Source organism: Leiobunum rupestre, chromosome 7, assembly GCF_980474605.1.
Source record: "Leiobunum rupestre chromosome 7, qqLeiRupe1.1.hap1, whole genome shotgun sequence".
In the NCBI taxonomy this organism is placed as follows: Eukaryota; Metazoa; Arthropoda; class Arachnida; order Opiliones; family Sclerosomatidae; genus Leiobunum; species Leiobunum rupestre.
The window spans coordinates 54,863,195-54,998,143 of NC_143390.1; the positions used below are offsets into that span (position 1 = coordinate 54,863,195).

General features: G+C 36.8%; 1 protein-coding gene across 2 annotated transcripts; it reads left to right on the plus strand.

The window, feature by feature from the left end:
• The first annotated feature begins 5,710 nt into the window (after window positions 1-5,710).
• tho2 (THO complex subunit 2-like protein) lies at window positions 5,711-64,867 on the plus strand. Of its 2 annotated transcripts, XM_090154371.1 has the most exons (40): window positions 5,711-5,861; window positions 7,853-7,911; window positions 8,964-9,058; window positions 9,296-9,347; window positions 19,070-19,137; window positions 20,964-21,085; window positions 21,156-21,295; window positions 22,012-22,172; window positions 32,600-32,695; window positions 33,201-33,395; window positions 33,681-33,853; window positions 34,013-34,208; window positions 34,277-34,443; window positions 34,715-34,816; window positions 34,966-35,050; window positions 35,178-35,271; window positions 36,978-37,058; window positions 37,350-37,446; window positions 40,529-40,646; window positions 43,216-43,395; window positions 43,739-43,903; window positions 46,156-46,218; window positions 46,277-46,371; window positions 47,048-47,174; window positions 47,457-47,598; window positions 49,229-49,386; window positions 49,643-49,771; window positions 50,768-50,899; window positions 51,277-51,345; window positions 51,428-51,543; window positions 51,778-51,847; window positions 51,928-51,997; window positions 52,055-52,139; window positions 54,503-54,750; window positions 54,837-54,874; window positions 58,717-58,980; window positions 60,447-60,501; window positions 63,529-63,596; window positions 64,186-64,244; window positions 64,550-64,867. In XM_090154371.1, exons 1-40 carry the CDS (start codon window positions 5,797-5,799, stop codon window positions 64,602-64,604), a joined length of 4,554 nt encoding a protein of 1,517 aa, XP_090010497.1. In that variant the 5' UTR covers window positions 5,711-5,796; the 3' UTR covers window positions 64,605-64,867. The 2 variants fall into 2 exon arrangements, 1 of the variants encoding a protein (XP_090010497.1); XR_016472334.1 differs by lacking the exons at window positions 60,447-60,501; window positions 63,529-63,596; window positions 64,186-64,244; window positions 64,550-64,867 and having other exon boundaries at window positions 54,837-56,135; window positions 58,717-58,849.
• Window positions 64,868-134,949: the final 70,082 nt, after the last annotated feature.

Consider the following 134,949-nt stretch of genomic DNA (forward strand, 5'->3'; position numbering starts at 1 on the left):
TTTTGTTCATTCTACATACCCGAAATTTCATGAGGACGCACAAATTATTTTGGAAAGAATTCGTAGTTCCGCTACTGAAATTAGATGAATTTGGAGAAAACGTTCCAATCGTGAACGAGAGCAAGGGATAGTGATAGCTATCATTGAATCTTGCGAAGTCGGGAATAACAACCTTTTGCCACAATCAAATTTTAAGTGACGTAAAGGACTGGTTAAAAAGCACAACGCGAAGTCCGAAGATATCAGTGACTACACTAACCACATCACGGACCTATTAAAGAGTGAGTCGGATCAAGAATTTGACTCACAGTACGACGAATTTCATAAATCCCGGTCGGAGCCCTTTCTCTCTTATGACGATAAACGTCTGAGAAACGACTTAAAGGAAAGGGCTATAATGGCAAAGTTCAAAAGGTTTGCCATTTTCCGGGACGGTAATTAAATACCTACTAATAACGTACTGGAAAGTATAAATAAGCAACTCAAAGACGCCAGAGCGAAATATGAATTTAATGAAGATCAATTAGTCATGGTTTTGTAATACATCAAATGTATCTTTTAAATGAATTTAACAGAGCATACCGAAATAACGGAAATCATTACGTTAAACCGACAAATACAAATGCTCCCGAGCTACAATTACCCGATATCAAACTGCGCGGAGACCGATATTGTGGATTCTGTTCTAAAGGGAGAGTTCCATTATTTGTTCGAGGAAGAAGAGAGTAATAAGCCAAATGAAAGGTTATCCGATTGCGCTATAGCTTCTCTGTGTATCAGTAACGGAGATGTATTTTATTCGACAGAATTGCAATGTTATATTGTTATAAATCCTTTTAAGAAATTGGAAACCTACTCAGTTACGATGAATCAATCTACCGCGTGCTGTAGATGTAAAACGAAAAACTGCTACCACATTCAAGCGGTAGAAATACTCTTTAGGCAACAAGCCGCCGAAACCAAAGACGCCAGAGTATCATCTTTCAGAACTAAGACAAAAAACATCACATTCGACGCAAAAGACCCAAAAGTGGCGACTTTGACTACACATATACTGATGTACCAGACTCAATATACGCTCTTCAATCAACACCAAAGAGAGCGAAATGTGTAAAGTTCGAAAATGTTGATTTGTTAGCTATTGACCCAAGTTCATCGAGACATTCGGTATTTCGTCGAAATAATTTAAGTTAATTAAAAGAAAAAGATACCAAACCAAACTCCGAAGTAACACTCGAGACTTTTGAAAAGAAAGAAGTCGCGAATGTAGATACCATAGCCTCGACCATAGCGCCCGAGAACCTGCAAGAAGACCCGCAATCCAAAACACCGGAAATTAGAAACGAAAGTTTAAAATGCCCACGTTTTGGTGGTAGGCTAAGCACAAAAAGGAAATCTATTACTAAAGCCAAAAGTATCTTAACTAATAATGTGGGTTGCGATTTTAAAGATGTCCCTTATGATGGAATAAATCTCCATCACTTCGAACTGAAAACCTGGACAGCGAACTTCATTATTGAAGACTGTATTAGAAATTTGATTTCGGAAAAGAAAATGGCGAAACACGTCCTTTTCTTAGACAGCAATATCTTTACAGAGTTGTACTTAAGCTTAGAGGCCGAGGTTGTAGAAAAATCTATTTCTATAGTAGGAAGATCTCTTTATCATAATGAAGCTTTAAATAAAGATATCGTAGCGATTTTGATACCCAACACAAGGAATTCACTGGTTACTTGGTCTAATACATTTTCAGTCCAAAACCGTGTACGTATTAGATGGATTCCACAAAAGGTTTACTAATCTAAAAATACACTTTAAATTACTTTCAACTTTCGTAATGATATCCTACGAAGTCGCTAATATCACATATGACCACTAGATTGGCGCTGTGTAACAAGTAACGACTGGCCAAAGCAACCGAACCCCTATGTCTGTGGCATTTATGGATCTTACTACATGAATTCTATATTAAATGGTAAGAAAACCGAAATATTGTCAAGTGAAAATGGTAAGAAATGAGTACTATTGGCAAGCCTTACACAAAACGAACAACCAGATGCTACAAAAAACGTTAAATCTAATGTGCTCGATCCTTCGGTTATCGTCGACAAATACAAAAATTTAAATGTGGATGAAATTTCCAATACAGAAGACCCACCGAAGAAGTCTGCAGCAAATTAATGGTTTGAAAATTTGGAATTAAATTTCACAACATGCACACTAAAAGACGATTGCAAAGGAAAGAGAAAGGATAAGCAAATACTTTGTATAGCAACACATCATTGGTATCAATAAAAAAATACTTTATTTGCGAAAACTGTAGAGAATATAAACCCATCAAGGGTCAAATTCCAAGGTGTTTTGAATTGCGCTGACAGGGCATTTTTTCGGAAACTGCCAGAGATAGAGTTGCGAAATTTTCAGTGTATTATTTCTAGTGCGGGATCGCTTTAAATCAGAAAAATCGGAAATAATTTCGGGTTTTTGTAAAAAAAATATTTTTCACCAGTAGGTGGTAAAAAAACGTTTCAAGGAGAAAGTTGTAGATTGCTGTCGAAAATGTTCGAAGAAATTGATTTAATTGGAAAGAACGCTTTTGCACGAAGATATGAGCTGATGAAAAAAACCGAGCTGTCCATGTAGGGCCAATAGCCTTCACATTTTTGTACGTAAATGAAAGAAATCACGTTAAAATATTAAATTCCTTAATAAAAAACATGTCATTTACAAAAACGCCAATTTAGGCCTACAGTAGGCCTAAGAACGTATCAGTAGGCCAACTACGCACAACGGTCAAGTTTTCAATTAGTATTTAATTTGAAATCTTTTAGTTTTCAACCATTATCTAACAATTATTGAGTCTAATCATATGTAACATAATCACTCATAAGTATGCCATAAAAGTATTTTCGTTAATTAAACCTTGTTCACGGGATATGACGTAAATTACGTCACTTACAATTCCGTGACAAAATACGCGTCATCAACTTTACTGATTGGAAACGGAAGTTAGTGAGAATTCCTCGCGCGTTTCTGGCTTTGCTCATGTCAAGTTTAGCTCGTGTCTCGCGATCACGAGATTTTGTTTCCTTGGTAACCTTTTCAATAGCACAAGGATTATAAGCCTTTTTACATTTTTGGGTCCGCTTAATGTATGTTCCGCGTGAAACAAGGTCTCATTGAATTTTTTCAATGGAAATGTTATACAGAGGACTACTTTTGAGTAATTATGTTACATATGGTCTAATCAATATGCCACTAAATTATTCTCGTGACCAGCGTGCTTTTATGGTCGAATTATTTTATGGTGAAGAAAATAGTAACGCGTATAAGGTTAGTGAACTGTTCACCGTTCGATATCCAGATAGAAGACCAAGCCACATCACCGTTCTTGGAGCTGTTCGTGACTTTCAGACATATGGTAACGTCAATCCCAGATTTCGTGGACCAGGTTGTCTTAACATCAACATGTCAGACACCGTTCTAGCCTATTTTGTTGCGTATCCTCGAGCAAGCGTCAGAGGTGCAAATGACGATCTCGGATTATCGACGAACTACGTGTGTACCACTCTTCACAATCACAACTGCCATCCGTATCGAGTGACCCTCCACCAAGCTCTGCACGAAGGAGATATGGAACGTAGATTTGATTTCTGCAACTGGCTAATAACCATGTCTGATGAGAACCCAAATTACATCAATCAAATGTTGGTGAGCGACGAGTGTACCTTTGGGTGAGATGGGCCTTTCAACCATCAAAACACCCACATGTGGTGTGACGAAAATCCTCACTGGGGTTTTCCTCACCGTTTGGGTGGGTTTGCTCGGGGATCGAGTTATTGGCCCATTTTTCCTCCTAGCTCGTCTTAATGGACAACGCTACTTGGCGCTTTTGCAGAACGGAATAGCAGACGCTTTAGAAGATATTACGCTGGAAGCCTACAGATAGATGTGGTACCAACATGACGGCGGACCACCCCACGTACCTAGATGTGTAGTGGAGCATCTTAAAAACGAGTTCCCTTAGCGTTGGGTTGGCAGGAACGGTCACGTTCAATCGCCTGCCAGGTCTCCGGACATAACTACGATGGACTTTTTCTTGTGGGGGTTCATCAAAGCACAAGTTTACGTGACGCTCGTTGAGAACATCGAAGATTTGCGTCACCGAATCCTTGCAGCCTTCGAACTTGTCACTCCTGATATGATAAGACGCTTGTTTCAAAACATGCTTCATCGTGCCAAACATGTATCGCGGCAAACTGAGGTATCATTGAACCTCACTTGAACATTTTATTCGAATAATCATAAGAATTTTACAACTAAATCTTTCAGACATTTCTTTCGTTTACGTACAAAAATGCGAAGGCTATCAAAATAAATGAATGAATGAAATCGTTCTGTATTTGGTTTCGGCTCACTTGTAGTCCCTTTGGCGCAGGTATGCCCCCTCTAAGCGCAGGTACGCCCCCACTAAGCGCAGGTACGCCCATTTAAAGTACTCGGAAATGAAGGACAAACATTTAAATACGACGTTTGTATGAAGTTCCATCCCTTTGGCGCAGTTATGCCCCCTCTAAGCGTAGGTACGCCCATTGAAAAGTACTCGGAAATGAAGTAAAAACAATTTAATATCAAGTTTTATTTTTTAAATTAAATTTAATCATTTTAAAGTAATTTAAACTGAATAAAAAGGTCGGAAAAATGAAGCTAAAACGATTTGTATAAGCTGGCCAAGTTAGCTCTTATCTTAGCTAATGGTATGCCCGGGCTTTTACAGCACGGGCATACCATTAGCTAAGATAAGAGCGAACTTGGCTGATTTGTATAAGCTGGCAAAAATTCTGGAAAAGTTCGCTCCTATCTTGGCTAATGGTATGCCCGGTATGCCGGTATGCTTTTTAGTAGGGGCTCCTATCGCTACCTCGGAGAAGCTAACGCCGTTACGTCACCTAGACTCGTTTCAGTAGCGAATACTCGCTTTTGGAAATATTTACTTTGAAAATTGTGGCAAAATAAATTTATCACAATCAACGTCACCTGGCAGACATTCTGCCAACCTAGATATATAAAACTATATAAAACTGTCAGTAGCTGAAGCGTTTCCTCTAATAATTCTTTTTTATTGCCTTTGCATACGAGATTTATTATATGGTTTTAAATTTTTAATGATTCTTATCAACGGTTTAATTTCATTTTACAGAACCATATTGGACTTTTTCGTGCCTGTTTCGAAACCCTTATCAAAGTTGACTCTGATTTTGGCTGCGTTCAACAACTATCAACGGAGAAAAACCGTTTAGTTATCGTTGAGTTCTTTTAATCAACGCTACGTCACAAAAATCTAAAATTGTTGTACGATTTATATAGTTCGCTGACTTAACGAACAAAATATCGTCTGCTACCCCTCCTTTAACTTTGTCGAATGACGTCACGACACCGATGAGCAACGGAAAAACCATCTCGCCCAGCCGATGTTTCCGCTGAGTCTCCGATGATCAACGTGACGTCAAAACCGGAAGTCAAAAAACCCGTTCAACAAAAAACCGCTGACCGTTGAGATCAGCGCTGAGCTATTTTAGAGTTGTTGAACGCAGCCAAGATCTGACTCTTGTCATGTGTTGCCACCATAGCACTTCTCTTAATTTCTATGCTTCAAAGAAAAAAATGGGTGGAAAGCTAAAAGCATTTCGAAGTCGGTAATATTTTTTAAATTTCTGGCAGTACCGTCGCTGTGTTGTGCTCTGCTCTCCGGTTTCGAAAAAAATCATTCCGGACAAAGAAGAATTTTGGATTTAAATGGCATTCAAATTAATTACCAATGATATTTGTAAAAATCTCGAGAAGCCTGGAAAAAATGAAGTGTAAGCATTAATTTGAGTTTTTTCGTTTAGATAGTTTGATTGCTAAAGTCAGCTCAAAATTGGTTCTTTTACAAAGGCTTAGTGAAGATCAGTACTGACTCTCTTTAGCTGTAGTCTTCGTCTAGGATAGTGGAACTTTCTAAAGCTGGTTTATTACAAAAATATACTCCACAATTTTGCGGTAGTGGGTTTTGAACCTTGCAGTGTTTTGTGCAATTTCTGGAGACTAGAGTCAAATAGAAATTTCATGGGATATAAAAATCTTGATTTCAAATGCCCCCATAGAAAAGATCTAAACTGTGGACCAAACTTCCTCAAAATGTAAATAATCCATGGGAAATATCATTGGTTTGGGCTCTATTTGTTTCCTTCAAGGGACCTGTGTTCAGTGGTTTACGGTTACTTATACACTGGTGTGGATTTGAGATGCACTTTTCACTGAAACATTTGCGTAGTGGGAAACCATACCATAGCAATACACAACTTTTACATATGCTATATTGTCTGTTCTGAGCCATTAGTTAATATAATAATCCTGCATTGACCAAAAGGGTTAATTCCCGGGTCTGGTGTTTTCATTCTGTTATTAATTTCTAGTGTAACAACCCACTATGTAGCAAATGTTTCATCTACTTATCTAAATACAATCATTTAGATAAAAACTATTGGGCAAAATTGCACTACAGCGGCCTCATGTAATTTCGTTTTTTTTTTGGTGGAGAATGTAGCACTTGACGCGTAGATTACGAAACTATTTTTTTTGGGCCGCAAATGATAATTAAATTAATTAACTTAATTTTAAAAATTTAGTAATTTTAGGGAATTACCATGTTTTTGTATTTTTTTTTATTGGAGAATGTAGCACTTGACGCGTAGATTACGAAACTATTTTTTTTTGGGCCGCAAATGATAATTTAATTAATTAACTTAATTTTAGGGAATTACCGTGTTTTTGTATTTTTTGTGGCAGAGAATGTAGCACTTGACGCGTAGATTACTAAACTTTTTTTTTTGCGGACGCAAATGATAATTTTTTAATCAACTTAACTTTTAAAAAAGGCGTCATTTTAGGAGTTTAGTAACGTTTTTCTAATACTAAACTTCCCGTATTGGCGCCTGATGCACTTTGAGATTCCCTGTATTGGCGCCTGACGGCGCTGCGCACTCACTTTGCTCAAGCGCTGGGGGCGCGCAGCACCTCCCCAACCCCATACTAAAAAAAGCAATGGGCCATCTTTAACGCGACCTACAGGACAGTACCAAGCCTTACGCATCAAGTATATACTTTTAATCTCAACCAGAAAAAAAGTGGCCCAAAAATAGCAAACACCTAGAAAATGAACAAAAACTGTAATAGGTTTGATAAAGTACGGGAATATCACTTTGTGGCCCAAAAATACAAAACACAGAGGAAATGAACAAAAACTGTAATTGATTTTATAAAAAAGGGAATATCACGTGGAATTCATTAGGACACCGAAACTGTGGTGTCGGCGAACACACGATGGAAATAATTACAACGAAACACGTGAAAATGCCCAAAAATTTGAAATTTTAAATTACATTAAAAAATTATATAATCATTTGCGGCCAAAATAAAAATTACCCTCGGCATCTACGTGACAAGGTCTATCAGGCGCAACCAAAATTAATATAAAATTCAATGAAAATTAGAAATTTTTATAATTAAAAAAATCAAGTTAAACAATGAAATAATCATTTGCGGCAAATTATGTGTTTTATTGATGTGAAAATTTACGCGTTTACTTAAAATCAATTAAATGGACCTAGGCATTTTAAATTGGAGACTAGTAGAATAAATGTTTACCAGCTCATTCTAAGTTTATATATAGAGTAGTGTCAGTGCTACATCACGCAACGTCACCCATGCTTTTTCCTATAGAACAAAAAACCCGCCTAAAATGGCGGCCATGGCCAAAGCTACGAGTTGATACTACTCTATTAACAATTATATTCTTTTACTTTTTTAGAACAAGACTTTTGAAATTTGTTACACAAGCTCATAAATCAAATTCACACCATAAAAAAGGTAAGAGTAGAAATAGAAACTATACTGCTTGTAGGATGCTTTACAATTGTGGGTAAAGCATTAATTACGAAACCTTTACAGGGTTGGCAAAAAACCGGATTTTTTAAAAATTGAAAAATCCAGTATGGTTAAATCAGGCTGTAACCAGTGGTTTAACCCCGTTAAAGCCATTAATAAAAAATGATCAAATTGCTTATATCAAGCCCTCATTGCTCAAATTGCCCGATTTCAAAATAGGAGACTTATTTAATCGCTTTTATACCCTAACATGGCAGCGTATTTTCACGCGTAAAATTAATTTTAAGATACCCTAATTGCTTATATGTTAGCTCTCATTACTTGCGACCAAAAGTGAAGGTTAAGTTTTGTCAATGTTTCTAATTAATTTCTCAATTTTTTTTATAAAAAAAGTGGTTTTAACTATGGATTTTATTTGGTGGTTAAATCTGGCTTAAACCAGGGTGGTTTAATCCAGTCTGGCTGGCTCTTGCCAACCCTGAACCTTTAGAAGGCTAGAAAAAGTTAACCATATGTATAATCACAAGGTTAATGTTTGACAGATAATAGGTACTGTTCTTAAATAAAATTCTTTAATAATATTACGCGAATAAACGCTGCCCTGTTGTGTGAATTGTTTGTGCATTTATTACCAAGCTTAAACAGTCAATAGTAAAAAGCAAGTTATTTTATTATCTGGAGTAAGTATCCAAATCAGACCCCAGAATTTCCCATCCTATGAATTTACTCTGAAAAAATCACTTGGTGTTTAAAAGAAAGTTTTTCTATGAATCTACCGATGCTCTAGCACCGAACACAGGACAAGTGGATAATTTTAAATCTTTTTAAAGATATGCCAATAATCATCCTTACTTAAGTAAACCCTATCTTTTTATCTTTGCAAAATTTATTTCAAGATTTTCAAATGTCAGATGCCTATTTATGAATTTTGGTTATTTATTCAAAGAGTTTTTGAATTTTGAATTTTTACAAAAGCTGTAATATATACCCTGCACTCTCGCTCATTTTTAAATCTAAAATATTAATTTTCTTAGGAGATGTTAAAAGACTGTTCTATGAACTTTGTTGGCAATGTATTAACGGGAATCTTAAGCAAGAGACAGTTATCAGTATTTTTTCGGAAATTATTGTAAGTATACTCATATATGATCTGTTGAAAATCATATGAGATTCTTTAAATTAGTTATAAGATAGTTACGTTTAGAAAAAAAATATTAGCTCAAAAATGACGTAGCTTTTTGAACCAATAGCAATTTGTTAGAAATGTTTCTTTAAATCTATTAATTTGATTTTTTTTTGTATATGTGCAATTGTGCATATTGGGACCTACAAGTTTCACTTATTTGAGTATAAATATTTTTTTCAGCAACTTAATGCTGATTTACCAAATCAGTTGATTGATGTGTTCGTTTTACTCGGTAAGTACTAGTATTTACGTGTCTCTATCATATCAGTATCAAAGCTTCCACGTACAGGTCCCTAGAATACCTAGTTGTCCTTATTTATCTTAAAGGCAGGGCTCCCACCAGTTCCCTAAAATACCCAGAAGTCCTTCATTTTCTTCAAGGTCCCTAAAGAACCCTATTTTCATGAAATTCAAGAAAAATCACTGTAGGCTTTAAATATTTTTATACACATTTTAATACATCTGCTCAAAATAGTATATTTTTGCAAACTATGATATCTGTGGTAATTAGGATTGAAAATATCAATATCGATGAAAAGTTTGCAAAAACCTTGCGCAAAATAGTATATTTTTGAAAACTATGATATCTGAGGTAAAAAGAATTGTGCAGGGGAAATTCAGCTTATTGATTACAATAAAGCATTCAACTTTCATTTGAACAACATAATTACTTTATTAGTAGTATAAACATTAACTGTATGCTATCGCACTAAGCAGGAGAGTGAGTGAACAAGAACATAAGACAAACAAGTCGGCCCAGGCCGTAATATTAGTTCCACATCAGTGTATTAGAGTGGACAAACCTATACACCCTTAGTAGACATAGTTAGGCAAACTAATACAAACGCTTATTATCGTTTGATAAATAAATTGCCACCCTAAGTTAAAGAGTGGATGCCGCCCACCATCAGCTGACCCGGGTGGGCAAACTAATAAAAAAGCTGTTGAGCCCATTTGATTTCCTATTGTTTGATATAAAATTCACCATCCATTGTTAAAGAGTGGCCACCGCCCACCCTCATGAAATCAACTTTTTTTTTCGGTAACTCTCCCTTTACGGGGGTTGGTCAGAGGGGGCGGAAATTAACGGCACTGCGTGCGCGTCAAAGAGTTCTATCGAATGAGACCCACTGTTTTTTTTCGGTCATTCTCCCTTTAATAAGAAAGTGCCACACTTATTAATTACTTCTGACCATATACGGTTTCGATAAGAAAGTGCCCCACTTATTTATTATTTCTGGCCATACACGGTTTCGATAAGAAAGTGCCACACTTATTTATTACTTCTGGCCATACACGGTTTCGATAAGAAAGTGCACACTTATTTTTTACTTCTGACCTTTGCGACAGCTACGAGGTAGACCTCTCTGCAATCAGAGATCATATAATATTATATGCTCTCTGCTGCAATGTCTAACGGATCTATCTCTCCCGCCTTTACGGGCACTACTAGTTAACAATCTACTTGTACCGCTATTGAGTAAACGCAAAATTTCGTTCCGCTCCCCCCCCCCATGGAAGTAATGCGCCCCCCTATTGGGCGGGAACGAAACAAAAAGTGTTCTATAGTAAAAGTTTAAGCTATTCTCACGCATAGGACGGCGTAGCATAGTGGGTAAAATCTTCGGCTCTTGGAGATTACGCGGGCAGCAGCCATCTGCGTTCGAGTCCCGGCGCCGGCGGTAATTTAAATTATATTAATAAATTCTTTTTCGCAGCTCCATCTGCCGTGTTGTTGGTTTCCACACCAAACAAACAACAAACAACACACAACAAACAACAAACAACAAACTACAACAAACAACACTTAACGACATTCCGTCCATAGCAATAGTCCCACTTCGATATATATATCTCGATGTGGAACTAAAAACCATGTGCGCCAAAAACAAGTTGGCCAAGCCCCAAATAGTCCATGACGTCATGTTTATGACAAAGCGTAGTAAAAAATATAACTAGTTTTTCTCCTCCTTCTTCAAATTGAAATTATCAATATCTGATAAAATTTTGCAAAAATCTTGCGCAAATTAGTATTTGATTTGCAAACTATTGGCTATTTCTGAAAATATCATAACTTGCGTAAAGTTTGCAAAAAGAGTTGGCATGCGAAAATTAGTATCGGCTGTAACATCCTATATTTTTAGCCAAACCCCCAAAAAGTCCTATAAAATCCTATAATTTGGATGTTTTTCCCATTTCAAATCCCTCCACTCACAAGGAGACGACCCGAGGTGTTACACACCGATTTCGTTCAAACTCGGGGGATTGGTAGACCTTCATGTAACTTGAAAAATTCTTAAGGGTGTAACCGTTCCCAGTTCGAATTAACGTATCTTATTTAAGATGAATCACGTTAAGTCGGTTACGGTTACAATATGGGATCATTAGAGGCAAGGCTTAATAATAAGAAATCAAGACACGGTAAAAATAAATAAGAACAAGATTTATTGTTCCCTCTTAGGAAATTAATTAACAACTTACAATAAAATTTAGACCTTCATTAGACATTGTCTCTTTCTATACTCCCTCTTTCTTTTTTGGGGATAAACAAAATGGAAACGAACAGTCTGTCGAGTTGGACAAAACTAACCAGCCAGGGCACGGCACTTGGTGAAGTCGCCTTTATATTGGCCACCAAGCGCCGTGAGTCGCCCTGGCGGCGAAACTAAAAATAATAATAGGGCGCAAGATTTGATAACGGCTCAGTCGCCATCTGGTGACTGAATCCGTTACATCCTCCCACCAAAAGAAAAAGAGACATCAACGTGAAGGAATGAGGAATTTTACATCAATTATATAGAACAGGAACATAATTAGAACTATGAAAACATCAGGGTTTATGTGCGACTATTTCGCAGTTGAGGATCGTCGCTGCCTTTTGGGACATTGCTTTACGAGGTGCCCCAGCTTCCAACACCGACGGCACCTGCATTTCGATAGATCTCTCGGAGTCTCGTCCTCAGGTTGAGCCTTGGTTGAGGAGCCGGTGGGACCGTCTATCTGCGTCGTGGAAGCACTGGTTGTCGATGTGGAAGAGGTTGAGGTATGGGGGTGAAACACATCTGGGGGCGGCTCGGCGAATGCATGAGGGTTGCCCTCCGATTCTGGAATGTTTCGTTGGGCGCTATTGAAGGAGGGGACTTGCAGCAAGTAGCTCGTGAGGGTGCCGTCCGATTCGGAGCTGTCCGAGCTGAATTGTTCATTCATGGCTCCTGAGGATAGTAATGTCTCACACATCCGAAGTAGCTCGTCGTCGTCATCGGTGAGGGTGATAACGTCGTCCAGGAGTACATGATCGGTGAGACCTTTTGCGTGGTCACCCGGAGAGTCTGGCGCCCTCTCGTCAGAGTCGGATGAAGGGCGAAGTCGTTTCAGGGATTGCCTCAAGGAGTCGATGACGGTGGGTCGTGTATTCATTCGCACTCGCTGTGTGCTGTTGGCTGGAATTAGTTGGTTGTCGCTGGTAATTGCGAGAGATCTGGGTGGAGTTGATACACCGATATGGGGGACATAGGTTGTCCATTCTTCGTTGGTCAATGGTACGTTGTCCCGGGGTATTGGCACTACCCCCAAATGACTGGGTAGCCAGTGCAAGAAGGGTTGGCGATGACATTCGGAAGCCATAGTGTTATAACGGCGTAAGCCACCATTTGCTTCAATGCACAAGGTGCAGGGACAATATTGTAAACGTAGCAGTCGTAAGGTCAGAGGACCTAGCATGAGAAGAGGTCGATGGTCGTGCAGTACGAGAACTGAGGAGAGGGTTTGGCGTATTTCATGGTGTTCTATGATCAGTTGGTTGATTCTGCCGAGCACCATGTTTTCCGGTACGTTGGGGCTTCTGGCGTGTAGCGCTGACAGTTGGTCTTTGGGTGATTCGGCAAACGGGTAAGTGTACCCTAAGGAGATCGCCAGTGTCGACGTTATGAGGTCCACTGGGAGGGACAAGTCAATATAAACCGGTATGATCTCGGAGATGGCATCGTCCTCGACGACGGGACGATACGCCAGAAATTCGTGCGTCTGGCAGAATCCCTGAAAGAAGGTTATAACAATTAATTCAGTTTCTCACCAGCCCTCCGCACTCTCTCCCAAGGTGGTTGGGAGATAGCCGTTCTCTCAAATGAAAAATTGGCCGGAGACAGATTGGTAATTTTGTTTTGTTGCAGATAGCGACGAACGTCAGGGTTCGAACGAAGGGTACAGCGTGGGTGCAGGGGCGAATAATAATACACGTCGAGGTTTGGTCCCTTCGGACGAACCTTCGTGCGATGACACAACTCGCGGATCCAACCGAGGCGAAACGGTAGTTGAAGCGGATCATTTTTGTCAATGGATCCAACCACCGCCTCGGTTCGTGAGTTATCGCCTTGGGGATCATTTTCAGTTTCCTCATCTTCCGGAGCGGCGGTCGATCCGTCATGCTCCGGTCTTGGTGGATCAGGAACGTCCGTCGGTTCCTCGTCGTTGTCTGCGTCGGAGTGGTGTTCATCAGACGACTCTGGCTCCCTTTGAGAAGGCTTGTCCTGGTGGGTGGTCTGGATGCGTGAGGTTGAAGGGTCACTGGTGGACATCGGGGCTTCCACATCGTTGCTGAGTCGAGGATTACTGTGACACCAGTACAATTTCAACTGACTAATATGTTTTAGTCCTCGTTTTTCGTGAGTGATGGCATCCTCCAACTCGTAGACGAGTGGACTCCTCACTCGGATTATCCTGAACGGTCCTTCCCATTTTGGGCTAAGCTTCGCGGCATGGAAGGCCGCGCCCTGAGAGAGGTCGTGTGTCTCAATCCAGACCAGAGTGCCTACGGACAGTTCAACATCTTCTCTGCGCCTGTCGTAATATTTCTTTTGATGCTCTTGGGCGCGTTGCATCATGAGTTTAGATCGTTCCAGTTCGTCGTGAAGTGTCTGGATGGCTTGGGTGCGATCAGCGACATCAGTGAGAGATGGAGGGACATCGTCATCCACGGTCCAGGGCAATCGTGGCTCGCGTCCCATGTTCAGGTAAAATGGTGATCGACGGGTAGAGTCCTGGGGAGCCGAGTTAATTGCAAATTGCAAAAACTCGAGCGACTCGTCCCAATGGCGGTGCTCGTTACCCACGTACATCGACACCATTTCCCCAATGACACGATTAAGACGTTCCACGATATTGCTCTGTGGATGGTAACCACTAGTCATTTTACAATGAACCTTTAGTAGTTTACATGTGTCCTTCCACAATGTCGAAGTAAATTGTCGGCCTTGATCACTGAAGATGTGACAAGGAGAACCCCAGCGCAATATAAACCGTCTAAACGCGTCGCAACAGATGTCGGCCGTGATTCTTTTGACCGGAACCATTTCAACGTATTTTGTGAAATAATCCACAATTACGATGAGAAATCGGTTGCGTTTGACACTGAGCGGAAGGGGCCCCATTATGTCGACCCCGACCGTATCAAATGGCGCAACCGGTTCCGTGGACGTCATCAGACCGGGCGTTTTTCTGTTACGACTTTTATATTGTTGGCATACCAGACATTGCCGAACGTAGTTCGTCACATCCTTCACTAGAGTGGGCCAGAAATAACGGTATCGGATCCTCGCGATCGTCTTGTCACGACCACGATGGGCGGCTGTCGGGTGGTCGTGCAGCAACCTTATTGCCTCGCGACGGAATCGTTCCGGGAGGTAAATCTTCCTCGGAAGAGTACCCCAAGCCCTTCGATAAAGGATACCGTTATGGATCTCGTATCGCGATCCCTCGTTCGAAGAATCAGGACGATCGATGACATCGCGAGTTTCAGCGTCATCCAATTGAGCTGTACGGATGTCGTCAAGCGTGAAGGCATTAAACATTGCATGCGGGGCCGGCGGAAGGACGACTGCTTCGCTATCGGATTCGGTTCCGGAACGAAGTTCCATGGCGCATAAGGTTACCGGGGCGCGAGAGAGAGCGTCCGCTACCACGTTCTCGACCCCTTTCTTGTACTGCACCTTGAATTGAAAGGTTTGAAGGTACATCGCCCATCGTACAAGACGAGCGTTCGGATCACTGACGTTATATAACCAAGTTAGGGACTTATGGTCCGTAACCACGGTGAAGGGAAGATTTTCTAAATATGGCCGGAATTTTTTCACAGCCCACAGGATGGCTAAGCATTCCTTTTCTGTCGTGGTATACTTTTGTTCCGCCGCGCTAAGAAGGCGGCTGGCGTATGCCAAGGGTACTTCAACTCCATCTTGGACTTGCGAGAGCATCGAGCCGAGGCCTAGGTCGCTTGAATCCGTAGTAAGAATACAAGCAATATTCGACCTATAGGTAGATAACGGCCCAGCCCGATAAATCGCTTCTCGCAAGGCCTCGAAGGAGCACTGCTGTTCAGCCCCCCAAGTGAAAGGAGTTCCCTTTCGCTTTAAACGGTGTAAGGGCTCAGCAAGCTGGGAATAATTTTTTATAAATTTTGAATGCCATCCAGTCAGGCCTAAAAACCGTTGGACTTCTTTTAGATTTCGCGGAGCGGGAAATTCCGCGATGGCTGTAAATTTGGACTTGTCGATATGAATGCCGGTCTCGTTTATGATATGACCTAAGACAACCGCTTCTCCCCGAGCGAAATTACATTTCTCGGCCTTTAATGTAAGTCCGGCTCCCTTCAATTGATTCAATGTGTAATCAAGTGATTCTAAATGGGAATTCCAGGAGTCGGATACTATCAATATATCGTCCAAATATACGCAAACGTCGAAATACATGCCGTCTCGGAAAAGTTCATCAACTAGACGTTGGAACGTTGATGGACCTCCCGAGACACCAAACGGCATTACTTCGAACTGGTATTTACCGGAGTCGGTAACGAATGCCGTTTTCGCGGTACTGTCGGGGTGTAACTCAATTTGCCAATAACCAGACCGTAGGTCTAAAGCGGTTATGTATTTGGCCGATTTCATATTGCGCAACATTTCGTCAATATGTGGTAGAGGATAAGGGTCCTTTTGCGTGTGTTTGTTCAGTCGGCGATAGTCAACGCAAAAACGAACCTTGTTTCCCTTTTGATGAACCAATACGACTGGAGAGGCCCAAGGACTGATCGACGGACGAATAATGCCGTCCTTTAGCATCTGTTTTACATGCTCTTCAATTATTCGTCGCTTTTCATTACTAACTCTATACGGGCGGCAACTAACGGGCAGCGCGTCTCCAGTACGTATTTCATGGTAAACAAGGCTGGTTCTTCCTTCCTTTTCCGAAAATACTTCGGGGTATTGTCGAAGCAGACTTCGTAACTCGCGACGTTTTTTGGGCGTTAATGATGTCGCATTAACGGCGTTATCAATCGTATGAAATATTAGCGGCGCGACTTCCTTCCTAAGGGCGCCCTCTATAAACGGAATCGTTAGATTTCCAAGTCGACAAGTATTTGTCTGAAAATCTAACACAGCCGATACCCGTTGTAGAAAATCTCGTCCCAGGATGAAATCGCATAACAGGGAGGGCACTATGTAAAATTCCTGCTCAAAAACCTTGCCCTTTATACTAAAGGACAATTGAGTGGAACCCCTCGAAAAGGTATAGCGTCCATCCCCAAGCATTATGCACTCGAGTTCGTCCTGGGTAGGAATGGCAACAGTCGCAGAGGTTTGTTCTTGGATCCGTCGCCACTGGTCGAGATTGACAAAAGAAGCGTCAGCCCCAGTGTCAAGACGAGTGTTAAACGACCCATGAACAAAATCAACCTCTATCGCCACAGGAGGGCCTACCGCTTTTCGTTTCAAAATAGCTAATTGTTTCGGGGAAATATGCCTCTTGACTCGCCGGGAGCGCGGCTTCCCCCGTCGCGGTCCCCGCCGTAGTTTGACTTATTTTTTCTCGGGCAATTGCGCGAAATATGTCCGTAACCTCGGCAATTATAGCAACGCGTATTTTGCGACGTGTTTCGTCCGGGGGTTATTGGTGATTGGCGCTGAGTATTTGCTCTAAATTCTCTGGGTTGATTTGACGTTGAGGAAAAATAGCCCCTCGATGGGTGGGATGTACTGACTGGTGCCGTGGCATTTCGCCTTTGTAGAGGGACGTTGCCCGTATCGGTGGCAGTAGTCGCCTGTGTCCTATCATGTTTGGGTTTCAAATTCATGGCGTTTTCTTCAACAGCCCTTATCGCGTTCTCCACGGTGACACATTTTGCCTGGAGGACATTTAACTGCGTGAATTCTACTAGCGCAATTTGTAAACGGATTTGGGGTTGAACGTTTCGTTTTAACACAGCAATTAGTGATTGCTCGGGTTGTGGAGTCGCTAACCGTTGATTTAAGCTTATTATACGATTGAAGAATTCAGTAACGGTCTCGCGATCTCCCTGGACCGATTGTAAAATTGTCATCAACGTGTCCTCCTCTTGTTCAGGAGGAAAAAAATATGATCGAAAGGCGCGTTGGAAATAATCCCATGTCACGTTATAATTTTCAGTAAGAGGTGTTATCGTTTGTCTAAACCACGACAGAGCGCGGTCCTTTAATACTAAGGGCAACATGTTTATTACGGCGTTGTCCGATAATGTCTTATATTTTCGATACTCGTTAAACGATAAAAGGAACTCAGCCGCGTTTTCTTCAGCGGTGCCGGAATATTTCAAGTCGTGCGGCGGCTTCGGCGGGCCTTGGTGTTGGGTTAGGGCGGCCGCGAGCCCCGCGATGAAATCTTGTACCGACATTATATCAATTCTTGATAACTTCTTATTAATTACCTTCAAGACACCTCTAGCCCCAGTTCGGGTGCCAGTGTAACCGTTCCCAGTTCGAATTAACGTATCTTATTTAAGATGAATCACGTTAAGTCGGTTACGGTTACAATATGGGATCATTAGAGGCAAGGCTTAATAATAAGAAATCAAGACACGGTAAAAATAAATAAGAACAAGATTTATTGTTCCCTCTTAGGAAATTAATTAACAACTTACAATAAAATTTAGACCTTCATTAGACATTGTCTCTTTCTATACTCCCTCTTTCTTTTTTGGGGATAAACAAAATGGAAACGAACAGTCTGTCGAGTTGGACAAAACTAACCAGCCAGGGCACGGCACTTGGTGAAGTCGCCTTTATATTGGCCACCAAGCGCCGTGAGTCGCCCTGGCGGCGAAACTAAAAATAATAATAGGGCGCAAGATTTGATAACGGCTCAGTCGCCATCTGGTGACTGAATCCGTTACAAGGGAATTTATTCAATGGGTAACGGTTTTGCCGTGGCAACGAAAAATGTTTTTGGCGACATAAAATTGTTTTTTTTCCTATTTAAGCCATATCGGTTCATTTTCACCCATTTTTTAATTTTTTATTATAATTTTGGTATTTTAAAATTTTTCAATTTTTTAAAATCTTTCACAGGGGGGGGGGGGGACCCATGGAATTGGTCCAAATCCCATGTTATTATCAATGGGAAAATTTCCATTTTATGTTGTCAAAAACATTTTTCGTTGCCATGGTAAAACCATTGCCCATTGAATAAATTCCCTTTAGGGTTTTTCAAGTTAGATGAAGGTCTACCAATCCCCCGAGTTCGAACAAAATCGGTGTATAACACCTCGGGTCGTCTCCTTGTCAGTTAAATTGCTAGATTTAGCAAAAGGATAAATTCGTATACAAAGTCATTCTCGACTATACTTTTGTTATTGTTAACATGGTTAGCTACAGGTATATTTTGGTGATAAAATGGTTAAAAAGTTTCTATTTTTTAAGTGAAAATCTAAGATTTATTTCACTAAATATAGATTTTGTTTTTAAATGCACAAAGTTAGTAAATGAAATAGCATATATAGTCCTATAAAATCCTATAAATAAAAAAAATAGTCCTATGAAGTCCTATCTTTTTAGAAACGTAATCCTATTTTCCTATATAAATAATTGAAGATTTGAGTTGGGGGCCCTGTAACTGCCTTTAAAATATTTAAATATTTTCTAATGATTTTAGATATTGAAACTCAATGTTCCCCTGAAGCAAGAGAGAAATTTTTACATTTGCTACTTTTAAGCTCAAAGGTAAGAAGCTTTTTTATTTTTTATTATTTATAGGGTGACAGAAAAGTGATCAGTCGTTGAAAATATTCAGTTGGCAACTAATAACCCTTACCAAAAAATAAGTTGGATTTTAGTTGACGCTAAGTTGGTTTTAAGTAGGCTCAAGTGGTCAGAATATTTCAATAAACTAGTTAAAGGGGTAATAAGTTGTTATTAAGTTGATCGGAAAATACTCTTTTCTTTAGGTTGGTTTTTAGTGGTCAGAAAATTACATATTATTTGTAAGTTGGTTTAAAGTAGGTTTTAAGTTGGTATTTAGTTTGTTTTAAGTTGGCATGTTCCAAATACCAACTTAAAGTATTTCCTAGACCACTTATTTTTTGGTAAGGGAAAAGAATAATGTATTTTCCAGGCTGTACAATGAAGTTTGCTGGTCAATGTGACATAGTTCTTATTGAAAAAATAAATTACGGCAGAAAGACCTATTCATATTAAAGACATGGCATTCCAACTTTTGACTTTTTGGAGTATGTTTTGGAATATGGCAGTATAATCTGAAAAAAATAATTTGAAAATTTCAATCAAATTAGTGGTTTTTCTTTTTACATGCAATATTGCTTCTATATCGAGTCTTTATCGACTATTTACCATACTACCCACCATCTTCTACTTTTGGCCATTGGCCTGGACTTTTTAAAAGAAGGGGCTGTTAGGTATTTGGAGTTCCAAATACCAACTTAAAACCAACTAAATACCAACTTAAAACCAGCTTACAAATAATATGTAATTTTCTGACCACTAAAAACCAACTAATTACCAACTTAAAGAAAAAAATATTTTCCCATCAACTTAATAACAACTTACAAACTTATCACCCCTTTAACTAGTTCATTAAAATATTCTGACCACTTGAGCCTACTTAAAACCAACTTAACGTCAACTAAAATGCGAATACCAACTAAAATCCAACTTATTTTTTGGTAAGGGACGCTAATGACGTCATTAATAGAAATAAACAAATAAAGGGCCCTAACCAAAAAATAAGTGGTCTAGGAAATACTTTAAGTTGGTATTTGGAACAAATATCAACTTAAAACCAACTAAATAGCAACTTAATACCAAATTACAAATATGTAATTTAATCCAACTTATTTTTGGTAAGGGGGAAGCCTACCCTTTCATTTAAATAGTGAATAGTTATTTTTAAATAAAATCATTATGATAATTTATTTAAATTTCATATGAAGAAAATTCAGGAACTATTTCTAGCTTTAAGATAAATGCTGAAATGCTAACCTAGTTTCTGGGGGTTTCAAGCAGTCGGCTCTATTTCTACTATTTCCGCAGTTTATACCCTGTCTCCCCTCCCAACTTTTACTACGCTTTTATATTTATGGACACACTTTAGGTAATTATGTAATTTAGAGAAATTTTTTACTTATGTATTATGAATATGGCTAGAATTTTTTTAATATCATACCAATTTTATTCTCCAACAATCACATTTTTTAAATTTTCGGGAAGAAAAAAAAACTTTTTTATAAAAATTTCTATGCTGATTTTTCAGCACTCATTCATATTTAGTTCGAAAATATTTGGTATTCCGATGGGCCTGATGACACTAAAGAATGTTAATAATCTAAAATTTTGACAAGCGTAACTGTATCAGAGATACCTTAAACTAGCATAGGGCTTGGTAAAACCAAAATTATGGTCCCTAATTATGTCAAAAAATGAAAGGAAATATGTAACAGCTTCCAGATTTCTCATTGGACTTGCAACATTATTGAAATTATGGACTTTTCTACAATTATGTCAACTAGAATTATATCACCGATTTTTTTTAGAACATCATTCCTGAACATTTGATTAAGGAGCGAATGGACATTGAAACTATTGGCGAAGCATCAATTCTAAAAAGTACAAAAGCTTTTCAAACCAAGTTCATTAAAATAAAGACTAGACTTTTGTAAGTGATCCATACTGTCGTGTATTATGAGTTCAATAGTAGAATTTTTAATTAATACCTGTTCATTTAGCTACAAGCAACAGAAATTTAACTTGTTTCGGGAAGAGAGTGAAGGCTATGCCAAGCTTGTGACTGAACTTAACCAAGATATTTCTCAAGGGAAGCACCATAGCCCTGCTCACATGTTAGAGGTTATGCAGTCCCTAATAGGTGCGTTATAATATCTGAATATATTAAATGACTAAAGTGCCATTTTAAGGTACTTAGTTACACAATTTAAGTAATTAAAAAGTGTTTTCACCTAAATAATATAAAATATTGTTTATTATTGTTTATTAATTTCACTTTTAATAAATTTGTTGGAATTGTTTTACTATGAGGTTATAGTAATATTCTTACTCGCATATCGTACCTACGTTCATAAACTCTTACGACATGGATGGTAGGCCCTGTCTGCGGTGTTTCGTGAAGCTTAAAGAGGAACTAATTACCCTTCCTCTATTAGAGAATGTCTGATGATCAGTTTATTTGAAACGCAATAAGGAGGAAAATCTTCGTATTGTAATTATATATTATCTTAGCATTATTTAAAATTGAAAATGAGAATAGAAGTTATAAGCAGAGCAAAAATGTCAATTATCGATTTGAATTGCTGTTTAGTTGATTAGTTAATAAGTTATTTGTAGGGACATTTTGTGACCATTCCGATTTTCTCTATTGGCCAATACGTTACTTAAAACATTTGTTTTGTAAAATTATTAGTGCTCATTAACCCAATATTATCTTTTTGCCCTTTAATTTTGTCTAATTTGGTTATTTGCTACCTTAATAGTTTTTATACATTTTAAAGTGAATTTGATTGAGTTTGATCTATGAATGTTACATTTTTTCTTGTATAACTGACAGCAATTTCTATATATTTTTAGGATGCTTTAATCTAGATCCAAATAGAGTGCTAGATATAGTGTTGGAGTCATTCGAGTGTAATCTTGAAAGTGCCAGCTACTTCATTGCTTTACTACAATCTTTTCTGTGCAACTCTACAACCCTTAGCCAAGTACTTGGATTTAAATTTGGTTTCTATCAGGTACGAACTTTTTTACATTTCTTTGTAATCTAAGTCAAGCATGTATTCAGGTTATCAGAGAATAAGTTTGCTCTCACCTCATGATTCCCAGAAGAAAAACTGTCTGTGACTTTCCTAATTATTTACGGTTTCTCAGTATTTTGGGACAATTACAAGCCCTTACAGAGGTTATAGTTATGTCTACATATTTAGTGCTTTCTCGTAGTGTCATAACTAAGGCCCGCCTTTAAACAGCTGCCATGATGTTTTTATATATCACGAATCATAAGGCAAAGTGAAGTAAAATCCTGTTTTGCAAACAATGAGACTACCAGGGGTGTCTTAATGTCATGGTCAACCTAAACCCCAACAGTGATGTTGAAGTTTACAACACGGCAAGCAGAGAGCAATAGCTAAAATGATCAAACCCACGGTTTAAAAGACAACTGGTTAATTCAATATTAAAATAAAAAACAAGGTTACATAATATGCAGCAACACAGTTACTTAAACTGGAGGTTGACTGATGGTAATAAAATAAAACAACGTCTGGGCTTTATATAGCTGAAATATTCTCATCTCTTAAAATAATGGGATGAAACGATAAGATGTGTTTAGAGAAAAAACTTTGTGCAAAAATATCGTAGTCATTTTTTTCTTCAAAAGAAGGCCCTTAAACACGAGTAACGTACGGATTATCTCTTAACCTGAATACATTCTTGGTGCAGGGAAAATTAAATTAAAACTGGGTATACTTCTAAAAAACTTGGAACAAGCAACTTTAAAATAATTTGGCCAGTTAGATGTCTAAAAATGGCAGCCATTTGTGTATTTTAGTTTTTTATCATTAGTTGCATGTGGTTATTACCACTTAAGCTCTGAGCAATTGGCATTTTCAGTGTACTTAGAGCCTTATGGCGGCCTATGTGAGAAGTTAAAAAACTGCTGGATTTTCATGTACTAAGGAGACTATAAGAGTGATTAGCAGACAAAATTCCCCTTTATAGCTCCAACACAAACTATAACACTTTGTCCTCACTGTTTAGTGTATTGGTATACATATCAGGTAGCTATTAACTTTTGTTGAGATGTATGTACTAATTTTGGGTTACATATCTGGTTTTATAATTATAATCCAAGGTACGTTTGGAAAAACATTAACATTTTTTTTGTTTTAACCAGGTTTTTTATACATGTACACTGTTTTTTTTCTCGCTTGTGCAATTCCTTTTTCACTGTCCATACTGTTCTTAATTCACTAAAATTTATTTTGAATTAAAAAAATTAAAATTACAAAATTTTTATGCACTAATAAAGAAATTAACCTTTTTTTCTGGAACTATTCTTAAAGGGATTAATAATAATAATAATAATAATTATAATCAGCTAGGCTATTACCCAAGGCACCACCTTAGGCCTATTATTATTATTGAGTGGGGTGGCAAGCCAAGCACTTCGACCTAAGGTCCATTGTGCATCCCCAAACTGTGTATCTTAATTAAGTCCTATTGCCAACACAAAGCTTAAAATCTGCCCAGCCGTGATGTTAGAGACGTCATACGTCTCCAACCGGTGCATACCCAAATGCTCAAACCTCTGGGCTGCATAGTAATTGCAGCTACAGAGTACATGTGAGGCAGTTTCCTCCTCAGCTAGACAAGCTCTACAAATCAGGTCATCACTGACACCAATAAGAGTTAAATGTCTGTTTAGATGGCAGTGGCCTGTAAGTAGGCCAAACACAATCCTAATACTAGCCCTGGGGAAAGCAGGTTCCGGCCAAATGAACCCAACCCTTGCACCTTCCTTGGCCAAGGCGTCGGCCCTTTCGTTCCCAAGATGCCCCTTATGCCCAGGCACCCACCCTTACCAAAAAATAAGTGGTCTAGGAAATACTTTAAGTTGGTATTTGAGACAAATACCAGTTGGTATTTGAGACAAATACCAACTTAAAACCAACTAAATACCAACTTAAAACCTACTTAAAACCAACTTACAAATAATATGTCATTTTCTGACCACTAAAAACCAACTAAATACCAACTTAAAGAAAAAGGCATTTTCCCACCTGTTTGTCGTTTATAATAAAGTGTCGTATTATAACTAACAAAATACTTTAATGATCTAAAAGAGTGTCTTACATGCATCGCATTCGTCAATCGTCTGACTGCGTTCTCCGTTGTGTCAGACGCCCCCCTTTGCTCTTTTGGTGGCGCCCTCTGTGGTGATCCCAGCAAACATCTCCCCCTTTTAATTGTCCTTCATAAAAAAAACTTTTCTTTGAACTGGTTTCATTTGCTTAGTCCAATACAAAATCCTTTTGCCACTCCGGTCGGCATCTATTTGAGCTCGGTCGCAACTTTGGACGCTGGGCATGACCTGTTTGTATCCGTTCCCGAATATCCAATTCAATTGGTTGACTAAACACCCCCGCATACGTAGGACTTCTAGTTCTGACTGATTCCGGTAAACTGTTCGCACAGTTATCCATATCTGCAGACGGAATTACCACTGGATGAGTAGTCGGGATATCTTTTCCAACATGCGCTAGTGCCGTTGAGCCCTGAAGGAACCCTTGAGCCCTGAAGGAACCCTTGATTTAATTGCTTGCTTCCTTCTATAGTATTTCCCTGCAGCGACTTCCCCGTTTCTATTGACTGTGGTTCTGGTAGCGCTGTAATAGCTGCTAATGCTGACTCGGTGCTGGAGGTTTGTGCTGTCTGTGGTCTGAAGGGTTGATTGGCGCCCTCTCTACGTGTATACTTGTTCACTCGATGATTCTTTGGTTGGTTGGTGAGCTTTATTTGTTTGGTCTCATGCGCCTGATGATATGGTACTTGATGCCCCATCTGTGTTTGTAAGGCTGGCGTTATTTGACCTTGATACTGAGGCCGGAAAATTAAGCTATTATCTTTTTTATCAGACCTCGTAGTATCCCGTGCTGGTGGCAACGGTTGTCCTCCTAATTCTTTAAGAAATCTTCTATTCCTCCGTAGAATTGCGCCGTTTTCTGTTTTGACTAAGTACGACCTCGGTCCGACTTGTTTAATTACTTCTGCTGCCACCCACCGAGATTGCCTCTCACGTGGTTGTACGTGAACTTGTCTACCTATGTTTATTCGTCCTAGGTCTTGTTTGCCCTTGTCGTATTGCTGTTTGATTTTCTGTTGTCTTTCCTTGATTAACTCTGGAATCCTCGGTATAACCACGGGCATTAACAACTGATTTGTAACCGGAAGCAGTCCCTGCGTCCGCCGTGCATAAAATTTCTGTACTGGACTCACACCATCTTGTTGTGGTGTATTTCTCCATACTAATAATGCCAGTTCCAATTCCTGTTTGCAGTACACCGCCTTTTTGACCTATCTTTTCGCTACCTTCACAGCCGCTTCAGCTTTCCCGTTCGACTGGCTGTGATATGGGGATGTGGTGATATGCACAAAACCCCATTGTCGAGCAAAGCGATCATACTCTTCACTAACAAAGTTGGGACCATTGTCCATTATTACTACTTGGGGCACTCCATGCCGGGCAAAATGTTGTCGTGAGATTTGTATTAGCGCCGATGATGTTGTGGAGGTCAATCGATCAAGCTCCCAGTAGAAACTAAAATAGTCGACTGTCACAAGGTAGTTAATTCCATTGATGGTAAATACATCCTGTCCCACCATCTGCCACGGGCGCTGCGGCTGTAAGGTCTCTAGTTTTTGTTTAGCCATGAAGGTGTTGCAGGCACTGCATTTACTGACATATCCTTTGATGTCCGCTGCCATTCCCGGTCAATAAATTACATCCTTGGCTTTCCTTATAGTAGCTTCTGCGCCAACATGACTGAAGTGTATTCGCGCCAATATCTCATGGCGAATTGAGTGTGGTATTATTATTCTTTGTCCTCGATACAGTAGCCCTTCTTGGAACGTAATATCGCCCCTTTCTGACCAGTACTGCCTGACTTCTTGAGGTACTTCTTGTCTATTTATGGGCCAGCCCTTCAGCACTAACCGCGTCAGTGACTGACAGACTGGGTCTTCCTTTGTTGCTTGCCGCACATATTCTAGAGTTGCTGTGCTGACTGGCAAGTACTGAACTGGATTGATTTCTGATACTTCATTTAAAATCCGTTCGACTGTATAAACTATATCTTGATCTCGTGACTCTGGTGACTCCGGTAGGTAGGCTCTACTCAGCATATCCGCAACAAACAGAGTACTTCCCGGACGATACTGCAGTTCGAGGTGATAATTTTGGAGCTGTAAGATCATCCGTTGCAGTCGTTTTGGCGCACAGCGTAAAGGCTTTTGAAATATGGGTATCAGTGGTTTATGATCGGTGTGTGTATTGTGACTAATGGCCGTGCTCCGATATAGTGATCAAACCTTAAACACGCAAACAGAATTGCTAAGCACTCTTTTTCTATCTGCGCGTAATTGCGCTCAGTTGGTGTTAGTGCTCTCGAGGAATATGCAATAGGTTTGCCTTCCTGCAGTAACATTGCTCCGAGGCCTGATTCTGAAGCGTCGCATTGAACGGTTGCTTCCTTAGCGATATCGTAATACGCCAATATGGGTGCGTTGCTCAACTGCTCTTTAATGCGATTGAAGGCCGCGGCTTGTGCTTGTTCCCAAGTAAAAATGACGTCCTTTTCCATCAGAATTCTCAGCGGTTCCGTGATTGCAGACATAGATGGTACAAAACGTGCTAAATAGTTAACACTACCCAATAGTCTTTGTACGGCTTTCCGATCCGTCGGTGGTGGCATTTTCATTATCGCTTCCACCTTTGCTGGGTCTGGATAAATGCCTCTGGGGGTAATCACATGTCCCATGTATTTAACTTCGGCCACGGCCAGTCGTAATTTCTCCTTGTTAAGTATCAGATGTTTTTCTCTGGCACAAACCAATAGCGCGTGAAGATTACGATTGTGATCTTCTGTATATTCCTGCGGGGCCCTAAATGGGTTAGAGTGTGCAATAACTGGTGGCTTTACCGGGGAGTCGGGGTCCGGCTCTTGTAACCCATAAGGGCGGTGGCGCACTGGGAGATGTTAGCTCTGATCAAATGGTCCTATCTCCACCTCCGACTTCGGTCAGGTTTGGGCTGGATACTGAACTTCGGTTCAGGCTAACGGAGAGGGTCCAGGCAAACTGGCTGCCTCGGCGGATTTTGTAGCCTGCTGTTTGGCGGCGAGCCTCCATATGCGGGCACGGCGGTCCTGTTTCCCGGCCTTTTGGGGCCCACCGGGATCTCCGGTGCCAGCTGTGCCGGGTTACTTGGGCTGCTGTGTGCTCGTCGTTCCCCTTTAGGAGCTCTTTCCAAAGGGTTTGGCTCCTTACCTTCATAGGTAGGGTGTCGGCTGGAGTTGCTATAGCATCCATTCTAAATCCCACTGCTGTGTGCGAAGTGGGGATTGGTCCACCCATTGCTGCACCTTCTGCTGGGTTGAGTGGCTTGCGTCAAAGGTGCGACCATCAGTAGTAGGGTTCTCCTACCCATGCTGGATTTGTCACCTGTCCGGGCTAGGGGGACGCTGGCACTATGATGATAGGCCTCCGGTGGTATGGTCTCTGTTACTAGGTACACCGGGCTATAAATTCTGACACACTGTATATTCCTGCGGTGTTTCTCCTCGACCCATTATTAAAATATCATCCACTATATCTTCTACACCGTCCAGTCCCTCCAGCAGTTCCAATAAGCGACGTTGGAACTCTTCCGGAGCGGAGGATATCCCAAATGGTAGTCGACGGTATTTGAAGCGACCAAACGGGGTCCAGAATGCTGTCAGATCGGTACTCTCCTCTGCTAACTCAATTTGGTGGAACCCGTCTTTGGCGTCCATGACTGAAAAAATCTTGGCTCCTTGTAGTCGAGGTAAAATACTATCCAAAGTGGGCATTTGATATTTCGGGCGCCGAATGGCTTTATTCAGATCCTTCGGATCCAGACAGATGCGAATTTTTTCCTTTCATCGTACAATCATTAGGCTACTGATCCATGCTGTTGGACGTGTGACTCTCTATGACCTTTCGCCGTTGTAAATCATCCAGTTTATCTTTCAGAGGCTGCAGGAGTGCTACCGGAACTCTCCTAGGTGCGTGTTGTACCGGTACTACCTGCGGACCCATATCTATCTGGTACTTCCCCGGAAAACAGCCCAATCCTTCGAAAACGTCGGGAAATTCTTGAATTATCTTTACTGCTTCTGATTGCGCTCGTGCCAAAACTCTGGTTTCTTGGTCATCTTGTTTGATTTGGGGACAGGATGTATTCAATGTACTTGAGGTGCTTGAGACTTGATGAACGGTGAGATAACGTTTATCAAATGTTAAGAGACCTAACTCTACTGAGGTTCGGGCTGACAGTAAGGGTGTGACATCTTGTTGCAGTATTTGAAATTGAACGTTGTATTTATTTTCTCTCAAGGAGCACTGCAGAGCACACGTTCCTTCTGGCGTAATTATATGACCATCATAAAGACTTAACTGTGAGTACGATACATTTAACGGTGGACTGTCCTGATGTGTGATGGTGCAGTAATCCCTGTAGGAAATAATGTTGCAGGTGGCCCCTGTTTCAATTTGACAAGTTAGTGAAGCTGGTGGTTGTCTTGGCTGAGAAGAGACTGTTAATGTTACGAAATATTTTGCTGCCCTGTGACTGTGTCCGATGGACTCTAGTGCCTCTATCTGAGCTTCATCTTGTCCGATGGACGCGATTTCTTCAATTACGAAAAGATCTTCCGAATAGTTGCTGTATTCCTGGGTGTATTGCCCCATTCCAGAGGCTACGAGATAACTTGGTCTATATTCTTCAACTTCCACCTGACGAGCGTCATCTAACGTTTTTTGCTTCTTCTGTTTTCCGCACACTTTCTTAAGTGATTGTAGGATTTACAGTAATCGCATTGCTTTCCCCAAGCTGGACATTCCCTTGGACCATTAATGTGGGCTGTACTGCTACCACAGTACCCACATCCACTGCCTTTATCTGCATAACTGTTCCGCCGAAAATTGCCCCGTGAGTTGCCCCGCTGCTGGACTGTGGAACCGCCTCTTCTTACCGCTGCTGCGCCTCTGCGTTGATACCGCTGTATTTGGTGAATGGTGTCTGTTTCTCCTTCTGTATTGGACGCTTGGTGTGTGGCAGGATCAAGTTTGTTTAGTTCGCTTAACTGTGCTTTTGCTCTTTCACTTATGCGTAGTGCATTCAATGCTTTGTCTATTGTGACAACATCCTCCTCTCGAAATAAAGATTCCTTGGCCTTAGTGTCTTTAGACCCCATCACTAATTTGTCACGGATACACTCTTCGACCACAGCTGCGCTGTAATTACAGTCCTTGACGAGTTGTCGTAGCCTGATATAATACTGATCTACAGTTTCATTCACTAATTGGTGAGCGTGTAAAAATATGTACCGTTCGTATAGAACATTTGTCTTCGGTTTAAAATGGCTATTCAACGCTATTAAGATTCTGGTGTCATCCTGTAAATCTTCCGCAGAGAGTGGTAGGCTTTGCATTACCTTCTTACATTCGACTCCCATTAACGATCGAAGCAAGGCCACTTTATACGTCGCTGGTTTTCGATTCAATTCCGTGAATATTAAATCTTCGTACGCCTCCTTAAAGTCCGCGAAATTCGGAGCTAAATTCCCGGTCATGCACATGGGTGAGGGCATAGGCCCATGAGCTTCCATGATTCTTGGCGCCGATGGCAAGGCTTATCGTGGCGGAAAAAGAATTGTACTCAATATATTGCACACATCACTGACAAATTTTATCTTCAAAACTAGCCACTTCTGACATCATGTTTGTCGTTTATAATAAAGAGTCGTATTATAACTAGCAAAATACTTTAATGATCTAAAATAGTGTCTTACATGCATCGCATTCGTCAATCGTCTGACTGCGTTCTCCGTTGTGTCAGACGCCCCCCTTTGCTCTTTTGGTGGCGCCCTCTGTGGTGATCCCAGCAAACATAAAGATACCCATAAACACCACCAACTTAAAACCAACTTATTACCAACTTAACTAGTTTACTGAAATATGCTGACAACTTAAAACCAACTTAATATCAACTTAAATGTGAATACCAACTAAAAACCAACTTATTTTTTGGTAAGGGCAACAAAGTTGAACTTTATTGTGCAACCCAAGAGGACAGAGGAGATCTAAGCAGCTAAAAACCATTTTAGAAAGAATACTATACTGGCTGAGAGCTCTAAGAGCAGCCAGGCTATCCAAATAAATCTGGATAACCTTCCCATGATACCCCTGATGTAAACAATAAGCAACACAGGAGCAGATAGCAAAGATTTCTGCTTGGAATACACTAGGGTGTATCCCTAGGCTTTCATAAAAGCCAAAATTATTAGTAAGGCAATGCATCCCCACACCGGTGCCAACGTGGGCCTTAGACCCATCGGTAAACCAGACGATCTCCCCTTGTTACCGAGGGTCAAGTTGCTCCACTCCGCACGGCTAGGGAAGTTAACCACAAAAGCCTTACTGAAGTGTAGTTTAGTAACCATCATATCAGAACCCATTGTCAAAATCGGCATCTGATTGGAAATATCCCGATAGAGCTTAGTGTGGCTGTGTTCCTAATTATTAGCCTTCCACTAGCCATTTTGGTTGAGCCTATAGGCATCTAAAAAGCAGCTACCACAATATAAAGCATATTCAGGAGAATTTCCAGAGAAGCGCTTGGGGCTGTTCTCATGGCTCCTGTAATGCCGACACAAGGCAGCCTTTGTAGAGTGCGCAGATCACACAGCACAACTAGTCCTTAAAGTAACTCTTGGCCGCCAGACCACAGCTGCATAGGACAGGATAGGTCTGATGATCATAGTGTACAGCCAGTACACAGCTCTGGGGCTTAGGCCCCAGGTCTTGCTAACTGCACTTCTAGTTCTCCAAAATAACATTTTACCCTTCTTGACTATATAGTCAAGGTGTGACCTTAGGCCTAAGTCATCATTCGACTTTTAAAGCCATTAATTCAGCTGGCCGGGTTACAATGGTTTGGAGGGTGGTGGCAAGTCACACTAGCCAACATTTCCCTACACTAACTATTAAAGTTAACTTCAACAAGTTTTTAACTTGCAAACTCAACGCAGGAGTTGTTCAGAGTTTTCACCCTGTGCCATAAGCTGGGATCGAACTGAGCTCCTCTTGCTGCAAGGCGAATGTGCTAACCACACCGCCACTCCACTTCTCAGACTCTTTAACATCTTGGTTAAAGACTTAAAACAAACACGCAAGTTTAGATACTTTCTCTGTGAATAGTCGATGGTTATTAGCCAATAATCAACTATAGCACAGCGGTATCGCTTTAAAATGTGTAGTTGTAGATATTAAATGTCACAAAAGTCTCCAGATACGACGTTTTAGTTTTATTTTTGATTATGTACAAACTAGCCGAGAAGCCCACCCTACGGGTGGGCCCTCGGCTTGTTGTGTGTTTCGAGGTAACCTTCCAGTAAGGCACCCCTTCCCCTTTTTCCAATGGGAGAATTACAGCGGGACCCTTTTCCCCACAAATTCCTCAAAAACTGTCTTTCTCTTATGTCCCAAACCCCCCCAGTAAAGCACCCCTCCCCTTTTTTCCATGCAAGAATAACCGGAGTACTCTTTTCCACCCGCAAAAATAACTAAAAAACTCTCCTTTCTCTCTTGTCCCAAATCCCACTGTACCCCTGCAAACCCCCTGTATCCAATCGTAGATGTTCTCCCCCCTCATGACGAACAATAAACTAAGCTCGTGTTTCCCATGCAAGAATTACTGTGGTACCATTTTCCCGTCAAAATTTCTCAAAGACTCGTCTTTTTCTCTCGTCCCAAACCCTCCCAGTAAAGCACCCCTCCTCCTTTTTCCCATGCGAGAATAACTGGAGTACTTTTTTTCCCTCTGTGAAAATAACTAAAAAACTCTTCTTTCTCTCTTGTCCCAAACCCCCCCCCCCCCCTGTACCCCTGTAAACCTCTTGTATCCAATGTCAGATTTGCTCCTCCCTCATGACTAGCAAAAAACTACGCTTGTCCTTGACTTCCCTCTGTCCCGCGGGCTGCTCTGTCTATAGTCGAACCACCTCAGTATTGAAGCGGAGGGCAGTCTCGGTTTCCCTCTTCCGCAGGGTGCTTTCTCTTCGCTGCCCCGCCTTCCTTACTGACTAACCAAAAGCTCGAACGACGACGATGACGAAGTGGTGTTTATAATATAGGTATTTTATCCCTAAAGAAGTTTGGTTTTGTTTCGTAGTGTTTTGGTAAGAAAATGTACAAATAATTGAGCGAATAATAGCAAAGGATTAAACAATGGTTTAAATCTTGGCTTAAAGCAGTGTAGCTTAAACCAGCCAACACTGGTGGAAGACTTATATTTTTAAATTTTACATCAAAATGAATTATTATTTGAATGATCCTAATAATAATCACTTGTTATTTTTAGAATGATGGATCCACAGAAACACCTAGCAAATTTTACAAAGTTGTTGCTTTACTCTTGCAAAATGACTTGGTAACGCTAGATCAATTATATAATGTTGTAAGTATTATTGGTTTATACTTGGTGTTTGTTATTCGTAAGTATCTTATAACCCTGATTACGGATTATAATTTATTTTTTGTCAATTAATTTGATTTATTAATGATACCAGTTATTTTCATGTATTAATTCCTTTGTATGAAAACAATATATGCACCTCATTACTTATGCCGAACTATCTCATGGGGTAAACTTACATTTTAACTTGAGAAAGGCAGTTTTTTGCTATTTGTTTTGATACTGAAACCAGGATTTTTCAATTATTAAGTTGGGGAAATTTGTGTCTTCCTCTGGGAAGCCATGTCTTTTTGACATATTTTAAATATTTGCTTGGTTTTTGCACAGTGATGCTTAGTTATGATGGTCTAATTAAAGTACAAGAAAATGACCACAACACTGTTTATGTAATTTTGATTTAATTCGTCGTGGGTTGTCTTGGAAATTTTTACTATTTTCAGTTAAAAAATTACATAATTTTTATACCCTGGCTCTCATTTTTTCGTAGCTGGTTCCTGATGACAATAAAATTACTGAACAATACAAACAAGAGCTTCAAGATGCCAGAGTTTATGCTAGAAAGTCAACTATGTTTATTTCTACGCCTGTTGAAAATAATACATCTTTAAGTGGTACATCAAATAATAAATCAAATGCAGAAGAACCGAATAAAGATGAAGATGTGGAAAATGAAAAAGTTTGGGTAAGTTTTTCTGTAAATCAGTCAAATTACAGATAATAGGATTTTCCCCACTGTAAAAGGTCTCTTTCACCATTTTATTACTTTGCCGCATTATAAAAATAAATATCAGTTAAAAGGGCAATTTTATTCCTACAATTCACACTCAGCCAAATACTCTGATATAATATTAATATGCCTGGAGTTTTTCACAAGTTTTCAGTGTGTTTAGCAAAATATTTTTTCAAACAACTCATCTTTTACTAAGCTACTAGAAACGTATTATATTATACATAATTGTTTTAATAGTTTGAAGAAAACCAAAAGTTGGGTTTGTGTTCTGCTCTTCTCGAGATTGGGGATTGGGAACATGCCAAGAAGATGATGGATCGTTTACCAGATTTCTTTGCTACCTCTCAGCCTCACATTGCTAAAAAGTTGTGTCAACTTATTCATTATATCATTGATCATGTTTACAAAAAGTAAGTGTTTTGTTAGTATTGCCAGTGTAGCACCTACATCTATGGAAGAATATAGTTAATTTTTATTTTCCAAATAAAATAACTCGAGAAACCACTCTAATAACTAACTTTTATCAATTTCCTGGGTACCTAACAGTAGTTTTTGATTATTATTTCCAGGTACAATGGGCTACCCCAAGTCTTAAAGCATAATATTGTACATCAATTTAAAAGTAATATTCCTGTAAAACAAATAACAGTTTTAGGAGAGCTTCAGTCAGTTTTACCAATGCTTTTTGCTTTGGGTCCTCATCTTTACTTGGATCCAGCTCTTATGGTTAAAATCATTCGCCTTACTAAAGCATTCTTAACTCCGGTAAGTATAGAATTGTGTGAATACGCAGAGTTAATGTATGTTATTTATTTGAAAACTTTTCATTCTAGAAACATTTCAATCGTCAACCAAATACTCTTGAAAAGGGAGTTTTAGAATATGATATTTTGACTTTACTAGATGAAGTTCTCTTGCCATCACTATCTCTATTAGAATGTAATTGTTGTATGGCAGAAGAAATTTGGAGCCTAGTTCGATTATTTCCTTACCAGCACAGGTTAGTTGCTGTCTTCTTTGTATTTCTTTAATTAGGGTTACTTTGCCATTGCCATATATACACTTTTAGGACAAGGCTTACTTAATCCGGAATTATAGTAAACCAGTTTATTTTTCATACACATTTTAGTATGTGTTACTAAATCTGGGTTGATAAGCCTTATCTGAAAAGGGTATAATAAATACATTTAACCCCAAAAATTTTTCCTACTTAAAATTGTCTTATGTATTTGTTACGATTTTCTCTCATGGTATTTTTATTTTTCATTTAGATATCGTTTGTATGGACAGTGGAAAAATGAAGCTCATTTAACGCATCCTTTGCTTATTAGAACCAAAGCTGACACACTTAAGAAAATTAAATATATTATGAAGTAATTTATTTTATTTTAACTTATTAATAACCTTTTCACCTCAGTGAAGCACCAATCTGATTCTAATTTGTTGTTCCTGATGAAATTGATTAAGTGTTTCTTATAAAGATTGTAAATTTTTGTAATCTGTAATGATAATATATTTTTAGGCGCCTTAGTAAAGAGAATGTTAAACCGTCCGGCCGTCAAATTGGCAAACTTAGTCACAGCAACCCTGGATTTCTCTTTGATTATGTATGTGTACTTCGTATTGAACATATTTATGTATAGAATGGTTCATTAAAGCTACGCTATATTGTTGAGTAGTGCTTATAAATTATTTGAACAAATTTAATAATAATCATATTTTCTTTTTTGGCAGATTCTATCACAAATTCAAACTTGGGACAATCTCATAAACCCTGTGGTTGATTCATTGAAGTTTTTAACATCTCTTTCTTACGATGTTTTGGCTTGTATCCTTTTGTGTACTTATACTTAAGGTGATCTAAGCTCCAACTGGTTGATTGTTAAAGGGGAAGGGAACTTCGCGTATTTAATCTTATTTCACCCTCCTCTAGCTCTTAAAACAATAATTTTTATATTCAATGTTAATAGCATAAATAATTACGTTATATTGCATTTTCTACCGAACTTTTAAATACCAAAAATAATTTCAACAAATAAATAAATTATTTCATTTTGTATAAGCAGACTAACAATTTATATTTATCATTATTTACAAGAATATCCTAGTACAAAACTGTACTAGATGAATTAGACTTTTCAGTTTACATAGAGCCACATAGCGGCCAATGTGAGAAACTCCTAAAACTACTTAATTTTCGTACGTTAACCCACTCCCAAAAAAAGGTTGTCTAGGACAGTGGCGTAGCCAGAAATTCGTACCAAGGGGGGGTCGAAGTACGTGAATGTTAAGAGGGGGTCGAGAAGGGGGTGGAATTTTAGTACAGTCAAAGGTAGGCCCAAGGGGGGTCTGGACGTGGAAAACCCTCTTGTCTACGCCACTGGTCTAGGAACTATTTAAAGTAGGTTTTTAGTTCGTATTTAAGACAAATGCCAACTTAATATTAACTAAAAACCTACTTAAAAACAACTTTACACCAACTAGACTACTAAAAACCAACTAATTACCAACTTAAAGAAAAAAGTATTTTCCCACCAACTTAATAACAACTTATTACCCCTTTAACTTGTTTATTGAAATATGCTGACAACTTGAGCCTACCTAAAACCAACTTAATATCAACTAAAATTTGTATAACTAAATACAAACTAAAATCAAACTTATTTTTTGGTAAGGTTTAGAAATAGCAAATTGTCTGCTTACCCTTACCAAAAAATAAGTGGTCTAGGAAATACTTTAAGTTGGTATTTGATACAAATATCATTACCTGATACAATGAAATGTTAAGCCTTAGTTTATAAGGCTATAAACTGTTAAACATGATCGAAACTGTGCTAATTTTTTAATTATTTTAAGTATTTAAATCCTTTCCTTTCATGCCTAGTTAAGTAAACTAAATACTTTTATACTTAAAACATTAAATATAAAAAATTTAACAATATTGTTAAGAAATTATGATACAGTGTCTAAATTTAACTGTGAAGAACCCTGTGATCTTGTTCCCAACCGCACTCGTACTCGTGAAACTAAACAACAACCCTAGGCATGGACATCAGGCCCTGTCTCTAGGGATTGAATTGTTTGAGCACGAAGGCGTCGGTACTCTCCGCTCTATAGCAATTTACACTGGCTATTTATATCGAGTAAGAGCACAGCGGGGGGGTCGGAACAGGGCACACAATTTATTAAAAAATATATTTACAAAGGTTATTTATATTTACAGGTAAAAGGTCTAAACGTTATTTTTATCTTAACAATATCACTTGTTATAATTTTAATCCACCATGTTTGTAAATACTTACTCTGTAGCAGACAACATACCGAGCTAAAGACTCAAGCGAGGGTATAATCAAGGAGTAATATATGTAACGTTGATCAAAATCATCCCTGCATAAACCATTTTCCTTACCCCTCTTACTGTATCGAACATTTTATGGAAAGGTCTATTGATTTAAATAATATTGCTTAGAGTTTTTTGTTTGAATTGTAAAATTTCCTGCTATTGTTTAGCATTTCTTAATGTTTGAAAAATAGATTGTATAATTGAAGGACTCTCAAACCCAGACAAGGAAAGGTGTAAACTGGATGGTACAACCATTTCTCTTTGGCTTCAAAGTAAGATGTTGTTTGATTGTTCATTTGATATTTATACACCATTGCTCAGAAGTGGATAGTGATATTGGGCTCTTATGCAAAAACTTAATTGTAAGAGTAACTTGTTTTGTGATTTTGTAGTTATTCAAATGACTCGTGACTTCTAAATAGCCAAACTTCCCCTTTAACATATATTTTTAGGGTGTATCGCTTTGAGGAAACTTACTAAAGAAAAATAAACTGATTTATTTTGCCCAATGTATTTATCTATTACATTTTAATAGTTTTTCAATTATATTTATTATCTTTTAGGTTTAGCAAATTTTTGTGGTGCAATTTTTAGGAAATATCCAATTGACCTAACAGGTCTTCTGCAGTTCATTGCCAATCAACTTAAAGCTGAAAAGAGGTTTGCTATTTTAATTTTTTGGTTTTAAACTGCATTAACATCATCAGAAAGGTGGGTAAAACCATAATTCAAGGCCCCTTAAGAGCTGAGATAAATATTTTTTGTTGAGGAAACTCCTACAAAATGGTACCATGCTTGTATCTAATAGTAAGATCTTATAATGATTACATAGCACCAAATTAAATAGCAACAAATATAACATTTATGGGGTGAAGTGTAGTACAGCGGCCTCATCGAATTTGATATTAATTTTAGTTGCGCCTGATAGACCTTGTCACGTAGATGTCGAGGGTATTTTTTATTTTGGCCGCAAATGATTATTTAATTGTTTAACTTAATTTTTTTAATTTTAAAAATTTCTCATTTTCATTGAATTTTATATTAATTTTGGTTGCGCCTGATAGACATTGTCACGTAGATGTCGAGGGTAATTTGTATTTTGGCCGCAAATGATTATTTAATTGTTTAACTTCATTTTTTTAATTTTAAAAATTTCTCATTTTCATTGAATTTTATTTAAATTTTGGTTGCGCCTGATAGACCTTGTCACGTAGATGCCGAGGGTAATTTTTATTTTGGCCGCAAATGATTATTTAATTTTTTAATGTAATTTTAAATTTCTAATTTTTGGGCATTTGCACGTGTTTTGTTGTACTTATTTCCGTCGTGTGTTCGCCGGCAACACAGTTTCGGTGTCCTAATGAATTCCACGTGATATTCCCTTTTTGTATAAAATCAGTTACAGTTTTTGTTAATTTTCTCGGTGTTTTGTATTTTTGGGCCACAAAGTTATATTCCCGTACTTTATGAAATCTTTTACAGTTTTTGTTCATTTTCTGGGTGTTTTCTATTATTGGGCCACTTTGTTTCTGGTTGAGATTAAAAGTATATACTTGATGCGTAAGGCTTGGTACTGTCCTCTAGGTCGCGTTATAGATGGCCCATCGCTTTTTTTAGTATGGGGTTGGGGAGGCGCTGCGCGCCCCCAGCGCTTGAGCGAAGCGAGTGCGCGGCGCCGTCAGGCGCCAATACGGGGAGTTTAGTAACGTCTTTTACGTGTTTTGGAAGTAATTATCTTCGTCGGGTTGTCGCCTACACCACGGCTTGTTACTGTTTGTTTAGGTTTCCACTCTACTAACTTTTTAACATTAAGTTAATTAATTTAATTATTCGACCCAAAAACAAAAGTTTCGTAATCAACGCGTCAAGTGCTACATTCTCCGCCACCCAAAAATACAGTTATTTCCTACAATTAGTTCATTTTTAACATTAAGTTAATTAATTTAATTATCATTTGCGGCCCAAAAAAATTGTTTCGTAATCTGCGCGTCACGCGTCAAGTGCTACATTCTCCGCCACCCACAAATACCAAACCACGGTAATTCCCTAAAATTAGTACATTTTTAACATTAAGTTAATTAATTTAATTATCATTTGCGGCCCAAAAAAATTAGTTTCGTAATCTACGCGTCAAGTGCTACATTCTCCGCCACCCACAAATACAAAAACACGGTAATTCCCTAAAATTAGTACATTTTTAACATTAAGTTAATTAATTTAATTATCATTTGCGGCCCAAAAAAAATTAGTTTCGTAATCTACGTGTCAAGTGCTACATTCTCCGCCACCCACAAATACAAAAACACGGTAATTCCCTAAAATTAGTACATTTTTAACATTAAGTTAATTAATTTAATTATCATTTGCGGCCCCAAAAAAAATTAGTTTCGTAATCTACGCGTCAAGTGCTACATTCTCCACCAAAAAAAAACACGAAATTACATGAGGCCGCTGTAGTGCAATTTTGCCCATTTATGAATGTCCCCCCCTATATTTTTAACCCATGGCTGACTCCAGTTTCCCGAATGCGCGAGTGGACTCTCTAATATTTCGCAACCCTCAGCAATACCTCTCTGCAAACTTCCTCAATGCTTTAAAATTTTGGAATAATTAATGTGGACCATATAGTGGCCTTGAACCCCCTCCCCCCTGAGGGTTTGAAAAGTGGCAATGTGTGTTTTTTTCCTGCTCTAGTGCTCCTGCTCTCCCCTCGTCAACGATATCAATATGCTGACCAGTGGTCTCCTCTTCAGAGCCGACTCCAGTTGTTCCAATTCAATGTTAAGTTCGGTGCAGCCCGCTTTGAGTTAAACTTTCTCAGCTAATAAAATGTTCCGTTCTTTGCACTACATCCCCAAATAGTTTTCATAAAATGCAATTAACTTTATTTTTATCAATGTCGACACTTCCATTTTTAAATGTTATGTTAAATAAAAATTACCCTAGACAATTAAATGGACTGCAATTTGATTAATTCCCTTTTATCCATAAAAAGTGTCACACTGAATCACATTTTTTATTCCACCCCTTGTTGTGACTGGGGGGGGGGGGTAGACTGTGATGCCGTCTTATTGTCTCCACATAATCAAGTCAAGTATAAATAAATAAATTCTTTATGACATACTGTTATTGTGTGGTTTCCATACCTAAAGAAATAATTCAATGCCCAATAGATGGGTAGTCAATTGTAAAAATTTAGCACCTAATTTGTGATTTCCATTGATTTCTCACAAGTAGATTTTCTTAAGGGGGAAGAATACAGTAAAAAACTCTTATTCGTTCCAGCTGAACGTTTTAACAATTACATAATTGAATTATATTTTTCTTATTAGGCTGAACCTTCCTCTAGTGCTTAAAATAATTTTGATAGTTCTGATATTAATAGTTAACGAGATATAAGGTCCTAACTAAATGGTAGTTTGGGCACTTGCCCAACTTGTTTAGCTCCGCGGGTCCGAATTAAAACGTAATAACTTAATTACTTTTAAATTTAAAATTGTCAAAATTATTTTAAGCACTAAACAAGAGGCTGTTGTACACTTAAAAATAAATTTTATAAGTTAAAATACAAAATTAAAAGAGTTCAACTTGAAATAGCGCCAAAGTAGACAATGGCCACTGTATTCTTCCCCCTTAAGTTATTCCCAAAGAATATCTACAATTATTTGTACAACTGATTATCTTAAGTGACATCTTTTACTCGCTTTTCTTCTAAATGTTACATTATTTTTTTTATCTATAGTCTAGACTTATTGCTACTGAAAGAAGTGATTCAAAAAATGGCAGGCATAGAAGCTTCTGATGAGATGACAAATGATCAATTGGAAGCTATGGCTGGTGGGGAACTTCTTAAAGCTGAGGTAAGAAATTTTGTTTTATATCATAGATTATTTTTGTCCTTGTCAAATGGCTGTACTGATTTATTTGTTTTAATTTATTAACTGATTATTATGTTAAATAACTTCATTTTGAATTATTCCTAGACTGTGGAAATTAAGGCAGTAGGTTAGTAAAGAAAATGTATTTGTCATTGGATTAATGATAATAATATTTCATGTTATCTTCAAAGACACCAATTTGTTGTCTATTTTTTGTGGTTGGTTTTTATATTGGGTTAGCTTATAAACTGGAGTTTATTATGTATATTGTCAGTTTGTGTTGTAATGTTGCTTAAATTAACTGATGTTTTGGAAATTCACTTCATAGGAAGTCAATTTATTTCACCAATGAATATTCATTCAGTGTTTCCACATTGCGGGAATAAATCCCGTTTTCGGCGAAAACTGACAAGAGCTTAAAAAAAGCGGGGAAAATCACTCGGAACGGGAAATTTCGCTGGAAAAGTTAACGATAGAGAAAACTATAATGCATGGTTATTTCTAGACCTTTTCGGAACTCGCTAGATTCACTGCGCAAAGTGGTTCACTGCGTACTCGAATCAGTTCTTGATCTAATTAGAATCGTCTGCTACAGCGCGGCTTGCCATTACGAACTTACGGATATCATTTATTCATTTCGAAGCAGGGCAGCCAGTTGGGTGGTTTTCCCGCCCAATTGGGCTACTTTTGAAAAAATACAATGAACCAATGTTCACTCAGCTTCCAAAACTAGGGCCTCCTTAAACTTAAATATGGAATGAAAAGATCAGGAACCAAAGCAGAAAACTTTGAACTAAACGAAAGCATGTTTTAGCGGTTAAAAAAAGTACAAGCTAATGCTCAAATAGTTGATGACTTAGGCTTAAGGTATTAGCCTAGCTGATTATTATTATTAGTATTGTTGTTAGTTAGTGAAAATTTTTAAGATTTGTTTCTGATATAATTTTAAAGTTTTAATGTTGTTAAAATACTGACAACCATAAGTGATATTTTAAAAATTACCATATGTTTTGTTGGTTTTGCAATAAATGCAGTCATTTTTTTGATTTGGTCATTATTTAGTCCACATTTGGGGAAAAATAATCATTTCTGCGGTGCACGCGATTTTAGCATAAGTGCCGTCGGATAGAATTTAGCGGGAAAAACGGTTTTTGAAACGGGAAAAATTAATTTATCCGCTCCAAAAAAAGGGAAAAATAAAGTCGCCCGTGTGGAAACACTGTATTCATTACAAGTTACTAGATGACCAGTGGCGTAGCTGAGAACTCAGAGGCCCCCCGGAAAAATCTGAGGCCCCCTTTTTAATTTTTTATGGTTATCAGGACCCCCCTCGAAGCTCGAGCCCCCACTCTCCGAAGCTCGAGCCCCCCTCTCCGAAGCTCGAGCCCCCCTCTCCGAAGCTCGAGCCCCCCTCTCCGAAGCTCGAGCCCCCCCTCTCCGAAGCTCGAGACTCCCCTCTCCGAAGCTCGAGACTCCCCTCTCCGAAGCTCGAGACTCCCCTCTCCGAAGCTTGAGACTCCCCTCTCTGAAGCTTGAGACTCCCCTCTCCGAAGCTTGAGACTCCCCTCTCCGAAGCTTGAGACTCCCCTCTCCGAAGCTTGAGCCTCCCCTCTCCGAAGCTTGAGCCTCCCCTCTCCGAAGCTTGAGCCTCCCCTCTCCGAAGCTTGAGCCTCCCCTCTCCGAAGCTTGAGCCTCCCCTCTCCGAAGCTTGAGCCTCCCCTCTCCGAAGCTTGAGCCTCCCCTCTCCGAAGCTTGAGCCTCCCCTCTCCGAAGCTTGAGCCTCCCCCCCCCCCCCACGCACCGCAGGCCCTGCGGACCATCAGCTACACCACTGTAGATGACTGGAGCCTAAGGGGATGCCTTGGGTATTAGTGCAGCTAGCTAGCTGATTATTTAATTCTATAATTGACCTTTGGTCACCTCTTAAAAAGTGAATGGTAGAACCTATTTTAGCACGAAAATGACCAAGTACCCTCTATTTCCCCATATGTATTATCTCCTTGATGTCGAAGTAACATGTTCCACTTGTCACGCTGGAAACTGGTGTTGTATTCCTTGTGTCTAGAGTGAACATTTTCATTACTTTTATTTTTATTAGAAAAAACTTTGATCTTAAAGGTCTTTTGAATTATAAGTTACTTTGGGTTGCTAGAGAATTTTTGACAAATGTAAATTGGAACTATTGTTTTGTTTAGTCACGTGTTTTTGTAGCAAACAAAAATTAGATTCAAATTAACTTGAGTGGACAAAATTACCAAGGCCTGTTTTTCATGAAGTTTTACCTATTATTTGAATTTAATTGACAGTATCATTTGCATTCTAGTTTTTAAATAAAAAATCATTACAGCCAATCGGTGTTTTATGATTTATTTAAGCTCTCTCTTCCACCTCACATGAAGGAGACTTAACCAGTTAAATGTTCTCAGGATAAATATATTCATGGTTTTAGGTTTTGATTTCTAAACACACTTTGATTTTTTTTAATAACAAAAATAAACATCCTAATGTTTTGCACTGAACAATTATTAATTCTTAATTTTTTTTCCTTCAGGGTGGTTATTTCACTCAGCTTAGAAATACGAAAAAACCATCACAGAGATTAAAAGAAGCTCTGCTTGAGCAAGACTTGGCTCTTCCATTGTGCATACTAATGGCCCAACAAAGGAATTGTATACTTTTTAGAGAGCAAGAATTTGGACATTTGAAGCTAGTTGGAAAACTGTTTGACCAGGTAAACTTATATCTTCTGGTCATGCCAGTTTGAAAATTTATTGTTATCAACATTGTTTTGTTGTATGTAATGGGGCTAGTAATACTAGGGTTTTAAATCTATGTAAATTGAATTGGAACTACTTCTATCAATGGATTTTGGTTTTGAAAAGAATTATCTTGAAAAATGTTTTTTCAAATCCAACTGACTAAGTTATAGTTGGATTTAGTTTTAGTTCGAAAAATTGTGTTATTACCACAATTTGTACACTCTTACATAATGTAAATTTCATTTCTACTGTTCATACAGTATTGCCATTATTTAGGAAATAGGTTTTTTTTTGACAAACTACAAACGTTTTCAGTGTCAAGATACTCTAGTACAGTATGGAAGTTTTTTGGCCATCTGCCTGAATATGGATGACTATTCTCAAAGATTGCCCTCCATTGATCGTCTTCTGTCAGAGTATCATATTTCGTCAGATGTTGCTTTCTTCTTGACGAGACCAATGCTTTCTCATTCAGTTACTGTGAGTATATTACTTCGATGTTTTCATTTGTGGTAACTGCTTATGATGTAAACTTATTTATGAAGAAAAAAATCTTTGCTGTCCACCTAAGCTACCAGATGGTTTTGATTCATTTAATATGAAACCATTTGAAGAATACACCAATGATTTTTGCTAATTTAAAACCTATAATCCAATTCCACTAATCGCAACCCTTACCAAAAAATAAGTTTTCTATAAACTACATAAACTTGGAACCACTTAATACCAACTAGAAGTAAACTTAAAAACCAACTCTGATTTTGTTTAATGGAGGCAACTTAAAGCCAACTGGAAACCATCTTAAAAATAATATGTAATTTTCTGACTATAAACCAACTAATTACCAACTTAAAAAATAAGTATTTTCCAGCCAACTTAAAACCACCTTAAAACCAACTTATTACCCCTAAACTAGTTTCTTGAAACATGCTGGCAACTTGATCCTACTTGAAACCAACTTAATATCAACTAAAAACCAACTTATTTTTTGTAAGGGAACTGCTTCAAGTATGCTGGTCTATTACTGTCTATACTTGGTGCAAGTACTCAATATTTTTTGGGTCTCTGTTCATCAAAGTATCATGGGAATAATATTTATTTAACATTTGCAAGCAACCTGTGTAGTACAATTACAAAATGAATTAAATATATAAAATTAAATTAAGTTTTAAAAATCAAAAATTAAATTGCACTAAGAAGTCAGAGGGCGGGCAGGTATTGAACCCAATGTACCCATTCCCTGTAGCTTGGTACAGAACTTCATCTCCTAGAGCATGACAGTTTCGAGATAGAGATCCAAAGGAAAGCCAAAGAATTATTCTTGGCATCTCAAGGAAAAGGGTGAATGAGCTAATTTCCAGTTTGAGAACTAGTATTGCAACTCTAAAATCATTTTGGTATGAACAGATTGGAAACATCTGATTTCTTAAATTTTTTAGCCAAATCTATTCTCGGTTTGTCAGAAATCAAACTTTTTAAGTATATGGTTTGGGGCTGCATAAAGGACCGGAAGTTTAATTGTGTGGCAGGACATCTGTACACTACCCACTTAAAAATATTACATCATACTGTGATAGCTAAACTAGCATTTGTGCTGTAGCACTTTTGAATTTGGTTCAACCAATTAGACTTAAGGTTCAATGCTGGCTCAACATAAGCCTTGAACTGGTAAACTTCTAACAAAAATATAGTAAATTCACAATGAGAAACAGGGGTATTAGCAATTGTAGAACTTTAACTTTTAAATTCTTAAGTGGTTATTTAAAATATAATTAATCACTGAATTTTAGACTAGATTTAAACTATACAATAAGTAAACTTCATCATTGGAATTACATCATATAACATGAAATCATGCTTCCATTTAATTAAATCAAAAGTTGGTACTTTCGAGTCCTTTATAAAAATAATAGCAGCCTTAATAGATTAAGAAAATTACAGTGCAGCATTGTTCAATACAGCCATTCGTTCTTTGTTTAGAACATTAAGATTTTATTATCTTTCGCCCTTACCAAAAAAAATAAGTTGTCTAGGAAACACCTTGAGTTTATATTTGAGACAAATACCAACTTAAAACCAACTTACAAATATGTAATTTTCTGACCACTAAAAACCAACTAATTACCGACTTAAAGAAAAAAGTATTTTCCCACCAACTTAATAACAACTTATTACCCCTTTAACTAGTTTATTGAAACATGCTGGCCACTTTAGCCTACTTAAAAGCAACTTAATGTCAACTAAAATGTGTATACCAACTAAAATCAAACTTATTTTTTGGTAAGGGTCACTTCATATACTTTGAATCAAGTTGTTTTAAGAAAATTTAAATGTTGATATTTATAAAATGAAATTCACTACGTGATGATACTTCATGGTAAAATGTTATATTATTTGACAAAAATGGATTAAAAACTTTATGTCGCTTGAAAAGGGGCTGCGAAACGAAAGCTCACCAAAGAAGTTTTAATCCATTTTTGTCGAATGAAATTACATTTTACCATGAAGTATCTGTCACGTAATGAATTTTATTTTATAGCTATTTTTAACCGTGGTAGAAAATTTTAATTTATTTGATTAATATTTATATTTTCTAATGAAAAATCAAGATCCTTATAATTAAGGCATATTACCAGAATTTCAAAGAAAGTATGAAATTACCTCTTTAATACCCATGCTATATTTTTACAATTAAAAGCATTTTGAAACCAGGTTTTTTTTATTCTCTTAAGTCCAAGTATGAAGAATTAAGAAAACAAGATAAAATTGGAAAGAATTCATCTTCTGCTCAAAAGGTTTGACTCTCAATGGTTTTTGAAAGTGAATTTTGAATAAAATTTTTTTATTCTTTAGCTACAAAAGTACTTAGATGCGATGGAGTTTGTCGCTAAACCCATTATGGAAGCAGTTTGTCCTGCATCTGGTTCAAAAATTTGTGAAGATCTAAGGTATATTATTGCTCCTAATGTTTGTTATCTTTTAATGTTATTAAATTATATTTAAATTGAGAATTTTTAATTTTTACTCATAAGAAAACTAATGATACTAGAAGTTAATGGTCCAAAGTTACTGGCTAGATATAACAAATGTTAGGGACATTTTCCTCAAATGGTAGGCGCAGAAGTATTATCTCACTAGAAGAAGAGTGGCTGAAATGACTTTTAAAACTTAAGGGTGACCATAATGCACCTTTTTGAAATTATTTTTCTTTATTTAAAACTTCCCGTATTTTGGATTTTTATTGAATCTTTATTAGCACTTAAAGCAGCAGTGCCATTATGTATTCATGCTTTACCTTTTTGTAAGTTAATCATGTGAAAATTTGAATAATTTTTTTAATTGTAATCAGATTAATAAAATTAGATAATTAGTTTAATTTTCCAAACACCTTAAGGATTTTTCCTACGGTTTTGCACATATACAAGCTGTACAAGTGAAATTTCATAAGTGTTGACTCTTCAGAGTAGTATGTTAGTTGTTACCTTAATTCCTCTGTATAATAATTCAAACTCTTCCTAAAAAATCATGAGCTTTTATAAAGTGTTGTTAAATAATTGTAATAACGCAACTTATATTATTGTTTTTGTTAAAAGTGCCTAAACATATGCAATGGATATTTTTTAGTCCAAGTTTCTACGTGATGTTCTGGTCAATGTCCCTCTATGATCTTCATGTGCCAACTTCAAGTTATGAGAGAGAAATAAATAAGCTTAAAGCCCAAATCAAGCAAATTGAAGACAACAAGGAATTGGTAAGATAGCCTTTTATATTCAAATCAGGAAGGTGTAGGTTTAACCCGTTAAAAGTCTGGTGGAACCGTTTAAATAAATACTTAAATAATTTTGAACATTCAATACCCAGTGGGTAGTGTTAGGATAGGTAAGGTTATTTAAATATTTTTTTAAATATATAGATCTTATTGGGAAATTAGAGTAAGTCAATAATTCCCTTTCCCATGAAACTAACCATTTAAAGTTGGCCTTTCCACTGCATTTGTTACTTTATATGTTAAGAAAGTTAATTTGTGTTTCAGGTTGCAAGCAAGAAGAAGAAAGAAAAAGAACGTTGTCATGCTTTAATTGAAAAGTTGCAAGATGAAGAGAAGAAACAACAGGAACACTGCTCTCGTGTCCTTGCTATGCTTAAGGCAGAGAAAGACTCTTGGTTTCAGTCGCGTGAGTAATTTGAAATATAATATATTGTCTTTTTAAATATTATGAGTTTACTCCATTTAAATTATTAAATTCGGTCGTAGCTGAGGTAAGCTCTAACTTGCTCTCATATCCTTTGCGTCTGTGATTGCTATGTGGCCCAAAGGCACAAGTTGGTAAAGAGAGTTAAGCCTACATGTAGCACTGCTTCTTGTAATAATATTATAAAATAATTCGAGGCATTCTATACTTATGAATTAACATAAAAGTAAAAAGTACTTTTGCTTTAATTGCTGCACATTATTTATCCATTGCTTAAGTATTTTTTTGGGCATTGTCAAGTGAACACCAATTTTCATATGATAGGTATGAATGATACAAAATAGGGTCAATCAAAATATTTTTTTGGGAGTTTACTTGAAATTACTCCTAAACTAAAAATAGCACCATCTTAAGAATTGGTACCATTAATATGGCCATTTTATCCTACACAACTACGCAATCAAATTTAGTATCAAATTTATAGTTATTTAAATATTAATTATTTAATTTAACTATGTTACTGATCACACTTACCCCCATAATGCGGGACAAATGTGATATAGGGGGTTGGGGTAATTGGGATCACGTGAAATCCTTGATGAATTGCAAAGAAATTACATAGAGGTTAAATATGGTGTCTCAATATAGCAATATTTTTTTTGTAGCTCTACAATATTATATTTTTAAACTAAAGTACCCAGATTCTTATATAGCTAGCTGAAGCTTATCCTTTCCTTTTTTAGTAAGTTTACATCAAGAAAATTATAAAAAGTTGCAAAATCAATGAGTTTTTTCATTTGGGTGGGTTTTTTGTTTTAGTATACAATTTCCATATTTATATTAGACAATATGAAAAAGTATACAGATTCTGCAAAGCTGAACCAAACGACTAGTAAGCCAGTAAACTTTGTACAGTTTGTATCACATTCTTATTACAATTCAGTTTAATACATATATTAAAGTGGTCATTATACATTGAACAAGTTGGTTTTTCAATAAAAATCTGCGATTTCAAAGTGGGTTTTTTTCTGAGGTGGGTGGGTCGCTTTTTTTGTTTTCGAACCCTAGAAAGTTTTATTACAAACCATAATTAATTTTACCAAAATTTATCATAGATTTTTACAGATTAAATTTTAAAACCTCAAATTATTAGCAAAAATACAATTTTTCTAGCAGCTGAAAAGATAAGCAAAGCAGAGTACAAAATACCAAAATATGAAACCGGATTGCCAGTTAGGAAAAAAGTTGCAGAACTTTTCTTTTGGGCATAAAATCTCTAAACACTAGTAGAAGATTATAACATTTTTCAACTAAAAGTTTTAAAAACTAAATTAATATTGAAAATGTACAAAATGTGTATAATCAAGTAGATTTCAATATCCATTCATCAAATATTTTATTATAATATTTGGGGAAATAATAGGGGTTATCACACTTACCCCCTCCCTGATCATACTTACCTCCATTGACCATGTATAGATTTTCAACATTAAGAGTTAGTGTAGTAGTTAACCTTGTTTTTCTCATCCTAATTAAGTGTTTATGGTTTCCCAAAACTTTAATCACTTATTAGGAAAAATTCAATAACACCATTAAATGTCCATTTTTGCAGGTTCTGCAAAAAATGAGATGATAACGCAGTTTCTTCAGTTGTGCATTTTTCCACGATGCATTTTCACAGCAGTTGATGCCCTGTACTGTGCCAAATTTGTCCACTTAATTCACAATCTTAAAACCTCCAACTTTTCTACACTGATTTGTTATGATAGGGTATGTGTATTTTCAATTTTGAAATTATGTTGATTTAAATCAGCTTAGTACAGCGAAGAATTGATTTTTCATTTTTTTTAAATACAACAGGAATTAACATTAAAATTTATAAAATAAGTGTAACATCATAATTTTTCAGGGAGCCTAGACTAATTAAATTGTGTGTTATTACTAATTTTACATATATAAATCCTTATCAGTAGCTTAATATTTTAACCATGAAAAGTTAATTTGGTTTATTTTGGGCCTTTTGCAGATATTCTGTGATATATCTTATACCGTATCCTCCTGCACCGAAAATGAAGCCAATAGATATGGAAAATTTCTTTGTGCTATGCTTGAGACAGTTATGCATTGGCATAGTGATAAAGCCATTTTTGATCAGGTCAGTTTTCACATGTATGTTACTGTGCTTTAAATGCAAATATCAATAATACATGTTTCGTAGAAAAGCCTTGTAATTTTCAAATTTATTAGTCACAGTTTAAAAAAATTAGATTTTTAATTGTAATGTAAAGGAGGTTACTTTTTTAATAGCTAGTAATAGTATTCTCAAAGAATTCCTGGCAGGAAGCTAAATTTATAAGCGTACTGAAACTTAAACCCTTGACTCAATTTAGTTTGCCATCTTTTTACTATTTTTAAGCTAATTGCCATGAAGAAGTAAATTCTCTAATTATTTAATGTTTAAAATTTCCCGTTTTTTCATTTATTTATTGAAATTTCTACCATTATACTATTCTATAAAGTCCCCTGGGAATGCATTTCTCTATTACTTCTCGTAGGCAAAATTAGCTATGTACAAAAATACACATTATGGTAGTGGATTTATCATTTTAAAATCTACTGAAGTAATATGTTAGTGTTAAGCTTTCAGTCACTTAACTAGTAGTGGCGGATCCACAATTCTAAGAGGTGTAGTCTAATATTTTGCTCCAAAGTGGGATATCTTTTAGACTTAAAGTTTTTGCTTCAGGTAAATGGCCTGGCTGGGGGGGGGGGGGTGCTACAAATCTTGATGAGGCGTTAACTTAACTGGGGCCTTTAAAATGATTTGTGGGCACCCAAGTAACATTATTTTTAGGATAGTCTCCTCTGTTAGTAAAAAATCAGGTAAATAAGGCTTGTTTGACCAAACCAGTTAGCAGATGCTAATGAATGTTTAAAACTATTGGGATAATTTCCTCCGGATATGTTCAAATTACAGAAAGGTAATGACATTTCATACTGTCCCACTTGAAACACTTGTTTACAGGTGGCTTAGTTACAATCTGTTGTCAGGTGTGCACAGTAGCTTTGCAGCCTCAGTGTTCATCTCTTCATATTTTGTCTTTTTAGCTTGTGTTTTTTGGGTGATATAACCAGTTTGTTTTTAACTTAGGAATGTACTAACTATCCTGGATTTATGACAAAATTTAAAGGATCAACTCAGTCGCAAGTCAGTAGCAATGATCATGTTGATTATGAGAACTACCGTCATGTTTGTCATAAGTGGCATTTTCGGATAACAAAGGTATTCTAGATTTAATTAGCTTTACGTACTTAGCATTGGTTTCTTACAATTGGGCAGTATTAGAAAGAGGGTATTTTGGCAATGAGAAAAATAATTTGAATAAAAATAGTTAAACAACAAATTAATAACTAAAAACTAAGCAACGTATCATATCTGGTCAAAGTGCAAGGTTGGGCTTGACCCAACAACCCAACCCCTACTAATAATATAAATAATGTATCTGCTGTGTAGTTGGTGTAATAAAATTCTAAATTCATGATTGGTAATTTTAAATGTTAGCTACAAGAGCCACGTATTTAAATTTGTAATGATAATTGTGTATTCTGATCACTGGTCTTTAAATGGGAGTCTTAACTGAATTTTACCAATTTTTATAGGCTTTAGTAATTGGGCTCGAATCTGGCGACTACATTCAGATAAGGAACACACTCATCATATTGACTAAAGTAATTTGAAGTTTGTTATAATCGGAAGTTATCATTCTCAGATAGTCTGTAATATTCTTCAATTTCCACATCTTTTTTATAGGTTATAACTCATTTTCCTGTGATTACAAATTTGGGTTTGGCACTTGAAAGAAGAGTAGAAAAGATTAGAACTGAAGAAAAAGACAAGCGTGCTGACCTTTTTGCTCTTGCCACTGGGTAAGATTTTTCATACACCATTATTCAGCTACACCTTGGTGACCAAATTCCATTACATAATTTTGTGTTACTGTTACAAGTGTTTTGTATTTTTTTTGGGCTTTCCAAGAGAAAAGATTTGTTACTTTTATGGTTGAATTTACGATTAAAGCTTTTACATGTTCTTACTGCTTGCTTCTGGTGAAAGCATTTGCTTCATCCCATATGCCTTTTATTAAATAATTTTTCTTACAGCTATCTTGGTCAATTAAAGGCTAAAAAAACTCAACTTATTCCTGAGAATGAGTTTCACATTAAAGAAACTGTAAGCTGAACTTTTTTAATAACCTAATCTATGCTTTTGTACTTTTTGTATAGTTCGAACTGTTTTTGTGTTAATTGTAGAACAAAGAAAATGAAGCAAGCCATAAAAATGTCTCCAAAGATAATTCCACCAATGTAGATGTTAAAGTTGGTAAGTTTAATGGTGATTTAATTTATTGTGAACTTTTTACAAATCTCTTGTTTGTAGAAAATAAAGATACCAAAACTGAACATGGAATAAAAGCACCAACAAAAGTGTCGAGCATATCAAAAAATACAATTTCACTTTCAAAGTAATTTTTTTTGCTCGTTATTTAAAAATCTATGAGGATTAGAAACTAGCTTCCACTATATGATGAAAAGAAACTTTGTGTTTATGATCTTATAGGCTTAGTTTTTGTTCTGCCTATCACCCCTGAAATTTTCTTACCATCGATGCTTCGCCTAGCATTTCCTCTGTCCCGCAAAACATGTTCTTGGAGAAGGTCGAGCAGCCTGCCTACTAGCTAGCACCCTGCTGATTTTCGAAGGAGGAAGATTGCTCGCCTATTCGTTCCACCTGTTACTCTTCACCGGACAGTTGACTTTTGTAATACAACCACCTTAACGTTGACTAGTCATGTCTAAATAACTACAGTATAGATTTTACATTTACTAACTGGTGTCACTAGTCACAACTGACAAAACTTTTCGTACCTTCACTTTCGCTACTAGGGTACAATAATCAGTATTATTACAAGCCTTTCTGCAGAATTTCAAAAGGGTGTTCTCCACCTATACCATATATTATTATCCATTATTTTCTGTACAATTAAAACTACTCTGAAATATTATATAGTAGTAATCTCAGTTCAAGGCCTAGTTCCAGATAATTTCATCCCCCAGTATCTAAAAAGGATTCCAACATCTTTATGCTTTTCCTTCATTATCCCTATTTGGACTACACGGTTCTCAAGGGCATTGTAACTGCAGACAATTTTGACTGCTTACAATGACTGATTTTAATCATTAAATCTGGAGGGATCAGGAGAGCGAGCTGACCATCGCTATCAATGGATGGGTTTTGAGGGGGAAGCAAAAGACCCCTATTTTGAACATAGACCTTTGCATCAGCCATAAGCACCTCTTATGAGTGTAATGCTTCTATGGGAAAAAGTGTGAGTGACGTTGTGTTACTGTTATTAACGCTCATCAGACAAATCTGTGCATATTTGAAGTAGGGTTTAATAAATACGGAGGATAAAACATAATGCGTTTATTTAAAACTATAAATTAACATAATGAATGAATTAATAAATATTAAGGATTAACCATTTACAACCATACTCGAGGGAGAGGGAGTGCAAAGACCAAACTGCATCAAACGTAAGCTAGTCTAAAACTGGGGTCAACTACGCATGCTACGCGATAACAAAACGTCATCAATTTGGATGGCGGCCAATTTAAATAGACCGTGAACGTCATTTGACAACTATGACAAAGCTAATATCTTTTCAATATTTGATATAAGCACTTCCTACTTTACGACTTCTTGCATTTCCAGCCTGGACCTCATCAATTAAGTCCGTTATAATTGATTTAAATCAGCCAACCCTAATTTAATGTTGTATTTTCGTCATTAACAATTACAATTACTTGTCCACTTACGTGACACAAAATGAAAATGATAATCATTATTAATAATAAATATTGTTATATTAATTAAATAATCAATTATTATGTTTTTGAAAATCACAGAAATAATCGTTTTGGATGACCAAGGAAACATTTGTGGTTGCTCAGGATAAACTTTTCAAAAAAGGAAATACCATAAAAGCTTGTAATAATATTGACTATTGTAACCTCGTAGCGGAAGCGAAGATGATAAACGTTTTGTCAGATGTGACTAGTGACATCAGTTAGTAAATGTAAAATCTATGCTGTAGCTATTTAGACATGACTCTAACGCTATTGCAATGTCTAACTGTCCTGTGAAAGAATGGGCAAGTGCGCTTCCTTCGAAAATCAGCGGGTTGATAGCTGGCAGGCAGAAAATGTCGCGATTTCAAAGCAGGCCAGCTGCTCTACCTTCTCCAAAAACATGTTTTGAGGGAAGCCTAAATGCTAGGCGAAGCATCAAGGGTAAGAAAATTTCTAGGCTGACAGGCAGAAGAAAAATTTGGTCTTTTAACTAGAGTATTTTTCAGTTAGATTAAGAATTTTATAGAAATATTATTGTTTACCACTGTTGAAAAACTAGGACTTTAACTATAGCATTTTTCAGTTAGATTAAGAATTTTATAGAAATATTATGGTTTACAGCTGTTGGTATTGTATAACCATATTATATTAAATAGAGCAAATTATGAGACTAAACAATACTAGTTAATAACAGTTGGCCCCAGAGTTAATAGAAACAGCAAAGTTATCATTACTAAAAATTACTAGCTGATTACATTGTCACCAATTAGTATAAATGGGATTAGTTTTCAGTTTTAACAATGATCACTTTCAAAACCGAGACAAGTACATTCAATAGTCAGTTTCATCTTAAGATATGGCAATTTATTTTGACTGATACAAGCATTAACAGAATAGGAGTTAATACACTTTTGTCTATTTTGTTACTTTAATTTCATTCTATCATACTAATATTCAGTGTGCCACTTATTCATAGTAAAAGTGCTACCGAATTGTCCACTACATCAATTAAAGAGGAAACATCCAAACAGAAATTCAATGATTCATCCACTGGAGCTGGTGTTAATGTGTCCAAAGAGTCTAAGAGGTCATCAGTTATCACTTCTGGGGGAATAGATCACCATCACCATCATCTTGATTCCGAGAATAGTTCAGTTGCAGATTCAAACCCATCCAGTCATTCAGTTCGCCGATCGGCTGAAGTTGCCTCTGACCCGGAAAAGGGTTAGCTTTTAAAATTCTATAGTAGTTCTAGGTACTATTCTGAAATCAATTTTTCACTTAACCGTAACACATTTTAATCATTTTAGGGCATAAAAGGCGTAGAACGGAGGTGAACCAAACAAAGGTTAGTATCTGAACGTCCAAAAGACGGTCGATTATTCACCAGATGGCTACTCAACACTTCCTTCTGCCCAAATATCACCATAAAAATGCCCTTTGCTAGATGAAATATCTAAGAAATTCAAATTCTTCTAAATTGTGAGCAAGTAGAGAAAAATTTCAAAGGGGGCAGCAGAGGTCGGTTTACAGTATAATCATCTTCGAGAAAAAGAGCGAATGAAAAGTTCCTACCGGTATATATTTTAATTTTCAATCCTGTAGTATCCTTATTCAAGTTTTAAAAGCCTAGAGAATTTCGGCAGTTACGAAAAAGAGTTGCAGATTTAAAGTAAAATCTTAATTTGTTATATTAATGAGAAATTGGAGTTTAAATTACCACCCCAAAAGCAGTCTATAATTTTCAAGAAGATACCGGTACCGTTTTGAAAATGGGCTTTATTTTGATTTGAGGATGAGTGAAGGATCCACTCATTTAAGAAAAAATATTAATGCCAAGAATACTGCCATTCAAATGGCTTAAAGACAAGTTTCGAAGACCATGAAGATGATGGATCACGTTTGAAATCAAGTTTATAAACATTTTAATTTCATTCAAGTCGAATTTCTGTTTTAACAACTATGAAGAGAATCTTGCTTAATTTTGGGAAGATCATTGATGAAATATTCGGGTTTCAGTTTTCCATGTCTAAACGAATAGATCTTACGTAATCTGCTTCCAAAGCTATGATGATGGCACGCACGAACATTTTACCTTATTTTTATATTCCAAAATAATGGAGTCTTTCTTATTCAATAATGCTGGCGGTCAATGAATATCAAGCTGTTTGTCTCTCTGATGTCAAAATTGGTTGTTTGAAGTTTAAGGATCATTTTCACAGAATGTACTAGCAGATGAACCAGAAATGTCCTTCAAAGTTCACAGTTTCATCAAGTATCGAGTTATTTCAAAATTGAAGATCCATGAAGTATCTAGGAATATTAATCATTTACAAGAATCACCATTAAAAAGGAACTTTGGTGGTACAAGCGATCGACAGATTTATTTGAGCGAAATAGTTCCTTTTTACCTAACATCAACATGGGCGACAAAATGCCACTCTTGTTTTCCGAACTTTGAAAGCCATATATATTGATGCCACTTAGTTTCTTTGACTTCTACTATCCTACTGCCAATCCAACTCTCTGCTCAGCCAAAATCGTTTCTCTAGTTGCTTACATGGGGACTTCAAGGGGTTGTTCAACGGACACTCCTTTGCTGTTGAAAGGTGACCTATTTAGTAGAAAATCTAATATTTTCAATGCATATCTTTAGAGTCCTCCTGTACAATTTATAAAAAAATAGCTTAAGTTTATTAGCTCTTTAATTCTTATGATTTCCTTTATTGGAAACTATTCTTAAATACTCTAAAGATATGTTTTTCAGCTTTTAAATTTTTTTGAAAAGGTTTGTAGGTGTACATATTTTTATCCTTTTTTCAATTTGTGGTACTTGCCAAGAAAAGACGGGTATTCGTAAAATATTTTTTGCAATTGGAAATTATTTGTTTTGAACTTTCATAACTTCAATTAAGGAATAAGAGGTAGAAGATAGATTTCACAATTATTTAGGTAATTTTTTGTTATTGGAAACTAGATTATATTTCCAAATTTAGAAATTTATTTTATTGGTTTAATTTTTTTATTTTGTTTTATTTCATTGGTCAATTAATAAATAGAGTTAATTTGTTCCCAATTTTGTAACTTTTACATAATTAGCTTTAGTTTTGGCAAATCTTGTTCATAGGCTTATTTTCATTTTTATAATTTAAATCTTAAATAATTTTGTAATTTATTCTGAACTACCTCAATCTTTTTATGGCTAAGTTGAATGCATTTCTCTCATGAATACCTGGATACTCATGAGCTGTTGAAAAACATTAAAAGGTATCTTCATGTAAATTAGTTTTACGAAACAGAAATAGAGACACTTGACATTTTCTTGGCAAGTATGTCATTTTAGTTTTCAATTTATTACTAGGTCACAAAAACAATTATTTGTTTATATTTACAACGAAACTAAATGGCCAGTTTCATAATATTTACAAATAAAATTGTACAATTACCTAATTTCACATTTTTGCAACCAGATTTAGCTAGTGCTAGTTATTTAACTGGTGTGTTAGCAGTTTTTTATTTATTTTAAATTAGAAAATGCCCCATTAAACTAAACCAATAACCAAAAAAATCCTCAGAAACACATAAGATATTCAAAGCCTAAACCTTTACTGATGATTTTGAGTACATTTCAATTTTCGTATCAAGAGGCAATTGAAAAACAAGTCAGATTTTTGTCGCTTATGTGTAAATTCTTGTTGAATTAATGTGGTGAAACAGATATTAGAATCAATTATATGATTATACTGGATAATATTCTAGTTGTTTCAGCGAGGATTTGCAAAAATTGTTTAGGAAGATTTTTTACTTGCCAGATGTAATTTTACTTCCAAATAATTGTTTTGTGGTCATTAACTTACGATTATGGTTTTGCTGACCTAAAATTTTTAAACCCATGTTGTATAAGTTTTCATACTTGCAAATTATTTTGGTACTCAACAAAAAAGATTTTGTTGGTAGTTTTAGGTGAGCAAAACCTTTGTTAACTGTGTCTGGCATACTTGCATTATTATTAACCGTAATTGAAAGATGGGCGGAATATAGCAGCTGGTCACAATTTCATAATCCCACTGGCACTGATTTCATAACTTTGCATGTTTCATTCATTGTCCAATTTTACATTGCCTGCAAGTGCTTCTGATGGTTTCACTAAAAGTCAGATTGGTGCACATGGAAACTTGTTTGAGCATGTGTATAAGTGTTTTACCTAATTGTGAATATCCGCCAATCTTTAAATATGATAGTGTTCAGTTACTGTTTAAACTAGGAATTTGCCTTCCTATAATTTGATTCAAAAATACTCCTAGAACTAAAACCAAGACAATTCATCTAAGTTTTAGAGTATATTCACTCTTATTGTTGATTTTACTAGGTCTTAGTTAAGAAATTACAAACCATAAATATACTGTTAAGTGTTCAATTTTTTTTTCTATTTGCTAGCTGGCTAGTACACGTTTTAATCTAGATAATTTTCCCTAGTTCCAATTGCAGATACAGGCCCATAGCTGGAACAATTTTACTTGAGAGGCAGTACTGAGTAGCTTTCTGTAGTCAAGAGCCTATTTCAGTGGATAATTCGGCTTACTTTGAGTAGCTCTTGAAATAACAACCAATTTTATAAGAGTGTGGCCTATAGAAAGCTATAGATTCACAACCAGTTGGGGTTGAAGAGTGCACTTTTTGTACTGTATTTCAAATTCATAATCCTGTGGGAAATTATCTAACTTAGAGAGGGAAATGCCCCATGGTTCTCCCTTAACTGTGGCTACAATCATGCACAGATAAATTCCTTCAAGCTTGTGTGGTATAGTTTAAAATTTACAGAGAATTATCATTGCTAAGAACTTAGGCCTCTAATGCTATGTTGTGCATGATATCGGTATGCAAATTTTTTAACTATTCAAATTACTTTTAAGATTTTTATTTAATTACTAATTTTTTTGTATTACTTGTGATCTTCTAAATACTAATACAAATAATTTGTGGGGCTTTTAAACACCATAAGTATTTATCACCCTATTCTGTTTCTGTTGGAGTATTTTGAATCAGATTTAGGTTCCTGGTTTTCTCATTTTATATCCCATTGAGGTTTTTTTTACATATAATTTACTGTTGTAGTGTATAAGTGAAATACCATATGATAGGCCTACAAATAGTAGACCATGTCGGTTTTTTTTTTCTTCGTGACTTTAGGTTTCTAAGGGTCTTCAAGATGATGTAAAAGGGCACAAAGATGTTTCCCTAATCGATAATGAAAGAGCGGCGTCCGATTTAAGTAGCAGCAGTATTACCGTTGGAAAATCCCGTAGCAGTAGTAGGGAGAGGAGCGGAAGTAATAAAGAAAAAACTCCTGGACGCGAATCGTCTTTAGATGGTTCTCTTGGTGCTGCTTCTGGCGGATATACACATACCCCAGAAAAGAACAAATCAAAAGAAAAGAAACTTAATAGGAAACGGGTGTGCCTTTTTTATAGTCTCATTAGATAAATAATTATAATAATACTTATAATTGAGTTATTTTGATATTGTGGTTTTACTTAATTACATTAATTGGCATTCCCTTAAAAAAATCTTTTAAGATATTTTGAAATACAAGAACATTTTCCCCTTGCATGTTAATTCAATCTGAACATGAGAGAGGTATTTTTATGTTTCCCCAAAATGAGCCACCATTCGGAATCCCGAGACTAAGGTAATATGCCATAACTCATTTTCAGTATTATGCAATAAACACCTTAAGATAGCTCTTTGGATTTTAAGTAAATTAATTAGGGGTTCAGTTGCAAACTTTTGAATTTCAAATTGTGTTAATCAAAGTAGCTATCAAAATAACTCAGTTTCATGGTTTAGACAGTTCTGTTAAGTGTGCTACTGTTATCGCAATCCATTTATGAAAGAAAAATGTAATATTAACTTGACCCTGAATTCAAACCTAAGAACATTCGTTGCAGTGTAGGATAGAGAGTTAGTAAGATAAGTGGAAATATCATCACAAGCCTGGTTTTTTCATACATTATCGTGAATGTGTCCAAATCTGCTATTTTTTGTTAACAAAGGAAATAAAATGCTAGTTTTTTATATTTTACATGATCTATATTCTAAATGTTTTAAACTGAACTGCAGCTTAAAAATTAAAAATTCATTTTCATTTAAAACACAGTACATATGTGATGATACACAGCAACCACCTTAAATCAAACTATACAACTTATTTATTTCCAAACGTTTTCTCATGAAATTATCTTGTTCAAAATAATTAAAATATTCATGGATAGGGTATTTTATATAAAACTTTTGTCTTTATTTAGTAACATACATAATACAATCTGCTCAAACTGCACTATCGTGCTGAAGTTCATACTTAATCAGCGAGGCTAATACCCAAGGCACCACGCTAGGCCCAAGTCATCTAGCGACTTTTAATGCAATCAATTCAGGTTACCAGTCTTAATTGCGTAGGAGGGTTTTGTCAAGCCCTTCATGCCACGCGATCTACACTCACTATTACCATTAATGTCAAGTATTATGGTAAGGGGAAACCGAAGAGCTTGGGGGGGGGGGGGTAGGGAAACCACTAAGCAGTGGGGAGAGAACCTCCAAACTCTAAGCAGGAGTTATTCCGTTTTTTCTATATTGTTTTAATTCCAGATTCCTGTGGCACTTATATTCAATTCATTTTTGTAATTTGTTCAATGTCATAGTGAAATTTTAAATTCATGATAAACTTAATTGGCTTGTGATTTTTTCATGTTACTTCAGCATGGTAATGATGCTTTTTAAATAAGACCACTTTCACTAGAGCACATTTTACAAATAATTATACTGCTGAAAAATTATGAAATAGTTATATTTAGAGTTTATTAACCTTTTTTGTACTTCTTGGAAGATGTGTTTTCGATCTAAATATTATTTTCTTTTCTTAGGACCACAATGGTAGCAGTGGCTCTGTTCTTAAAAGGAGAAAGGATGAAGATTTAGGTAAGATAATAAAAGGCAAATTTTATGAATTTTTAAATTAAAGGGATTATGATTCATTTAAAACTAGGATTTAGTTGAAACTGCAATGTAACTATAATGCCGAACAGATTTTAAGTGGTATTTTTTGTTTTTCTTCGGAAGTTTCTAAAAAATTTGGGGTGTTTTATAAATTTTGTACTTTGGGAAGTTGGGTTTATTTGGTCTATTTTAGCACTTTTGTTGAATTTAGCAATTTTATCCAGTTGTATTGTTTTTTGACTTCCAAATAGAAAGGTTTTACGCTTATACATTTAATTCGGTTTTGTGCTGCTGAAACCTAAGGGGTTTTACCCCAAAAACATAAATATTTGCAACAATTGGCAACATCATCTAATCTTGTCCGGGTCAGCTACTTTAACTTCGTTTAAAGTTTCAAAGCATTTAGGCAAAAATTTAGTAATTTATTATGTTTTGCAGATTAGTGTCAAAATTGTTTTCCAATTTCCTATTTAACCTACATTCCCAAAACATCATGGCACTATAGTACATGGAAACCTAAGCTGTGTGACCAACAAACCTTAAAATGCTGAGTTTGAGGTGTAAATTCATGGATAGTTTTTATTGACAACTTCATGAAATTTTTGGCAATTCCATGTGGCTATGACCCAAAGTGAATATTTTGGGTGAAGTGAACTACAGTGGCCTCATTGAATTTCATATTAATTTTGGTTGCGCCTGATAGACCTTGTCACGTAGATGCCGAGGGTATTTTTTATTTTGGCCGCAAACGATAATTTAATTTTTTTAATTTTAAAAATTTCTCATTTTCATTGAATTTCATATTAATTTTGGTTGCACCTGATAGACCTTGTCACGTAGATGCCGAGGGTATTTTTTATTTTGGCCGCAAACGATAATTTAATTTTTTTAATTTTAAAAATTTCTCATTTTCATTGAATTTCATATTAATTTTGGTTGCACCTGATAGACCTTGTCACGTAGATGCCGAGGGTATTTTTTATTTTGGCCGCAAACGATAATTTAATTTTAAAAATTTATCATTTTCATTGAATTTCATATTAATTTTGGTTGCACCTGATAGACCTTGTCACGTAGATGCCGAGGGTATTTTTTATTTTTGCCGCAAATGATAATTTAATTTTTTAATTTTAAAAATTTCTCATTTTCATTGAATTTTATATTAATTTTGGTTGCACCTGATAGACCTTGTCACGTAGATGCTGAGGGTATTTTTTTTATTTTGGCCGCAAATGATTATTAATTTTTTTATGTAATTTTAAAAATTTCTCATTTTGGGCATTTTCACGTGTTTCGTTGAACTTATTTCCGTCGTGTGTTCGCCGACACCACAGTTTCGGTGTCCTAATAATTTCCACATGATATTCCCGTACTTTATAAAATCAATTAAAGTTTTCGTTCATTTTCTAGGTGTTTTGTATTTTTGGGTTACAAAGTGATATTCCCGTACTTAATAAATCAATTACAGGTTTTGTTCATTTTCTAGGTGTTTTGTATTTTTAGGCCACAATAGCTTTTTTCTGGTTGATATTAAAAGTATATACTTGATGCGTAAGGCTTGGTACTGTCCTCTAGGTCACGTTATAGATGGCCCATCGCTTTTTTAGTATGGGGTTGGGGAGGCGCCACGCGCCCCCAGCGCTTGAGCAAAGCGAGTGGCGCCAATTTGGGGAATCTCAAAGTGCGTCAGGCGCCAATACGGGGAATTTAGTAACGTCATTTACGTGTTTTGGAACCATTTAAGTTATACGATTTAACTAATTACGATGCCATTAGGTACGATTATAGAAGGCCCACCGTCAATGCTCGGAATGGGGCTGGGGTGCGTCAAAAAAGTGGTGTCGACCGATACATGACGGAACTATTTTTAGAAAAACGTTACTAATCCCGTAAAATGACTACTTTTTAAAAATTAAGTTAATTAAAAAATTATCATTTGCGGCCCAAAAAAAATAACTTCGTAATCTACGCGTCAAGTGCTACATTCTCCACCAAAAAAAAGCAAAATTACATGATGCCGCTGTAATTCAATTTTGCCAATATTTTCTACGAAGTAGTCTGATAAACCGATTCATTAGATTTTAATCTTTTAAAATTAATAGCAAAGTTAATTTTTTATAGTAGTTAAGTTATGGCGGTTTGACAAATGATTCCAATTTCCAACTTGAACACCTTTACGTATTTAACATAAGAGGCATTTCACTATAATTTAAAACTTTTATTAATGAGAAACAATTTTTATCGTTTGCGGTTTGTAAACATTAAGAAAACATTTGAAACAAAATCAAGCATGATCTGTGGAAGAGTGGAGCAGATCATTCTGTTACAGGGTGTCCTACTAATCAATATTAAGAATTTAAACATTATTCAATAATTTAAATCTTTGCACACCAAAGCTACAGATTTATTCATATGAGGGTGTTCTAATAATCATGAGATCTATTATCTTTGAAGTGAGGTAGAAATGTCAGTGTACATATATTTTGTACACTGAGAAAAGTAATGCTAGGGAATCATACTACCAGAGGTTAGTGAAGGGACCATTTTCAATAGCGAATTTACATTTGATGATTTTGGTTTATAGCTTTACCTAGTGGGTTACACAGAATCATAATTCGTGCATGTTTTCCCTTGGCAGGTAGAAAATAAACATAACACTGTAGTATAAAAAGTCACTGCTTCTCAGCCTTACATTTCATCTAGACTTGTCTTGTAATCTCTATTAAATTTTGTGTTCCATAATTAAGCTGCAGTATTTTAGTGTTTTTAGAGTGCGGTGATTCTAATGCCTTGGCACACTACCAAAAAATATAAATAATTTATTGAAATATAGTGTTTCGTGATACACACTCTTGATATGTCACAGTGCACTTACAATTCTTAGTGGAATTGGTAGTTTCCCCTAGTGCCCTTTGGTAATTTCATTCATCAAGGTCATATTACTGTATGATAGGAAATATTTTGATTATAGATTACTTTTTCTCTAAATTTTGTATAAAATCTTTATAGCCACTAAACTTACACTCAAGAGAAGTGAAGTTTCTGATGTGAAAGACAGAGTGGAAAGACATAGGAGGGTAGGTATTTGTTTTACTATTGAGCTACTGCTTACCAAAACTATCACGATTCAGCTCTTAGTTTCATTTCTTCAGGCTTTGCAACAGCATAGTGCCCGTATCGGATATTTTATGAATCTGATAATTAATCGTTATTACCCTTACCAAAAAATAAGTGATCTAGGAAATACTTTAAGTTGGTATTTGGATATTTTTAGTACAATTTGGGGGAAAGATATCAATACCTATTTGTGGATTTTCTAGTTTGTTTCATTGTACTATTTGTGTTATTTCAATTCAGCTATATATAGTAAATTTTTATTATTTAAAAGGGGATTATCTAGTAAAATATATTCATCTCTAAGTATAATTATACAGACAATTTGTTGTACTGCTCGGAAACTTTGGCACCTTTATAAAGTTTTTGATAAAGTAATTAATTCAACTTCAAATACAGAAAAGAACAAATAATAATTTCCATGTGCGATAACTGCATGAAACCGTCCCCTTTCAAAAATTACCCAACAAGCGGTGGATATTTTTTTCACAATTCATAATTTTTTATTTAATACAAGTAAACATTTCAATATAAATTGACTTTTTTTTTTAGATTGAATTGGCATCAAAATCTAGAGGTGAACGAAGAAGTGAAAAGGAAGATAAAAAACAATATCCTTTTCTATAAATTTTGTTAAACCTTTTTAGAAAACCCATTTTTATAACAAACTATTTTGCTAAGTAGCTAGGAAAAGCTATATAGATTAAGCAAATTTAAAGAGTGATAAAAGTAGAATAGTCCATAATGAAAAAGGATAAAAAAGCTAAGCCCTAAACAAATTTGATGAAATTTAAAAACAAACCATTAGCAAATTAAAGGTTACTTCCTCAAATTGAACACCTTCAGTATGCCCCTGAGTATTTTCTTAACATTGGCATTTCAAACAATTTATAAATTTTCCTTAACATTTTCTTACTCATCGATCTAGCAGCGGATCAAATTCAACGGGAGTCCCGAAGAAACGGTCCTGATACAAAATTAAATTCTAAATGCTAGATATCTAATTTTTTAACCAATTGAAAGTGTTTATTTTTATGTTGTAATTACGGCGAATTAAGGAAAGGTTTCATTTTTCAAAGACAGTTTTGATACCATTATTAAGATTTCAAGATATTGAAACCCTCAGAATCATTAAATTGAAAGTTTTTAATGCACATTAAGAGTTTTAAATGTAAGCGAGTAAAAACTACCTACCAAAAAGGAACAATGAGATGGTGAAAATAAATTTTTTTAAATATTATTGATGTTTTTAATGAAATTATTGAAGCTAAGCATAATTTTTTGGTATGGAAAATATTTCTTATCCCCGTTACATTATTTTTTATTTATGAACTATTAGTTAGGATACTTTATGGCTACACAATCATTTGAGAAATTCAGCCTTAATATCTCATAGCTCCTCCTCTTCTATACTTCGTGATAACAGATCGAATCAATTCCAGAGACTAGCTAAACTAGGGAAATTTCATTATCTGGCCCTTAAATCATCAATTTAGTAACAAATTGTTATTGTTGAGTGGGGTGGCAAGCCGAGCACTTCGACCCGAGGTCCATTGTGCATCCCCAATCCAGATGACTTAAATAAGTCCTATTTCTGACACAAAGCTTAATATCTGCCTGGCCGTGATGTTGGAAACGTCATGCATCTCCAACTGGTGCATACCCAAATGCTCAAACCTCTGGGCCGCATAGTAATCGCAGCTACAGAGTACATGTGAGGCAGTTTCCGCCTCAGCTAGACAAGCTCTGCAAATCGGGTCATCGCTGACCCCAATAATGAGCACAGAGGAGATCTGAGCAGCTAGAAACCAGTTTAGAAAAAATACTATACTGGCTAAAAGCTCTAAGAGCGTCCTGGCTATCCAAATAAATCTGGATAACCTTCCCATGATACCCCTGATGTAAACAATAAGCAACACAGGAGCAGATAGCAAAGATTTCTGCTTGGAATACACTAGGGTGTATCCCTAGGCTTTCATAAAAGCCAAAATTATTAGTAAGGCAATGCATCCCCACACCGGTGCCAACGTGGGCCTTAGACCCATCGGTAAACCAGACGATCTCCCCTTGTTACCGAGGGTCAAGTTGCTCCACTCCGCACGGCTAGGGAAGTTAACCACAAAAGCCTTACTGAAGTGTAGTTTAGTAACCATCATATCAGAACCCATTGTCAAAATCGGCATCTGATTGGAAATATCCCGATAGAGCTTAGTGTGGCTGTGTTCCCAATTATTAGCCTTCCACTAGCCATTTTGGTTGAGCCTATAGGCACCTAAAAAGCAGCTACCTCAATATAAAGCATATTCAGGAGAATTTCCAGAGAAGCGCTTGGGGCTGTTTTCATGGCTCCTGTAATGCCGACACAAGGCAGCCTTTGTAGAGTGCGCAGATCACACAGCACAGTCCTTAAAGTAACTCTTGGCCACCAGACCACAGCTGCATAAGACAGGATAGGTCTGATGATCATAGTGTACAGCCAGTACACAGCTCTGGGGCTTAGGCCCCAGGTCTTGCCACACTGACCAACCCCTGCGAGAGGGGGGAGGGGACCATCGTCGTACGGTAGGTATGCCGATGACATAGTAACCTCCCCACCACCGTCCGTGGACGAAATAATGAGTTTTACCGTGGCAAAATCCCTGGAAGTGTACATCGCGAGTGGAAGGGCGTGAATGCCCTTGCGTATCAGTGCACAAGCCCTGGGTGTAGCACAGTTATAATCAGAATATATTACCTGCATTTTGGAGGCCAAGTATCTTGCCATCGACAGTCCATGGCTCCTGTATGAGACCGACATCAAAGCCCTTTTTTGCAAACCTTCTGCAGAGTACAGCAGAGGCTGCCTTGCAGTGATGCTGGTTAATCTGCAGCACCTTCAAACTCATATTAGGTAGGGCGAACTTGGTTGCTCTCCAGTTCTGCCAAGCCGTACCCAGTGGTGGATGTGGAGGCCACATCACTCCCACCGGCCCGACTAGCGTCCCCAACCTGCCCCCCTGTTGCTCCCTCCTTATGAGCAACCTCCTTGATCTCGTCGATATCCGACAAGTCAATAGCCTTAAGGCATTATAAGTCGCTAGATGACTTGGGCTTAAGGTGGTGCCTTGGGTATTAGCCTAGCTGAGTATTCCTCTACGAGAGTTTCCTCCCCAGAGTCCCCACTGGCTAGTGTCTCGTCTTCCATCCCCGAGATCTCGGATTGTTCCATATCCGGCACATTGTCGGATGTCGATGGGCCATCCAGGTTGGTCGGGTCCTTCGAGTTGTCCGTGCTAGGATGAAAGAGTATCTTAAAGAAACCCCTGTCCAAGCCAGTTTCAGCTCTAAGAACCGCCGCCTTGATGACCTTGACCGGTTCTCAATCCATCTGAAAAATCCAGCGGATGGCAGTCGGAACCTCAGACTTATTGACGATCTTCCAGCATTGCGTATTAAGCGCGCTGTTGAAGATCTGGAGTCTGCGTAGAAGGACGTTAGCGTCCATAGTGTACACATCTTTGATGCGGAAGGCGACCTTAAATGGTTTCGGCAGGTCTGTTACCTTCATTACTGAAAGTAATGACCCTCCTGCAACGAACTCCTTGTGGTCGAACTCTTTCCCCAACCAGTCTGCAGTAAACACATCCTTACACAGGTAGTTAACTGCAACGCCTTCCAGCTTGAAATTCCAGAATCGAGGTAGAGGGTCACCCGAGGGTATCCTATCTATCCTCTCCAGAATCCCTCGCTGGATGGTGCCCATCTCTTTTTCAGAGATGGTCTTCATGGGATAGCCATCTTCGTGGAACTTAAGGTCTAACTATAGGTCTGGTCATGGACCTTAGACCTTTTGGAGACCTGAGACTGGGAGTCCGGGGTTTCGTTTCCCCTTGGTCTCTTATCTTGCAGAGGAGGGGGTATTCCTTATTGGAGACCTCCTCCAACCTTTGCTTTTCTCGGCGGCGTCGATTCCGCCTTTGGTTTTTATTTAGGGACGTTTCCCCATCGATCCCTTGCTTCGCCAGCTCGGTCTCGCCAATGGCAGACCCTTGAAGGCTAGGCCGGGTTCTGTTTGGGGTCAGTCCCCCTTGCTAATGGATGGGTTCTTTCGAACCCTCCCCTTGCTTAGGGCCGGGTCCTTTCGAACCCTCCCCTTGCTTAGGGTTGGGTGTTTCCGGACCCTCCCTCTGTTTAAGGCCGGGTTCTTTCGAACCCTTGCCCGTTTTTTGTTTTGGTTTTTTGTTGTTGTGTTCTCCATAAACGATCCCACGAGTAAAGAGGAAAGTAAGCGGTCACCACCCTTAATCCTCTGTCCGGGTGGAAGGCTAAAATACAACGGGGTGGAGCCTGGTACCCCGAGGGGATCGTTAGCGATACCGTATTTGCGCTTCCCCGGTACCGCCTGGCCCGCAGCACGATACCTCACACCTTGGCTTAAGGAAGACGCAGAGCCTTGATTTGCCAACATAGGGAGTTGCCTCTCTATCTGTTATTCCCTTCCACCACGAAGAGGTTCAAGGTTGCAGTTTATGGTACGGTAGTGACAATTTAGTAGTAGCAGTATGATTATCACCCATATTTTTTATAGAAAAAAAATACCCCACCCAAATAGAAGCCAGGGGCAAAGGAACCAACTTAACATTCTATGAAAGACAAATGCTTCTAGTTTAATTTTACTAATACTATTGTTCATTCTTAAGTATAAAATCTGCGGCAGCATTTGTACCGGAACTTTGAAAGTTAATATGAGCCATACGTCCTGCGGTGCATTATCATGAACTATAACCCCAACTTAACAATATTCTTATTCTGGTAACCTCGACTCGCACCTCTAACAGTTTTTGTCTCAGGGAACATTTTCCATTGCCTTTTCAGATCGCATAAACTAGTATGTACCTAAACTTGGACCCCCAATATAACTGGTTTGAATTTTAAAATTGGAGTTTCATCATGATCATGGTTGTCGGCAAACACCAAGACAGATCTAGCCTTATTGTATGGGCAGGAATTTTAAACAATCGAATTGCTGGTTCGGTTTTCGTACCGGATAGGCTAAAAGGAAATGCCTATTTGCATTTATGGGATTATTGGAAGATCTTGCAGTCGTGGATTACGGCAGAATCTGGTATTAACATGATGATGCTGGGCCACACAGACATCCAATCGTGGAAGAATATCTTGATGAACAATTTCCCAATTAATGGATTGGTTACAACGGGACAATAAAATGGCCACCGCGTTCTCGCGATTTAACACTTTTAGAGTTCTTCCTGTGGGGTTTTATTAAAAACAAAGTATGCCAGTTCAAGCATTTCAAGATTTCAAAGTGGAAAAGTTGGAAAGTACGATGAACTCAATAATTACTTGCAAGCGTCCGTAGTCGCCGACTGTGGTATTTTTCGGCATTTTTAAAATAAATCTAAAAAAACCTCTTGGCAGCCTTCATTATGACTGCGCTAGAAACCTTATCAAAGGCGCCTTCGATATCAAGAAAAACCGCTAACACGAATTCCTTGAACCCAGTTGCCTTTTTGTTGAAGTTCGTATTCAACAAAAGCTTCAATGACGGAGACGAAATTTAAAAGGAACGAAAACTGGTTTATTATTAAATTAACATATTTACAATGATTACGTATTAGAGTTAAATGCTAATGGACAACGCCAGATACCGCGGTTAATAAAAGCACACTTGATCAAAATCAACACTCGGTTATATACAAGATTTCAGCAGTGTTATCTTTAGATAACGTTAATGAACAATCGGGAATATTGTAAAAAAGTACGCTCGATAGTCTACTTAGAGTAGATGCATTTTGGGTCAGAAGTCCACATCGTCTTATCTTTTCAACACTATTCGCGGCAGTTGTTTATGCCATGAAGTTCGGAGTTTGAGAGATAACCTCCTCTCTAATATAGCTGTCCACCAGCTTTTCAAAAATTTTTAAGAAAAAAGAGGTAAGACTAATTGGTCTAATCGCCTTCGTCTCAAGGTAACTTGACTTACCGGGCGTGGGTATGAATATAACCCGAGACAGTTTCCAAGTGCTTGGTATATGCATTAGGGCAATACAACCCCTATAGATCCTTAACAGCAATGGGTAGAGAGTATCAATGCCCTCTTGCTACAGAATGGGCAAGATCCCATCTGGTCCTTGTGACTTATAAGGCTTAAATGATTTTATAGCCCATATAAGTCTAGAGTGCGTTACAACCTTATTAACCACTGCCCAATCTTCCCTTTTGGTACATTTGATCCTTAAAGGGAGTGTATCAGTGTCGCAGTTATCCGTGACTCTGGAGTCTGGAAAGTGCACATGAGTTAGTGTCCTTGCCAGAAGTAGAGAAACTACCATCTTTCAACCTAATGGTGTCAAGATGTTTAGTATTATCGTATGCCATAATTTTCATTAACTTGGCTGTACTGGGACATTTTCCATTGCCTTTTCAGATCGCATAAACTAGTATGTACCTAAACTTGGACCCCCAATATAACTGGTTTGAATTTTAAAATTGGAGTTTCATCATGATCAGGGCTATCAGCAAACACCAAGACATATCTAACCTTATTGTATGAGCAGGAATTTAAACAATTGAATTGTTGGTTCGGCTTTCGTACCACATAGGCTAAAAGGAAATGTATATTTGCATTTATTGCAAAATGATGTAATGGGATTATTGGAAGATCTTGAAGTCGTGGGTTACGGCAGAATCTGGTATCAAAATGATGATCGAATCGTCGAAGAATATCATAATGAACTATTTCCCAATTAATGGATCGGTTACAACGGGACAATAAAATGGCCGCCGCATTCTCCTAGCTGATTTAACACTTTTAGATTTCTTCCTGTGGGGTTTTATTAAAAACCAAGTATATCACACGCCAGTAGCAAATGTTGTCATTCTGCGTCAAAGAATAGTTCCAGCATTTCAAGATGTCAAAGTGGAAATGTTGGAAAGTACGATGAACTTGATAATTACTCGCAAGCGTCCGTAGTAGCCAACGGTGGTATTTTTGAGCATTTTAAAAATAAATATTAAATTTCAAGATATTTTTTTCAAATAACTACGGGGACCTGGGTCAGAAGAACTCAAAACCTCTAGTCTTCCCAAGAGCCCTAGGCTTTCAACCTAAATGATAGCCAAGTGACCCAACCTAAGAGTTATAGGGACAGTTCCACCTCGACCACAGTGATGAAAACTACAAATTATTCAAAACCTACTAGTCCAACCATAGTACCAGACCACCAAATACCCAAAGACCAACCCTCAGCTTTGGATAGTGCGACGACGTTAACAGTACAAATTGCAGGACCAGCAGTCCCGATTTTACCAACTACTAATAGACCACAACAAAACCGCTTCCCTCTTCCAACAAATCCATTGTTGGTGAACCCTGAAATAAGCGAAGTTACCGACGTGCTATTACTCCATACGGACGAAACTCTCGAGGAAATTTCGATGAAGACCATCTCTAACCGAGATAATCAATCCTGATGATGTGATTGATCCGCTGCTGCCAGTAGAGTTTCCACAAACGGGAACGAAAACCGAAACCAATAGATAAATCCGGGCTGGATTTTACTGAAAAGATAAAGCAATGTCAATTGGAATACGGACGCTCAACTCAAACAAGGAGATATTGGGAATGCCACAGCTCCTTCGGAGATGACCCTCGTTACACCGCATTGGTAGAAAGGATCTATTGTGGCAACTGTCAAGAATATGGCCATGTCAGCAATGAATGCAGACTTTCCAAATTTACACCTGAAGTCAACGGAAAACCATCAAACAAACTATTAACCCTAAAGATCCTTTCCTAAAACATATTTTTCCTCCTTTACCACCACAAAAAGGGAAACAACGAGCCAACAGAAAACAACGCGACCACGTCAATGTGAGTGAAACCTAAATTTAACAAACAGAACAAATATCAAGAAACAGACTAAACTTTTACCAAGAGTTATTAAATAGTTCAATTAGATAAAAATATCATACATTTAATCGTTATGGTTTTTGGTTTTAAAGTCATTTTTTGTTGAAAATTAATAAAATTTCCGTACTTTTTCACTTAAATTACTATTTACAGCTAAATTAGTATAAATTCCACCATTTTATGACTTTAAAATCCGCGGGTAAAACTAGAAAACGCAAACCTAGCGCCATCTATAGTAAAAAATAAGTAAAAGTTCAATTCTACAAGACTGGTCAATTTAAAGTAAGATAAAATTATGTTCTTTAGTTATTACTAACTAACTAACGCGGATGGTCACGCCGGGTTCGGAGTGAAAAAATCAAGGGCTATGTGGTTAGTTTGAGAGTCAGCAATATTAAATTGTGAAGACCAGCTCAAGAAAACCCGGCCGCGCGGGTTCCGGAAAAGAATAGCTCGGGGCTATGTAGTCGAAGTTAGTTTGAGAGTCGGCGGTGATTTCTATGTGAAGTGTCAAGGCCAGTTTTGTGTCTAGTGTGCGGTCAAAAGTCAAGAAATAAGTGATCCTGAGAAAGTCTTGGAAAGATTCAACATGCTTGACTGTAAATCTGTAAAAACGCCAGCCTCTATGCCAGATACGAGCGAAGACGGCCAGAAGACAGTAGAGGCTCAAACCATGTTCGCCTCAGCCATTGGAAACCTTCGATATGCTGCAATGGGTACTCGGCCTGATATCGAGTTCGCCGTGAATTGGACATCTCAAGCTATGGCAAACCCAACAGTGGCCGTAAAACGTATTTTTCGGTATCTACGAGGAACGACAACTAGAGGTCGGTAACGGTTAATCATTATCCATGATTAAATTGATTTTTTGGGAAAAAAATGTAAACAAAGAAATTTACCGGATAATATTTCGGAAAATGGTTAAAAAACATGTATTATTCGTAAAATTTGAGCTTTTTATCGAAAAAACGTCTTTTTTCCGATTAATTTTACAAATTTATCGAAAAAATTAATCGGATAATACAGAAATATAAATTACTTGATCAAAACATTTTACGAATAATTTTGAGAGCTTTATCTATTGAATAAAAGTTAACCATCCCCGACCTCTAACGACAACCCTGGGTCTGTTGTTCAAATCTGATGACACCTCGGAACTTGACCCCTACTGCGACGCCAATTATGCCGGATGTGAAAATTCCAGACGCTCAACCTGGAAGAAAAAGGTGGGCTCAATTGTGCGGCACATTCAATTCAACTTGCCGCTAATAAGGCTCTTGAGCACAAAACTACCGTTGATGTCTGCCAAAAAGCCTCTAAAATAGTTGGACACTTTCGACACTCAAATGTGGCAACATTAGCTTTGGAGACGAAACAGGTGCAGCTGGGATTTCAAAAACAAACTCATACAAAGCGTAAAGACCAGATGGAACTCGACGTTTGAAATGTTGCAACGTCTGTTGGAGAATCGACTGTCCATTACCACTGTTCTAACAGAGCGGTTGCTGAAAAGCTTGACATAGCAGAGAGAGAGTGGACACAAATTGCCGAATTAGTAGACCCATTAAAACCACTGCAAATGGTAACTACTGTATTTTGTGGTGATAAGTGTTCACTAACGTCAATGGTTCAACCACTAATTACAAAAGTGGCTAAAAACCATATACAACCATCTACCGGCGATTCCTCGATGAATTCCGAATTTAAAGATATAGTTGTCAAGGAACTTGTGACGCGCTTTCATCTTAAATTGGCATACATTAGTACAAGCGACAACCAAGAGCAAGTTCTCGCACGTCTCATAGCGGCCTTTCTGGACCCACGCTACAAAGACGTCGCGGATGAAACACCTGAGGTTAGACAAGCTGTTCGGGAATATGTCTGAGGTATGTTGCGCAAGAGCTCCGAGGTAATGGAAATGGATGTCGAGTTGCCAAAGGCCACACTCACCTCCGCCCTAACGTACCTTTACAATTACCACGGACCATCGCAGGCCGATGAAGATAGCCAGTTTGATGAATACCTATCAGAACCCCAACTGAGGTTCGATCTGAAGCACTTACGTCGTTAGAGTGGTGGAAAAATTGTCTGCACTAGCCTCACTTGCGAACAAATATTTATGTATTCCTGCCACGTCAGCAAGCTTAGAGCGCACTTTCTCTACAGCGGGTAACATTGTTACCTCCAAAAGAAGTTGTTTAATCAAGTTCGGAAAATTTAAATATTTTGGTATTTTAATACCAGAATAGGTTTTTATACGTCTAAGAGGTCACAAAATGTCATTTGTGGTGGTTTTCGTTAAAATTTTGTATTCCTTACTCTATAATCTTTGAGAAATATATTGCTTTACTTAACCTATCTTGTGCCATGCTTGTTTCTTGTTATTGGTAAAGAAAGTCTAGAGTAGAAAGGTCATAAATAAGAATAAACTAAAAGAACACGACTGATACTTCATCGTATACTTATAGTTTACTCTTACAAATCTTAGCCATGGTTAAAAATTCAATCTCTATAACTAGAAAGGTGGTAAAAAAAAGCTCCAAGTTCCTTCAATAAGAACCAATTTTAAGAGCCGACTCACTAATACAAATATAGGGTTGACAAAAAAACTTCGTTGGGGGACCCGAGTTGTCATTGAATTCTTTAACAGTCGAGCCATTGTACCCAACATTTGGATCCAGCACCCAATTGGTCAAAATCGGAGTTAGATATGAGAGTTGACGTTAAACATTGGCTCTTGTTTACGCTCAGCGACCCAGGCCTTTAAAATTTTACTGTCCAGTTTTGAGAAGAAACTCCTTAAATCATATCAAGTAGGCAAGATAAAGTTACGTGTTACACAACTACACTATCAGGAAACACAGGGGTAAACGTTACGAATAATCGATTGAATGGAAAACCAATTACACAAAAAAAACGGTTAAACGTTTCTACGTTTATACGTTTTGAATAAATCGTGTAAACGGATAATTCCAAAGGTTTTAATTAGTGCTATCCGTTTTATAAACGTACTTCACTTAAGAATACGTTTATACGTAGACACGTTTATACGGATAATAGTAAGCCCTAATTTGCACAATAATCATCAATGGAGCCAAAATAACCCACATGGAACTATAGTCGCAACTATGGGGCGCCAAACCGGAAAAAACTAAATGAACTAATTATACACTTTTATAACCAATACTCGCGTACATAGATGGGCACTTTCAGCTCAATCACGGTCCATGACCAGTATTATTTCAGAAAATATAGGATAGCGAGATACAATTTCATAGGTCGAGGAAACTTCGCCCCTAAATATATTGCAATGAGTGAGTGAGATTTGAAAAATTACTAATATTATTGCGTTACCACTTCGTACCGTGATATTACAACGGAGCTCGACGAATGAACGAAAATTTACAAAACCGTGTTATCAAATCCAAACAATAATAAATAAACATATTATCTTGTTAAAAATTACTGATATTAATTTATTTGAAAGGAGTTATGAACGGCGTTCACGTCGTGAATATTTCAATTAATATTGAAGCCCTCAGATACCGTAGTTATCTACGATAATAGTATTTTTTGCAACGATTCAAACGTTGAAAATATTTTTTTTTAACGACGACTTTATTCTTTGAAAAATTCATACGAACCGAGTTTTGAGTTAGTTTTAAAAAATACCCACATTATTTGCTCAGAAATATCGTTTACAAATATTATCTGGACTTTATAAACGTTTTTTTCCTCCACAAAAAAATAAGACGGAAGAGAATGAACATTACACGTATGAACTTACAAATAGCGGTCACATTAGAGTAGATCTTAACAACGTCAGACGAAGACGACCGCGCTGACGCCGATAGTTTAGGTTCAGGGAACAATTTAAAATCAGTAGACGTGCAAAATATCGATTTAGTTATGTGTCCTTCTTTTACGGAAAAATTTAACTCCGGGAATTTCGGCAAGCGTAAGCTAAATATGTTTTACGTCTACGATGGTTTAGTGCCAATTACTGGTACCAATTTCCCTGGTCCCAATAAAGTTCTTACTTGTAAATTATGCAACGAAAGGAAAAGGAGACGGAGCGCCAAACCATTTTAACAAAGCAAGATATTGTAGAAAACGACTTATCAGTTTATTATTGATTAAAATGTAGCTTGGGTTTGATTATACTGTAGTCATTATTAAATGTAATAAATTGTTTTTCGAAATCAAGCTTTAATTTCAGTACAATCCCAAAATAAGTAACATAATATCTATAAGTATGACACCTAATGAACAAGTTCAGTCGCTGTGTTTCGAAATGAAATACCAGGTGCTGCGTGGTCCCTTGGAACAGTTCTCGTTTTTCACGCAATGCTCTTCTAGTAGTTCCTCCTCGTTTTTTGCTCGCCCTATTGTCAAAGGTCGATTCACACTATGAGGATTTCGCTTCTTCGAGCGCTTTTCTCGCTTAGGCGCGTCTCGTTCATACGTGAAACATTTGCGCACTTCTCGTATATGAACGCAACGCGCGATAGACGGGAAAAGCGCAAGAAGGATAGAAGACGCAAAAGCCTCATAGTGTGGATCGACTTTTACACTACACGCGCGTTGCGGGAAAATATAGACTGGCTGGTCAAAGGGGTAGTGCAGCACACGGAATCCATCAACAAGCACTTTAAAAATACTGGTCGAATCTCGTTACGTTACGTGGCCAGAAACCGACAGCGGCGAAATAAAATATGTTGTGATTCCACATTTCCCCTTATTGGCGACGGAAATCACAGTGGCGCTCTTAGCGGTGGTGGAAGAAACTACTAGAGTTAGCAGACGCTTCACCCTTATAGGGGTAGGCGTCGCGAATAGACGCGTGCTCTTGATTATCTCAAAGATATCCCCAACAGGGCCCAATTCCGAAAGGCCCTTGCTGCGTACCTGAACCTGTACGACTAGCTCCTCCTTGTCTCGACGTGATGGGTTTATAACCCTTTGTCGGGCGTAAACTGAACTAAAGAACTAAACCACTCAATCTCTCTATGGTAGAGTGAATAGCTTATTTACCTTATTTTGGAACAACCAGTAGCTAAATTAAAAATTAAAGGCAATTAAAAGTGACTGACTGTCTGACCGCGACAGAAAAACCTAAATTGAAACTTTTTTTTTTTTTTAGATACACAAACATCGGTGTCGACCCGAGGCCTTAGACACCAGCACACACACAATAACTGATTAATCAGGGTGAGATATGTGTAACGGCCACGGGGGGATATGTGGGGACAGGGGTGGGGACACCCGTGGCGGAAGTATCCCGACCACCCGGTGGGGGATTGGTAGTCGTCCTCACACGGCCTTCCACAAACTCTGCCTCCCGGACGCCTGGGATTACAGGAGTGAGCCACTACTCCCGGCCCTAAATTGAAACTAAACAACTTAACAGAGATATACTATTAGTTCTTCTGTTCATAGTTTACGGTACCGTGATTCACGCCAGATATCGATGGATGGAAAAAAGCGAAAAAGAGCTCGCCCTTTAGACTTGAACTTCGTTGTTCTTGACTATGGGTAGTTTATTTTGTTAAAACGTGACCACAATAAGCTCGATAGTTTTTGAACATTTGTAAATGACCCGTTCGTCATTCCATGAAAACATATTTCTGGATTTAGTTTTTATCAAGCAGGATCACATTCAGAAAAAAATATCTCTTGAAACTCAGATATCCTCGTTATCGAATAAACATTAAGCTTACACATTCCCTCTCGGTAAAATATTGAATTATTAAAAAAGAAACTACAAATTCACAATCGCCCCAAAAAGACCCAATATTATCTCGGAGCTCAGATCGTTATACTAATCAAAATGTTTAGCTCAACGTGACGTATTCACTCGAATAAAAAAATATTAAAATTTTATCGAGAAAAAACTTCAGTGAGCAATATGTACCTAGGTTTTTTAAGTGAACTAGAACACGAATGACGATTCACTCATTGTTTTTTGTGTCGAAACCAAAAAAGAACGACTCTTTCCGCGAGATTACCATGTTGGTCGATCATACTTTTGTTCACGCTGGTAGTGCTAAAACGACCCCACTCATAAATGAAATTGCAGGGATTACTAGATCGGGTTACGCCATGATATGAATGCGTGATCGCAGGCACTATTTGGTCAAGCTCTGTAGCGAAACTGGTATTAACAACTCTCGAAATGCCCATCTATGCTCGCGTATTAAGAACGAGATTTTTCATTTATCCAGAACGAGATTTTTCATTTATCCGGAACGAAATTTTTCATATACCCAGAACGAGATTTTTCATTTATCCGGAACGAAATTTTTCATATACCCAGAACGAGATTTTTCATATACCCAGAACGAGATTTTAAATATACCCAGTACGAGATTTTTCATATTCCCAGAACGAGATTTTTCATATACCCAGAACGAGATTTTTCATTTATTCAGAACGAGATTTACCTTTCGTTTTTCGGCTTATGCGATCGTGAGTTTCCCTTCAACGACAAAGCTCGTAATGATGGCTTAGGCGGCATCTTTCCGTTGACGGACCAGGCGTGGATTCTTTCGGTACGTTACCTTTAGTTTTTCGGCTTATGCGATCGTGAGTTTCCCTTCAACGACAAAGCTCGTAATGATGGCTTAGGCGGCATCTTTCCGTTGACGGACCAGGCGTGGATTCTTTCGGTACGTTACCTTTAGTTTTTCGGCTTATGCGATCGTGAGTTTCCCTTCAACGACAAAGCTCGTAATGATGGCTTAGGCGGCATCTTTCCGTTGACGGACCCGGCGTTGATTATTTCGGTATGTTACCTTTAGTTTTTCGGCTTATGCGATCGTGAGTTTCCCTTCAACGACAAAGCTCGTAATGATTGCTTAGGCGGCATCTTTCCGTTGACGGACCCGGCGTTGATTCTTTCGGTACGTTACCTTTAATTTTTTCGGCTTATGCGATGGTGAGTTTGCCTTCAACGACGAAGCTCGTAATGATGGCTTAGGCGGCATCTTTCCGTTGACGGACCCGGCGTTGATTCTTTCGGTACGTTACCTTTAGTTTTTCGGCTTATGCGATCGTGAGTTTGCCTTCAACGACGAAGCTCGTAATGATGGCTTAGGCGGCATGTTTCCGTTGACGGACCCGGCGTTGATTATTTCGGTACGTTAACTTTAGTTTTTCGGCTTATGCAATCTGAGTTTCCCCCCAGTAAGTCGGTTATCCCCGGGTTTCCAACCCCGACCCGACTCAGGGTTTTTTAGTCGGGTTTTCAAAATCCCAAAAAAAATAGAATAAACGCCCAATTCGCACTACTTGGTCCGTTTCACGTGGGGGAGGGGGGGGGGCGTTAATTAATCCCGGCAAATGAGCTCCGAACTAGGGAGAACGATAGTTGGAGTAACTGAGACGGAGAGAGGAAACGAGCTTCTAGGACGTCCATTTCTCTGAGCGGGTTAACTTGCGTCTTCAACTTTTCCGGTGCAGACAATGAACGAAGAGGGGATCTTCGTTTCCATATGTAATGTAGCGAGTCGCTTTTGTTCCAATAAATGATTTTTAATTGGAATTATGTGATTAAATAACATTTGTGTTTTCTTAACAAAATTATATAAAATTTAAATTTTAATTATTTGATTAAATAACATTTGTGTTTTAGTTACAAAATTAGATAGAATTTGAACTGAGGGAAATAACCTTGTGCGAACGGCGGTTGTACCTCTTACTTGAGCAACGGACGGGAATAAAACAAAGAATGTGAACGGAAATCACCCCCTTTGTGAAACGGATCAAGTAGTTCGAATAATGTTTAGCTTCACTCAAAACGGGGAAGGAGGGGGCAAGCCAGCTTGTTCTCTCAGCAACTTCTCTAGTTCGAAATTACAAAGTTCGCGTCGTTTTGGGTTTTACTTTTACTTTTAAATAGTCGGCCGTTGAAGTGACTACTCTCGTCCCGGCGTCCGCGACTCCGCCCGTTTGCGGTTACGGTTATAGGCTGTTGCTTCAATTTCGCTGTCAAAGTCAGTTAAGCGACTTTTCTTTTCATTTTGAAAACCAGACTCTACCTAACGACCAAACAAAACTGCAAAATGTATACATTGTAGAAAGACCGTTTTAGTGTCCCATTCCAGATCTGACAGGTTGTTGTGATTATTTTGGAAATGATAACGTCTTAGATATTTTACAAAATAAATAAAGATGTGCTACTTTTGAATGAGTTTGTCACTTTTGTAGTTAGAAAACGCTTAAAAATAAAAATTCCAAAAAACCCCGAACCGACCCCGGAATAATGTGGAAACTGAAAAGCGTGGAATCTGAATAGCGTGGAAACTGAATAGCGTGGAAAAGATTCATTTTGGCGTTGCTAGAAGTCGCCACTAACTGAATTTTGAAGGCGTCGTTCTCCATATAAACAAGTTGGTTGAATCGTAACCATTATTTCACTTGCTGATTTCTTCATTTACCGGTACAGCGGGCTATAAATTCTGACAACATGCTGATTTCTTCAGTGAAACATTAAATATTTCTTCCTCTCTTTTCTCGACTTTTTAAGAGGCTGTTATTTTCTAAGATGATGTTCGCGGTGGTGGTGATCACTTCCCGCCGCCTCCTCATCCTCTGACTTCGGTCAGGAAGGGGCTGGTAACTGGGTGTCGGCTCAGGCTACCGGAGAGGGTTCAGGCAAACTGGCCGCCTTGAAGGATTGGGTAGCCTGCTGTGGGGCGGTGGGTCTCCGTATGAGGCGCAGAGGTTCTGTTTCCCGGCCTTTTGGGGCTACAACGGGTGTCCGGTGCCAACTGTGCCGGGTAACGTGGGCTTCTGTGTACCTGCCGTTCCCCTTTGTAGCTCTTTCTGTAGGGTATGGTTCTCTACATACGTGGGTAGTGTGTTGGCTGGAGTTGCTAACGCATTCCCACTGCTGTGTGCGAAGTGAGGGGTTGGTCGTCCCATTGTTGCACCTTTGGCTGGGTTGAGTGGCTTGCGTCGAAGGTGAGACCGTCAGCGGTAGGGTTCTCTACCTGCCTTGGCTGTTCTGTCACCTGTCCGGGCTGTGGACGCTGGCGTAAGGTATTATGATGATACACTATTAAAAAAAATTGTTCTAATTTGAACAAACCGCCGTTCAGAAGGTTGTCCCTGTAACCGAACGCTTTGTCGTTCGCCGTGGATCATTTTCTCGTTCGACTTGGAATGCTTTATCGTTATCCAATACAGAGATAGCGAGTACATAAAGTTATTGCTTTCAGCATTATAGCTCATGTCTCCTGCCGGCGGTTCATATTGTTAAATTAATAAAAGTAACCTAACCTAACCCATTGCCCACTGAAAAGGAAAACCAGGCCTGAAACTAGTTTATTTGAATTTAGTTCCAACCTCAACTACAACCATCTTATTAAGCTTAAAACATCTATCACGAAAGTGATATGCGTAAAATAAATAAAACCTTTTCATAGCGCAAAAGATATTACATTCTATTCTCAAGTGGAGGGCCGGGAACTAGTAACACCGATTTTAGAATTTATTTCTATGCTGAAAACGTCAAACCAAATTGCAGTATATTACGAAATATTTTCTTTAAATTTTAATTCCAGTACTTGGGAAATTACATTTCCGAACGAATTTCGTCTACCCTGTCAATCAAATAAAACTAAACTTAAAAAAAACGGTGCGTGTCCTATAAATTCGGACCTTTCACAACCCTTTTTCGTTTTCCACTTCGTTAGGACACGGAGGTTATTTATATCGTTATTTGTGTTATGTTTCTTTTCAATAGGTGGGGTAGTTTCTGAGAAACAGCGTTACAGACCTAACTCCAGCGTTTGAGTCGCTAGTGAAGGAGCTACGCTCCAACAATGAAATTGAATCTTCGGTAAATTTCCAAACACACTCACCCTGTAAATAAATTACTACGAGTAATAGTTTAATCATTCAGTACACTAACTTAAAACAACATAATACTGTACGAAAAACTACCTATAACAAAGCACACTCTAAACCACTCATTTATTACTTTATGGAAGTTATATTTGTTTGTTACTTTTGTACATATGACGTTTTCCGCAAAATAGTGTCACACTTATTTGTTACTTTTGGTCATACATGAAAGTGTCACCGTTATATGTTAATACATGTACCTGAAACCAATACAAAGAAATCCATATAGGATTGTGTGTAAGACCTGTTCTAAGGGGAACGATCTCCTAGCTATTGGAACGAATCTATTCTATTGTGTAGTTTTCAAGCCTTCCTTCAGAGGGCGAAAGAGCTTTCGTCCTTATTGGAACGAAATAAAATATCTTGAACACACCGTTCTCGGTTACATACCTTTAGAACGCTATCGTTCATTTTTGAACAGCCTGTTCTAAGTTGAACGTCTTCTGAACGAATTTTTTTAACAGTGTAGACCTCCGGCGGCTGCGGTTAGACGGCAGCTTGGAGCACCTGTATATAAATTCTGACCACATGGGTGCAGCTGGACGAACGGCTGGCGTCGGCTTTGACTAGACAGAACGGCGGGCTGCGGCTGGACGGGAACGGCTGCCGGCGTCAGAACTCGTTGTAGAAGCGTCTTATTAGACTTGGAGTCGGACTCGTTCTCCCTCCCAAATATTTTTGTTTTTATAAATCTGATTAGGAATTTGAGAAAGTTCGAGGTCGGAAGCTATAGCGTCGTGGCTGGACGGGAACGGTTGGCGGCGATTATAAAACAGCCTTTAATTAAGTATGTTGTTGGATCGCTGTCGAAGTTGCGTTATTAATAATCGCTTGATGCATTTTAGGTGTTTCCCAATTTCGACGAAAGTTTGTAAACGCGATAACTTCTCAACCGTTGGTTGTAGAGGCAAAATTTTTCACTCTCTTAATATGAATCGACCATTGTTAATTCAAAAACGCGCGAGTCAGTGCCGTAGAACCAATATTTAAAAAGTTGTCAAAATGAATCACCGCCCCCCCCCCCCCCCCCCCCCCACGTGAAACGGACCAAGTAGTGTGAATTGGGCGTTTATTCTATTTTTTTTGGGATTTGGAAAACCCGACTAAAAAAACCCTGAGTCGGGTCGGGGTTCGAAACCCGGGGATAACCGACTTACTGGGGGGAAACTCAGATTGCATAAGCCGAAAAACTAAAGGTAACGTACCGAAAGAATCAACAACGGGTCCGTCAACGGAAAGATGCCGTCTAAGCCATCATTACGAGCTTCGTCGTTGAAGGGAAACTCACGATCACGTAAGCCGAAAAACTAAAGGTAACGTACCGAAAGAATCAACAACGGGTCCGTCAACGGAAAGATGCCGTCTAAGCCATCATTACGAGCTTCGTCGTTGAAGGGAAACTCACGATCACGTAAGCCGAAAAACTAAAGGTAACGTACCGAAAGAATCAACGCCGGGTCCGTCAACGGAAAGATGCCGTCTAAGCCATCATTACGAGCTTCGTCGTTGAAGGGAAACTCACGATCGCGTAAGCCGAAAAACTAAAGGTAACGTACCGAAAGAATCAACGCCGGGTCCGTCAACGGAAAGATGCCGTCTAAGCCATCATTACGAGCTTCGTCGTTGAAGGGAAACTCACGATCACGTAAGCCGAAAAACTAAAGGTAACGTACCGAAAGAATCAACGCCGGGTCCGTCAACGGAAAGATGCCGTCTAAGCCATCATTACGAGCTTCGTCGTTGAAGGGAAACTCACGATCGCGTAAGCCGAAAAACTAAAGGTAACGTACCGAAAGAATCAACGCCGGGTCCGTCAACGGAAAGATGCCGTCTAAGCCATCATTACGAGCTTCGTCGTTGAAGGGAAACTCACGATCACGTAAGCCGAAAAACTAAAGGTAACGTACCGAAAGAATCAACGCCGGGTCCGTCAACGGAAAGATGCCGTCTAAGCCATCATTACGAGCTTCGTCGTTGAAGGGAAACTCACGATCGCGTAAGCCGAAAAACTAAAGGTAACGTACCGAAAGAATCAACGCCGGGTCCGTCAACGGAAAGATGCCGTCTAAGCCATCATTACGAGCTTCGTCGTTGAAGGGAAACTCACGATCACGTAAGCCGAAAAACTAAAGGTAACGTACCGAAAGAATCAACGCCGGGTCCGTCAACGGAAAGATGCCGTCTAAGCCATCATTACGAGCTTCGTCGTTGAAGGGAAACTCACGATCGCGTAAGCCGAAAAACTAAAGGTAACGTACCGAAAGAATCAACAACGGGTCCGTCAACGGAAAGATGCCGTCTAAGCCATCATTACGAGCTTCGTCGTTGAAGGCAAACTCACGATCGCGTAAGCCGAAAAACTAAAGGTAACGTACCGAAAGAATCAACGCCGGGTCCGTCAACGGAAAGATGCCGTCTAAGCCATCATTACGAGCTTCGTCGTTGAAGGGAAACTCACGATCACGTAAGCCGAAAAACTAAAGGTAACGTACCGAAAGAATCAACGCCGGGTCCGTCAACGGAAAGATGCCGTCTAAGCCATCATTACGAGCTTCGTCGTTGAAGGGAAACTCACGATCGCGTAAGCCGAAAAACTAAAGGTAACGTACCGAAAGAATCAACAACGGGTCCGTCAACGGAAAGATGCCGTCTAAGCCATCATTACGAGCTTCGTCGTTGAAGGCAAACTCACGATCGCGTAAGCCGAAAAACTAAAGGTAACGTACCGAAAGAATGAACGCCGGTCCGTCAACGGAAAAATGCCGTCTAAGCCATCATTACGAGCTTCGTCGTTGAAGGGAAACTCACGATCGCGTAAGCCGAAAAACTAAAGGTAACGTACCGAAAGAATCAACGCCGGGTCCGTCAACGGAAAGATGCCGCCTAAGCCAACATTACGAGCTTCGTCGTTGAAGGGAAACTCACGATCGCGTAAGCCGAAAAACTTAAGGTAACGTACCGAAAGAATCAACGTCGGGTCCGTCAACGGAAAGATGCCGCCTAAGCCAACATTCCGAGCTTCGTCGTTGAAGGGAAACTCACGATCGCGTAAGCCGAAAAACTAAAGGTAACGTACCGAAAGAATCAACAACGGGTCCGTCAACGGAAAGATGCCGTCTAAGCCATCATTACGAGCTTCGTCGTTGAAGGCAAACTCACGATCACGTAAGCCGAAAAACTAAAGGTAACGTACCGAAAGAATCAACGCCGGGTCCGTCAACGGAAAGATGCCGTCTAAGCCATCATTACGAGCTTCGTCGTTGAAGGGAAACTCACGATCGCGTAAGCCGAAAAACTAAAGGTAACGTACCGAAAGAATCAACGCCGGGTCCGTCAACGGAAAGATGCCGTCTAAGCCATCATTACGAGCTTCGTCGTTGAAGGGAAACTCACGATCACGTAAGCCGAAAAACTAAAGGTAACGTACCGAAAGAATCAACGCCGGGTCCGTCAACGGAAAGATGCCGTCTAAGCCATCATTACGAGCTTCGTCGTTGAAGGGAAACTCACGATCGCGTAAGCCGAAAAACTAAAGGTAACGTACCGAAAGAATCAACAACGGGTCCGTCAACGGAAAGATGCCGTCTAAGCCATCATTACGAGCTTCGTCGTTGAAGGCAAACTCACGATCGCGTAAGCCGAAAAACTAAAGGTAACGTACCGAAAGAATCAACGCCGGGTCCGTCAACGGAAAGATGCCGTCTAAGCTCTCATTACGAGCTTCGTCGTTGAAGGGAAACTCACGATCACGTAAGCCGAAAAACTAAAGGTAACGTACCGAAAGAATCAACGCCGGGTCCGTCAACGGAAAGATGCCGTCTAAGCCATCATTACGAGCTTCGTCGTTGAAGGGAAACTCACGATCGCGTAAGCCGAAAAACTAAAGGTAACGTACCGAAAGAATCAACAACGGGTCCGTCAACGGAAAGATGCCGTCTAAGCCATCATTACGAGCTTCGTCGTTGAAGGCAAACTCACGATCGCGTAAGCCGAAAAACTAAAGGTAACGTACCGAAAGAATGAACGCCGGTCCGTCAACGGAAAAATGCCGTCTAAGCCATCATTACGAGCTTCGTCGTTGAAGGGAAACTCACGATCGCGTAAGCCGAAAAACTAAAGGTAACGTACCGAAAGAATCAACGCCGGGTCCGTCAACGGAAAGATGCCGCCTAAGCCATCATTACGAGCTTCGTCGTTGAAGGGAAACTCACGATCGCGTAAGCCGAAAAACTAAAGGTAACGTACCGAAAGAATGAACGCCGGTCCGTCAACGGAAAAATGCCGTCTAAGCCATCATTACGAGCTTCGTCGTTGAAGGGAAACTCACGATCGCGTAAGCCGAAAAACTTAAGGTAACGTACCGAAAGAATCAACGCCGGGTCCGTCAACGGAAAGATGCCGCCTAAGCCATCATTACGAGCTTCGTCGTTGAAGGGAAACTCACGATCGCGTAAGCCGAAAAACTAAAGGTAACGTACCGAAATAATCAACGCCGGGTCCGTCAACGGAAATATGCCGCCTAAGCCAACATTCCGAGCTTCGTCGTTGAAGGGACACTCACGATCGCGTAAGCCGAAAAACTAAAGGTAACGTACGGAAAGATGCCGCCTAAGCCATCCTTACGAGCTTCGTCGTTGAAGGGAAACTCACGATCGCGTAAGCCGAAAAACTAAAGGTAACGTACCGAAATAATCAACGCCGGGTCCGTCAACGGAAATATGCCGCCTAAGCCAACATTCCGAGCTTCGTCGTTGAAGGGAAACTCACGATCGCGTAAGCCGAAAAACTAAAGGTAACGTACCGAAAGAATCAACAACGGGTCCGTCAACGGAAAGATGCCGTCTAAGCCATCATTACGAGCTTCGTCCTTGAAGGCAAACTCACGATCGCGTAAGCCGAAAAACTAAAGGTAACGTACGGAAAGATGCCGCCTAAGCCATCCTTACGAGCTTCGTCGTTGAAGGGAAACTCACGATCGCGTAAGCCGAAAAACTAAAGGTAACGTACCGAAAGAATCAACGCCGGGTCCGTCAACGGAAAGATGCCGCCTAAGCCAACATTACGAGCTTCGTCGTTGAAGGGAAACTCACGATCGCGTAAGCCGAAAAACTAAAGGTAACGTACCGAAAGAATGAACGCCGGTCCGTCAACGGAAAAATGCCGTCTAAGCCATCATTACGAGCTTCGTCGTTGAAGGGAAACTCACGATCGCGTAAGCCGAAAAACTAAAGGTAACGTACCGAAAGAATCAACGCCGGGTCCGTCAACGGAAAGATGCCGCCTAAGCCAACATTACGAGCTTCGTCGTTGAAGGGAAACTCACGATCGCGTAAGCCGAAAAACTAAAGGTAACGTACGGAAAGATGCCGCCTAAGCCATCCTTACGAGCTTCGTCGTTGAAGGGAAACTCACGATCGCGTAAGCCGAAAAACTAAAGGTAACGTACCGAAAGAATCAACGCCGGGTCCGTCAACGGAAAGATGCCGCCTAAGCCAACATTACGAGCTTCGTCGTTGAAGGGAAACTCACGATCGCGTAAGCCGAAAAACTAAAGGTAACGTACGGAAAGATTCCGCCTAAGCCATCCTTACGAGCTTCGTCGTTGAAGGGAAACTCACGATCGCGTAAGCCGAAAAACTAAAGGTAACGTACCGAAAGAATCAACAACGGGTCCGTCAACGGAAAGATGCCGTCTAAGCCATCATTACGAGCTTCGTCGTTGAAGGCAAACTCACGATCGCGTAAGCCGAAAAACTAAAGGTAACGTACCGAAAGAATGAACGCCGGTCCGTCAACGGAAAAATGCCGTCTAAGCCATCATTACGAGCTTCGTCGTTGAAGGGAAACTCACGATCGCGTAAGCCGAAAAACTAAAGGTAACGTACCGAAAGAATCAACAACGGGTCCGTCAACGGAAAGATGCCGTCTAAGCCATCATTACGAGCTTCGTCGTTGAAGGCAAACTCACGATCGCGTAAGCCGAAAAACTAAAGGTAACGTACCGAAAGAATGAACGCCGGTCCGTCAACGGAAAAATGCCGTCTAAGCCATCATTACGAGCTTCGTCGTTGAAGGGAAACTCACGATCGCGTAAGCCGAAAAACTAAAGGTAACGTACCGAAAGAATCAACGCCGGGTCCGTCAACGGAAAGATGCCGCCTAAGCCAACATTACGAGCTTCGTCGTTGAAGGGAAACTCACGATCGCGTAAGCCGAAAAACTTAAGGTAACGTACCGAAAGAATCAACGCCGGGTCCGTCAACGGAAAGATGCCGCCTAAGCCATCATTACGAGCTTCGTCGTTGAAGGGAAACTCACGATCGCGTAAGCCGAAAAACTAAAGGTAACGTACCGAAATAATCAACGCCGGGTCCGTCAACGGAAATATGCCGCCTAAGCCAACATTCCGAGCTTCGTCGTTGAAGGGACACTCACGATCGCGTAAGCCGAAAAACTAAAGGTAACGTACGGAAAGATGCCGCCTAAGCCATCCTTACGAGCTTCGTCGTTGAAGGGAAACTCACGATCGCGTAAGCCGAAAAACTAAAGGTAACGTACCGAAATAATCAACGCCGGGTCCGTCAACGGAAATATGCCGCCTAAGCCAACATTCCGAGCTTCGTCGTTGAAGGGACACTCACGATCGCGTAAGCCGAAAAACTAAAGGTAACGTACGGAAAGATGCCGCCTAAGCCATCCTTACGAGCTTCGTCGTTGAAGGGAAACTCACGATCGCGTAAGCCGAAAAACTAAAGGTAACGTACCGAAATAATCAACGCCGGGTCCGTCAACGGAAATATGCCGCCTAAGCCAACATTCCGAGCTTCGTCGTTGAAGGGAAACTCACGATCGCGTAAGCCGAAAAACTAAAGGTAACGTACCGAAAGAATCAACAACGGGTCCGTCAACGGAAAGATGCCGTCTAAGCCATCATTACGAGCTTCGTCGTTGAAGGCAAACTCACGATCGCGTAAGCCGAAAAACTAAAGGTAACGTACCGAAAGAATGAACGCCGGTCCGTCAACGGAAAAATGCCGTCTAAGCCATCATTACGAGCTTCGTCGTTGAAGGGAAACTCACGATCGCGTAAGCCGAAAAACTAAAGGTAACGTACCGAAAGAATCAACGCCGGGTCCGTCAACGGAAAGATGCCGCCTAAGCCAACATTACGAGCTTCGTCGTTGAAGGGAAACTCACGATCGCGTAAGCCGAAAAACTTAAGGTAACGTACCGAAAGAATCAACGCCGGGTCCGTCAACGGAAAGATGCCGCCTAAGCCATCATTACGAGCTTCGTCGTTGAAGGGAAACTCACGATCGCGTAAGCCGAAAAACTAAAGGTAACGTACCGAAATAATCAACGCCGGGTCCGTCAACGGAAATATGCCGCCTAAGCCAACATTCCGAGCTTCGTCGTTGAAGGGACACTCACGATCGCGTAAGCCGAAAAACTAAAGGTAACGTACGGAAAGATGCCGCCTAAGCCATCCTTACGAGCTTCGTCGTTGAAGGGAAACTCACGATCGCGTAAGCCGAAAAACTAAAGGTAACGTACCGAAATAATCAACGCCGGGTCCGTCAACGGAAATATGCCGCCTAAGCCAACATTCCGAGCTTCGTCGTTGAAGGGACACTCACGATCGCGTAAGCCGAAAAACTAAAGGTAACGTACGGAAAGATGCCGCCTAAGCCATCATTACGAGCTTTGTCGTTGAAGGGAAACTCACGATCGCATAAGCCGAAAAACTAAAGGTAAATCTCGTTCTGAATAAATGCAAAATCTCGTTCTGAATAAATGAAAAATCTCGTTCTGAATAAATGAAAAATCTCGTTCTGGGAATATGAAAAATCTCGTTCTGGGTATATGAAAAATCTCGTTCCAGGTATATGAAAAATTTCGTTCCGGATAAATGAAAAATCTCGTTCTGGATACGCGAGTCTCATTCTGAATAAATAACAAATCTCGTTCTTAATACACGAGTTTTGGTTATAAAAGTGTATATTTAGTTCATTTAGTTTTTTCCGGTTTGGCGCCCCATACGCAACTCACCAAGAGCGCTTTAGCCTCAACGTTTGGTGTGGCATTGTCGGAGACTATCTAGTTGGACCATATTTTCTTCCGCCTAGGCAACTAGAGTGTGAATGTGGTTCTTGCACGATGGAGCACCACCACATTTCAGCCGCGCAGTGCGATATCACCTTGATGCAACATTTCCTTTAAGGTGGATAGGACGAGGAGGAACTATTTCGTGGCCGCCTCGATCTTTTAAACCCTTGCGATTTGTTTCTTTGGGGATATCTGAAGGACCTTGTTTATAAAACAGATGTCCGTGACATTTGTGACGTAACTTCCCACTCTTTTCCCTGATTCCCAATCCAACAAACAGACTAGCTTTAGGTTCCCACCCAAACATACGGGGATACTTACGAAGAACCAAGGCTTCGGGAGAAGCACTACACAAACGGGTTAACGCATTACCAAACTTTACTCCGGGTTCCCATCCGCCTAACCGCCACTGGTATTGGAGTTAGCGGGTTTAAACAAAACATAATAATAATAATAATAATGAAGTGTGAGTTTACAGTAAATACACTGAAACGAGGGTCTTATATTAATCTTAATTTTAATATTGAAAATTAAACAAAAGGGGATCGTTAGAATAATCAGTTAATATTGAAAATTAATAACAAGGGAACGTTAAAACTAAATACATATAGAAACACTAAACATATTAAAACATGGTTACGTAACCTGGAAGTACTTCCCACTATGCACGACCGAACGACAAAAGGAATAACTAGAGCTCTAGCAAATATATACAGATACAGGAAATGCGTTAAAATAGTTTATGCGACATGAGGATTAAATGTTGAGTCTCTATTGAGTACTCAACTATAAACAACTATAAACATAAAATCAAACTTAGGAGTTCGTGGTAAAGAACGGGCACGCTGTGCTTCTGATCGGCGGCGACCTGCAGGTTCCTGAGCCACTTTTAGAGATTGGTGGTTAATGTTGACGTGGGCAACGTGGCGTAGATGCTGTTGGTTCCTTTTTTTATTTATCTAGCTGTATACGCGTGAGACTTATACTTTGTCAGTAGGGTCTTCGAGCCGGTCCCAGGGAGTATACAGTGGAAGGCCTCCTCCGGTGAGTATACAGGGAAGCCCTCCTCCCGCTCCTCCCGCGAGTATACAGGGGAAGGCCTCCTCCCGCTCCTCCCGAGAGTATATAGGGGAAGGCCTCCTCCCGCTCATCCCGAGAGTATACAGGGGAAGCCCTCCTCCCGCTCCTCCCGAGCGGTGTGGGTGGTGAAGGTAGGGTGGTGAACTAGCAAGCTTATGTAATACATAGGACAATTTGGAGGAAATACCAAACAAAGTTTACGGAAACTATTGTTCAGTTCCCAGTTTCATTGAAATATAGATATATGTGAACCATTTTCACAGCACTCAGCAGACAAACTATTTTGGCAGTGCTGCTAAAGCTTTATCTACAATTTCCTTTGAAATTTCAAAAGAACTTAATTGGTCTTTTAAACTCTTTCTTACATTGCCCTGATAGAGAGATTAAGTGCTCCTCGAAAACGTGTAAGGGAAACTTGTAAGAGAGCAGACTTAGCTTTATTCTGTAAAACGAATATTTTTATGATAATATTTTAGGGATGTTATTACATAAATATTATACTCTTACGCTCATACCAGAAGCCTCTAACTCCCTATACAGCCAACGTAAAACTTTTGAAACGTCTTGTTTCGAGTAAAGAAGAAATTAACGTGGCCTAGGACTAGCAAATATATAGTCTTTGTAGCGAAAAAGTAGTTTGCTCTCTAAAACGTCAGCAGGCAAACCGGAAACGTAGTAATAGATCATCCTTGGTCTAAAACTTTAAACGCGAAAGGCGGGCGAGGCTTAAGCTTTTTCAAAGCGTATTGAGAAAATTATATCGCCTTCAGAATCACTATTAATGTTCATTAGTATGTATATTTATGATAGCAAATAATAATTATAACATTTATTACCTTTATAATGAAGAAATTACCAAGTTCAATCAAAACGAGGCGAGTCTCTCAAAATTTTAAATCCCCAGCAAAATCCTATGGGAATTCTACGAGCTAAAATGTAAGGAATCGTCTGCATTTTTAAAATGTTTTCTCCGCTACTGCTCGCGTATGAAATGAGGGACTATCCAATCATTCCAATGTTAGAAATTTTGCACATCTGATTTCAGATTTCAAGTGATTTCAATATTTCATTGATTAAAGTTATTAAAGCTACTAAATTTACGTGATTTCAAGTGATTTCACTGCTGATCTGTACACCTGAAGTCTCTAGGTATGAATATATAGAGAGAACTATATTTTCTGACCACATTACGCCTTAACAAATCTGTATCCCTCCGAATACCTCTAGTTCGAAAATGAGACGTTTCACGATTTTGGACGAGTTTGACGCTTCTCTTATTATAGGCATCTGCTCGTACTTATTTCTAGCATTATTTAGCCACATTACATTTCTATTTCAAAATGCTTTTCAAAATCTCAAGAACTGTATCATTGTAAGGTCATAAGAAAATAAGTTGGGGGCAAATGATATCACACTACCGTTGAATATTTTTAAGACATTTAATTTTCTAAAGGGAATAGAACCTCCAACGCGTTCTTTATGGAAGACCCCATCAATTTCCTTTATTCCCTTCACAATCAGCGATTATCAGCGCCACAGGTGTGAAAAGCTATGGGAGGCAGCGGACAATATTGGAACCCTCGGAGGGCAACAGAAATACTAGAGGTTATATCCCCTTTAAAGAAAAAAACGTTTTGTTTTTTTTTTGCCACATTGACTTCCGGGTTTTTTATAAATGGATTCTTTAGGGATAGATATTGAATTGACTTTCGAACGTTTTGCGAATGAAAGAGAACTACAATAGTTTTGTTCACAATTTAAATTCGATTAGTCACGGACGAACGGGTACCTTTGATGTGGTACTTAACTGAACATTTGCTTTTATTACAACCATTAATATTTTACATCATATTTGGAAATGGCCCGGAAACCACCAAGCGATATAGTACAATTCACAAATGGTTTACAGGAAAGCAAACCTTCAGACTCAAACCGTAAGTGGTTCAAATTTAATGCTTTATTCCAGATGGGGCCACTTTAAAACTTTTGTTAAATTCATAAAAATAAAGAAATATTTATATATTTCGCGGCTTACGCAAAAATTTATAATTTTAGACTGTTGGCGCCATCTGGTAATGCGCAGGGTATTTTCCACTCTGAAAGATGCAATGCTGTTAATCCAACTGATATCATAATTTTCCCAATATTAAATTGAAATGAATGAAAAAGTGGTTTAATGTGCATTAAAACAATTCAGGGTTGTATCAGCAAAGTTAACACATTGTTTATATAAAGTACTTGATATTAGAAAAGTTTGAGCATTTTTCGAGAAAAGATATAATTTTAAAAATTGTACATGTTGCTTGTGGCAGATGAAACACATTAACAATGAAAAATTTCAAAATAATTTAAACAACTTTGAGGATATTATGATAATACAAATGAGAGGCTTCAATCCGATTTGCTTTAAATTGGAAATTTTGCAATTATAAATATCTATTTCTTTACTTAATTTATTTACAGTGTTTAGTGCTCTGTTTATTGGATTTAATTGGCTTTTTTCGGTTTTATACAACTAAAAATTTATTGTTTTATGATTAGGCACACATTGATATGGGGTAATAGATTAGAACACAGTGTAATGTTATTTATTAATTTATGCATAAATATTAGCTCGGTTTGCTCACGAATGGTGGAAAGGGTATTTAATCCAATGTCTTTAAGTATATTATTATAATTATATCTGCATTGTTTTCGAAAAAAGAAATAATAATAATAATAATAATAATAATAATAATAATAGCTAAGCTAATACCCTATCACCACCTTATGCCCAAGTCATCTAGCGACTTTTAATGCCTTTAATTTAGGTGGCCGGCTTACAATGCGTAGGAGGGGGGTGGCAAGCCCTTCATGCCACGCGAGCCCACAGCTCCCTACACTCACTATTACCGTTAACCTAGACAAGTTCGTTAACTTCAGAAATGACCCGTTGGAAAGTTACATTACAGGGTTAGTGAGAACGCCCAATTGTCTACCGCAGTGCTGCCGTTTCGGGATTTTGGTGGTGGGGAGTTAAAGCAATAATTTCATTCGTTACCTGAATTTTAAAATATTTTACCTTGAAAAACCGTATTTTAAAGTTTTGAAATCTTTTAAAAAAAAGGAAACTGAATATTTATTATATTTTTATCGCCACATATATTACCCGCATGACGAAATATTCAACGCTAAATTAATTAGAGAAAGTTCATAACAGATTTACCGTAAAGTTAAATTTACAATGTATTTTAACTGAGGTATCCATTGTTTGTTTGATTAAATAAAGTATGTTTTAGGAAAAATCAAACAAAAATATATTTGAAAATGTTCGTCACAGAGTTACAATCAAATTAAAGTAACAAGGTTTTTTGTCGTTACGCGATAAACACATTTGTTTAGTTTTTGGTGTAATTCCGTCACATAATTTTTGGAAAACTGAAATAAAAATTTTATTGGTACATATTCACCTCTATAATATTTAGATTGGTACAAAAGTAGATGACTATTTTTTGAAATTTCATAATAAGATTCTTCGTAGTTTGGCTATGATCAAAGTGTAGCATTTTTCGCGTGTGGGTCACCTCTGAAATATTTTTATCAAATTGATTAACTTCAAATAAAACATTCTTTTGAAATTAGTAAGGGTCTTCATCATTCCGCTAAGATCAAAGTGTAGTCAGGGCCGCCGAGAGCGGGCCCGGGCCCCGGTAAAATATAAATTCCGGGCCCCAAAGAGAGCCTTTAGTACTGTAGATAGCTATATTCTTTCTGAGATAAACCAGGGTGAAGTATACTTGGATTGTTCACACCCGGGCCCCTAGGCTGCAAGGGCCCCGGTAATTTGTACCGGCTTCCCCCCTCTCTCATCGGGCCTGGGGCCAACTATTGAGTACATGGAGACCATTCAAATTAAAATCCGAGGGTCTAAGCACTTCCTCAAATTGTGTACACCGATTACAGCGAGTACAGCCTTAGGTAGTGCAGAATCTGTAATCGATTACTTAATCACTTTAGTACAGTCAAAGCTACAGGCTTGTACACCAATTACGGATAGTGATCAGCCATCGTTAAAAAATTAAAATGAAATAGCCGAACATTCTTCAAATTGTCAGTTTTGGAGTTACGGCGTTGTCACATTAAGGCGGCAAAACCAGAGGACCATTAAAATGCCTCAGAACAATACTGAATGGATTTTTGTACACGGCGAAATTCGGCGCGCCAGACTTAGCGACCCCACCTAGAAATTTCAAGTTTAATGTATGCAAAAATTTGTGTTTTTTATTGTTTTTCGCGTGTTGTAAATGAGAGGGAAACCCCGGAGAAACCGCCTCTCGTACCGGCCCGTATAATTCACTGATATTAAACCATTTTCATTTTGATTATTCGCCTGGCCTTTTTATTCTTTTTAGGAGTTGTATGAAATCATTGGCAAAGTTGTCGTCGTCTGTGTATACAATTGTTTTTGCAACCAAAAAGTATCTATTCTCAGGGAAGCTCAATCTACCATCAACACTCACTCGTGGCGCGACAGTCTAGAATGTAATGCCAAATTAAAAATTTTCATCACGCTACGAGGAGTATATAGTAATATAGTTGGGAGATCAAGGACAGTAGATACAGGGACGAGAAAGAGTATTGGCGGCCTGTGTTGGAATATATCACCTAAAACGACCTAAACGCAATGAGAGTTAGTTGTAAACAAAAAAAATGGCGGTCACCTAATTTAGCGGTTCTTGACGAGGCTTAAGTGTTCCAAACAAATGGGCATTTTTTATTTACGCTCGTAGTTTCATTTTTAATTTAACATCAAAATGGTAAAAACTAACTACAATAATACTGTCCATGGTGAACCACGTCTTAACAATGGCCGCGGTTTGTTTACATCTAACTCCCCGTGAATATGAAGAAGTTTAAAATCGAATTTTTTTCCCTGCTTTCTCGTCCCTGTATCTACTGTCCTTGGGGAGATATAGGCTTCGTGCGTAGGTTAAATTTTGATCCCAAGTATCGCCGCCTACCGGCCAAGTTTTAAATTCAATTTGTGAAAGCTGTCTGCTCGTTCAAAATTCTCAACCGAAGGACATTGAAATTCAAAAGTCGTCTGCTATTTCTCCACATTTTTAGTTGACAGATATTAAGGAAGATGGCGCTATATTTCCTAAGCTCGTGTAGGATTTGAAATGTATACTACTTTGTAGACTGTCCTGCCACGAGTGCGTATTGAAGGAAGCTTGGCCTTCTTTGCTCCAGAGGCTCATTCTCCCGTTAACTGTAGCTCGTGAAAACCATCTATTGGTTTAGTCTTTGTTTAAACAAAAATTGATGTATTTATATTTCGGAAGCATGAGTACGTTGAGATTATCAGTGGGCATCATGGTCAAGTATTCCATCCAGCATGAGAGGGGAACGGGAAAACGACACAGGCAGGATTGGTAATTCTTTTTATTTAAAAAAAATTCAAATTAATCGATTTTTTTATTTAAATCGGATTTTTATTGATTTTTGATTTATTTGATTTTAATTTAAATTTCAAAGTTTTATATAATTTAGTATGATAATTTTACCTAAAACAAATATGTTTTAATTTTTAAACTCTAATATGTATAATTAATTTATTAAATTTAAACTAATAATCCTATAGAAGTTTTTATTATTTAAAACCTATTTTGGTACTTTACAAAAAACATTCGGCGAAATCTCCACCCACAGGTAGAATCCAATGCAACATTATGGGGAAGTACGAGAAAGATTATATTTAAACCTAAATTATAGCAATTGGCGAGGTTTTTTCTTTTTCAAAAATACTTTATGAAAATTGATTTAATTAAAATCAAGTTGATTTAAATCAGCCAACCCCGGACAAAAGCGTGTACTTCAATCAATGATACGCCAAAGGTTATAAATTGGAAAGTTATACAACGTTGTAATTGACTAAATGTTTCTACCTATAAAAGGGTAAGTTAAATATGGGGAAATTCTAAAATAGACAAAACGGCGGCCATTTTTAGACCACTTTGACACGTGTACAAAGTGGTACATTTTATTATGTCGTACAGGACCGCAATACAAGTACAATTCCGTTGAGTTTTGATTGTCGAGAATTTTTTCCATTTCAAAAGTTAAATTGACTAGACTATTTCTCGTTGTACTGCATTTGATTTGATCGTGAGAGTGACCTAATAATTAACGAATTGATCTTCCCTCCGTTCGCTGTTAAACCCAAATTAAATAGGCTCTTTAATGGGCTGCTTATACGGAACCAGTTTTAGTTTAATGAATAACTCCCTATAAATATTTGCTTAACTCTTATTCCAACAAACTCAAAGCGCTACTTCCAAATACAAGTAAGTCGAATTACGTCCGTTTTTGCTTTTGATGCGGTTTTTGAAAGAGCGTTTAATCCTTTATTAAAACCAAATGTAAATAACTTATGTATTAGAGACAAGTATCGATTTTCCTCTTCCTCTCATGTTGATTTCTCAAAATTCGTTTTTGGAAGGTCTAGTAAAAGGGCAAATAGCTAGGCTGGGGACATCTATCGGTAACCTTAATGATCAGCTAAGCTAATACTAGAGGAGTGGCAAGCCTTTCATGCCGCGCGAGCCAACAGCTCCCTACACTTACTAAAAATGAGGTAATAGTAAGTGTAAGGAGCTGTTGGCTCGCGTAGCTTGTAGGGCTTACCAAAACCCTCCTACGAATTCTACAAGTCGCTAGTTGAATTACATTATCTGATTATTAGTATTACTACTACTATTACCGTTAACTTTAGCAAGTATTTATGGAAAGTAGAAATCGAACAGCTCGGTGGAAACCCCTTTAACGGTCAGGGATAAAACTTAAAAACTCAAGGCGGAAGGAGTGGTTCCGAGTTTTCACCCTGTGCATAAACTGGAATCGAAGTCGGCTGCTTTTGCTGCGTGCGAGGCGAGAGTTCCACCCCTTAAGAAGGGGTTTATGAAAAATTTCTAATTATTTCCGTGATTTGATCTAAATCGCAACGTTTCCCTTTGTACATTTTGAGGTTTTAACCACTTTTGGTTGTTGGTCGTTTTTTTCTCGGAAAAGTCTTGTCCAAGATGAAATCTGGTATTGTCCCACTTGCCACTCCACGACGAACTTGTTACGCTTTATTTATATTTTAGTCCCACTACGAGAGCAATTTTTAAAACGATTCCTATAAATTCCCAACTGGACGATCGGTGATTTCTCTAAACGGGTATTCTAAAGACGGTAATTTTCTTTAGTTATTTCGCAGAAATGTTTTTCTCCTAAAAGCCCGCGTAATTTTTGCCACCGGAAATCACTCGTTCGGAAAGTGGCAACATTGTCTTCTTAAAAAGAGAGCGTTTTTGGTTCGCGCGAACGCTCGTTTTCCCGTTGCAGCTCGCCTTGAAATCCGAACATTTCATTTTTCCGCGGTATCTCGTTTGAATTTCGCAACGCGCCATAACCCCCAATTACCCAAAAACAATTTCTTTCCGTTAAACGCCGACCGCGACGATAATCAGCGCTTACTCCAATCACAGCTGCTTGTTGACAGTTACCGCTTCGAATCATCAGCTTTTGGTCAACTCGAATATATTGTCGTGTCTTTGTGGAAAAACGGTAAGCACCTTTTTTCAATTTAATTATCTTAATTTAAAAAGAGGTTTGTTTTACGAATTTATTTATTTGTTTGTTTGAATCGTGGGAAAGTTTAATTTATTCATCGGCTTTACATTTATTTCTAAGTTTTATTTTTTATTTTAAGTTGTCTATTTTTATGAAATAAAATTATTAATTAATTTTAATTATATAAAATATCATTTTAATTATATAAAATATTAAAAAATGTTTAATTCATTTTAATTATATAAAATATTAAAAAATGTTTTTTCATTTTAATTATATAAAATATTAAAAAATGTTTAATTCATTTTAATTATATAAAATATTAAAAAATGTTTTAATTCATTTTAATTATATAAAATATTAAAAATGTTTAATTCATTTTAATTATATAAAATATTAAAAATGTTTAATTCATTTTAATTATATAAAATATTAAAAAATGTTTAATTCATTTTAATTATATAAAATATTAAAAAATGTTTAATTCATTTTAATTATATAAAATATTAAAAAATGTTTAATTCATTTTAATTATATAAAATATTAAAAAATGTTTTTTCATTTTAATTATATAAAATATTAAAAAATGTTTAATTCATTTTAATTATATAAAATATTAAAAAATGTTTTAATTCATTTTAATTATATAAAATATTAAAAAATGTTTAATTCATTTTAATTATATAAAATATTAAAAATGTTTAATTCATTTTAATTATATAAAATATTAAAAATGTTTAATTCATTTTAATTATATAAAATATTAAAAAATGTTTAATTCATTTTAATTATATAAAATATTAAAAAATGTTTAATTCATTTTAATTATATAAAATATTAAAAAATATTTAATTCATTTTAATTATATAAAATATTAAAAAATGTTTAATTCAATTTAATTATATAAAATATTAAAAAATTTTTAATTCATTTTAATTATATAAAATATTAAAAAATGTTTAATTCGTTTTAATTATTATATAAAATATTAATTTATTTTAATTATAAAATATTAAGAAAATTATTAATTCATTTTAATTATATAAAATATTAAAAAAATATTAATTTATTTTAATTATATAAAATATTAAAAAATATTAATTTATTTCAATTATATAAAATATTAAAAAAATATTAATTTATTTTAATTATATAAAATATTAAAAAATATTAATTTATTTTAGTTATATAAAATATTAAGAAAATTATTAATTCATTTTAATTACATAAAATATTAAAAAATTATTAATTCATTTTAATTATATAAAATATTATAAAAAATATTAATCCATTTTAATTGTATAAAATATTAAAAAAATTATTAATTCATTTTAATTGTATAAAATTTTTAAAAATAAAATTATATAATCATTTTAATTCTATCAAATATTAAAAAGTAAAATTATTTCATCATTTTAATTCTATCAAATATTAAAAAGTAAAATTATTTCATCATTTTAATTCTATCAAATATTAAAAAGTTCAATTATTTCATCATTTATGTGTTTAAAAAAATAAAAAATATATTGTTAATTTTTAATTATTTAAGTTGTAAAAAATGTAACAAATAATGTAAAAAGTATAGTGAATTTTTATAACGTAAAATGTTTAAAAATTATGCCTAATTATAATATAGATGTGTATAATAATATAATACGGGTATCATGTTATTACTTAAATAAAATTGCTTTGCTATTAAACTTTATAACTACATACTTAATTAAATAAAAGTTAATTAGAAAGGGGGAAATATTATATATTAAATTAGTTATACGTTCTCAACCGCATAGATAATTATTACCAGAAATGTTAATGATGTAGCCGATAAACTAGCACAAAACAAATTACTGATAACATAAGTGCATAATATTGTTACAAAAGTGTGACACTTCATATTCTTCACATGCAAATGTTTTACTGAGAGCAATTCACAAGACAGACCGCATTACGGGCTTCATCGCAGTTTTGCGTCCGCTTGCTAACGCGTCACACGTAGCCTTTGACAGGGGGAGATTTTCTTCTTGTGATGACGTCACTCCGTTACTAGCACTGAGTAAAATATTCCCCATAATGACAAGCTTGTAGAATAATTTTATAGACTTATGGTAATAAATAAAAACCAAGTAAATCAATTTATGCGTATTTACATCGGAAATTTTTTCAAATATTTAAAAAAGCCACTAATTGATAATGCATATACATATATACAATATATATATATACATATATGGTTATATATATATACATATATGTTTATATATATGTGTTTATATATATTTACATATAATCAGAAGCTATTTACTTTTCTGAAAAAATAAATTACAGATTAAGCCATTATCGTTTCTGATAACAGATGGCGCTTCTATAAATGCTCATTCAAAAAACTGAAAACGAAAAATTGGACGTACTTGGTTTTCGAACTGAGATAGCGAATTGTAGTTTTTTTACACCAGAAAAAAGATAGAAATACTTTAAATGCAATAAAAATAGCCAAATGAAAGTGAATGCTTCACGATTTTGAAAGAGCTTTTTAAATTAAAATAAGCGAAACTGCCGCACGTGCTCTCCGAAGAAACGCGTCCCTTTTCAGTTTTCTTTCTTCTCGAACCCTCTTTTGAACCAGTTACTTTATCAACCGATGATTTATAGGCCACATCAAACACACGACTACAGGATTATGTGAGGCGCGTGCGCCAATTCTTTTAGGCTTTTGGAGTTTCTGAACTTTGGGATTCTTACGTTCCTTCCCTTCTTTTTAATGAGGCGTTTAGTTTGAACGACATCAACCCATTCAACCGTGTTCACTATTGCAATCAAATATATATATATATATATATATATATATATATATATATATATATATATATATATATATATATATATATATATATATATAATGAAGGGTAATATGTTAGCCAATTAATAATCTAAATTTTTTTATCAAATTAATAATGGAAATTATTTTATCAAATTAATAATATAAATTATTTTATTAAATTAATAATTTGATAAAATAATTTCCTTTATTAATTTCATCAAATAACTTTCATTATAATTTGATAAATTAATTTCCATTATAATTTGATAAACTAATTTCCCTTATAATTTGATAAATTAATTTCCATTATAATTTGATAAACTAATTTCCCTTATAATTTGATAAATTAATTTCCATTATAATTTGATAAATTAATTTCCATTATAATTTGATAAATTAATTTCCATTATAATTTGAGAAATTAATTTCCATTATAATTTGATAAATTAATTTCCGTTATTAATTTGATCAAATAATTTCCATTATTAATTTGACAAATTAATTTCCATTATTAATTTGATAAATAAATCAAATTATCAAATTAACAAACGAAATAAATAAATCAAATTATCAAATTAACAAAGGAAACAAATAAATTTATCAAATTAACAAAGGAAGTAAATTCATTTATCAAATTAATAAAGGAAATAAATTCATTTATCAAATTAATAAAGGAAATAAATTCATTTATCAAATTAATAAAGGAAATAAATTAATTTACCAAATTAATCAAGGAAATTAATTAATTTATCAAATTATAATGTAAATTAATTAATTTATCAAATTATTATGTAAATTAATTAATTTATCAAATTAATCAAGGAAATAAATTAATTTATCAAATTAATCAAGGAAATAAATTAATTTATCAAATTAATCAAGGAAATAAATTAATTTATCAAATTAATCAAGGAAATAAATTAATTTATCAAATTAATCAAGGAAATAAATTAATAAAGGAAATAAATAAATTATAAAATTAACAAAGGAAATAAATAAATTATCAAATTAACAAAGGAAGTAAATTAATTTATCAAATTAATCAAGGAAATAAATTAATAAAGGAAATAAATAAATTATAAAATTAACAAAGGAAATAAATAAATTATCAAATTAACAAAGGAAGTAAATTAATTTATCAAATTAATCAAGGAAATAAATTAATAAAGGAAATAAATAAATTATAAAATTAACAAAGGAAATAAATAAATTATCAAATTAACAAAGGAAGTAAATTAATTTATCAAATTAATAAAGGAAATAAATTAAGCAATTTAATAATCGAAATTAATTACGAAAATTAATGAAAGGGAATTACAGCTTTGGGATGAAATTTAGAGATTTAATTCCTCAATTCTTTCCTCGCTTATTTAACGCAATATAAATTTCTACGAATGGAAATCAAAAGGATTATTATCAATGAAACCATTTTTTGGTTCGACGAATTTGATTATAAAGTCGACAATAAAATTTATTTAAAAATCAAAATTTCGGGGGAAATGTTGTCCCGAGGTCGAACAGTCTTGTTCGCAGGAATGGGTTTCTTTTTAAGGATGACCAATTAATTAAATAATGAAATTATTTAATAAGGTTAAATACTTAAGTGAACAAATTAATAAAATTAATTTATTTGTTTATTAAATAAATTATTAATTGATAAATTTAATTAAGAAAATTAATAAGTTAAAGATATTGTAAATTAAGAAAATTAATAAGTTAAAGATATTGTAAATTAAGAAAATTAGTTATTTAAAGAAATTATTAACTAAGAAAATTAGTTAGTTAAAGAAATGGTTAGTTAATAAAATTAGTTATTTTAAGAAATGGTTAGTTAAGAAAATTAGTTAGATAAAGAAATGGTTAGTTAATAAAATTAGTTATTTTAAGAAATGGTTAGTTAATAAAATTAGTTATTTTAAGAAATGCTTAGTTAAGAAAATTAGTTAGATAAAGAAATGGTTAGTTAATAAAATTAGTTAGTTAAAGAAATGGTTAGTTAATAAAATTAGTTATTTTAAGAAATGGTTAGTTAATAAAATTAGTTATTTTAAGAAATGGTTAGTTAATAAAATTAGTCAAAGAAATGGTTAGTTAATAAAATTAGTTATTTTAAGAAATGGTTAGTTAATAAAATTAGTTATTTTAAGAAATGCTTAGTTAAGAAAATTAGTTAGATAAAGAAATGGTTAGTTAATAAAATTAGTTAGTTAAAGAAATGGTTAGTTAATAAAATTAGTTATTTTAAGAAATGCTTAGTTAAGAAAATTAGTTAGATAAATTTTCAATAATGAAAATTAATTACTGAAGAAAATTATTAATTTAGAAAATTAATAACTAAACAAAAACCATTGGATAAAATTACAATAGGAGATATTTATAGATCCAAATTTTCGGAAAACCTACCGACTTATATACTGTTTGGTTAAATTATTAATTTATAGTTTGTTTCATTCGCCAACCTTTCGTAAAATTACCTTTTCAAAACAAAATGAAATTACTAGGTAAAAGCCCCGGACGAAAAGAAATTAAAAATGATTTATTCAGTCACGCGGATGTAAGTTCTTATCGTATTATAGCTTTTTTTCGATAACAAATGTCGTTATTATGTCGCTGCTATTTCCGCAGAAAACGTTTACGACACTGGCCTAGTATTTCGAAAAATATATTCATTTATAATCTGCGTAAAAGTGTTTTTTCATTATAATAAATTAATTTGTAAATCAGTTCATTCGGTTAATTGTTTAAACATAGAGCACACCAATATTTTTGTTGAAATGTAATATGATAAGAATTTAAATCAGACATACCGTTAATTATATAGTATCAAGAATATATTTATTTATACTCAGGGAGAATGAATATGTCGAGATTATTTTTAGCGTTTCTCCAATTCCACCCGTTGGGGCCCCGGTATGCTCCTCTGCCTTAATAAAATCAAATAATACTGCAATCTCATTGGTTCTTAAAAATTACGTTTTTCGACGCGATGAACGCTGCTGCGAGGACGCAAAAAATAAGACCGCCTCCTCTTTTCTCCCCCCCCCCCTTAGCGTGACGGGGTTAGGGCCTCAACGTGTCCGTCGATAGTCTCGACATATTCATTCTCCCTGATTATAAATAAATACATTCTTGATAGTATATAACGTTGTAAATGACACCTAAATTTATTGAGGCAAGGCCTGATGTGAAGAAACTACAAAAAAACTAGACCGAAGTATCTCGTGTTTACATGTAATAAATTTTAGTTTCTCCCCAAATTTGATTTAGAATTAAATCACACTAAACTTAAACTTTTCCATTACCATAAGTCTATAATATTTTTCAATAAGTTTGTCACTTGGGGAAAATTTTACTGAGATTTCCCAACAAATAAATACAAATAGATGCGCGGATTGGCACCGAATTTAAAGTTGATTTTTCTTGGTCACACACCACCAAATCTGCATTGGCCAGAGTCATACGATAGGCGTTTTTCTTAGTTTTAACCAGTGAGCTATTTTACAGAATTTTCTTTTGAACGAATCCTCTTCTACTAAACTCGATAAACACCCGCGAATTTGGCAAAGGACAATCAACAGCGCTCATAGCGGCGAAAATAGGAATTTCTTTTCGCTAAGTGTCTTAAAAAGGAGATCCCAAGCAGATTTGACCTACTAACATTGCTTCTAAAAATATTTCAATATTAATATTAACTGAAAAAATTAAAATGCAAACGATAACTTTGACAACCGATAGATGTCGTTGCGAACTTTGATATTAGTATTCAGAAACTAAGAGAGCGCGCGCATTGCAGACACATCTCATTACTCGCGGTAATTAGCTAATTTTCTACTGGCGGACAAAGTCGTCGCCGCTATTAAGACAGAAGCCTATACACGTCTCAAAAGATTAAATAGAGAACTTGTTTCCGTTCACGCTCTAGTAGAGATCCAGCCAGCATTTGTAAGATTCATTACACAAAACAAAGTTGGTACAGATTAATACGCGAAGATTGACACAACGTCGAGAGGCTTTGGAACTTATTCGAGGCCGTCAGTCGAGCGTTGACAACACGGACACATTGTTAAAAACGTTTATCTTATTAGCTTTTTGAAATATACTCGCGGCTAACAATAATGGTAGTTAATTTGTAGAAAATGTTTAAATAAACGGTTTAATTTTGATTCGGCTGTCTAGTTACGCTTTTGGGGGTTAACTACCACAAAACCTTGGCCATTTTTATAAACTTAACGCTCAGCTCGAAAGCATACTTCCCAATGTTAAAACCGAGGGGTAAGACACTCTGCGAACTCGGTGTACACTGCCGTACCTTTGACAGTGCTAAATGGAACTCGCGAACTCTTGAAAATATGTACCTTCAACAGTGCTAAATGCACGAACTTGGTGTACAGATTATCTCAGACTGTCTTACCAATCGGTTAAAAATCATTTCATTTCCAGAGCTGTTTTGATCAGGTCATATTACAGTTCCGTTTATACGCTGATTAAAAGGAGCATAAAGTTCCATATTTCTGGTGGAACCACTAATTTCACTTTTTAGCCTTAATATTTTTCATCGTCACTAAAGTCTAAAGCTAGTGCCTCTTCCCTATCTGTCACATGTTTGCTTTTAGAGAGAGTGGCTATAGAATAGCCACACATGTTTGGTGGAATTAAACTAACAATAGGCGAAACTATAAAGTCCAGGGGGGCTGAAAAGATGGTAGTCACGTGACTTTGTGGAGGACTGCAGCGCCATCTATCCTAAGAAATAAGAACTATTATTAATTTTATTTTGCTAATGGCGGTTTAAATTTTGATCGATTCATATAAATTAACTAATTATTATTATTCATTGAAACATTTTGTAATAGAAAGGAGTAAGTTAATTAGCTGTTTGTAGAATCTGGAAGGAATATTTTTTTTTTTACCATCGCACAGCCAACTGTGAACACGAGTTACCGAAACGAAGTTGGCTGTGAAATGGTAGTCACGTGATTTTGTTTCCCATTTTAACAAGTTGGTTAAGACCAAATTAACTTTATAGTTTAGCCTATTTAAGTTAATAGATGGCTAATCCGTGCTCTTTGCCTCGTGGTCACAGTGAGCGCGTTCAGGGAGGCTTGCCAAGGCATAGCACCGACGCGTTTTTATTTGTTTTAAGAAGTGTGCTTATCTCGTTATAGGCGCTCATCTTTTAGGGTATGACGTCAATTATACGCGACATCAGAAAATGTTTCGCCTAACTGACACACTCATGGGATGTAGTTATAAACCTATGATTTAAATAATTAAATATTTAATATTTCTTAATCACATCGCGTATCTAAAACTAAAGACACTTCGATTAATATAGAAGAAGTAGTTACAAAACAAGATACTTGTTGTAAACCCGGTTCAATTGGGCTGAATTGGAAAGAAACATATCTCGGCTGCTAGATCTGACCAGGAATCCATACCTCTACTTGGAATGCTTATCGCGGCAGATTTTCTTATCGATGTGGCTGACGGTGAAATTAACAAACAACAACTTGAGAGGGGAGCGCGCGCAAAGGGGATTTTTCCTCTCGTAGGTGGGGCCAAAGCCGTCAGAGTGATCTTACCATACGCGATACGGCAGGATAAGCATTCCAACTAGAGGTATGGATTCCTGATCTGACGTATTAATCATTAACTTGCTATTTTTGTGATAAACCAGGGTACACGAAGGTGAAAAACATGATTGAATGAAACTATCGCGTAAGTAAAGAACCTATAGAACTGCAGTCCAAGAGTCCAATTGTATTATTTCGCCATTTCAAAAAAATTGAAGCAGGCCATCCTAACTAATACTAGTTATTTTCTTCCTTTTTAAATTTTAATTTCTTTGAATAAATTAGCTAGATTTAAACGCAGAACTAAAGCACTCGCTAAAGTTTAAAAATTACCGCTTATTTGTAATCCAATCTCTCGAACCGCCGCCAGAACGAGTTCAACGTGCAAAATGCTCGGGAGGGCTGAAATTATATTCGGCTTGGAATTACCGTAGCGCTTTCTATGATGGTTATATGTTAGTAATAATGGTTTAATTTGACTTGACAGTCGAGGTATGGTTTGAAAAATATTCCATAAAGGGCGTGCCAGACAGTGTATAATTTATGTTTATCTTTTTTTAAAAATTGTGCTCTTTACGGTGACTAATTTGGGTCTAATTCAACTCGTGATGCGTGTGATAAGTAGGAATATGATTGGATTATATATCATATTACTTGTTATTTTAGCATGATTATATTGTTTACTACTTTTTTCTCGGTGGTTTTGATAATAATGATCCAAGAAACGTAATAAACAAATTATATTCATCGTTGCATTTACATAATCGGCCGATAAATGAAGTGTTTTTAGGTAACCTTTAAAATCTACAGCTTTTGCGTAGTTATTTTCCTCTACTTCAACACTTAAACTCGCTTGTTATTTTTGTTTGTTGATTTGGTTTAATAGTTTTTATTATTCAAAGGTTTTGATAATAACATCCAAGGAACGCGATTAAGACTATATTTTTCAATATGTTTTTTACATAATCAGCCGAATAATGAAGTGTTTTTCGATAATTCTTAAAATAAACGGATATGATTTGTTATTCGGCGCCGCTTAAACAGTATAAGGTCAGGGAATCAATTTTGAGCATAAAGTAAATACACACAGAGGAAAAACGCTGTTTTTTTAACAGCAAGGTACTGGCGTCCGTAGATGCCAGTAATGTGCTGTTTTTATAACAGTGAATCGACCTTGTTAAAATAACAGAGGAAATGATTGTTTATTTTTAAACAACTTCGCTGTTTTTGCAACAACATTTTGGTAGATTTTTAACATCAAATTCAGAATAATAAACGGTTGCATATATTGTTCCAATGGTGTTTGCTACTGTTTGGTTAACTGTCAATTACTGTTTTTTTTTGTAAACATCTCGCTGTTTTTGCAACAACATTTTGGTAGATTTTTAACATCAAATGCCGTATAATAAACGGTTGAATATACTGTTCCTATGGTGTTTGCTGCTGTATGGTTAACTGTCGGTTACTGTTTTGTTTTCTAAATACCTTGCCATTTTTATAACAGCTTTATGCTGCATTTTAACATAACCTGCAGCTCAATAAACCGTTGCATATATTTTACAATGGTGTTTGCTGCGGTTTTGTTAAAGGCCTAGTTTCAGATTATTTCATCCTCCAGTGTCGGTCACCTCGTAATTAGGACATCTCAAGCGCATTGTCACTGCTGACAATTTTGACAGCACTAACAAAACCGGACTTAATTCCTCCACATGGAGATATAGGGAGAGCGAGCGGTCCCGTCGCTATAAATGGTGTGGTTTTGAGGGGGAAGAGAAAAAGGTGTTTGAATCGTTTTTCGAGTAAGGGGGGTGAACCTTTAACTGTCGATTATTATTTTTATTAATACCTTTCTGTTTTTACAACAGCTTTTTGCATCACCTCCAGTATACTGTTCTAATGGAGTTAGCTGCTGTTTAGTTAACTGTCAATTACTGGTTTTTTAAATACCGATAGCTTCATTAATTACAATGCTCACTTTTTCTTGGAGCTATTTGCTGTTTTAAGAACAGTAGATAGTTACTATTGCAACTATTTAGGCAATGTATATAGCACGGTGTCTGCTGTTTTCAAAACACTTTATTGCCAAATTAACGATAACTTAAAACTGTTGAATACAAATTTGTTACTACTGACCATTACAATACGCAGCCCCTCTAAAACAGTCTTCAGACTGTTTTAGAGGAGCTGCTTTTAAAAAGTTATATTATAAATAAGAAAAAAATCTAGCGTTTTTAAAAAAGTACATATTTTCTAAAAATAAAAAATAAAAACAGAACAGTCGTTTTGAAATTTTATTAGATTTTCTAACACAAATTTAGTAATCTTCTAAATTTCTGGAAATTAAAATAAAGTATATTAGTGATTTTATCAGATAATTATGACATGTTAATAATTAACACACTTTTCATTGGTCCAGTCGTAGTTCCGTATTTTTGTTATTAGAGAAAGGACCTTTGAGTTTGTTGGAGGTGGCTTTTAAAATCCCTTGCACTTTTCATTTGGATTTATTTTTGCCACATATTTTAAAATCATAGATTAAATATATTAACACAATGCAATTGTGAGAAGTTTATAAAACTTCCCAAAAATACTGTTTACAATTAAAACAGAACTTTACCTCTGAAGGAATTCCAATGTGCATTTGCACTCTTCCGGGTACTCTATGTTCATCGTGTATTACCAAGTCTATCGAAGCAAAACCTAATTTACGTCCGAAAGTAGGTAACGAGAGTGTCCATGAACCACGGCGATCTGTTTTAAACATCTCTCCGACCGAAGCCGAGAGCCCGACACAGCAGTCTGACAGTGTCCCGTGAACAAAGTTCAATGCTAGACTAGCGGTAGCGCGGTTTTTACCCGCTTGCACTCGATGTTAACTTCCTAAAAGCTTTATCTCGAAATCGAAACTACAAATAACGCCGTAGGCCTATGACGCATCCTGTAAAAAAATTCCAAGGTTTAAAAGATAGCTATCCAACGGCAAAAGTAAAAGAATTAATCTAAGTTGTCACTGCAGTGAGGTTCCGAGCGGTACATTTTTCCTTTTTAAAACATTTTTGATTTTGAATACGTATTTGAAAATATATGACACGAAAATCATTTTTGATATTTTTGGCATATATTTAGTATATTTTAAATTTTGGGGATTGTTTAAAATTAAACTATTACAAATTTTCTGCGTCTCTCCGAAATCCCCTTGTAAAATTTATTTTATTATACCCCATAAGACTTATATCAAGCCCTCGTGTTACCAAACAGGAAAAGAAATTTACAGAAATCATTAAGCTGGTAAAGTTTTTTTTAACTTCTAGCGCGGTTGTGGAACGGTTATTTAGCACAATCATAAGTAACATAATAACAATAAGAATGACAATTAACATACATTTTCATGTAACCAATTTTCGGAGTTATTCAGAGCCTCCTGGTGTCGAAAGTAGGCTAGGCTTGGAATACACTACTACCCATAACCGGGGAGTTGTAAGCTCAACTCGAAGGTGGGCGAGTGTCAGTGATGAAAATATGTTTCATTATAAACTTAGCATCGAATCAATAGCCAGTGTCGTACTTATTGTTATTATGTTACTTATGTACAATGAATAACATTAAAACTGAAAAAAGAAATGCTTTTATAAAATCCGACACTTTCAGCGTTGATGCCTATGAAATACGGTATGAAGCGAAGAAATGAATGGATTGTAGACTATTAATTTGAACCAAAGCTAATAGTCTTATATAAAAAGGTATCGCAACTAGTAGTGAATCAGTTGAAATTATGCATAATGATAAAATTGTACCTATTAATTAAAGAAAATAAATGTCTCGAATGAAAATAGCACATAATAAAGAAATTTTACGTATTGAATAAAATATAAAAAGGATTTTCCCGCTTTTTTTAGGGATTTTTTGGGGGAAGTTCAGTTTGAGTGACTTTTGGTCTTCAGCGAGTGGAAGCCCTGCTTTGAAATCTACGTGTTTAGTGGAATGTTTTTTGTACTTTTACTGTTTATTTTCGAGTTTTCATAACACAATTGGCCTGTAGGCTACTAGGGATTGATTTGGTGAGGGGTTGGTTTTTAGGAAACTTTGTACAGTTGCGCTTATTAAAAACAAGGATCGTGTAAACTAAATACAGGTTTTTCATTCAAACCACACCAACACTGCAATACTTGGTTATAATGCACGAACTTTGCATTTTTTTAATGTCGGTCTCTTGAAGCCTAGTCTAAGCTATCTGTTTATTTAGTGCTGATTTTTCTATCAATCCGCGCAGTAAGGTTAGCTGTTAGGTAAGGTTAATTTATTCCAATTAACTTTTCGCGCCACCTAGTAGTGATTTTTGGAACCTGTGGAAATCTATAGGGGCACCTAAAAATTTAAATAAATAAATATCGTGCTGTTATTTAAAAAATCTTGTGCCGAATATTGAAATATCGCTCTGACATTAAAATCTCGTCACTTTCTCGTGTCGAGTTTTAATCTATAAAAATATTAGTTAATTTTTAAATGCTAGGTGTTTTTATGATAAATATATTAGTTACAGTAATTTTTTACTAATCAATAAAGCTCGTGACTTATTTCAAATAGTTTTTAAATCGCACTCTTTTATTTTATCGTCAGTCTATTTTATTGAGGGAACGTTATATTTAGTTTGAAGTCACGTGCTGTTGCTTTGGCTGCAAGGTACTGTTTCGCTCGAAGCTCAATTTGAGGCAACATACTGTTTCGTTTGAGGCAACGTACTGTTTCGTTTGAGGCAACGTACTGTTTCGTTTGAGGCAACGTACTGTTTCGTTTGAGGCAACGTACTGTTTCGTTTGAGGCAACGTACTGTTTCGTTTGAGGCAACGTACTGTTTCGTTTGAGGCAACGTACGGTTTCGTTTGAGGCAACGTACTGTTTCGTTTGAGGCAACGTACTGTTTCGTTTGAGGCAACGTACTGTTTCGTTTGAGGCAACATACTGTTTCGTTTAAGGCAACGTTTGGTGTATCTTGTTGCAATTTACTGTTCCAAAGGGAGTAGTGTAATGTTTATTTGTATACCATTATATTGTTATTTTTGAAAAAGCTTACTGTTATTATTACACCAATTATTTTTGTCTCATAAAACACTAACGCATTGTGAATTTAACTGCAAGTTGCAATAAAGTATCGCAAACCACAAACTATTGTTTTTTGAGAACCCATAACTTTTAAATTAACAGTATGTAGAAGTTCTTTTAAGTACTACAAACTGTGATTGCAAAAAACAGCATAATGTTGTATAAAATACTGTTAAAGTTGTATATTTTCCAAAACAGCAGCATGCTTTTATTTAAACCGTAGTATTTACTATTGTTTTGACAGTAAGGGATGAGTGTGTATTATATGTGCCTGTTAAGTTAACACACTCTTAAATCCAATAGGCAAAGTACAATTGAAAGTACCCGACGACACCAATACAAAATCTTCATAGGGAATGATCCTCAACTAGAAAAAGGTGTTATTTAAGCTACCAAAATCACGATATTATTAACCTGTTATGTTAAATCCAATAGATAAATTTCGGTTTTTAGTGCTCTCTTAGTGAATATGCTATTCCTCAAATGTTTATTCCATTTATCGTGGTTTCTATCTCTGAAATTTAAATAACTACCAGAAAACATTAAACTAATCATACCTGAGTCAAATTAAGCCGGTTTTAGAAAATTATCTCTCTTTGACGGCCTTGGGCGACTTTAGAAGTGTCTGTCGTTTGCGCAACTTTGTAAGTGTCTGTCTTTTGGACGACTTTAGAAGTGTCTACCATTTCAGCGACTTTAGAAGTGTCTGTCGTTTGCGCAACTTTTTAAGTGTCTGTCTTTTGGGCGACTTTAGAAGTGTCTACCATTTCAGCGACTTTAGAAGTGTCTGTCATTTGCGCAACTTTTTAAGTGTGTCTTTTGGGCGTTTTAGAAAAGTCTGTCTTTTGGACGACTTTAGAAGTGTCTACCATTACGGCGACTTTAGAAGTGTCTGTCGTTTGCGCAAAATTTTAAGTGTCTGTCTTTTGGGCGACTTTAGAAGTGTCTACCATTTCAGCGACTTTAGAAGTGTCTGTCGTTTGCGCAACTTTTTAAGTGTCTGTCTTTTGGGCGACTTTAGAAGTGTCTACCATTTCAGCGACTTTAGAAGTGTCTGTCGTTTGCGCAACTTTGTAAGTGTCTGTCTTTTGGGCGACTTTAGAAGTGTCTGTCTTTTGGGCGACTTTAGAAGTGTCTGTCTTTTGGGCGACTTTAGAAGTGTCTGTCTTTTGGGCGACTTTAGAAGTGTCTGTCTTTTGGGCGACTTTAGAAGTGTCTGTCTTTTGGGCGACTTTAGAAGTGTCTACCATTTCGGCGACTTTAGAAGTGTCTGTCGTTTGCGCAACTTTGTAAGTGTCTGTCTTTTGGGCGACTTTAGAAGTGTCTGTCTTTTGGGCGACTTTAGAAGTGTCTGTCTTTTGGGCGACTTTAGAAGTGTCTGTCTTTTGGGCGACTTTAGAAGTGTCTGTCTTTTGGGCGACTTTAGAAGTGTCTGTCTTTTGGGCGACTTTAGAAGTGTCTGTCTTTTGGGTGACTTTAGAAGTGTCTGTCTTTTGGGCGACTTTAGAAGTGTCTGTCTTTTGGGCGACTTTAGAAGTGTCTGTCTTTTGGGCGACTTTAGAAGTGTCTGTCTTTTGGGCGACTTTAGAAGTGTCTGTCTTTTGGGCGACTTTAGAAGTGTCTACCATTTCGGCGACTTTAGAACTGTCTGTCGTTTGCGCAACTTTGTAAGTGTCTGTCTTTTGGGCGACTTTAGAAGTGTCTACCATTTCGGCGACTTTAGAAGTGTCTGTCGTTTGCGCAACTTTGTAAGTGTCTGTCTTTTGGGCAACTTTAGAAGTGTCTGTCTTTTGGGCGACTTTAGAAGTGTCTACCATTTCGGCGACTTTAGAAGTGTCTGTCGTTTGCGCAACTTTGTAAGTGTCTGTCTTTTGGGCGACTTTAGAAGTGTCTGTCTTTTGGGCGACTTTAGAAGTGTCTGTCTTTTGGGCGACTTTAGAAGTGTCTACCATTTCGGCGACTTTAGAACTGTCTGTCGTTTGCGCAACTTTTTAAGTGTCTGTCTTTTGGGCGACTTTAGAAGTGTCTGTCTTTTGGGCGACTTTAGAAGTGTCTGTCTTTTGGGCGACTTTAGAAGTGTCTACCATTTCGGCGACTTTAGAACTGTCTGTCGTTTGCGCAACTTTGTAAGTGTCTGTCTTTTGGGCGACTTTAGAAGTGTCTACCATTTCGGTGACTTTAGAACTGTCTGTCGTTTGCGCAACTTTGTATGTGTCTGTCTTTTGGACGACTTTAGAAGTGTCTACCATTTTGGTGACCTTAGAAGTGTCTGCCGTTTGCGCAATTTTTGAAATGTCTGTCTTTTGGATGACTTTAAAAATATCTGTCTTTTGGGCGACTTTAGAAGTGTCTGTCTTTTTGTGATTGGGGGGTTTCAAAAAAGCAGAGTGGATACGAAATCTTTACAGGTATTCCTACAACCCACACTAAAAACTACCCGGCTGTACTAAATTATTTCGAATGATTTTATTCAAGTGACAAATTATTAAAATCGTTATGTACTGACAAAATTCAATTTGAAAAGAACAACCAAAACCAATTTGAGAAAATGAAATATACAAATAGAGAACGTAATTGAAAGCGGCGCGGGTGTATTTTCTGCATGGCTGACGTCAGGAATAAGAAATTAAGCGAAAACAAAAGCGCACGCGTCACTGAATTTGGAATCATTCTTCGTTTATAAATTCACTGTCACTTTAAAATTTACGAATATTATCTTGAATTTTTGTTTTTATTTTTCAAAACGCAACAATACGATAGAACACAAAAGGAACATTATTTTAGGAAATACAGCCAAAACAGTTTTTGTTGAAAAAGCGGCGAAATAAAATTCCCCCGTATAGATGCATTTTCGGTAATTATCCGCATTTACGCCAAACAAATTATCATTCTTCCACGAGGTTATTCGAATGCGAACATTCTAAATCGGTATTGCAACTTTGGTTTTGTCGTGTCTGAATTTTGCATCGATTAACTCTTTATTTCCGCCTCACGAGCTAAAGATCGTGTCCAAATTTGATATTTGAAATTCGCTTCGTTCATTACGAAAATTATTGTTTTCTCTACGGCTCAAAATGCATAAATAAATAATAATCCCCAAAATAGAGATAATTCACCGTTTTGGCTGCAAAATCGGTTAAGTGACATAAATCCATTTTTAGCGGATTTAGCAAAGGCGGTAACGTGAGAGTGGGTTAGCTTGACCTCTGTTGTCGTATACATTAGAAAGATACGATTCTTTACCTGTAAATATAAATTCACGAATTGAATGGTGTCAATAGAAGTGTATAATATAGGCTGTGCGAGTATTCGAACATCATCGAGTACTCAGCCTTTTTTGAGGTTGAGTACTTGAACTCGACCTCGAATAAGTAATTGGAGAATACTCGTCAATTACCAAGTACCAAAAAATTGCATATTCGGGTACCCGATTACTCGAATAAGCTGCTCTCTAAACTCGTCGAGTATTTGTTTTGTCCATATCCTCGTTGCTTCAAAGTTCAAAGAGGGGTGTGAGGGGGGGGGGGCAATAAATGGTACCAGCAAAGTTGTGAAAACTGTTGTTCATTTAAATTGAAGGATGGTTTTTCAGCATTGAAAGTTACTTTATACTCCTTTTAAATATAATTTCATAATTTCTTGAATAAAACCAGCTCTTAATCAAGTAATCGATAATACAAGAAAACGAAAACCACCGTTGGTCTAAAGGTAACAATAAACACGGTTCAAGAGGTAAAAAAGACCAACAACGTATAAGTAGGGAAATTAAAATATATTTATTTATTAATTTAAACCGATACGCGATTAGAATATTACTCGAGGTTTTTATTAGTTATTCGACTCGAATAAGAGAAAGTTTCCCCTAAATCAAATACTCGATTACTCGACTCGAATACTCGATGAAAAAAAATTTATACTCGATAACCGACTCGATTGCCTAAAACCACTGATCGCACAGCCCTATTATAATAGGTATCTGACTAGAGAAGTTTATCATACATCAAAGCCTTTAAAATGTACACGAACGATCTCGGTCACGACGCGGATATTCCGTTGGCCTATAACTTTGCCGCCAAATCGTGGATGTGTACCGAATCTATTACTTCGCTGAAAGATATAAAATAAATTTTTTTTGAATATTTACCAATTGATAAACCATTTTTTTTCCAACGAAATATCTACTTGAGTCTGCGAAGGTACGTTACAAGCTTATAACAAGTAGGATAGTGAGAGGTATTATTCATTATCCGAACATATTGTTTCTTGGAAAAGGTTATTAATAATAATAATCAGCTAGGCTAATAATACCCAAGGCATTACCTTAGGCCCAAGTCATCTAGCGACTTTTAATGCCTTTAAACCGGTGGCCGGGTTACAATGCGTAGGAGGGTGGTGGATAGCCCTTCATGCCACCCGAGCCAACAGCTCCCTACACTCAAGATGTTTGTAGTTCTTCGTTTTTCAAAGCGGGTCCTAAAAATTGAATCGCTGAACACGGAGGAGGGTTTTCCACAAATATCGGATTTTGCCGTTTCTTTTACTATTGAACAAAATCTATCACTCGAGCCAATAGTGTCATAAGTATGACATTAGTAGTGGTTTTAACTACCTCATTTCTTCACCAAAGGCAAAACAGTAGATGGGTTTGCAGATATATAATCCCGGAAAAGTCTTTTTTTGGTTTCTTTCAGAAGCGTAACCAGAAATTCGTCAAAGGTATCAGCAGGCCTATGTCAAATCTAGGAGCAACAAACACAGCACCCCACACCATGATAACGCAGCTATAGCCCTTAAACATGCTAACGCAGTGTTGTGTACAATTCTCATTGGACGAGCTCTTACGCTGAAAGTTTTACGGGCAGGGGGGAGGGCAATTTACGAATTTTCCCCTTCCGACGGCAGCAGGTGCTAAAGCGTCTAACCAATAAAAACTGTGCGCAAGAAAATGCACGACTTTTGACGGGTTGCGTTCTCCTTGTGTGGGGTGCTGTGTTTGTGGCTCCTAGGTCAAATATCAAAAAGGGGGGATAACCGAGAATACCCCTCTGTGCATTCTAATTCAATAAGTCGTAGAAATAAAAACTTGCATAACTAAGGGCTGATTACTGCCATTTGGACAAGAGCTTCAATGGCCAAGAAATTAAAAAGAACCGTTTAACAATGATCTGCGAACTAGATATAGAATATATAGGAACTATATTACGGCTTTAATCAAAATAGTGAAATATAATTATTTTAAAAATAAAATTAAAGAAAATAATAATGATTCAAAACTAATCTGGCAAACCATAATTGAAGCTACTGGATCTATTAAAAAAATTAATGGTATTGATAAAATTAGAATAAACGATATGTTTATCGGTACGTGAAAACCCGAAAGAAGTACCTAATTTGTTTAATAGTTATTTTTCGTCAGTGGGTCCAGCCCTCGCAAAGCATTTTTTATATACAAATCTAATATTAACTGCTAACAATAATTTTAATATTAATGCTTTTCGAACATTAATAGTATGTTTTTAAATCTTGTATCCCTAGAAACATTGAAACCCTAAAAAAACACTCAATCGAAGGGTTCCGATGGTATTGGTGTAAAAACGCTGAAGATCTATAATTTTTTTTATTGCAGTATCTCTTTCTCATGTTTAAAGCTTTCAATTTAAAATTGTGAATATCCCGGAATTTTTAAAAATTCTATAATTGTTCTTGTAAATTAGAAAATTATAGGTCGATTTCTTTAATTAGCAACGTTTCAAAAATATTTTAAAAATATCTAAACCAACAACTGAAAAACTTCCTAGAAACCAACAATATTTTATCAAATAATCCAATTGGTTTTAGAATTTTTTAAGTGGTTTAAAAGTTATTTGCAAAATCGTTTTACTGTAGTTAGATTGAATTGTATTTTTTTTGTGATTTATCCTAATCTAATGATTCGTTTTCTGATGTACGTAAATGAATTGTGTAACCTAACAAGTTGGCAAGCCAAAATATAGTTGAGAAGATAAAATACTTAGGTTTGATAATAAATTATAAACTAAAATAATAATTAAAAATGTACGTTTATGTTTCTATAAATTCCGTGAAATTCCCATTTCTTGGCTAAAATCTGTCTAGAAGTGTTTCAACTAAACACAATTTAATGCACACTTAAAAATAGAGATGTAACACCACAAACGTTATATAATACCAGAAGTAAATGAACCGAAGTTATTGAAATAGCGCTCAGAATCGGAGGGCGTTTTCCTTATGAAAATGATAAGGAAATCGAGTCAAATAAAAAGTATCGGCTGCTAGATCTGACCAGGAATCCATACCTCTACTTGGAATGCTTATTGCGACAGATTTTCTTCTCGATGTGGCTGACGGTGAAATTAACAAACAACAACTTGAGAGGGGAGCGCGCGCAAAGGGGATTTTTCCTCTCGTAGGTGGGGCCAAAGCCGTCAGAGTGATCTTACCATACGCGATACGGCAGGATAAGCATTCCAACTAGAGATATGGATTCCTGATCTGACGTATTAATCATTTTCTTGGTATTTTTGTGATAAACCAGGGTACACGAAGGTGAAAAACATGATTGAACGAAACTATCGCGTAAGTAAAGAACCTATAGAACTGCAGTCCAAGAGTCCAATCTTATTATTTCGCCATTTCAAAAAAATGGAAGCAGGCCATCCTAACTAATACTAGTTATTTTATTTATTTTTAAATTTTAATTTCTTTGAATAAATTAGCTAGATTTAAACGCAAAACTAAACCACTCGCTAAAGTTTAAACGTTTTATGAAAATGATAAGGAAATCGAGTCAAATAAAACCTAATTTCCATCACCGTCTTTTGACGTGATAAATTGCACTTGGGAATTATGGGTATAGCTATTTCTATGTATAAAAAATGGTTTTTTAAAAATAAAAACGTTTTTGTTTCGGCCTAGAAGCGCGCAAAATTTCAAATTTGAGGTAAAAATGTAACTTCATAAGGAAAACAACTCCAACATGGCGAGTATAGCAGTCTGGTGACTCGGTTCATTTACTTCTGATAATACTCGTTTTATTATCGAGAAAAATTTGGTACCCGAAAAAATTTTTAAAAACAATAGGTCAAAAACTGTATAAATGTTCAGTTATTTAAAAAAAAAAATCAAAAACGGTTATTGTATTATGGTTTAGAAAATCTAACTAACGTACATGTTCTGCATTGTAAAGAATGTTTAATTTATAAAAAACCAAAAAAAAACAAACAAAAACAATTCATTAGATAATACTGTAATTTAATTATATTCCCACCACGCACAAGTTTCTACTTATGTGGATTGGTGAGTTGTAGTAAACCTTATTTATATCTGTAAAACCTAGAATATGCACCAATTAATTATTTTAATAATAATAATAATAATAATAATACTTAAATAATAGCAGTTACTGTTGATAAACCGCGCAAAAACCGATTTAGTTATTTATTTAGTTCATATTCCCTTTAAAGGGAATATAAACTCAAGTCGTTTTTTATGTTTTTATATGTAAACAATTTTGGCGGGAAGTCACTAAACAGCGCCAAAAATATCTAGAGCGGGAAATGGTTGAAGGTTGGTGTTCCACACCTAAAACGTGAGGTTATATTCCCTTTAAGGGAAACACACTTCGCCCTCAGGGAGCGCAGCTTGATGATCTTTGTACTATTCCTTTTTTTGCTCTAAATATGTCAAAATTCATTTCATTTGATTTTGGCCAAAAAATTTCTTCTTCGAAACACTGGCCATCGAGAGAAAAGCTTCCACCCAAATTTCATGGCAAATTAACAAACGATTCGCAACCGGTTTGTTTGGAAAAATGAAATTGGGCTTTCGTATCACGAACGATAATTTGAATATCCGCGATTAGCAAAGCGTGTGCGCTCGAGTAATGGGCCTATTAGAATACAAATGACCCTCTTCGCACCGATGGCCATGAAACTCCGCTGGAGCCACGGCGAAATAGATATTCCGGATTCGAGATTGTGACCAGCAACGGTATCCAATGGGCAATTCAATTGAAATTCGAAATTTAATCCAAAATTTGGAAAATCCAAATTCGACTTTGATAGAAAATTACGATCCTGATGCGTTGTATTTGAGCCAATTACGATTAAAGCTATTTATCCAAACCGAATTCCAAATTTGGATATTGGAGTCGGACCACGTCCTTTTCGTACGGGAATGGCTATAAAATAGTAAAACGTTCGCCCAAACTAATGAAATTTCAGTAAAAATTATTCGAAATTGTGATATTATAACAATTTTTTAATGTAAATTAAAAAAAGGGTTTATTTTCAAACCTTTAGGGTTTTTTCTTGTCAAATATTTAACACCTTAACAGGTTTATAAAAGATGTTATTCTACACCTTAAAAGGCAGTTTTCCTGCTAGAGTGTTTATTTTCTCTGTTTGGGTGCTTATGTCCTCCTTTTTGGTTCCTTTGTTAATAGTTTGTGGTATAAAACTATTCCCTTCAGGGTTATTATCTACTCCCTCTAGGGTACAAGACTACTCCTTTTAGGGTACCAAACGACTCCCTTCAGGGTGTTACACTACCCCCTTAAGGGTTCTACAATACTCTCTTTAAAGTTTTAAGCTACTCCCTTAAAGGTTCTAAACTACCGCCTTAAGGGAGCTACACCCTTACGAGGTGTTAAATCACTCAATTTACGGGGTAATATAACATCCTTTATACACCTTTTCAATTTTTAATTTGGGACAATAAAAATCCCTTTAGGGCGTTTAAATTAACATTAAAGAGTGTTTTTTTACAGATATTACACCCTTAATATACCATTAAAAAACCCTTTTTCTAAGAGTGTAACAACATGTATTATTATAGGTTCTAGCGCTAATCGCCATTGTAACATTTGGAGAGAAATCAATGACGACACACGATGATTAAAAGTGAACGCGTGCATCCTTTATTAGTTCTTGTCAGATTATATTTGTGTCTTAAAATCAATCATTGTTCATTATCAATACAACATGCATTCCAAATATAATACTTATTTTTATAATGTAACGTGGACTTCTTGTTTAAATCTTGCTCTTACGTCACAATTTCCAACATTTACAAGTCTACGAGCGCGCACTACAGTCGCGATGACAATAGCTTTTTCTAGCGCGCGTGCAAATCGCCCGTGCCAAGAATATATTAATAAAGCTGGGTCTTGTGACGTCACAGCAACATTTTAACAAGTTTTGCAAGACCACGTTTTATTTTATAAAATCCACTATTAGAAAGCATCTACAAGTCTAAGCAAATGGCATTTACAACGGCGGGAAATGGCCGCTGGGGGTCACTATGTAGTTGAAAAACTACTATTCAAATCACGCGGAATTCTTAAAATTCACGTCTATTGTAATTGTCTGACCAGTTTGTGGCAGATTCCATAAATGAAGTTTATCTTGTTCGATTTTCATTATAAATTGGAAGTTAAAAAATTTAGTACAGCAATTTAAATAAATTTAAACAAGACGTTCGTTATTTCAATGTCTTATAATCGACAGAATATAATCATTTTGTAATTATGTGAATGCCTCTATTCACAAGGATGCCCAAATTTCTGACCTTTAGTTAATGTTCATCTCGACCTTCAAAATTTGTATACTAGAAAATAATTATTATAAACATGCAATTTCTACCTTGAAAATGGGGATTCCGACCTACAAAATTTCGAATTTTTAAATTGGAAAATTGAGTACCCCTGATCTTCGGCCATCGATGACCGTTATTCAAATAAAATATCATCTATATATCATTAAAAATAGAACATCCGATTCTTTTGATTCGTATATTGATGTCGAAATTTAGGAGTATTCATTGGATTAATTACACTAGAGTAAATAAGTTCTTTCCAAAACGGTTCAATTGATAATCTGTTCAGGATAAAATAACCTTGTTCAATTGGTCTCCCTGTTTTTAATAATAATAATAAAACTAAGCTTTGTTTATAGCCTGCATTGCAACCGGCCTAAGGACCTTTTAACCAAAGACGTATCTAGGATTTTATTTCAGGGGGGTTTTTGAGGGAAAAATTTCGAGGGGGGGGGGGGAGCTGCGGAGGTTTCACTGATTTTTATTAGACATCCACCCCCAGTCGTCAGCATTTCGGGGGGGTTTGAGCCCGCATGAGCGTTGTGGCCAGCCGTACCAAAGATCAACACTAGCGTCCTTACGCTAACTATTGCTTTTAAACCTCCGAAAATTTATTTAAAAAGTTGAAAACCTTTAACAGACAGGGAGAAAACTTGCACATTCATCAAAGAAAGATTTCAGAGTTTTTACCCAGTGCCACAAGCCGGGACCGAACCCGGCTCGCCTCTCTGCGAGGTGAAAGTGCTGACCACTCCGACCACGTGCCCCACCCTCTTATATCTTTACAATATAGCAAAAGTTTCCGCCACTGACTCCAAAAACCAACATATTTAAATATTTAACAAAATATCTTGATGAATGTTTTGCGGACAAACAAGGTATTTAGGTCATCAGAAAACGTTAAGAATAATCTTTCTTGTCGATTATTACCGTAATGATTCGAATATTCTAAGTGAGCGCGAAATAAGTTGGTTTATTTTTGAAAATCATAATAGATACCATAGCTAGACTAATAATAATTACACGTTACAATTTTACTACAGGAGAGCCATTTTGATAATATATCGAATTATTAATACAATATATCATATATTAATAAAATATTGTATCTTGATAATATACAGTATTTTGATAAAATAACGTACTTTTGATGTTGAAAATGTAATGTACTTTGATGAAATATCGTACCTTGATAACATATCGTACTCGTACAAACTATCGTACCTTGATAACATATCGTACTCGTATAAAATATCGTACCTTGATAACATATCGTACTCGTATAAAATATCGTACCTTGATAATATATCGTACCTTGATTATATATCGTACTCGTATAAAATATCATACCTTGATAACATATCGTACTCGTATAAACTATCGTACCTTGATAACATATCGTACTCGTACAAACTATCGTACCTTGATAACATATCGTACTCGTACAAACTATCGTAGCTTGATAACATATCGTACACGTATAAAATATCGTACCTTGATAATATATCGCACTCGTATAGAGTATCGTACCTTGATAATATATCGTATCTTTAATATACTGCTATTATAAAATGTATTTTATGATACAATTTCGTAAGAAATGTTTAAAAATTAATTTCCGATAAATTTAGAGAAATTAGAGTCATAGAACATTGAGCGCGGTAAGCTTGACGAAAGAATCTCCGTGAAGTGAAGCACAGACCTGATGGAAGTTTCAATTGAAACTACAGAAAGGTTTGGCCGATCGGTGACGTTAACTCGATGAAAAGTCCGCGAAGTATTCCCAATCGTGAAAACATGGCGACTTGTTCCGAGCGAAGATTGCTCAACCCGAAATGATTGGAATTCCGCTTCGTTAAGTAAACGAAATGGCATTATCCGCCACGAGCGAACGTGTTTCTGTTGATAATTATTATTTTGTTCCCTTTGATCTATAGACCGAATCAAATCGCAACGACTGATAGACTTGGAAAACGTACATTCGGCAAAAGCCAATATAGAGGTATAAATATAGATATTAGAGAGAATGTCGAAAATGGATTAACGTATTTCAGTGTGACTTTACTTTGAGTGAGTTATAGTTTCACAATTAATTTATATTTATGGTTTACAATATTACAAAAATTGTTAAAGCCACGTGCTAAAACGCGCTACAAAAGGTGAAATTCGTTCCATCCAAATTCCATTTAAAGGCATTCGATGGAACGAATTTCACGTTTTGGCCAATAGAGGCGCTGTTGATTTAATTTAGGCTGGAAGACCAGCAGAAGCGCCCGTTAATAATCAGCTAGGCTAATACCCAAGGTACCACCTTAGGCCTAAGTCATCAAGCAACTTTTAAAGCCATTAATCCAGGTGGCCGGGTTAGTGAGATTAAGAAACTTTTTTGGGGAAAATACTAGTCATACGATAGCGGAATGCGGGTTTGGTGGATTGTGAAAAGGGGATTGGTACAGCCCCCACAATTGCTACAAGCGCCCAAAATTCCCAACAAAACCAAACAATATTTACTAAATGCACATAGTTGTATCGCAGATGCCACTAAATGCTGGTTAACAGTTTGACCGATTTCTTGCTGTTTTAACAAACCAATTTCTTTTTTACATTTTGCGATACATTTAAAACTATTGCGATTATAAATTATACACAATGATATCTCTATTCGACTATCCTAATTAGTATCGCGTAACTATAATAAAGTCCCGAATTAAATCTGAAGAAATTATTTTTCAATTAAGTACCGTTCAGACTATTCAATTTGAATGTTTCCCAATTAGTGGTTCCTAACAATGTGTTGATATTCACTATTTGTAGATCACAATTTCTCCATGGGATTATTCGTATTTTTAAATATTATCCGCTGTAACGTTTCCTACATGAAATTTATAAATCAGGTTTAGCCTGTAAAAATTATTTGTCTCTTATTTCGATAATAGCAACTTTATTTAGTAAGCAGTCAACGTCGGTGACGTCATAATCTTGGTCAATAATTCAATATAACGGTTAAAAACGCCGCCGTGCAATTTAGTAAAATATTTTCGGCGGCGTAATCGTCGGCCATTTTTGGTATGGAGATATAGGCCGGAAGGCAGGCAATGCTGCCAGATTTCGATAGACCGAAAACGGCTACCTCTCTCCAATGTTTTCGTTTTCAAAACGAAAATTTTGCGGCGTAACTATCGACTTCGACCATTGGATGATTTTCAAATGTCAAAGAAACTGTACACCCAAAAATCGGTCACCTAACCCAAAAAAGTGGCGTATTGGTCCACCAAAACGGGTTCACACTGCTTAATTCACTGCCAATTAGTTGGAGAAGATTAACAGCCAAACGAATTGGCTTTTAAAAGTTGTTGGCCCCGAACGTGACCCCAGAAGAGTATATTGAAAAATGTGTTCTTCGAATTTCCAATAGTTTTATTGTCTTGAGATGGTCGCCGGGTCATCGAAGTCTGTGCTTCCTAGAAATTCCGTCATTACATTAACCCAATTTATACGGAACTTCTTCTACCGTGGCTTTTATGAGATGCGTTTCCGCGGAAAACCTAATAATGAAACTTCGGAAATTCTCGAAATCGAAGGTCAGCCCTTTTTTCTCGAAACGAAAACATAAGTATAAATTAATAATACATATAACCGAAAAGAGGCGTTTACCTGAATTCTACGAAATGTTTTTCAAAAAATGGTCCCGCGTGTAAGTCTTTCTTACAGAGAAAAGTTTGTGTAGTTGGCTTTTTCCCAAAAGAAAACAAGATGTTATTAGACCTGAAAAAACCTTCGAATATTTAGCCCATGTCTCGTTTTAAATTTACTTTTTTTTGCGCGCAAAAGTGTCCCCCTTTGATAAAAAAGCCGGTACAAATTCCACAAATATTACAAAACAATTCCTTAAAGAGTTGCTTATTTTGAAAACAACTTAAGGTAAGAGTCTATGAATGCTATTTTGAATTAAATTTAAGCACAAGTTTAAATCTTGAAGTTGAAATATAACTAATATTATTTGAATAGTTATAATTAATAATTTTTTAAAAATAACATTTACATAAGATCTGGGACCGGATCGTAAAAAGATGGTTTTATTTTTATTTTTATTTATCCAATGTTTACATTACTAAGTTATGCACTTGAATTATTTTTATTTATCATTTATGCATTTTAATAGGTGTTTGTGATAATGTTTGGTCTACGTCACTTTCACTTACAATTTTTAGCTCTAGCTCTGAAGTCGCGAGACCTTTCGGAATTTGAAACCCGCGTGCAAAACTCGCGCGCAAGTAAAGCACTGAAATAACTGGCTACGTGACGTAGATAAAAACATTTTATACTTCTATTTTTTTACTGTTTTATTTTATAGAAACACCTATTGCATTTAATATTTTTTAAAATTAGTAATTCATATTCGTACTAAAAAGTTTAAACCCGCATAAAAAACCCAAGATATTCAAAAAATAATTTGAAATTCTTTTATCCAAGACAAAATTTCATCATGGCCAAAATGAGAAAATATCTTAGCGTTATCCCTAAAAAGCACGTAAATATCAGAACACTTTTGATAAGTTCATTATTTAACATTCGTCACAAGCTAATTTAAGAAAATGTTGGAAGGGATTTAAAAACCAACGCTGTAGAATATATAATACCCTATATACAAGGTGTTTGAGATTTCCCTGATATTGCTTTTCTTCCAAACGTATTTAATTGGCAAATTTCTGGAAAATTTAAAAGCTTTTCACGATTTTGAAAATGAGACAATGTTTCAACGAGAAAGTTGTAGATAACATAGTCGAAAACGTGAAACTACATTTAATTGGGTGCCTATGTTTAACTAAAATATGAGGTCATGAAAATTGAGCAAGTTGCTACTAGTAAACATTACCTTTTTATGGAACATTGTCCATAAATCTAGTTTTCCACCCTTGGCACAATTTTGCCAAGGGTGGAAAACTAGATTTTTCCGCGGTTTTTCCAACTATGGTTTTCCTGTTAAAGACCGTGTAGAAAATCGTACTTCCATGGTTTTTTCCAAAAGCAGTATATTCTTCTATTCTATTCACTCCTATTTGCAATGACCAAATTAGTCACTTAATAGATATATCAATGATTATTATTAATTATTTTACCAGTTTTTTCCAACCCTGTTTGGAGAGGTACTCCGTTTTAACTTTTGTGAGAACAATTTGAGATACCCTGTACAGTTTACTGTCTGATTGCGAATGACGTGATCCTCGGTACATGAAGTCTTTAAACCGATACGGTAACTTTAAAAATATACCGTATATTTGAAATGAAACGTTAGGCCTATATAAAATATCATTACTGCCAAACTAATTCTATTAAACTATAACAAAATACATTAAAATAATGAACAATAGAACAAGTCGAGAGATAAAATTTCCATTAATACAATAAGCACGTATATTAAAAGCAACGGGTTTAAATTGTAATTTAGTTGACGGTTATTTTTTCCATCAGCTTAAGATGTAAGAGAGAGACATATTTGAGCGCGACGTGTCAAACGAACCGCGAAACTCTGAAACCCGGTTACAACTTACAATCTCGTATCGCTTTCAATTCGCGGCTGGTCAGTCGACAAGAACATTAGATTTTCTCTATAATTTTCCAAAATAGCTTTTAAATATTTGCAATACTTATTCGTACAGAAATGACAAAGAATCGAAAAACGAAAATTGATAATATGGGACGTAATTGGAAAATTGGCGTCATTTGGGAATTGCTGAGGGTTTGGGGAAATTTCATTCTGATCATGTGAATCGTGATGAAAGCGTCAAAATTTCGTTTCTTTTTAAATTTACATAAACTATTGAAATAAAATTTTGGAATTTAATTTAAAATCAGGGATTTATTTTTAAGAATCTATTTTTTGCTGTGACTGGGCATTTATCTCAAATACTACAAGAGTTAGAGTTACCAAATTTTTAAGGTATCATCAAGAATGTATTTATTTATATTTAGGAAGAATGATTATGTTGCGACAATCACCGGGCACGTTGAACGCCTTTCCCCCGTCTCACGCGGGGGGAAAGACAAAACGTCACCGGCGTTTGATTTCCATCGCGTTAGGTGACGTAGATTTTAAGCAGCCAATGAAATACCGGGACTATTCGTTTTATTTTAAGCGGAGGAGCGTACTGGGTGGACCAACGGGTGGATTGAGAGAAAGGCTAAAAACCGTCTCGACATAGACATTCTCCCTAGGTATAAATAAATACATTCTTGGTATCATGTTTAGTATGGGAACGCTTAAAATCAAAATTTTCAGAAAAATTTTAAAACATTTCACGTTTTTGAAGAGTTTATTTTTTGGTGGGAAGGTGCTAGACAAATAATTACAATAAAAAAGTTGTAGAGCACGGTCGATAACGTATTATGAAATATATTCCATTGAAAAGAACTATTTTCCACGAAGATACGAAGTTGTGAAAATCAAATTTAGCACTTCTCAAGTATATATTTATCTCAACAGAAAAATTACCCAATACTGAATAATATCATTGCAATGGTAGACTTTTTATTAATAACAGTCCTAGTTTTAGGATTATTTCCTGTCGTAGTTACCCGGACATTTGAGAGACAATAATTGTACGAAAATTATATTTTTATCTGCGTGAATTTAGCGGAACTGATTTGTTTACTGTTTAAGAAACAAGCGATATGTTTACTTTATTTGTCTCGCTGGTGAATAAAACCATTTTGTTTGGGTTCAAAGACTTTTAACGAAAGACAACTCTTCCAAATCCCTCCTCAGCCACGGATTATGCCACTCTTTTTCGCCCCAAAACGGCCCAAGCGAAATCTCATTCATCCATTCAAATTGCGTAGTACGCTATAGGTCATCGATCATTTTCTTACCAAGATGTAATTTGAGAGTACCTGGTGCCACTCTGACAGTTGCTCTTTTTATTTCGAGAACTTTTATTATCGGAAACAATAATCTGAGGAAACTTAAAGAGAAGTTAAAGTGACTTAATTATGAATGATCACATTTTAGCCAACAGTTTTTAGAGAAACTTGGGATAACTGGAGCCTTAGACCAACGGATAAAGGATGGCCCACTTAATGTTACACTAAACTTCTAAATTGCAACGTGTCGCGAGCGCGGTCTCGTGAGGAAACAGGGAAAATATCTACTCACGTTAAGATCCTGTTAATGAAATTTCAAGTTTTATAAATAAAATCAGAGAGATGCGTTTAAACACTTGTGTCATATAATATTCTTTATGGAATTTGAGGAGCTATGCAAAATGGCGTAGACTATAAAATTTTATGTTTCAACGATTTCTTACTTAAGTTCGTTTATGTAGAAGAGTTGCCAAAAGCCGCCTGCACAGCGCTAGTGTCAGGCTTTGCTCAAAGTTGTTAGGTCCTTTATTTGTTGGCTTAAGCTGGCGCCAGTGACGTAAAAGGGAGAATGGTGCACTAAAGCTGATTGGCGTTAGTTACGTACAAAAAAGTTGTCACAAGTGTTAGAAAACTATGTTCATATTTAAATTATATTTCCTTAAAAACGACCCGAGTTAGCAGACGACCTAATTTCGTTGTAAAATACGCTCGCTTTAAGCCCATGCGTCCAACGATAGATCGCTCCCTTTATGACTCGGTGGGACCCGGTTAATAACTGCCAAAAGTGCCCGAAAATCCCAGTTTTGTTTATGACCTAGTCACGTTGTTTTCGATGGTCTGAAATTTCACCCCAATCAACAAACTCGAGACCAGTAAACCTGGATTAATATTCTACTCTCACCGTTAGACTTTTAACGACAAAAAAGTCGTTGAAAATGAACTTTGTCGTTAGGAGTAACAATTGATATTCTATTCAATCGCTTAGGAAGTCCTCGTTTGGTAACTAACTTAATTTATCGTTAATTGAATGACATGGCGAAGGGGTGTAGTTTGGAACTGAACGACCAATGTTTTACACCAAATGGACGAAGACATTGCTAGATTGGAAATCTTAAGATTAGCTGAAATTGCGGATAGATTGGGTGAAATAATCGGCAACAGAGAGTAATTAGAGAGAAGTCGCGGGCATTTGAATTAAATGAGAGACAATTTCGACGTTTTTTCACATAAGATAAATACATTTGTGTAGACGCTTAGATGACATGTTTAGTGGGAATCATGTTGTGGCGATACCATGCGATACCAAAGTAAGATCATTTCGAAAACTCAAAGATATTTATTCGTTATTAAATTTTTGCGTTTGTAAAAGTCATGTTATACGATAATATTAGAAAAGACCGAATTAAAATACAAAGACGCTAAGTAGTCTAAAAAACACGCCGTCATTAAAAGGAATCTTTGTTATTTTCCCCAACTGACTCAACAGCTGATTTCGAAATGCTTGTAACGCGCGTTGTGATTGGCTGAAATAGTAGGGAAACATCTCGGAAGAAAAATTTCGCCGTTCCTACCATCGAATGACTGATCCGCTCACGACATCGCCAGCTAACAGAGTAGAATATCATGTTTCAATATTCTGCACGATTATAGCTACGAAACGGTCGCCGAGTTCGTCGTTTGTTCAGCGATAAGAGTAAAATAGACTTTCAGGCCGGACCCAACCAATCATCACCACCGCGACACGATGTCCATTTTAAATTTCCGGTTTCGACAAGTGGGGTACCTGAAAGGGTCAGCCTTAGCGTCTCCAATAAAACACTGGTTAAAATAGTGTCCAGTCTGGCACCACCAAGTCGCCAGGCATTCCAACAATAAAATATTGAAACTCTTAAAAATATACTACCACTGAGAATTTCTCTGAACTGGATAATTGGCAGCCCAAATTTTTGCCTATCAATAAACGTAAAGGGGAGATAAAGAGTTGAAAACGACTGGTGACAGCGTAGTACAAAGAAGTCGGGGACTCGCTATTCCCAAAAGTGAGAGAACGAGGGAAAGAGAGGAAACAACGGAAGGAACATCTAGGATCCCTCTGGCCACCCCTCCCCTCTCGCGTGACGCGCTCATGACCTTCGACAGGAGAGCAAGTGGTCAACTTTCAAGAACGGCTGAAAATACTTTCTCCAAAACCACCCCTGACGCGACGGCCAGCATCGTCGACCAAGGTATCCTGTAAAAGCGAGCGCAAACACACAACGCCGTGGGAAACATTCAGTTTGAAAAATACAAAAGTATTGGGACAATTAATAAAAATAAATTGATTTCTACAAATACACAAAATTAGTCGCTACAAACGTTTTGACGAGATGACACCTTAGCAGACAAAAATCGAACAACAAAACTACTTTTGCTAAGTGGAACTATCGGGAACGAAACGCGAATATTTCTTTCGCGTTCACTATAATCATATCAAAGTAACGAGTCACTGTGAAATACAAAGGATATAGTTAAACAATGTATTTAAAACTAAAGAACATTTTAGTGGAAAATTATTGTTGATTTATATACTTTCTATACGACGTACTAACTTTCCCAATAGAGGCTCTTGCTGCAACAGCCGCTAATAGCCGTGCAAGGTACCATTACATTCATCCAGCTCTGTCGAAAATACAAAGAAAAACCCCCTTTTTAAATGTTTGAACTCAAACACCTTTCTAAAGAAAGAAAACTTTTTAATGCTATTAAATAATCGGGCCAAAAGAAAAAAGAGAAAAATGCAATTCCACATTCGTTCGCAATTTTAAATTATATTTTTTTACGAAACAAGTTGGTCGTAACAAACAAAACACAGCTTCACTACACGTGAGTATTGAGGACATTTTCAGGAGTTTCATCTTGATTCCCTTAAACGTTATCGGTAACAGCATATGTAACATAATTACTCATAAGTATGCCTCTGTATAATATTTCCATTGAAAAAAATTCAATGAGACCTTGTTTCACGCGGAACATACATTGAGCGGACCCAAAAATGCAAAAATGCTTATAATCCTTGCGCTATTGAAAAGGTTACCATGGAAATGAAATCATGTGATCGCGAGGCACGAACTAAACTTGACATGGGCAAAGCCAGAAACGCGTGAGGAATTCTCACTAACTTCCATTTCCAATCAGTAAAGTTGATGACGCATATTTCGTCACGGAGTTGGAAGTGACGTAATTTACGTCATATCCCGTGAACAAGGTTTCATTAACGAAAATGCTTTTATGGCATACTTATGAGTGATTATGTTACATATGGTAACCGGGAGCTGTTGACTTTCCATCACCCGCCTTTTGGAAACTGGTCACCTGAATGAATGGCATTAATTGTCACTTGGGCCTAAGGTGGTGCTATCAACATATCCATAGAAAAATTTCAACGACACCTTGTTTCACACGAAACATACAATTAGTGAACCACAAATGGAAAATTCTAACATTATTTGCGTCATTGATAAGGTTACCATGGAAACCAAATCTCGTGATCGAGAGGCACGAGCTCAACTATAAACTGCCAAAGCTAGAAACGAGCCAGGAATTCAGCTCGATTTTCAAAATCCTAATCATTAATTTTCTATGATGACGCGTTTTCCGTCACAGAGTTGGAAGTGACGTTATTTTCGTCATATCAAGGTTTCATTAATGAAAATACCTATATGACACGCTTATGAGTGATTAAGTTAGCAATCAAGCCCTTCAATGGACTCAAGTATATTTTATATACTTTCTGCGATCCATAAAATGTGAATTATATCCGGTAAATGATTTGTGGTCCTATACTCACAAGGAGAGTACCCGAGGTGTTTATTGCCGATTTGGTTCAAAGTCGGAGATATGAAATTTCCCAAAAGGAAACGTTGCACTACCCATTCGATTTGCCATGGCAACCGAAAACGTCTTTTATCACTTAAGACAAAAACAAGATTTTTTCCTTATTTTACCCAAAAATTGTTACAAATTTACCTCAAAATTGTTCCAATTAACCCAAAAATGATGAAATTTACTTAAATGTGGTACAAAATACCCATTTCGTGATTTTTTTTTTTTTTAAATTTTCGTAGCTAGGACCCTGTGAAACCGAGAAAACCCCATGCTTTTTTAAATGGAGATTTTTTGTTATAAGTGGTCAAAAACATTTTCGGTTTCCATGGCAAATCGAATGGTCTCCTTTTGGGAAATTTATTATCTCATATAGGTCTACATTACGCCCGACTTTGAAAAAATTCTGCAATAAACACCTCGGGTACTCTCCTTGTCAGTGATTATTGGAAAAAGTTAGTCTTTGGTCGAACACTAAACGTAGTAGTTTGATTTCTAGAATGCCACCCTTAAGGTAACCAACATTAGTTTTAAGTTTTTAGCGTTGGGTGAAACGTCGCTAGGGTTATCTTTTCCTACGACCTTTGCTAGATTATTGGAAGAGATGATTCGTTCTAAAAAGATCGAGTGCAGATTGGGATGGTGTGAAATTGGAATTTTAATTTAAAATATTGCAACCACAATTGCTATCACCAGAAGTATATAATTCACTTCTTACGAAAAAAGTTTTCATTGCCTATCTTACTGATGTTATTCGCTTCAAACATATACCAAAGCAGGCTTCCGTTGATTTTTCAAAAAACGTTAGCGCAGACAAAATAGTGCGGAGCGAAGACCGTCATTTGATTTTCTAATACTAATTCATCGGAAAAAATGCTTTACCAATATGTAAAATTATAAGCTAATGCTATCACCAAATTCTGCAAACACTTTCCGCTCACTGTAAACCAATTTATCCAGGATTTTATGATTAGAATGAGGTGTTCAAAAATAGATCCTTCGAAACCACCATGTCTAGCAATAATCTTTCGAAACACTAGTAGTTGCGGTAGCTCGAAAGGTGGCTTGACTACAACAGTATAGGCTTTTATTTTTCCATCATTTTATATCACCTTGGAATTGGACAGAATACCCGTCGCTCGACAAAACGAAGGTTAGATTAAATCATTTATCTTAAAATACCCACTTAGAAGTTAATTTTTCCGGTTTTACATTGATTTCAATCCAAATTTCGAGCAAAAAAATAGCCTGTTTTTTATTAAAAACAGCAGTCATATTTTTCAGATTTTTACGCTTTTTTGCAATCTTTTACGGGTTTTTTTACAGTCACTTTTTTACGTTTTTTACGTAGGTTTCAAACAGTCCCGAAAGCGTTTGCTTTTGTTCCCTAATTAAGGACATTTTAAAATTCAAATATACTTCAAGGTCACTGGTGAAATTAGTATGTTTAAGCCTCGTCTATTTGAATTCCATTATTACGTGAAAAGGTGACAAGTTTTGTTTTCGGTGTCTCAAAGTTGTCGCGGATAGAAGGAGACGGATCATTAACCAATGACAACACGGTCGTCATTATTACGAACTTAGGAAAACGTTTTGTCGCGTAATGCCAGGGAATAGTTGGCATAAACAAAGTAATTACTTTAGACAAACCCAAACGTTCGTATTAAGTATCAAGACTTTCGGTGTGAAAACCGACGTCTAAACACTTTTGCCCAGGGTTTGTTAAGGGTGGTAGAGTTTTGAAATATATCTACTCGTGTGTCACTTGATCAGATCTGAGCTCTCGTAGTATTATCACTGGTCCAAGCTTTAGGTTGGTATTAATTTCTTTTAATTGTGATTTAAATGCTTCCAAATAGTTATTTAGATTTCAGTGTCAGTCTGTATCTCTATAAAATCAGCTCCATTCCATTTGAATACGAATATCGTAGGAACTATACCCACAGAGACAAAACCTTCAATACGGGCTACTTCATGAATCGGCATGCTGACAAACGGCATTCAATGATCGTCAAAGTTTCGGAAGCGGCCACTATACAGTGAAGAAAGTCAAGCATTAGACAGATATTTTTAGACATGGTTTTCGCCATAAATGTAAGTTTTTAATTGTGTGCAAGCTTAAGCTACTGGTTACAGTTTTGCGCTAAGACTTTAAGTTGTATGGATTTGCAATATAACCAGAATTTATAGAAAAATATTTGAAAAAACTTTATCGTGTGACTACGTGATGTTCAATCTAATAGACGCTAGCACCTAGGAGCAACAAACACAAGGAGAACGAAGCTAGCATTTAAACACGCTAACGCAGTGTTGTGTACAAATTTCATTGGACGAGCCTTTTCGCTGAACGTTTTACGGGCACGACTTTTGACGGGTTGCGTTTTCCTTGCGTGTGGTGCTGTGTTTGTTGCTCCTAGGTGGCATAACCTTCATTCGTGTCTCATTCAACTTGTTAAACAGATCCACGCGCATCTTCATATTTTAGCGTAAATGGGCTCGAGCGATTTCGCGCTAGCTTCCTAAAACAATGCGCCAGCCGTTTAAGCTTATATATTAAGGAGCGCGTGGAACTTTTAAACAAGTTGAAAATGACAAAGAATTAAAGCTAACGCCGTCCTATTTTACGCGTGAAGCTACTGAAACTCAAACAACGGTCTGGACTTTCAAGTAGAATTGATAAGCAAAGTTAAACTTCGAAAATCGTATCGGAATCGACCAAAAGACTGCCCTAGCCAACTATATTTAAGCACTATACACGTATAAGAAGGATAAAAATAGAAAACGATAGAAGATCATCAAAATATTGTTTATTAATTTAGTGATCGGAAGCACTCAGCTCATTTTGCTTCTCGAATGAATGCCGAAAGAAAGGAGCCTCTCAATTGAGA

Excerpts from the sequence above, each read along its gene's own strand:
- tho2 (XM_090154371.1), top strand. The coding sequence starts at position 5,797 with ATGGCATTCAAATTAATTACCAATGATATTTGTAAAAATCTCGAGAAG. Across the intron at positions 35,051-35,177 it reads CTGGATTTCTCTTTGATTAT|ATTCTATCACAAATTCAAAC; the intron begins GTATGTGTACTT and ends CTTTTTTGGCAG. Across the intron at positions 64,245-64,549 it reads GAAAAGGAAGATAAAAAACA|TCATCGATCTAGCAGCGGAT; the intron begins ATATCCTTTTCT and ends ACATTTTCTTAC.